Raw genomic sequence first — 114,757 nt, forward strand, 5'->3', positions numbered from 1 at the left:
ACAGTTATCTATCTCAGAACATGATCAATAATGGTGAATTAAAACCAAAGTGGAAAAAAAAAAGACACAATTTAAAATAAAGACCAGAAATCATTTGAATAGGAAATTCATGTGAAATAGAAAATGTCCACAAACTCCTAAATTGGCTTTTTGAATAATCTAAAATAGGATAGAAAACTAGGAAGACTGATACAAAAAAAAAAAATTAAAAGGGTAGACAAATGAGCAATAAGGGAATAAGAAAAAAGAGAAATTGTTGAAAAACACAACTTAGCATAACTGATAAAGAACAAGTAGTAAGTATGAGTAATAGGCTATCTAGCATAGAAATGTTATCTTTAATTAAAGTAATTCCACACAAAGAAATCTTCCAGTCCTGATGGCTTCAGGTGTGAATACTTCTCATTATTTGGGAAAGACATAACAAAATATCTTTTAGAAAATATAAGAAGGAACACTTTCCAACTCAATATTGGAGACAAGCATAATTCTGATATCAGTATCTAGCAATAATATTATAAAAAAGGGAAATTATAGTTCTATATTTTATGAACATATATAGCTTAAACAAAATATTAACCAGTTTAATTCAAGAATGTTAAAAGAGTAATACATTATGGTTAAATGGAGTTTATTCCAGAAATGAAAGGTTAGTGTAGTTTTTATAGAAGAAGAAAAGTCAAAGGTAGAGTACAGATACTACCCAACACCAAGACTTACTATAAAGCTGCAGGAATCAAGAGTGTGTGTATTGGTGAAAGACAAATAGATCAATGGAACAGAATAGAGCCCAGAAATGTATCAATATAAATAGAATAAACTGAAATTGGTCAAAGATAATCTTTTTTTTAACAAATGGTGCTGGAACAACTGGACATCCACGTGCAAAAAAATGAATGTAAACACAAATCTTACATCCTTCACAAAATTTAACTCAAAACAGATCAACGACCTAAATATAAAACACAAAACTAAAAGCTCCTACAAAATAACATAGGAGGAAACCTAGATGACCTTGAGTGTAGTGATAACTTTTCAGATACAGTATTAAAGGCACAATCCATGAAGGTAATAATTGATAAATTGGACCTTATTAAAATTAGAAACTTCTATGAAAGACAGTGTCAAGAGAAGAAGACAAGCCACAGACTGGGAGAAAATATTTACAAAAGACACATCTCATAAAGGCCTGTTATTGAAATATATAAAGGACTCAAAACTCAATAAGATAGCAGACAACCCAATTAAAAAATAGGTGAAGAGTCTGAATAGTCACATCAGTAAAGAAGATACACAGCTGGCAAATAAGCAAAAAAGTAAGTATGCGAAAAGGTGCTCTGCATCACATATCATCAGGGAAATGTACACATAAACAGTGAGATACTGCACACCTATTAGAATGGCAGAATCCAGAACACTGAAAAGACCACATGCTGGGGAGGATGTGGAGCAATAGAACTCTCATTTTTTGCCAGTGGGAATGCAAAATTGGTGTAGGTATTTTGGAGCACAGTCTGGTGGTTTCTTAGAAAACTAAGCATACTCTGACCATACAATCCAGCAATTGCATTCCTTGGTACTTACCCAACAGAGTTGAAACTTACAACCACACAAAAACATGCACAGGGATGTTAATGCAACTTTATTCATAACTGCCAAAAAGTGGAACAACCAAGATGTCTTTCAGTAGGCAAATGTATAAATAAACTGATATGTATACACTATGGAATATTATTCAGTGCAAAAAGGAAATGAGTTATCAAGCTATGAAAAGACACAGGGGATCCTTAGATGCATATTACTAAGTTTAAGAAGCCAGTCTAAAAAAGTTACATACTGTGTGATTCCAAGTATATGACATTTGGAAAAAACAAAACTATGGAGACGGTAAAAGGATCAGCAGTTGCCAGTGGTTAGGGTGGAGGGGAGATGAATAGGTGGAGTACAGAGGACTTTTAGGGAGGTGAAAATACTCTGTAGGAGACCTTTATGAAGGATACATGTCATGCACATTTTTCCAAACTCATAGAATGCACAACACCAGGAGTGAATTGTAAACTGTGGACTTTTCAATAAATTGCTCCAGATTGGAAGACTATGTTAATGAAAAAAATCTACATCTTGATTACTATACCTTATAGTAACAGCCAATTTCAAAAGGATTATAGATCTGAAGGTGAAATAAACATAAATATCTAAAAACACAATAAATATTACAATAGAAACTCCTGAGTAATATCTTCATGTCTTTGGAATACAGCAAACTTCCTAAACAGGATGCAAGATGTAGTAATGATAGAGAAAAAAATAAAAACTAAAATTATCTCAAAATTAAGAACTGCTATTCACTTAAGACATCATAAGGAAGATAAATTTAGGCTTTGTAATGGAAGATTATTTTTACTATGCTTAATATTTACATAGAAGATATTTATAATAGGAGTAGAAAATATTTTTATCTAGTATATTAAAGACCTCTTATGAATCAAACAAAATAGGAGAGCTAATGCAATAAAAATATGAGCAAAATATTTGAACTTGACCATTATGCAATATTGTGGCTAAATGAACAGTTTGTTTTAAAAACAAAAAGGAGCCAAACACTATTGTTCATCAGGAAACTGTCAACCAAAGCCACAATAAGGGACCAACATACTCACCAGAATGGCAAAATGGGTAATACTGACAGCAAAGTGTTGACAGCTATGATGAGCAACTGGCATTCTCATACACTTTTGGTTGGTTTATCTATTATCCATGGTATTATTTACTAAAGCTGACTTATGTATACTCCATGGCTTAACAATTCTTCACAGAAGTATATCCCAAATGATATCCATTATTCACAAAAGACTAAAAGCATAAGGATGTTCAGAGCAGCACAATTTGCAGTAGTCAAAATGTGGCACAATCCAAATGTCCATCAAAAGTAGAAGGGTGAATTCTTTAATATATGGCATGGATACTCTGCAGCAAGGATCTGCAAACTACAACCCAGGGCAAATTCAGAGCTAAAAATGTGTTTACACTTCAAAATGATCAAGAGAATAAAAATAATGAAAAAGTCAAAATAATTAGACAGAAAACATTGTTTGATACATGAAAATGATGTACTATTCAAATTCCCAGGCTCATTTTTATGGAAACACAGCCATGCTCAATTGTTTATGTATCACCTAACATGTCTGTGGCTGGCTGTTTTGCACTGCAAATACAGAGTAGGTAGGGTAGTTGCAACTGAGATTATATGACTAACAAAGCCTATGTTATTTACTATTTGTAAAAATTGTATAGAAACTTTTCTGCCTTCCATGATCTTTTGCTGCATGCCATGACATGGAAGCATCATACAAACATAATGTGGAACAAAAGAAACAAGATGCAAAGGATGCTTGTGAATTGCACGATTTAATTTACATACAAGTTTTTTAATGGGAGAAACTAACCTATGCAACAGAAGTCAAAACAGTTATTGCCCTTAACATGAGAATGCTGGATGGAATGTGAGATGATCAGGGTGAGTAATTTTGTCATAATAATTTTGCATCTCCCAATGCTTTAGGTTGGTCTGTAATTCATAATAATTCATTCATTGATGCCCACTAATTATATCATGAACAATGGGAAGGGAGTGAGGATAATAAGAAAATATCATGAGTGAGACACAAAGGAAAAGGACTGTACAAAAGGAAGCCCTAAAAAAGAAAAAAAAGTAAGTGAAGAAATAAAGGATCTTATTTACTCACCCAAAGTAATAGTTGTAGGTGGTATTGATACAATTAGTAATACAACAACAGTACAATATATTAAATACCACTTACACTTGTTCTTAACACCTGAAAAAGAAAAAAAAATACATTTAGATGAAGAAATAGGTAAAAGACTAAATTTGCATTCATAACCATACCTAACAGACTTCTCTAGGCAATTTATTCTGAAGTTTCACAAGGAGATAACATAAAACATATGTATTCTGTTGTATGTGAAAAATCACTTTTTTCTTTTGATTGGAATTTCTCAGGACATTCTTAAAGCCAATTCAAATGTTTCCATGGATTTTACTGTCATGGTCTAAGGAATCAAATATGTATGACTCTTTAGGGTAAAATTTCCCCAGGCCCAGAGCCACCCCTAGGACTTCAGTATCCTTTATGGTGAAATATCAGCACATCCTAAACATTCCTTGAATGTTTCTAAGAAGATCTACATTCTAAATGATGAAAAGTTTATTTGAGAGGATAGAAAGAAGAGCATATTTGAAAGTTCATATACTTAAAAGTTCACAGAATCAGTCAAAGGACTTGAGATTGAGATTTTTGCACAAACCAGTGAAGGGAACTTGGGCAAGTAATTTTCTTTCCTGGTCCTGTATTTCTTTGTCTGCAAAGTCAATAGAACAGAATAAATCTTAAGTGAGGAATTATTTTTCTTATACTTAGTGGCCATGTAGGGAAAAAAAATATGGTACATAAGTTTTTTGAAATGAAACATTGTTACTTTATATATCATGAAAAACTCATAAAATTTTATGAAACAAAAAATTATGGAAGTTACTTTAAGGTAAACTTTAAACTTATTGAGAGCACTTATGATTCCTATCTTTTTCAACTAGTGAAGAACTAGTTATTTCTTTGTTAAGAGAACTTTTTTCCTCAGTGGATTTTTGAAAGAAATGAAATTGAAACTGCATGTAACTTTATACCACTTAGAGTTTACCAGCAATATATTGGGGTTACATCCTTCCATCCACGTATCTTCCTAATCCTATTTTCACTCATACTCTCCCTACCAAATACACGTATTTGTAAGTGAATACAATTTTCATGTATCCATTGTTTTATATTCTAGTGTTTTCGGTGAGCAAATTGCTCTTCCCATGTGTGGTTGACTGTTAAAATTGGCCCTCAATGGATCATGCCTCCATGCGTCCATCACTGCTTTGACATGCGATCTTGCTGTTTCTCCTATCAAGAGGTATACTGTGTTTCCTGACGCTTGAGCATGAACTGGCCTTGGGCATTGCTTTGACCACAGAATGTGGTGGAAGTGACACTCCGGGACTTTGAAGCCCTGGTCTAAGAGACCTCATAATTTTTACTTTCAATTTCCTGGAGCCCAGCCACCATCTAAAGAAGTCTCAGAGAGAGAAACAGGAAGAGAGAGAGAGAGAGAGAGAGAGAGAGAGAGAGAGAGAGAGAGAGAGAGACAATATGGAGGATGAACAGCTGAATTCAATCACTAAGGCTCAAGTCTGTGAGTGATGACATTTTGGATGCCCCATCCCTACCCAAACACACCAGCCGGCATAACACAGAGAAGGCATGAGCCATCCCCCTGAAACTAGTCCACATTCCTAACCCACAGAACCATGAGCAATACAATGAATACTGTTTTAAGATACTGAACATTGGGGTAGTTGTTCATTTAGAGCAACAGCTAAATTTACACATCACGTAAAAGAATAATTTGACATTACCATTTTATGAGTTGCTAATAATCTTTGGCTACGTATACTGTTAGAAAAGACAGAACACAACTAATCCTCTTCTGATGGATATTTAGGCTGTTCATCCCCTTTTAAACCAGAACTAGAACAAGTGTAGTTTAAATGTGTCTTATGTGCATATATAATTACCTTTTAAGAAAAACTTTCAAAAAACAAATTGGCATTTATTGGTTTAATGTTCTTCCAAAAGTATGGTACTAATCTACACTATTATGAGTAGTACACGAACAATGGTACCAATAAGAATTTACAATGATTTTATAAAGTATCACAAGGAGGAAGAGGGAAAGCAGCAAAAAGAAAATCAGCATTGTTTTTGAACCACCAAACTGTTATTACATCTGTCTGAGAAACATGTTTATGGAGTTAAGTCTAAATTTGTATATTTCTGCTATAGTTCTGAAAAGTCTTGTAATTAGCTGTGCATTTTTTCTGACTATCTAGAATTTCAAAGCTTCAAAATAAGCATGAACTGAAGTATCTGCCATGCTTCACCTTTGAACCAGCGCTGCTGTTATTTATTTAGTAAAATCTTTACTAATCACCTATTATGTGCTAGTTTTCATAAATACAACAGCAAGCCAAAAAGACATAATCCATGCTTTCTCGGAACTTACACTGGGTGGAAAAGACCGACAATAAACTGATAAAATTAATTTAAAAATTATAAATTGCAACAAGTGCTGGAAAGACAATAAACAGGGCACTCTGACTGAGCAGGTGGATTGATCAAAAGAATAGTTGGAAGGGCCACTCTGTGAAAATGACATTGAAACCAGGACGTGAAATATGAATAGTGCCCATCTACATGGAATAAATAAGAGAAAGCATTTCAAGCAGAGACCAGCACGTGGAAGTGCCTTAAGCCAGGAAAGAACTTTAAAGAATGTGGCAAATTACAGCAAACTGACTTGGTCAGAGACATGACCAAGAGTAATGACTATTTGGGAGCAAAATGATGCTAAGATGCTTTGAAAGCCTTGGGGAAGAACCTGATTTTCTTCTAAGTATAATAGGAAGCCATTGAATTATTTTAGGTAGGTTGTTTGGCATTACCAGACTTATATTTTTAAAAGTTCTCTACTGGTAGGGAGATTATTTAGGAGCTATTACTCTAGCCAATCAAATTATGGTGATCTCTTAAACAGCGTAGTAGCAGTGGAGAGATAAGAAAGGAGCACATGGAGGTGATCAGTGCGCCCAGCAGAGTGATTTTAAGGAGCAATGCAGAAGGACGTTGGACTGGTGGAAGTAGGCAAGTGAAGGACACACACAGGCTTTCAGGGAACTTTTGCTTTGGGAATGAGGAGCAGACAGAGTGTAGTTATTTAGAATGAGATGAATGGTTCTGGTAAGATTTTTTTTTAAGATATAACAAAAATGTCTCTATGCATTTAGTGATGATTGAGTGTGAAAGGAATAGATTGCTGACATAGGCAGGAGGGGGAGGGAAGATTAAATTAAAAAGAACAGTTCTTGCATAGGCTAGAAGGGTTGTGGTCTGAAGTACAAATGGGGGGACTGCTCCTACATAAGAGAAATGACCTGACCTCTGATGTAGCAAAGATCAAAAAGGAGAAACAAAGCACACATTTGTCTTTTCAGCCTTTGGTGCTGTATGTCCTTCAGAACTTGATCCAGTCTATTTCGAATGACATTTTAAAAATCACCTTCCAATATCACCTTATTAATTTATTTAATTCCCTATTTGTATTCTTCAAATATCAGATATCAAGAAAACAGCAAAAATCAATGAAACCAAGAGCTGGTTCTTTGAGAAAATAAACAAAATAGATAAGCCTCAAGCCAGACTTATTAAGAAGAAAAGAGAGTCAACACAAATCAACAGTATCAGAAACGAGAAAGGAAAAATCACGACGGACCCCACAGAAATGCAAAGAATTATTGGAGAATACTATGAAAACCTATATGCTAACAAGCTGGGAAACCTAGGAGAAATGGACAACTTCCTAGAAAAATATAACCTTCCAAGATTGACCCAGGAAGAAACAGAAAATCTAAACAGACCAATTACCAGCAACGAAATTGAAGCGGTAATCAAAAAACTACCAAAGAACAAAACTCCCGGGCCAGATGGATATACCTCGGAATTTTATCAGACATACAGGGAAGACATAATACCCATTCTCCTTAGAGTTTTCCAAAAAATAGAGGAGGAGGGGATACTCCCAAACTCATTCCATGAAGCTAACATCACCCTAATACCAAAACCAGGCAAAGACCCACCAAAAAAGAAAACTACAGACCAATATCCCTGATGAACGTAGATGCAAAAATACTCAACAAAATATTAGCAAACCGAATTCAAAAATACATCAAAAGGATCATACACCATGACCAAGTGGGATTCATCCCAGGGATGCAAGGATGGTACAACATTCGAAAGTCCATCAACATCATCCACCACATCAACAAAAAGAAAGACAAAAACCACATGATCATCTCCATAGATGCTGAAAAAGCATTTGACAAAGTTCAACATCCATTCATGTTAAAAACTCTCAGCAAAATGGGAATAGAGGGCAAGTACCTCAACATAATAAAGGCCATCTATGAAAAACCCACAGCCAACATTATATTGAACAGCGAGAAGCTGAAAGCATTTCCTCTGAGATCAGGAACTAGACAGGGATGCCCACTCTCTCCACTGTTATTTAACATAGTACTGGAGGTCCTAGCCACGGCAATCAGACAAAATAAAGAAATACAAGGAATCCAGATTGGTAAAGAAGAAGTTAAACTGTCACTATTTGCAGATGACATGATACTGTACATAAAAAACCCTAAAGACTCCACCCCAAAACTACTAGAACTGATATCGGAATACAGCAAAGTTGCAGGATACAAAATCAACACACAGAAATCTCTGGCTTTCCTGTATACTAACAATGAACCAACAGAAAGAGAAATCAGGAAAACAACTCCATTCACAATTGCATCAAAAAAAAATAAAATACCTAGGAATAAACCTAACCAAAGAAGTGAAAGACTTATACTCTGAAAACTACAAGTCACTCTTAAGAGAAATTAAAGGGGACACTAACAGATGGAAACTCATCCCATGCTCGTGGCTAGGAAGAATTAATATCGTCAAAATGGCCATCCTGCCCAAAGCAATATACAGATTTGATGCAATCCCTATGAAACTACCAGCAACATTCTTCAATGAACTGGAACAAATAATTCAAAAATTCATATGGAAACACAAAAGACCCCGAATAGCCAAAGCAATCCTGAGAAAGAAGAATAAAGTAGGGGGGATCTCACTCCCCAACTTCAAGCTCTACTATAAAGCCATAGTAATCAAGACAATTTGGTACTGGCACAAGAGCAGAGCCACAGACCAATGGAACAGACTAGAGAATCCAGACATTAACCCAGACATATATGGTCAATTAATATTTGATAAAGGAGCCATGGACATACAATGGCGAAATGACAGTCTCTTCAACAGGTGGTGCTGGCAAAACTGGATAGCTACATGTAGGAGAATGAAACTGGACCATTGTCTAACCCCATATACAAAAGTAAACTCAAAATGGATCAAAGACCTGAATGTAAGCCATGAAACCATTAAACTCTTGGAAGAAAACATAGGCAAAAACCTCTTAGACATAAACATGAGTGACCTCTTCTTGAACATATCTCCCCGGGCAAGGAAAACAACAGCAAAAATGAGTAAGTGGGACTATATTAAGCTGAAAAGCTTCTGTACAGCAAAAGACACCATCAATAGAACAAGAAGGATCCCTACAGTATGGGAGAATATATTTGAAAATGACACATCCGATAAAGGCTTGACGTCCAGAATATATAAGGAGCTCACACGCCTCAACAAACAAAAAACAAATAACCCAATTAAAAAATGGGCAGAGGAACTGAACACACAGTTCTCCAAAAAAGAAATACAGATGGCCAACAGACACATGAAAAGATGCTCCACATCGCTAATTATCAGAGAAATGCAAATTAAAACTACCATGAGGTATCACCTCACACCAGTAAGGATAGCTGCCATCCAAAAGACAAACAACAACAAATGTTGGCGAGGCTGTGGAGAAAGGGGAACCCTCCTACACTGCCGGTGGGAATGTAAGTTAGTTCAACCATTGTGGAAAGCAGTATGGAGGTACATCAAAATGCTCAAAACAGACTTACCATTTGACCCAGGAATTGCACTCCTAGGAATTTACCCTAAGAACGCAGCAATCAAGTTTGAGAAAGACAGATGCACCCCTATGTTTATCGCAGCACTATTTACAATAGCCAAGAATTGGAAGCAACCTAAATGTCCATCAATAGATGAATGGATAAAGAAGATGTGGTACATATACACAATGGAATACTACTCAGCCATAAGAAAAGGGCAAATCCAATCATTTGCAGCAACATGGATGGAGCTGGAGGGTATTATGCTCAGTGAAACAAGCCAAGCGGAGAAAGAGAAATACCAAATGATTTCACTTATTTGTGGAATATAAGAACAAAGGAAAAACTGAAGGAACAAAACAGCAGCAGAATCACAGAACTCAAGAATGGACTAACAGGTACCAAAGGGAAAGGGACTGGGGAGGATGGGTGGGTAGGGAGGGATAAGGGGGGGAGAAGTAGGGGGGTATTAAGATTAACATGCAAGGGGGGGTAGGAGAAAAGGGAGGGCTGTACAACACAGAGAAGGCAAGTAGTGATTCTACAACATTTTGCTATGCTGATGGACAATGACTGTAAAGGGGTTTATAGGGGATACCTGGTATAGGGGAGAGCCTAGTAAGCCTAATATTCGTCATGTAAGTGTAGATTAGTGATACCAAAAACAAAGAAAAAAAAAAAAAAGGGCAGTTCCTGTGTGGTAACCTCCAACGAGTTCTACACAAGAGTATAAAGGGCATATAAAAGTGTAGGCAAAGGGTCTGTTTGTGTTTATACAGAGGATCAAAGCCTAATTGGGCTACCCCAAAAATGAACTAAGATACGATATGAAAAAGAACTTCCAACATCAGCACTCTCTGGAAGACTCATGCCAGAAGATGATCATCAAAAAACCCCAACAAAGATCCACGCACTGCTACAGCTGTAGATGCACTCATCCCACCAGTTCCTGGACTTGCCATGGGAATGAGGAAGGAGATATCTAAGCTGGCCTGTGCATACAGTAAAACAACAAATTTGACTGGATCTATACTGTTGGAACTCAACCAAGAATTTGGAGAAGTGCAAATTGTAGCGCTCCAAAGTCTTACAACTACAGACTATTTACTGTTAAAAGAACATATGGGATGTGAACAGTCCCCAGGAATGGGTTGTTTTAATTTGTCTGATTTCTCTCAGAGTGTTCAAGTTCAGTTGGACAATATCCACCATGTCATAGATAAGTTTTCACAAATGCCTAAGGTGCCTAACTGGTTTTCTTGGTTTCACTGGAGATGGCTGGTAATTACAGGTATGCTTTGGTTATGTAACTATACTCCTATTATGTTAATGTGTGTGCGCAATTTAAGTAGTAGCTTAAAACCTATACATGCTGAAGTTAACTCTACAAGAAGATATGCCAAAGAAATAATCAATCTTCCCATGTTTTCTTCCGCCTGCTACTTCTACAGCTTTTCTTCTTCCTTCCTAATTACAACCCTTAAATAGAATTCGTGCCTCGTATTGAATTAACCAAGTATCATAATTCTTCCAAGTGGTAAAGATACCTCAAGACAAATGCTGGGCATAGAAGCCACAGGGCATAAATATGCAAAGATGTAAAAAGCTAACCTTTTCAAACAATAAGGCTTCTCTCTCACTTACCAACTTCACATTTCCCTGTATGGCCCCGGAAGATGACTGGTTAGCCAGAGACGGGTAAGATTCCTCAAGGGAGGAACAACCTAAGACAGGCACAGTCGCAGGGGGGCCATCAGGTGAGAAATTGGGGATCAACAGAGGTGAGGCTTAGAACCTCACCCCCCCTGTTCTGAGAGAAATCTTCTGCATACGTGGATGTTTTATTGCCCTGGTCTAGCTTGGATTAACACATAGTCTACAGGCACACACCTGATCATCTACATTTGCTCTCTTACAACACTAAACTATGTTTTCTACCTTTATCTTGTATCTACCTACCACTTCAGCATTTTACTAAAAATAATAATAATAAAGAGAGAAATGTAGTATCCACACATAAATCAAGTATAAAAACCAAATGAGTATTCATATTTGAACTGACTGTTTAGAGTTCATAATGCATGAGCAAAACTGAAAGTTTCTGTGATGACTGCCCTTGTACTGTTCACTATGTAACTTATTCATTATGTAAGAATTTGTTCTCCATGTAAGAACTTGTTTGTTATGCCTCAGAAGATTGGAGAGTGACGAAAATTAGGCTTGGGGTGGATTAATGATTGTGCATTGAGCATTGACTCCCCTATACAGAATTTTATTGTCGTTAACAATCATTTGATCAATAAATATGAGAGATGCCCTCACAAAAAAAAAAAAAAAAAAAAAGGACAGACTTCCAATGGTAAAATAAATAAGTAACCGGGATGAAATATATAGCATAAGGAATATAGTCAAGATAATGTAACAGCTTGGTAGGGTGATAGCTGGAACCTCGAATTATGTATATAAATGTTCTACCACTGTGTTGTACACTTGAAACTAATGTAATGTAATACTGTGCGTCAACTACCCTTCAATAAAAAAATAATTATTAAAAAATAAAAATAAAAAAAAAAAAAAGAAAACAAATACTTGTTCTCCCTATTCTACACCATCAGTCCATTCAGTGTGTCATTATGGCATTCTGTCTGTCTAGCCATGAACTGGCATCGTGGACAAAAGGCAACGTTGTTAGAAGAGCTACAGGCTCAAAATCTTGATCAAGTATTTATAGCGTATAATTTTACTTTCTTACCCTATTTTAGTCTTTATCTCTTTGTCCATTAAATAAAACTATTTTTTAAGTTATAGTATGTAGATATGTGCATATTCAGATGCACATGCATGCTTTTTGTTTTGCTGTTATTTTTTCTTATGTTATAGGTCTCCCATCTTTCCATATTCTAATTATTGTGAGTGTGAGGGGGGAGGTGAAGATTATTTACTGTTATATTCAGAGTCATTATTTTTAATATACTTTCCTATTTATTCTTTTAAGTAATTAGGCTCTTTTGCTATGCTTTCCCCCAGAATGACTTTTGAAAGAAAATCCAAGCTGCTTGAAATCAATGACCTCTTCATTTTTTTTTGAAAACTCAAGCTTATGAAAGGGTGAACTGGAGAATCAGGGAGGGTTTGAGGAAATGTGTCTGAGCCAACAGGAAGGAAGAAGGATACGTGCCTCCTGACGATATGAGAAATGACGATGTGACACAGAAATAGCAGAATGAGAACCAAAGACATAACTGATGTTGAGATATATCCTCTCACAAGTGATCAGTGAAGATTGAAGACCTTGATGTTTTCTCATAAAACCTGGGAAACTTCATATAAACCTGGAAGAAACCTCCCACTCTCAGTACCACCAAATGGCAAAGATTAAATATCCTGTGAGCTCATGGAATGGGCACTTAGAGTGACATTTAGTTTGATTAAGGCACTAATGAATTCGACATTTATTGCACTTCTTCTGAATAGCAGGTACATATTTAAACCTGCTACATGTTCATTCTCTATTTAATCTGCCCATTTCCTGAGTTCTGCAATCTAGTTTTCTACCCTCGGTATAAAACAGCTTTCATTTTATTTGTTCCTTCTTTCTCTTCTTTTACTCAATCCTCAATAGCTGTACACTGCACAAATTATCCATAACATAAAATAACAGAAAATGTGGGTCTCCCACTATGAATTTAGTAGTGAAAGATGGATTGCAAAACAGTTGCCCACCCCACATAATGTGTTCAACAAAGACAAGAAAACAGATAATATCCCAGGGCTGCTCAATAAAAACCTTCTTAATTAAAAATGTAACTAAAATAGTTATGTATTCATCCCTGTTAAAACCTAAACTGTGAGGTTTCCAATTACTTTCTACATAAGAAGTTTCACTGACTCAACTAAGTAATTTCTGTTTCTGACTCTGACTTTTTCCAAGGAGAGATGAGGAAAGACCCAGGGTGAGCAATGAATTTAAAACCAACAAAATATCCTTTTTCTTAGCTCACAACTATAGAAAAAAAAAACCATAAAATACTGATAAGCAGAAAGAACACAAGAAAATATTAAAAAATGAATTGTTTCACACACTAAGTAAAATACTATCACAATGGTGTTTATAATTTCAAATTATATATTTATATCTACTATATATATGTATAAATAATAGTAAGTAACTTATCTGATATATTTATGTGTTTTATTATATATAATTTTGTACATAAAATATAGACATTCATACTATTGATTGATATGTAAGGAAGAAATTAGCACTGGCTTTATGAATGGCTAGAAAGCATTTTTAAAACTTCTGGTTTAGATATTTTCATGTTACCATCTCACATTTCATCCCATTGTCCCCAAACCCCCTCAATTTAACCTTGCACAATTATTAAATTGTCAAAAAAAAGAGGAAAAATATTTGCCTTCTAATATGAACAGTGGCAATAAATATTTGCATACACTGGTAGGTTGAAATGAAATTAACTGGCAAATGTTTAAAACTCACCATAGTTCCTAAAGCATAGATTCTTGCATTTAGTGCATTTGAGCTTCATTCCCTCCCTTCTTCACTATATTTTGACTACAAAGAGTGCAGCTGAAATAACTTTGAGTTTCCTGTTAGAGTGGCTGAACTTGCTATTTAGTACATCCAATGCTACCACGCTGTTTTCTAACTTTTTTAGTGCATTTTCCTTCCTTATCCTTAAGATTGCCAGAGACATCTTCAAGGTTATCAGAGTACCAGCAACTGTTGAGATAAGAATAGAATAGGAAGATGATCTTTCTACTATTAAGCACCTTTAAAATCTAGTTTATCTTGAGTACACTCCCTGCCCATAGTCTTTTAAAATATTGAATATATTGGCCAAATTTTTCATATCATGTCTGCATTCTGGGCATTGAATGAATATGTGAGTCAAATTTAATGTTTTCTCCAGCATTGATTTTATTAAATCTTCAGTAAAAGTGAAGCTCAATCTCAAACATGCTGAGGCTATGGTGAGTTCCTCTGTATTATCCATCTAGATAAATTGAATCTGAATTGTATTCTTCAAATATCAGGTATCAAGAAAACAAATACTTGTTCTCCCTTTTCTACACCATCAGTCCATTCAATATGTCACTACTGCATTCTATTTGTCTAGCCATGAACTGGCATGGTGGACAAAAGATAGCAGTTATAAATACTAACAGGTTCAAAATCTTGATCAAATATTTAGAGTGTATAATTTTATTTTCTGAATTTGTTCTAATTTTCATTTATGGAGATATTAACTAAAAACAGGATTTTTCTGTCTTCATGGAAGCACCAACAAAACCTATTTCATGTCTTCAAAGGCTGTTGTTTAACATTGTGCTTTGTAGTTTCAAAGAGTAACCTTCATTCTGAGTAATCGGAAATGTCCTTACCTTGCTTCTTGTCACCAGTCCCTGGATTGCTGTCATTGCTTTTTGGTACCCTTTCATCCTGGGCTAGTAATTCCATGCCTTGTGTCATATTTTCCCAAGCCTCTCTTCAAAGTTTTAATTAAATGTAAAAATGTTACTGTTGTTTTTATGACACAGCTCCAAACTAGAGTTAGGCAACTTTGGAAAAGTAAAAAAATTTAAGTAGTCCTTCTCCAAATGGAGGTAGCAATATGACCATGATTGAGTCAACCCACAATTTTTTTATTCTGGGTGGGGCATCTGCTGAGGAGAAAGGAAGTTTGTAAAAGGTGAAGAATCACAAGCTCATGCAGCCGTATCTGTTAACAGAGGATCTTCAGCTCAGTAACAGAGCAAAAGCTGTTCAAGTGGTTATTTTCTCCAATTGTCCCAAGAGTGGTACCCAGCTAATGTTTTTCCAGAACCATAGGAGATAAGAATATTGATTAATTAAAGGCAGGCTTTAGGACCTTATGGCTTAATAATCTTGTGTTAAGGAAGACCATCTTAAAGCTGATGAAAACAGAAAAGAAAGCTGGGCTCTAAACTGGCTACTGAAACCAAAAACAAAACTATTTTCTCTTTCTCAAGCACAAACATCATGTTGGCACTGTGCATGAGCACACACACACACACACACACACATGCTCGCACACACATGGGAAAACAAGAAAAAGGAGAAGTTAAAAAAAAGTCATTAATATTCAAGGTAGTAATGCTATGTTAGGAATGAAGCAACTCAGCTCAGTGTTGCAGGGAAGTCAGATAGGGTGAGACGAGAAACCAAAGTCAAGAAAGCAAAGTGAGTTTAATGCACTCTGCAGAGAGTAACAGAGTGGGCCTGCCTAAGGTGAGACAGGCCGGGATACTCATTCTGGGGCTTCTACTATGTGGGGTTGGGCAGGCCAGCGAAGTCCTTAATTGGCAGCTCTTAGCTCTCTAGACTTGTTCTGATTGGTGAAATGAGGACAGGGGCTCTGCTGTGCCTGTGCTTCTAATGTTTCTTATCTGGGGAGATCCTGGACATTTCCTGGGTCATTTTTGGACCCTGTGCCTTCAGCAGACCAACTTTCTGAGTCATTTCTGGCTCTTTGGTTCTATCTGATCAACTCCCTGAGTCATTTTTGGGGGGGGCCCTCTCCTTTTCATCCCGCTAATTTCTGTCTTTCTGCCTAACATTCCCCCCTCAAGCAGTTGGGACCCAAGTCATTGGGATGAGGGGTGATGACCACTCTGGCTGCTTCCTGCTAGTGAGGGACAGTGTGGTCATTTGGGTCCCTCTGCTTGCTGACTGTCGGGATGATGGAGATTTGTGAGACAGGGACCATGGGTCTAGTCAGAGTAGGGTGAGTACCTCCGGAAAAATCAAGGCAGGATATTTACAGTCAGAGCAATGTAACTACACACAAGGAAACCCTCCTACCAAAACTCTGTGTTAAACATTAAGCTCTAGTCATTCTTCAGTGAGATCAGTTAATGTTCCCCAGATAAAGAAGAGTAGCACATATTTTTATTATGCTAATCATTTATAATCATGTGTAAGATTCACTTTAGTATGTTAAAAGGCCCAGGCCTATGTGCTGTCTTTCCTCCTTTAGACCTGATGAGGTGATTTGCAAACTGGGCAACTAATTTAGCAAGTTAAGCCCAGGCATAAACAACATAGTAAAAGGCAAGAAGGAGAAACCTTAAAGATAAGATTACATTTTAATACCAAAAAAGTTAAGAAGTTGGAAATTCTTAACTTACTCTTTAGCAAACAATACCTCAGCCCACCTTGAGGGCCGGGCAGGTGGCCTTGTTTGATACGCTCCCAGACCAAGATGCTGGTATCTCAAGGAGAAATCATCAGAGCAGAAAGTTGCTTCTGTTAATTCTAAACATTCAAGGACCACTTAACAAATCTACACCCCTTAGCCTTTTTTCATGTTCTCAAAAATCCTCAACTGCCTATAAAACCCCCTAGACAACACACCACCCCAGACTCTCTTGTCCCCTCCTGGCGTGAGCCGGGAGCTCTGTCCTTTCACTGTATCTCTAAATAAAAGCCTGTACCTTGCTCTCCCACCTTGAGTGTTTGAGAAGCTCATTCTTCGGCTCCGCAAACAAGAACCCCAGCATCATTAGGACAGTAGGGGTGCCCATCTAGGGGTCCCAGGAAGATGGTTGATTCATCAGTTGGTAAGGGTTTGAATCCTCATGACAACAAGGCCTTGGCCTTGATGGATTTTAGTCTGTAAGAAACAAGTTTAGTTAAGAGATTTAGTAAGCATGGTCCAAACAGTAGGGCTGGGAGGAGCATCAGCAGGGGTCCAGATCTGGGACCAGCTGCCCCGGGATTCTGATAGTTGCTGTAGGATTCTGGAGGCACTGTCAGGAAGCTTTTGGACAGTGTCTCTAACTAGGCCAGATTGGTTAGCATAAAAACAACATTCCTCATCTAGAAAGAGGCATAGGCCTCCCTTTTCAGCAGTCAAGAGGTCCAATCCTCTTCTATTTTGAAGAGTGACTGCTGCTAAGGAGTCTATCTGATTTGAACAGGTAAAATACTCAAGGCATTTTCTTCTAGGCTGTCAGAAAAATCTTTGGACAGGCTTTGGTAATAGGACAGTGAGATAGTTAGTCCAGCCATGGCAGAGCTCAGTCCTGTGGTGATTCCTAAGCCTGTTAAGAGAGGAATGAACTGGGTAGCTCGTTTACCTCCTCTGTGAGAGGACAGAGGAATGGTCAGCGATTAACTGTTGGGGACTATTTAGATGTCTGGGGCCAGGTGGGCTAGGGTACGAGTCCCAGTCCAACTAGCTGGGAGGCACAAATAGGTATTTAATCCGCATAAGAAAAAGACTCCTTTTTTTGAGGCAGAAGTTGTTTTCAAAGGAAAGTAAGTGGACGAGTTCACTGTTTTCATTTTCCCGGGCAGACAGGGTCCCTGCTGATACAGCTCTGGATAGAGATTGAAAGGGGCCGAGGCATGTAGTGGACTGCTCCAGAAGTTTTGTTTTCCCATTGTATGAAATTCCTTTTGGTATTTATTAGAACCCACTCAGAAGAATTTTCGTAAGTGGGGCGTAGTAGGCATTCACGTTGGGTATGGTAGGAACACTATCGAGCTGGTGCTGGGTCATCAGGACACCACTTCCTTTTCAAATCTTTCCTCCTCAGAGTTTCAGGTGGTTTCATATTCTTGTTCAACAATTATGTGAGGAACTAAAGAGAAGCTGCTCATATCCCACAGAACTTGAGTCAGGATTAACACATTTATTCTGACAGGGACATTGTGCAGGGCCAGAGAAGAGACAGGGAGGCAAGTAGGGTGCACAGGAATGCAAAGAAAGAAAATGAAGAGCATGAAAAGGTGCAGGATTAATCTCTTCTGGGTGGCCCCAAATTCACAGCTCTGGTCACTTCTATCTGCACCCAAAATGACATTATGCAAGGTAAAGTGCAAAAGGAAAGGACACATAAAACTGTTGTTTTCATTTGGGGACAGAAAAAAAGAATGAAAGTTTGAGGAGAAAATGAACATACTCTACCTGTGTCATCGTGAAATAGTCTATCCATAGTGATATAGGGCAGAGACAGGAGATAAGCATAGTGATTAGCCTTCCATAAAAGCTAAGATATAAATAATATAGCAAGAGTAGGAAAGACTCCATCTTAAGGCTAAGATTCCATTTTAAAAACCAGGATTTTTCAAAATAAGATTCCTAACATGTTCGTTAGCAAACACACAATAACTGAACCCACTTTGGGGACACGATGAGTAGTCTTGATTGATATGTTCCCAGAGCAAAGCCAATATCCTGGGGAAGAACTGTATCAATAAATATCTTATGTTAAGTTTGTCTTGCAGAATTAGCTGGAGGACTGATAATAGAGGAGAGGAGACATGCTGTCTCTCACCAGAGATAAGCATCCTTAGACCACTTGACAAGTCTACACCCCCTGGCCAGTTGTCACATTCCTGAAAAGTGCTTATAAGACAGAAACCCCAGCCTTTCAGCGTGCCTTCTCTCTGAGGACTGCTGCACTTTTTCTCTTTAAGTGCTTACCTTTAGTAAAGCTTTCTCACGCTCAGCTTTCTCGTGCTCAACGTTCTCACGCTCAACTTAACTGTCTTTTTGCTGTTTCATTCTATTTCCAAATCTCCATTTTACCCCTGGTAAATAGGGAGGGGATGCTGAGAGCTCTGGTTTGGGCCTGCAAGTTCCTGTTCTCTGGGTGACGCTATGCAGTGAGCTTCCTCTCCCTCCCTCTGCATTTTCCTGCTCTCAGTTGCATGCAAAGCTGCTGCCTTTCTAATCTCACCTTAATGAATTCTTTCCTTACCTATACTTTCTTCTGACCTGCTCAAGAATTCTTTCTTGTTCAGAGTCAAGAACCCTCCCCCGTCCAGGTTGAGGTTTCACCTGGTGCACAGAGAGAGACCTCCCAGACTAAGCTGCCTGGCAACAACAGCACTATTAGAAATGGATATGTAGGAGGATATAGAGATTACACTATCATGGTTAAGTGAAAGTCATTTTTGTTCTTAAGAGAAAAACAGTCAAGATACAAAATTTGACTCGAAATATATAAAGCACTTCATCACCTCAAAATGTTCTCTGTTGTACCTCTGCAGTTCATGCCCCTGTCCCTGAAACTGGGCAGCTACTAACCTATATCAATGGAGATGAGTTTTGCTGGTTTTAGAATTTTATATAAATGGAATCACACAATATGCAGTCTTGTGAGTCTGGTGTCTTTTGTTGAGTATAATGTTTTTGAGTTTCATCCCTATTATTGTATAGACCAGAAGTTTCTGTAGGGTAGTATTTCATTGTGTGAATCTTAAATATGTGCAGATTTTTGTAGATAAATTATACCTCAATAAAGCTGTTTTTGAAAAAGAAAATAAGTGTTTAATTCTATAAACATAACACTTTCCAAAGAGGTTGTAACATTCCCATCATTTACACAGGACAGTTTCAGTTGCTCCACATTAACAGCAATATTTGATATGGTCAGTCTTTTAAATTTTAACCATTCTAGAAGGTGAGTGGTGCTATCTAAATGTAGCTTTAATTTATAATCTCTAGGGATCTGTTGAGCATTTTCTCATGTGCTTATGGAAATTAATAAACTTTTTTTGTGAACTCTTCAAATATTTTGCCAATTTTTACAGGATTATTTGTCTTCTTTTTAATGAGTTGTAATATATATATATATATATATATATATACTGCAACATAAAACATAAACACATTGCAACATATATTGCAACATAATATACAAATAATATTTGTATATTATCAGATATATGTATTACAAATATTCTCCACCATTTATAAAGTGTCTTTTCATAAAATCTTTCTCACAAATTTTAGAAACACTAGAACTCTGTAAATGTTGAACCCTCAAACCTTTGAAGGGGATGCTTTCTCCCCTGTTAAAGAGGATGCTGAGCCCTCTGTCATCAAAGAAACTACAAACCCTCCTTACAATCATCCCTTCCTATCTCTCTTCCTTGTAAGACCAGCGACTAAGGTTTACTGTTAGCCTTGATACTCAGAATGAATTCAGACCTACCCAATGTGTAATGACAACCTAGAGAATACATAATGGGATTGGAGTCTGAGGATGCTGGATTAACAGAGAAGCATAAAGCTGGATAAGAGAGATTTTATCACTATTGGAGTTCTTATTGGGCCATAACATTTAATAACCTGACCATGTGTAATCAGACAGTGCTGATAAACTGCTAAAATTACTCCAAGAAGTTTGAAGAAAGCAATGGTCCATGCTAAACTGAGTAAAATGCCACAATTGCTGTGGCAGATAGCTGAAGAGAAGATAAGAATACTTAGAAAAGTGGGCGTGCTGTAGTGGATGTATACTCTATATAGACAGAAAATCCTCCCCATGACTGTGTTCTGTGGTAAGCTATGATGGGCACCCTATTAACAAAGCACTAAGGTGGGAAGGGCAGGAGCCCTGCTGAGCAGCTGCCTGTGGCTCTCCCTTGTAAGCTTGGGATTGGAACAGCAGATATCCTCATAGAGCTGGACTCACAGATACCCTTGGGAGTGACTGTATGTTGAAGTAGTAGAGGTCAAGTGGCACAGATCAACCCCAAAGCCAAGTGGATACAGTACTGTTCCTGAGATAAGATAGACAGATAGGTATAAAAGATGTTTCCACTTGTGTTATGGTCTTTAACAAATGGTGCCACAGAGGAAAAAAAAAGCCTTAGATTGTAACATTTGCTGATTTCTATGATATAATTACTCCCTCCATGGCAGATTTCAAGCTACCAGTATGACATCATTGAACACCAGAGGTGAAAAGAGATGTGCAGTAGCACAATTATGTGTTATTTCTATAATGTGGATACCATAGGCATAAATAACTTCATACATAGATAATAGTAAAATATAGTAAAAATAATCATAAATTGATGTGCTCTAAGTATTTATTACTTTCACTTTTAATATATTTAAAGTTCAGATAATACAAGTTTTAGGTGTGACTATATTGGATGATTGGCCCACAAAATTCTGCAAATTTAAGTCAGAGCTTGCAAGCATACCACTGGGTTTTGCTCAACATCTATATTAGCAATAAATAAAAAATGGATGATCAGTAAGCTAAGGGAAACCACCCCCTAAGAGTTACAAATTATTTTCCCACTCTAGTTCTGCCTCAACCAGTTTTCTGACTCAGGACACAATTATTGAAGAAGGCAGGTCCTCAGGAAAAAGACATCTTTAATACCATGACTAGTATAAATCATGATTCCCCCAGTCCATCCCCAAAGGGACCTGTATAGTTTTCTCAGGCTGCCATAGTAAAATACCACAAGCATTAAGCAATAGAAACTTACTTTCTCACAGTTTGGAGGTCTGGAAGTCCAAGATCACAGAGCCAGAGGACTATGTCTGATAAAACCATCCTTCCTAGCTTGCAGTGGCTGGCTTTTCACTGTGGCCTCATATTCCTTTTTCTCTGCATGCATGGTGAGAGAGAGCTCACTGGTGTCTCATCCTTTATTTATTTATTTCTTTGCTTGTTTGTTTGTTTATTAAGGTATCATTGATATAAAATCACATGAGCAACATTGTGGTCACTAGATTCCCTCCATTATCACTTCCCCACTACACACCCCATTGCAGTCACTGTCCATCAGCGTAGTAAGATGCTCTAGAGTCACTACTTGTCTTCTCTGTGCTTTACTGCCTTCCCTGTGCCCCCCACTACATTATGTGTGCTAATCGTAATGCCCCTTATTCCCCTTCTCCTTCTCCTCCCACCCAGTCCCTTTTCTTTTGGTAACTGTTAGTCCATTCTTAGAGATCCTTTTTTCTCTTTGTGCCTCAGCTTCTTTGTATTCCTCTTGTCTAATTTCCATTCCATTTACAGTCTCTTCTACTACATCTAATCTGCTTTTAAATCCCTCCATTGTTGTTCAGATATGGAATTTCTTAATGATTGAATCTCCATCCGAAATTTGTCCCTGAGTTTTTGAATATTTTTCTGCACCTCCATGTTTATGATTTTTATTTTGAACTCCCTTTCCAGAAGATTGGTAAGTTCAGTTTCATTTGGCCCTTTTTCTGGGGTTTGTGAGATTTTGGTCTGAACCAGGTGCCTGCAGGGAGGAAAGAGCTGTTTCCTGCTTCCCAAATGCAGTGCCTGTCTCGACTGTCAGAGAAATCAGGTGTAAGCCTTTGTACTTTGTGTCTGTAGCTGTTGTAGGTGACGCCTCCCTCTGGCTGGCCCGATGCTAGGGCAGTGACTGCAGGTTTGTGAGCGGCGCAGCAGACTGCATATCACAGTGGGTGTGGGGGGGCCTCTAAACTGAGTAGGCAGCCAGGACAATGGAGCACCTAAAGCTCCTAAAAGTTCCCAACCTGCTGGGCAGAGCACACCCAGACAACCTTGTCCACCTATCCCTTCTCCCATGCAGCAAGCTCCATGCAAACCCTGCCCCTTCAGCAGCCTTCTCACTGCTAGGAAGCCTCTCAGACCACTTGCCTTTCTTTGTCCCTGAGCAGCCAGATATGGATCTCTGTCCTCCACAAATGGCTGGAATCTCAGTCTCTCAAGTATTCCACCTGTCTTAGCTTTCCAACCCCACTAATCTCCAGAGCACCATGAAATGTAGGTTTGTGCTCCCAAAGCAGATCTCCAGAGCTGGGTGTTCAGCAGTCCTAGGCTTCCATCCCCTCCCCACTCCGTTTCTCTTCCTCCTGCCAGTGAGCTGGAGTGGGGGAAGGGCTTGGGTCCTGCTGGGTCAAGGCTTTGGTACATTACCCTGTTTTGTGAAGTCCGCTCTGTTCTCCAGGTGTGTGCGGTCTGGTGCTGTCTTCTTTCCTGTTGCTCTTTTAGGATTAGTTGTATTAACTGTATTTTAGTGTTATATGTGGTTTTGGGAGGAGTTCTCTGTCTCACCTCTCATGCTGCCATCTTGAATTGATTTCCCACTTACTGTATTTTTTAAGGTGTCTATCTCCCTCCTGAATTTGTCCCTTAGCTCTTGAATATTTTTCTGTAGCTCCATTAGCATGCTTATAACTTTTATTTTGAATTCTTTTTCAGGAATATTGGTGTTTCAGTCTCACAGAGCCCTCTTTCTGGTGTTTGAGGGATTTTGGATCTTCTGCCTTTTCATAGTCCTGGAGTGATGGGAGTGGTCACAGGTGAGTGGCACGAGTGTCTGCTGGGAGGACAAAGCCCTTTTATGCTTCCCAGTCACAGTGCCTCTCTCTGCTGTCTGGGCCAGTTAGTCATGTGCAGGGAGCAGCCTATGGGTTAATTCCCTAAGCTGCCATGGGCAGGGTGGTCCTCAGGATGACCTAGGGCAATGGCAGGGGTCACAGGCGAGAAGCGCTGGTGTCTGCTGTGAGGACAAAGCCCTTTTGTGCTTCTTGGTCACAGTACTTGTCTCTGCTGACAGGGACAGTTAGATGTGTGCAGGGAGAAGCCTCTGCATTAATCCCCTAAACTGCCATGGGCGGGGCTGCCCTCTGGCTGGTCTAGGTGATGGCCAGGTCTCAGGCAAATGGTATGGGTGTTTGCTGGGAAGGCAAAGCCCTTTCATGCTTCCTGGCTGCTGTGCCTGCCTCTGCTGTCCAGGCTGGTTAGCCGTGTGCAGGGAGAAGCCTCTGTGATAAGCTGTGTAGTTGCTGTAGGTGGGGCTTCCCTCCCACTGGTCTGCAGCAATGGAAGGGACAACAGGTTTGAGCACAGGTGCCAGTGGGGAGGAAGAAGCCTCAGGCTGCTTATTGCAGTGAGGGACCTTGGAGCTGCATTGCCAACCAGGGTGTTGGAGCACCTGATGCTCCTGAAAATTCCCAACCTGCTGGGCTGAGTGTGCCAGGAGGACTATTTTGTCCACCAGTTCCTTCTCCTAAACCCTTTCCCCTTTAGCAGGCTTCTGACTGTTGAGAAGTCTTTCAAAGCACCTGCTTTTCTTTTGTCCCAGGGAAGCCAGTTGTGGGAATCTTGTTGCAGTCTTAGGCTCTGACTTTGGTTTTCAGCCCCTCTAATCTTCAGAATACCATGCAGTGTGGGTCTGTGTTCCCAGGGTAGATTTCTAGGGCTGGGTATTGAACAGTCCTGTGCTTCCACTCCCTCCCTGCTCTGATTCTCTTTCTCCCGCCAGTGAGCTCGGGTCACGCCACATCATGGCTTTGTACTTTACCCTTTTCTGTGAGATGTTCACTTCTCCCAGATGTAGACTGGCTGGTGCACTCTTACTTCTGGTCACTTTTTTAGGAATATTTGTATTTGCTATATTTTCAAAATATATGTGGTTTTGGGAGGAGATTTCTGCCTCACTTCTCACACTGCCATCTTTTTGCCTCCCATTGTGGTTTTACTTTTTAAGTTTGTAACTGAGGTAGCCTATACAAGATTGATTTTCTGATATCAAAGCATTCCAAAGATAATTCTGTTTGAATAAGAATTTTTAACTGCATTGCTGCATTTAGTTAACTAATGTCTTTTTTGGAATTTTTCTTACTAATTTCATAAGAGAATCTATTCTTGTCTCATTCTTAGCTTGTTTTGAAATCAAGCATACAGTAGCTTATGTAGAAGAACAGCACAGATTTCTCTTTTTTGCTATTTTTTGTAACAAAACATACAATCTAAGAATTAGCTCTTCCTTGAAAGGTTAGTAGATTTACTCCATTTTACTTAGTATTTCAGTTTCTATAGTATTTATTTCAGTTATTTCTTTTTCTCCTTATATTTTGACATTTAATATGTTCCAGAAGCCTATTTATTTTCTTTTATCTAAGTTCATAAATGTAAGAATATAGTAATTTATCCTCCATTTGCCCCATGGTCCCAAGCACATAAGCCGGTGAGAATTATGCGTGGGCTTGCCTGGGGCTTGACTGGGCTTACCCCGCCTTATCTCTAAGCATCCCGACCCTCCCCCAAAGCATCAGGCCAAGCAGATCAGCCACAATAAAAGGCACCACGCTGCTGCCCTCTCTCTCTGTCTCTGTGTGTCTGTCTGTCTCGCTGCTCTCTTTGTCTCTGTCTCTCTGTCCCCCTGCTCTCTCTCCCTCTCTCTCTCTCTCTCTCTCTGCTCTCTCTGTCCCGCTGCTCTCTCTGCTGCTCCCTCTCTCTCTCTCTCTCTCTCCCCATCCCCCTCTGGGGGCAGCCACTTTCTCCTTCAGATAATAAAGTCTCTTGCTTGGGTCCGTGTCCCCTGAGTCATTCTGGGGTAAGGAGGGTTGTGGCGAGATACCCTTTCAATAAATGAATTAGTGTTTCAGTTTACTAGGACTGCTGTAGCAAGGTACAATAAACTGGCTAGCTTAAACAATAAATATTTATTGGGTTACAGGTCTGGAGGCTACAAGTCTGTAATCAATGTGTTGGTAGGGTTGGTTCTTCGGGAGGGCTCTAAGATAATGATCTATTCCTGGCCTCTCTCCTTGGCTTGCAGATGATCATGGTTATGTTGACTTGGAATTCTTTGTATGCAAGTCTACAACTTTCCCCTTTTTATAAGGACACTAGTCATATTGGATTGGGATCCTCCCTACTGCCCTCATTTTAACTTGGTAAAGATGCTATATCCAATTATGGTCACATTCTGAGTTGCTGGGAGGTATGACTTCAACATATGAATTTGAGGGTTGGTGGGACACAATTCAATCCATGGTAAATGACAAATTATTTTTATAATATTTCATTAAATTTTTAAATTTATATTTTATGTAATTATTTGTACTTGATTGGTATTTTCCTTGTTTTTTATCATTTGAAAACTTTTATACATTTATTTACTCTTTTCTAATAACCACCATTTGATTTTATTACTCTTCTCATTTCTTCTCTTTTTCATTAACTTCTCCCATTTCCTGTATTTTAAATTTTTGTATATTTTTATTTTGTTCTATATTACTTAGATGTGTTGTTTTCCTTATTTATCCTATTTCCCTGATGTTTTTTCCAGACATTTTATAGTTTTAACTCTTGTGTTCAGGTTTCAGATTCACTTTGAGAAAAGTTGTATGTGGTATAAGGTTACATTTTTAAAATATGAATTTAGTTGTTCTAGGAGTCTTTGCTGAATTCTTTCTTTTTGAATTATCTTGTCATTTTATTGAAAATCTGAGGGTCTATATCAGGACTTATTTCTTGATTCTACTTGGTTTCGTTGATACATTTTCTGTACTGTGCCTATGTCACATGATCCTGATTGCTGTAGCTTTATTTTTAATCTTGAAATCAGGCATTATAAATTCTCCAACTGTATTGTCCTCTATTCAAGATTTTTTTTTCTCTTCCAAGTCTTTTCATATTCTTTAAAATTGTAGAATCTGCTTGTCAATTTCCAAGAAAGCCTGGCAGTACTTTTATTGAAATTGTATAGAATTTATAGATCAATTTGGGGAAAATTGACATTTTAATAAGTTAGTCTTCATCTGTGAACAATGTTTTTCCTAAATAGGTCTCCTTTGATTTTTATTCATTAATATTTTACAGTTTCTAGTGTGCAACTTTTGCACATATGCTGCTAATTATATCCCCAAGTAGTTCATAGTTTTAATTTTTTATTAAACATTGTTTCCTATGCTATTCTGAATAATGTTTATTAAATAATATGTATAGCAAATGTCTGATTCAACACATCTATTTATCAAATCAACCCACTGTAATAAAGAAAAATAAATGTACAGAAAAATCTGTGTCCATAGTACATGGTCTTGGTGTGTAATTTAAATGGCAATACTTTAAATTAATCGGTTATATGTAATTCTGTTATTTTTCTTTTGCAATATAATCTTTTCTGTAGTAACCTAGTCTAGCAATCAAACTTAATACTCATAGATAAACAGGACTGCAAAAACTAAAACTAAAACAAAATTTAAAAAAGACTGTAACAGAGACAATTTACCTTTTCTCCCAGAAAGAACGATTATTTAGAATTTAAACATTTTACAATGGCAATTTTTGTGCTAAAAATCTGCAGATGAGTGATTTGGAATTTCTTCATTTAAATAAAAATGCAAAAGATGTCATGACTTCCTCATTTTACCCCCATTTGGTTCAAATTTAAAAAAATTTTTTTCTATACAAAGTAGGTACATGGACTATACAAAGTTAAATATACATATTTGCAGTCCCACTTCATAAGCATATGATTTTTTTTTTCTTTCACTGATACCAGAGAGCCTGTAAAAGATAAGTAGTTTGGGGCCTGACTTTACCAAGAAGAATGGCTAATATATCAAAATGTGTTACAAAGTATGGCACCATTTAGTTGCATTTGTTATTAATAAACCTGGATAAACATCACACCATAAAAATATTATTAAATGTCTGAAGATAAAAGAGCAATTGGAAATCTTTGTTCACTGTTTTGTCATACATAGAAAGCTGAAGTTTGATGCAAATTTTTATTAAAGATGAGCAAATTGGTGAGGCATACCTGGCTTTCTGGAGATAAACAAATGCGTGAGGTTGGTTTCATATGCAAATGTGGCTTTACAAATTGGTTTCATTTTCTAGCTGTATTTAAAGAGGTGTTCAAAATTACTTAACCAAGAAGCACCCTTCAAAAAACTAATAGATAAGAACATGTTATTACTGGTTTGCCTCTAAGAAAGAACCAGGGAACACATTAGCCAATACAAGAATTGCATTCCAAAGTGGGTGAAATGTTGTTTAGTAAAATGCACTTGTACTATACTCCCTCAGAAAGAGTGGATCAAAAAACCAGTGCCCTGAAATGGTGAAGTAGGCCTTCCAAAGCAATGAGTCTTACTTTAGAGAATATCGAGGAAGCCTTTCCATCCAGGAAGCTCCTCCACCTCCACCTGAATCTCCAGGCTCCAACTCATGTTTCACCTGTTCTCTTGGGATTAAGGCTCTGCTCTGTCTCACAGAAGAGCTAATACATTCCTCTTATCAGTCACTTACACTTTAGTATAAGGAGTTGATGGGGATTTCTTTCTTGAGAGCAGGATTTAAAAGAAGGACAGGGAGAGAGTTAGGGAACTGTGGCTGTCTGAAGAGGGGTGGCCAGATGATAGGATTCTAAGATGAGCAGCAGAGCTGAAGACAAACTGTGCCTACTACAAAGACGCCAGATTTTGGGACAATGGTCCTGGGGCAATTCTGAGCTATATGCAGAGTTAGGGTTTCATTGTACACCTACCACCTAGATTTGCTACACCTATTTGTGAGCTTTGACTGTGTATTTGTGGGGAGGATGAAAGTTTGAAGACTCTGAAACAGCTCCAAGTATTTTTTGCCATTGATTCAGACAAAGATTCTTCCATCACCCTAATTGTTCAAGAGTGAGCTAATGGAGACAAAAATATGAAAATGTTCTCCAGGATCCCTTCAGGAAAAATTTGTCTCTTCCTCTCTTGCACCTTTATGAGCATATATCACAGTCTCTCTTGATTTAGTACTTTTTTGTGTGTCTGCCTCCCCAATCATCTCTGAATTCCCAACAAGCAGGGAATGTGTCATTTCTATCTTTATTTCTCCAAGGGCTCTAACAGAGAGGCTGGCAAATATCCTGGAATTGGACAGAGTTGTGTCTGAACACCCCAGGCATCCCAGTGGCCTCCCTCCTCAGATCTGGGTTCCACAAGACACAGGCCTCCAGGAAGTGGCAGAATCTCTGCCTCACACTTAAGGCCGCTGCATCTGCACCTTCTGCCCTGAAGAGAAGCCTCCCCAGGGTGTGTCAGGATTCACAGCCCTGGGCAACTACCTGAGTGGTCCTTGAACTCCTATGGGGAGTAAAAATGGAGACACTGTGAGTCTTTTCTAAGGTTTGGCACACTTCCACTCAGTGGTGGCCCCGGCATCCAGTGTACATCAGTGTATGGCAAATGAATCACCCAACACCATTCTGACTAGTAATGGTATTCTAATAAATGAAATTGATACCCCGAAGGTGACCATTTATAAAAGCCAGGGATATGGAAAAGGAGCGTACTGCACATGACCTTCAGACCTACAGAGGCATTGTCACTTTGTTGTTGGGAAACACAGTTAAGTATCTTCCTGGCCATCCTGCTCCCATAGGCAAACCTGTGCTTTTCTGTCAACACTAGGGGTGCACACAGGCTGAATGCTCAGGGCATCTAAGTTTTCCCTCTGTTTCCCTGCGTACCTCAGCAGGTCCAGTGAAGGACTTGGTTTTGGGTAGTCTGGGGGCCTCTGCCACTGTCTAGGGATGGCCTGGCAGCCCACACTAATTTCCAGCAGTGTGGAGGGGTCAGCAGTCTCCAGGGTGTGTGGGGCAGAGTCTGGGAGGCCGTGTGGAGCCTTAGGAGGATGGCTGGGGATCTACCTGGACCTCCAAGGGCTGCTTCACACTAAACCAGCCTGGAGCCAAGGCTGAGAAAGCAAGAGGCATCTCTGGTCTACCTGCTCCCAGATGGTGCTGCAGGTCAGATTACCCAAGAGGGGTGAGGAGGGCAAGGCTGAGTGGCTCCAGGAAGCAGCTAAGCAAATACAGGTCTGCCTCATTTGCTTTTGCGCAGGGCCTGGTTCTGCCTTGTCTGACACACAGTAAGCTTAGACAGGCTCGGGTTTTAAGCACAGCACTTCTCTGTCCCTTTCTTTTGCCTCTTACTACATCCACGGCAGTAGTTTCCTCCTAACATAACATTTAAATAAAAAAGCCAGTTTGTGAATCATGCTTCCTTTTCCAATAGAAATATATGATCTCTGTGGTTTTCAGTCTTCTTATAAATACAAAAGCTTTACATAGTTTCCTAGAAAAGTACCAAACTACCAACAAATTCTCCATCATCAGATTTTCCAAGACATCAACAATATCTCCAATCTCGGAGTCCCAGTTCATTGTGGTTCTGTGGTATGTAGCTATTTAATGCTTTAACTAAATAGATCCTGTCTGGGGTAACTCTTTGCTGCCGGGCTTGAGGTTGCCGAGGGCTTGCAGCAGCACTAGGACTTGGGGAGGAGGAGAAAGGCATGTCCATGTGATCCATGGGGCTTTCCACCAGGGGCGTTGATCACATCCATGTAGGTGATGGGGTAGATGCCTTGCGAGGACAGCCCCGGGGTCCCTCTTTTGAACCAGTTCTCATCCACCTGTTGGAGCAGCGTGATCCTCTTACCCCTGTACTTGCATGTCACCATTAAAGTTAAAGTTAGCAATAGCCTCTTCACCTGCACTAGTGCTGACTTTTGGAGCCGAGCGTTTCAGCAGGAGGAAGAAGCTCGATGTAGGTGGGCAGGGAGAGCCTGGTGTTCTTCTTCCTCCCAGTTCTGATCAATCTGCTTATAAATGTCAACAATGACTCTCTTCTGGCAGGAGAAACTCCTTTAGTGCCTGAGCTTTAAAGTCAAACTTGGCTCTGGAGGTCTCCTCTCTTTATCATCATGGTATCTTTGAATGAAGTCTTCTATGGGATCCAAATAAGCTGGTGTAAAAGGTCTTGGTGATTCCGAGTCACTGAGGGACATTCCCAGTTCACTCTGTGGGTTGCCCTTGTCCAGGCTGTGCCCTTAGCACAGCCCAGAATCCCCATTATTAAAGGCCCTCGGGCTGTCCTCTGACACCAGGGGTCTCTCTTGATGTGGCCCTTGAGATGTGGCTCCGTCTGGCCATGGTGTGTTGGGAAGACAGGCATTTGGGAACTGAGTGTTGCCTCCCTCGGGGGATTGGGGGCAGGTCCTGACAGGACTGACCGGGGGTGGGGGGTCTGGCCTCCGGCTCACGAAGGGGGCCTGAGAAGTCAGGCCGAAGGTTATCTGTGGTGTTGTTGGAAGGGCCTTTTCAAACAGAAAGGAGGGCTAATTGGGTGGACATTCCTGAGGAGCATGCTCTGGTCCTTCAGGAACCCAGGCGTCAGTTTGTGGCTGCACCTGCTTCTGGGCGGAGGTGAGTCAGGTGTGGGAGGCCGGGCAGGAGCCCTTGCGCTGGCTGAGGGGTGTGTGGGCACATCTCCACAAACACTGCCACCCCTGCCCTCTCTGCTGTCACAGGATGTTTGAGTCGTGGTCAACCTCATCAGAGCAGGTGGCATGCGGCTCAGATGGCCCAAGACCCCTAAAGCCCAACATGGGGCCTGCCACATTGCTACAGGTGGAGGAGGCAGAGATCCCCCTGGGGTTCATCCTGTCCCTCTCCCTGGGCTGGAGCTTGGCTGACTCCAGGAGGGACTCGGATGAGCAGGCCGAGGTGAGGCCACTCCGGGACATCATGGATGGGGGGCTCCTGTTCACCCTCCAGACAGATCCAGGGACAGCGGTGGACCAGCTGCTCAGTGCTGTGATATGGGAGAAGAGGGTGCACTTGCCCGTGTGCTCTGAGCTCTCCTGGTTTGGGGGCCCAGCTCGCCCCTGGCTAATGCCAGGCTTCTCTTTTCAAAGCAGGAGGTAAGGTCCAGCATACTCAAGGAGGAGACAGACCCCAGGAAGAGGTCAGCTCAGTTGATTTGGTGCATGTCCCAGGTGAACATGGAGAGCTGCATCCCACCCTTTCCCGAGAGGGCTGGGCCTCCTGGCACTGCCAGACTCCTTCAGGCTCATGGTGCTGCTCGACTTCCTTCAAAATCTGACCAGGAGCACACCAGCAGGTTGTCCACACTCCCCCCAGACTTGGAGGGGGAGACTTATTTTGGAATCATTCAAAGAAACTGAAACACAAAGGTTCCCACAGCTCTGAACCTTTTCTGATGGTGACAGGGCAGTTTTCTCCTATTCCACTGACTGTTTCATAAGGAGGTACTGCATTTTTTTAAAACCTTTAAACCATTGCATAAGCCTCTAAGTTTTTCCCTTTCGGCTCATGGTCCTAGTATTAGATTTTGAGATGAATTATTTCAGAAAGAGTATTTAAACTTTTAGACACACAGTAGAAAATGTAAAAAAATTAAATTAGTAATAGTTCTATTTTGCGAAATTTGGAATTCAACTGCCTAGAAGTGCAGTAAACAGGAATATGGTGCAGTGGTCACTGAAGGGAGATGGCGCAAGATGTTGCCAGGCAACACATTTAACTAGTGTCCAGTGTGTATGACCAGAGTAAGATCTGGGGCTGAGTTTGTCACCCAGCAACATTTCCCTAACCAGTCTCGCCTCCAGCGGCTACTGCGCTGAGCTTGTGGAGTCCGTGCTCCCCACCAGATGCCCAGTTGCCCGAGAAATCAGGGGAGCTAGAGATGTTCCCTCCTGGACCAAGCATTTTGATGTACAAGTACCTAGGCTTCAGTTTTGTTCCATTGTTCCTGTTGTGCTGTTTCTGCCCCCAGATCTGCAACATGGGGAACTTGCTGAAGTCTCTAACTGGCTCTCAAGCTTTCAGCATCCTGTGAGGTCTTGCAATGTGCCTGCAAGTGGGTGTGATTTTCCTTGCGTCAGGGCTTCTCAGCTATCGTGCAAACCCGCCCTCTGCCTTCTGCAATTTGTAAAAAAGCTTTAGCCTACTTGTTATAACTAAAGTGAATTGAATATTGACATCATGTAAATAAGCCCTGTTTGTCCTTGGAGGGGCCTTTCTTTCCTTAGATTTCAACTTAGTTGACTGTCCAGTGACCTCAGATCTCTGATGGGTTTAAGAAAAGTTACAAAGTGGACTAACAGGTACCAAAGGGAAAGGGACTGGGGAGGATGGGTGGGTAGGGAGGGATAAGGGGGGGAGAAGTAGGGGGGTATTAAGATTAGCATCCATAGCGGGGTGGGAGAAAGGGGAGGGCTGTACAACACAGAGAAGACAAGTAGTGATTCTACAACAGGTTGCTACGCTGATGGACAGTGACTGTAAAGGAGTATATAGGGGGGACCTGGTATAGGGGAGAGCCTAGTAAACAAAGTATTCGTAAGTATTCGTCATGTAAGTGTAGATTAATGATTAAAAAAAAAAAAAATGCAGTTCCTATGTGGTGACCTCTAATGAGTTCTACACAATAATATAAAGGACATATAAAAGTGTAGGCAAAGGGTCTGTTTGTGTTTATACAGAGGATCAAAGCCTAATTTGGCTACCCCGAAAATGAACTAAGAAACGATATGAAAGAGAACTTCCAACATCAGCACTCTCGGGAAGACTCATGCCAGAAGATGATCATCAAAAAACCCCAACAAAGATCCACGCACTGCTACAGCTGTAGATGCACTCATCCCACCAGCTCCTGGACTTGCCATGGGAATGAAGGAGATATCTAAGCTGGCCTGTGCATACAGTAAAACAACAAATTTGACTGGATCTATACTGTTGGAACTCAACCAAGAATTAGGAGAAGTGCAAATTGTAGCGCTCCAAAATCTTACAACTACAGACTATTTACTGTTAAAAGAACATATGGGATGTGAACAGTGCCCAGGAATGGGTTGTTTTAATTTGTCTGATTTTTCTCAAACTATTCAAATTCAGTTAGATAATAACCATCATATCATTGATAAGTTTTCACAAATGCCTAGGGTGCCTAACTGGTTTTCTTGGTTTCACTGGAGATGGCTGGTAATTACAGGTATGCTTTGGTTATGTAACTATACTCCTATTATGTTAATGTGTGTGCGCAATTTAAGTAGTAGCTTAAAATATATACATGCTGAAGTTACTCTACAAGAAGATATGTCAAAGAAATAATCAATCTTCCCATGTTTTCTCCCGCCTGCTACTTCTATAGCTTTTCTTCTTCCTTCCTAATTACAACGAATTCTTAAATAGAATTCGTGCCTCATATCAAATTTACCGAGTATCATAACTCCTCCAAGTGGTAAAGATACCTCAAGACAAATGCTGGGCATAGAAGCCACAGGGCATAAATATGCAAAGAAATAAAAAGCTAACCATTTCAAACAATAAGGCTTCTCTCTCACTTACCAACTTAACATTTCCCTGTGTGGCCCCGGAAGATGACTGGTTAGCCAGAGACGGGTAAGATTCCTCAAGGGAGGAACAACCTAAGACAGGCACAGTCGCTGGGGGGTCATCAGGTGAGAAATTGGGGATCAACAGAGGTGAGGCTTAGAACCTCACCCCCCCTGTTCTGAGAGAAATCTTCTGCATATGTGGATGTTTTATTGCCCTTGTCTAGCTTGGATTAACACATAGTCTACAGGCACACACCTGATCATCTACATTTGCTCTCTAACAACACTAAACTATGTTTTCTACCTTTATGTTGTATCTACCTACCACCTCAGCATCTTATTAAAAATAATAAAGAGAGAAATGTGGTATCCACATATAAATCAAGTATAAAAATCAAATGTGTATTCATATTTGAACTGACTGTTTATAGTTCATAATGCATGAGCAAAACCAAAAGTTTCTGTGATGACTGCCCTTGTGCTGTTCACCATGTAACTTATTCACTATGTAAGAATTTGTTCTCCATGTAAGAACTTGTTCGTTATGCTTCAGAAGATTGGAGACTGACGAAAATTAGGCTTGGGGTGGATTAATGATTGTGCATTGAGCATTGACTCCCCTATACAGAATTTTATTGTTGTTAACAACCATTTGATCAATAAAAATGAGAGATGCCCTAACAACAACAACCAAGAAAAAGTACACACTTCCAATTGTAAAATAAATAAGCAACCGGGATGTAATGTATAGCATAAGGAATATAGTCAAAATATTGTAACAACTTGGTATGGTGATAGCTGGTACTTAGAATTATCATGTATATAAATGTTGAATCACTGTGTTGTACACCTGAAACTAATGTAATGTAATACTGTGTGTCAACTACCCTTCAATAAAAAATAATTATCTAAAAAAAAAAAAAATAATAATAATAATAATAAACTACTACTACTAATAAATTACTAAACAATAAATAAATGAACAACTTAAAAAAAAAAAAAAAAAAAAAGAAAAGTTACAAAGTTACAGATTATATTAGCTCTGCTTTGCTGTCCTAGGAGCAGGAGTGACGTACTTCTCAGCTTTCTCCATGCTAAGTGGAACTGAGCCTTCCCCTTCACAGCTGTCTCTCCGTGATCCCGCCTGCAGCCCTCACAGGTTGAAGTCTCCGCTCAGCTAGAGAGGAATAAATGTCAGCCACACTGCGGAGTCAAGGGTAGGATGAGAGTAAAGAATCAACTCACCCAATACTGATTTGCTTCCGCTTTAGCTCCTGGCGATCTCCAAAGTCATGCTTGAGACAGTTTGGATAGCGTCCTGAAGCGAGGACTCGGGGGACAGGCTTGGACACATCCTGCAGTCAGACATTGCGAGGGGGCTGGTGGGGCGAAAATGCTGAGGCAGCAGAATAGGGGAGAAGCAAGTTGTCCCCAGGGTGTAATGCTGTGACCAAAATGCTTAGAATGCGGCCCTTAGCACTGCCTACAGAGACCCTGCGGATCCCGCAGCCACGCAGCTGAAACGCTGGGGGCAGGGGCACTGTGCTCCCCCTGGAGTCTGACATCCGGACGTGCCAGATCACTGTGCGGGCCGCCGGCGTGTGGTAGCTGAGAGGAGAGCCAAGCCGCTGCCATTGCCTCTGCATCGGTGCTGCTGTCCCCTAGTAAACAGGCTCCCAGGAAAACTACTTACCTCCCTGTGAGTTAAGATCATCTATAAAAGCATTCAAAGGATACACTGAAAATATAGTCTTTTTTGAACTTGGTGAGACACGTTTTGTTGAATGAAAGAGAAGAATTCAAATTGGGCTCGATTTTTTAGACTCTAGGTAGAGGGAGGTGTGTGTGTGTGTGTGTGTGTGTGTGTGTGTGTGTGTGTGTGTGTGAGAGAGAGAGAGAGAGAGAGAGAGAAACATTTGAGAAATAGGAGAAAACTGAGCTTTACAAAAAATCAGGACACTGAGCCAGACACGGATTTGCCTTCCTTACACTCAGTGCATGAGCAGCACCATCAGTCGTAGATTTACAGGGTGATTCATTGTTCTCCATGGCATTCCTTACGACACCGCTTCTGACCAAAACATTCATTTCAAGGCACAAGTAGTGGGACAGTGACAATTCACTGGACTTCATACATGCCCCCCACCCAAGATGAATGAATTTAGTTGAGCAGAGGAATGCTTAAATGCTCTTCAAGACTTAATGATGTGATAATCTGGGAGACAATACTTTAGAGGATTGAAGTGCTCCCTTATAACAATTGTATAAACAGCCATCAAAATATGGTGTCAGCCCCTATGCCCGGAATGTTGTTGTCTGGGAGCTGACACGCGACAAGAGGAGTAGCTGTTTGGTGTATTATTATTAGGCAGAAACCCACGTGGTGGAATTTTGCTGTTTGTTTACAAACTACGTGTTCATGTGTTTGGTGATCTGGAGCCGAAGGTTGTAATGTTTCTACTAAGAACATAATCACGGTTCTGTTAAACTGCCAGTTGGGACAGGTCACTACTGGCCATTGTGCGTCCCTCATGTCTCTACAACAGGTTCAAGGAGACAGATTCAAATGCTAAGTACAACCTGGGCTGTGTCTGGGCAATGGGACAGGCAGGTTGATACCTGGAGCTGAAGGAACAGCTGAGGCGACTCCCTGGTCCCTCATTAGAGGGCAATAGGGAGCTGCAGTAGCCCTTCACAAACAGGACTAAGAAGGAGTGCAGTCCTGTGAGGATGGACATGTGGGTCAGATTGTGATAAAGACGGTGCTGGAAGAAGGTAAGGGGAGCACGAGATTTGTGGTATGAATAGAAAGCTCTGATCCCAGCTTCAGTCATGTGATCGACTTTTTGTGGAGAGACTGTACTACTAAGATTTTTTCTATTTTGGGGGTTTACACCTGTCTTTATTCTCTCCGAGGTGGGTCAAGCACTAGAAGCATGTCTGCACCCAGCTGTTTGTGGTCCATAATCCACCTCTGTCTCTGCCCCTGCCCAGAGCACTGGAAAGAGCTCTTTAAACAGGGACTCAGTCAATAATAGCTCATTGCCAATGGGTGTGGAAGCAGTAGCCTAGCAGCAGGCCAGTTACATCATCAGGTAGTTTAGGATCAGGCGAGGATCCTGGCCATTGGAACTTCCATTTTCCTCATATCCAATCTAGGTTTGGCTGGTTTGCTGTATGGTTAAATTAGACGGCCATCCAGACTCCCTGGAGCTATCAGATTCCAGATCTGTAAAAGGGGAATGAAGGTCACCACCTGTGCCTCTGGCTTGTTCTCCCAGCGATAGATGGTCAAGCAATAGAATTATGTCTGCACCCAACAGTCTACAGGTCTGTAATCTTCCTTTATCTCTGCCTCCTTTTTTTTTTTTTTCAGATCACTTCCATTTATTTTTTACTGAAATATAGTTGACATAATATTATGCTGGCTTTTTGTGGAGAGACTGTACTACTATGATTTTTTTTGTAACTGGATTTTTTTCACTTTCCATCTATCTACCCAACCCCGCTACCTTATTTGGATTAGTGATAGTTAATACTTCAGGTCCTCTGATAGTGAACTTTATGTGTCCACTTGAACTGGGCCAAAGGAAGCCCAGATAGCTGGAAAAGCATTATTTCTGGGTGTGTTTGTAAGGATATCTCCAGAAGAAATTAGTGCGTAAAAAGACTGAGTAAAGATTATCTTCACCAGTGAAGGTGACATCATCCAATCTGTTAAGGGCCTCCACAGAACAAAAAAGCAGAGGAAAGGCAGATTCTCTCTCTGAGCTGGGGTCTTTTCCTATCTTCTCTCTATCTTCTCCTCAGGCTTCCAGAGTCAGGCAGACTTTCCACTGGTCGGCTCCCCAACCCCCCACCAACCCCAGTTCTCAGGTCTAAGGGCTCAGACTGAATTACACCACTGCCTTTCTTGGTTCTTCAACTGCAGACAACAGATCTTGGGACTTCTTGGTCTCCACAGCCATATGAGACATTTCCTATAATAAATCCTGTATATGTATGTGAATATGTGTATGTGTATGTAGGGAAATATATGTATATGTGAAAATACATGTATATACGTATGTCTATATAGGTAAAATATGTTTGTGTGTGCATGTGTGTATATATCTTCTATTGATTCTGTCTCTCTGGAGAAATCTGCCCAATACAGGTTTCTTTGTAAGTATGACAGAATTGATATTTACCCACAATGATGGGGTAGCAATAGGATTTTGTCAGAAGGCAAAAGAGATTAGCCATGTTAGATATTCCAGACCTACTCTCCACCATTCTCTTCCCTTTGCAGGGCCCGAGACAGCTGACTCCTATGCACAGGGTCACTGGACACTCTTTTCCTGCAGCTCTTGGGTGGAAAATAGGAAGACTTGGGAAAGGTGGGAAGGCGGGAGAGCACCCCCGACAGGGCTGGGACAGGGCGATGCAGTTTCCTGCCTAAGACTGTACCCCCAAGGGGGCCCCTGCTGCAGTTACGGCCCCTGCGGCTCCCGTCAGATGCCACAGAAGCCTTGCCTCTCAAGCTGGTCTCAGACCCGGTTTCCCACAGCAGCTACCTGGGGGTGTTTCACTTCCTTCTTTGCTTCCTTTGAGCCCATCCATGTCTTGCAATTTGTCCCATTATTCTGTTCTCTTCAAACTCCTTTTAAAAAATGTATATACTTGATTTTCTCTTTGGATGCTGACTGTGGGTCTCTTTTTTCAGCCTGAGTGTATGACTTCCTGTGGTCACTCGTCTTCAATTATACGACTCTGATGGTATATGTCTCAGAATTTTTGCCACTGGGCACACTTCTCATCACCCATCTCTATTTCTTTCCCTTCTTTCCATTATAATAACACACACAAATATAGGTAATCCAGGTATTGGATAATTTAACTATCACGTACATTTGTTATTGGAAAACATTTGCAGTTACATTTGAAGATCATCTCTCAGAATTTGACTGGAATCAAGACTAACATAATTCTGAGGAGATCAACTTGCTAAATCATCCTAGATCTCAGTTTATTTATGTGGAAATAAATGTTTTATTTACTATAAAATGTTTTCTAAAGATCTGGTGTGGGGAAAATGGAATTTTCTCACTAGGATTCCCACCAGGCCTTAATAGGTTTCCTGTCTGCACATCTATGGGATGTTTTACTGGGGGCAGAGTGGCAGGTCAGTCACGGGATGGCCATCAGTGTAGGGGTGGGGAAGGAACAAGCATTCTCCCCTCCCCCCCCGTTCCTGGCATGTAACTGATCAGGCGCCCACCACTCACCAGGTGTCCCCCCAGAGTTCCTCCTGGGGTGCGAAGGGGGCTGGAGGAGGGTGGCTGGGGGAGAGAGCTTGGGGGCCATCCAGGAGGGGGGTCCCATCTAGTGTAAGGGAGGAGACACTGAGCAGTGAGAATAAACCCCTTTAATTCCCAACTTGTTGCCCTTGCCTTTTCTTTGGTCTCATCGTTTTCAGAGGGAACTTGCCCTGGGCAGGGAACCCCTTGGGGAACCCCTCCCTCCTCTCAGAGCTACATTATTGTTGCCGTTGGCAGGATTCAGTGAAACCAAAGGGCTGTCATGGGAGGATTGCTTCAGCGGCTGCCCCTGTGGATGGCGGGGAGACACCAGGGATCCCTCAGTAGGGATTTGGCCTGGGGTGATTTGCCTCCTAGAGGAGTGGGCACCTCCTGAGAACTGGGGAGAGATGGAGAAGCCTGAGGTAGTGAAGTTGGCCCTCTGAAAAACTGGGGACTCCTTAGGGAAACTGAGTGCCCATGAGGCGGCAGGAACTGTGGGTGGATGTTTCTTAGTTTTGGGAAAGGTTATTGAGGAGAGAGATGCACTTCAGCAGAAAATGGCAGAATGGGAATGAAAGTTGTGGGATGCCGTGAGGAATGAAAGCAAGCTGTTAAAAACAGATTGAACTGCTGAGAGATGTACTAGTGGTGCGGGAAGGGACATCAGGAGAATGCAGGCTGCAAGACGCCGTGGGGGAGGTGAAGGATGGGGTAGTGCCTCCAGCTCCAGAAGTAGTAGAAGAGACATCAGCAAAGGAGGAGCCAGGGGAGGGTGAGGGGGTGGGGCCAGGTGCTGGAGCCCCTCCACCCGGTTATAGTTAAGAAAGTAAAAACGGAACAACAGTGGGTCCCTCAGGCAGAGGTGCAGCCTCTCCCCGGCTGTGGAGCACTCTGTGCTCTGCCCCTGTACCCAGGCTGAGTTGGGGGATTTGAGCTCCCAGTTTGGCAGAGGCCTTGGGAGCCTATGTCAACCTGGCCTTTGCACCTTTGGGACTCAGGAGTAAATGGAATTATTTTGTCTATGTCAGAAATGGGGGAGCTGGCTTCCCCGATGACTCACCCCTGTCTCTGGCAGGGATTACAAAATGCTCACCAGGCCCCAGGGAACCATGTGCTTCTCCACTGGGTAACTGCCCGGCTCCAGGCCATAGGCCTGATCAAGGTGATTTGCCATCTTTGCCCACTAGATGGCAGACGTATGCTGAGCTCCAACAGGTGTTACAGGGGTTGGGCCTGAAGAATATCATTTATAATATAGAACATCAGGGTCCAGATGAGTTGTTCATCATGAGAATGAGAAATCTGGTGCTCTAAACAGCTCCCCCATCTCTCTTTGGGTCCCTAGTGACTATTCTTGCCCCTCACTTAGGGCAACTCATAAGTGAGGTTACTCGTCCTGTAGCAGATCAGGGAGAGGTTGAAACACTGAGAACACAAATAAAATATGGTCTGCTACTAAGCAAGAAGGTTTAAAGGGTCCTGTGAGGGTCTTGAGGACCCAGATGTAGGTTGATTTGATAAAGGCAGAGGCAGTAAAAGAGAAAGAAGATGGGCAGCCCAGTAAAATCTTGCTAGAGCTGCGGCAACAATTAAAGCCAGAGCAGTTCTAGCCACTGAGGTCCAAGAAATGGAAGTTGCAGGCAAAGTCACATGTCCAGCCCTTGTGTCTGCAGCACTTCCTGGGGGAGGGTATACAGACCCTACCTAGACCCTTGCCAGATGGTGATTGGGCAATTGGGTGTTATGGTTTGACTGAGGGGAGTGTCAAGGTCCCTGTCTTGGGGGACTGGCTTGGGCCTCTGGCACCAGAGGTCACATGTCAATCAATTAATTAGTCCCCAGTGAATGTGCAGTGTGTCCTGGCTCTGGTGGACACAGGAGCTGAATGCTACCTGATTTATTGCCACTCTGAGTGTTTTCCTCGGACCCCCACTGTCATAGATGGATGTAGGGGTGGGGCTGTCAGAGTGGGACAAGCCCAAATCCCATTGGGAATAGAACATCTAGTACTGTGTGTGATGCTATGCTTACCTCTGATTCTCTTACAGATAAATGTGGCATTATTGCAAGAGTTTTGGGTCTAGTAGGCCACTGAAGAGTGTTTATCCCACCCTTGGCACAAATTCTAAGGCCCTTATGCCATTTGGTATGAAAGAGCATTAGGTGAGGCTGGGATGAAATGTGTGCATTTACCTTTGCCTTTGCAAAGTGGACAATTAAGGCCATGGAGGCCTTGAGTGAGCTAGACCTATCAGGCCCTGTGAGCTGGATGTCCCTGTGACTGGAGCCTCTGACAGTGGCTTGCAGACCATTTGTTGCTGGCATCCCCAGGGACTGATGAAGCAGAAGCGTTGGTCCAGGTGAACTGGCTGGCAGGACAGCCTGTCTTGGGGCAGAAGAGAGTGTGAGCTATAGCCCATCAGTGGGGACTGCTTTTGACCTGTAGAAAAGTCAGCAGAACCCTGGCAGAAGTGCACGACTGAGTCCCACAGCAGCTTGGAGACTACCTGGCCTTGGACATTTTGACACACGAACCAGTGATGGCTGGCCCTTCTGGCACCTTGGGGGCAAGGCTTGGAAGCTGGCCTCCTGTGTGTTCCTGTAGTAATAGAAGAGTGGTACACAAAGATTACAGTAGGTACCCATGACAGCCAGCAGAAGGTAAGGGTATCTTAGCAGGGAGTTTTGTTTTATCGTTATGGCCAATGTACGCACCTCCAGTAGCCCTACATATTGATCCATCAGTAACTCCCACAGGGAGAGGGGTGAAGGTCTTGCCCACTAGACCAGGACCCCATTCCTGCCATTGTCCTATCACAGGCCCACTCTCTTGCATGTATCCTACCTGATGGACAAAATTTGCCTGTGTTGGTGTCATTAGAAAATGTGTCTTATCACCCTGAAGGTTAATCTCTTCTACAGTCTTTGTGGATTGGGTCCACCCCGTAGCTACAGCTGCTGCCTGCTGAGCATGCCCAGAGCTCCCTGCCTGCTCGGCTGCTGGCCTCCAGTGGAAAGTGTGCGCTGTGGCCTCAATCTGAGTAGGGCCGTGAATGCAGCTGGATCCTCAGGCTTGAGGATTGTCATGGTTTTGTTGCTATCTTTATACTGTGGAATGTGGTTGCAGTGCTCTGGCTTTCTTGTACAAAGGCCATCGCAGAACATCGTGGGTATGTAGATAGTGAGGCGAGAATCCTAGAAGAATGGAGTGGAGGGAACATTTAACCATCCGACCAGGATTCCCACCTGGCCTTAATAGGTATCCTGTATGCACATCTATGGGATGTTTTAATGGGGTCAGAGCGGCTGGTCAGTCACGGGATTGCCGGTCCAGGGTAGGGGTTGTAAGGAAACACCCATTCTCTCCTCCCTTCCATTCCTGGTACATAATTGGTCAGGTGCCCGCCAGTCACCAGGTCCCCACCCACTGAGTTCCTCTGGGCGTGAGGAGGAGAGAGAGCTTGTGAGCCAGCAGCTTGTGAGCTGTGCGCGAGGGCGTCTCGGCTGGTGCAAGCGAGGACATCCTGGGCCGTGAGAATAAGCCTCTTTGATTCTCCACTGCTTTCGCTTGCTTTTCTTTGGTCTCATCAAATTCATAGGGAATTTGCCCCAGGTGGGGAGCCCCTCCTTCTGGAGCTGCATCTGGCCAGCTCTAAACCAAAGAACTGGGTATGAAGTTTCAGTCATTCAAATATTTTCATCAAGTAAGACGACATTGTATAAAGGACTTTTTAATTTATTTGTTACCCCCGGACAATTCATTGTATACTCTTCCTTCCATAAGTGATTAACTGATTAAATAGCCTTCCGTAATGTAACCAAGGACCAATATCGCACAGACAGTGAGTGTTTGAGGAATATATCTTCTCTGTTGTTCCTCTGCTTGGAAGTTTTTCTCCAAACAATTCTGTTCTACCTGTATCATGTGGTGCTAAAGATTTGTCCCCCCTTGAGTGATTTTAATAATACCCCAGACAGTTACAGAGAAAGAGAACTAGGGGGAGAGAAGAGGAAGACAGACGTGACTCTTGCAATATCTGTCTCTTCTTGCCTGGTCTGTGGCTAGTTGTAGACATGTGCATGATTGGCACAGTGGTTATGAAAACAGAAGCTGAAGCTTACGGATTTCATTTTTGGGTTAAAAGCAGAAGTTTAAAATCCAACTCCTGTTCAGCCAACAAATCTTCTGGCTCACCTTTATCTTTCCTTCTTCTTTTACAGTTTGTTGAGCTTTCTTTTCATAGCCATCAATGTCTGAAGAAGTTACTTATGCAGATCTAAACTTCCAGGACTCCAATAAGACAGAAAATATCCAGAAGTTTGACAAAGGTGAGATAAGAGGTAAGATTTTGCGCCGTGGATGTGTCGTACAGTGGCAGAAGTGCAGTGTAGCAAGCAAGTGAAAGTGTGGACATGTAAGGGAAGAGGCCCTGCTCCTTAGGTATCAGTGGATTGACAAAAACCCTTTAATTTGATATTTTAATGAAATCTCCCATTTTTCCAAAGCTACTAAAAGTCTCCATGAAAAATTTTTAAGGCACCAACCAGCATGTTGAAGAGTCAACCTTTCACAAATTTTCTATTTTTTTAAATGTCACACTCAAAATAATTAGGCTAGGATAATACTTTCATACAACTTTTTTAAAATATTTTTTTCCCCCGTGAAATGAAGCCATGGAACAAGGAGCATATTTTATCCCTGAAAATCATGGTTTTGCATGTTCTTTTGTACAAGGAAATGCTAGTCACAAATATAATAAATGCTAAGGATGGATCTCATTTGCCCTCCATGTGACATGCACTAGCCTATTTTCTTTATGAGGTAGAAATTGGCATCTCCGTTTTGCAAGAGAAAAACATTGGCCTTGATGAGTACATGGTTTGCTTGGGTGTCCTGTAAACATCTGTGTATTGGAAAAGACCTACTTTATTAACCTGCCAGAATTATGTTGAAGAGGGTTTGGATGTGCATAACACGTTTAAGCAAATCATTGGATCTTTTAGGTCTCTGTTTTGTTACCTTTAAAATGGAGAGAACGATACCTGTTTAATTATGATCTTGCAGCGTAAATTTGTACCATTTTGAAGAAGGTTAACATGTTTAATTATTTAATGAGGCTCAAATTAAAGATAGATTAAATAAGATGATAAAATGCACCAATAAAATGTTTTTCACTGGTCAGGATTACACTAATCATTTATTTATTTACTTGTTTCTTGATTTAATTCAGTGTGTATATCTTTAATGTTTAAAATTGACCACACTTTTCAGTTCTGGGTAGCATGAATGAAAATAAGAGGATCTCAAGAAGAATGACAATGGCAAATAAATCTGAGATTATATCCTGTAAAGGGCTATGACAAGGAATTAAAGTTCTTTTACTTTGAACAGTTGCTCCAATTTGACTGTTACCGTCAAATCAAATTTTGTTCATAGAAGGATGCTAGGCAATCCCTTGTAGCAAGAGATGACTAAGTAGAAGATTAAGAATTTAAAACTAAAAAGTAAAAGGATTTCATTTTAACATTATGCTATAACAAGGGATAAAAAGTACAATAATAGCATTCAGGTCCTATAATCTTTTAATTGAACATGTTACTGTACTGTTAGATATATTATTCACTAGACATCTTATTCATTCAGTTACATTAAATCAGACACCAGTTCTCTTTAACTTGCTTTTAGGTCTATTATTTATTCTCTGACTGATTAGATGAAAGTTCAGGGAATATTATGGTTGAATGGAAATATAGCTGTTTTCCATAAATCTTCAATTAACTCAATCCCCTAGGTATGAAATATATTTTGGACTAAATTCTCTCATCTTAAATGTGGCATTTAAGAAGTGCCTTCTTCATTTGAACAGTTGAGAACTTAGTACTTTGAAAATTTATTTTAAAGTTATCCTGCAGTGGTATGATGGGATTATTGTATCAAGAATCTGACTCATTATTTAAAAAAGGAAATAAATAATGTTTATTTGGAGGCTATAAAATACATACATACACAAATCACAATCCCTGTAGGTTGAGCCTAGATATTGTACCAAAAAAAAAAAAGCTAATTTAGCTTTTTTGTGTGTATGTCTGAGAGAGACAGAGACAGAGAGAAAAAGAGAGACAGAGAGACCTTCAAAGGATTTCATTTCATTTTCTACCAAGTCAAGCATGTATTATCCTAAAATTTCTCTTACTTCTTTTGGAGATCTTTCCCAGCTTACTAAAATATAGAAGAGGTTAAGTTAAATAAAAGGACATATCAAGGACTAAAGGAAGGGGAAAAAATGGTAAAAAAATATCAGAAGATATAACATTCAAAAATACATTGTACCTGGAAGTTTTGTGTTTTTCCATTCATATTTAAAGTATGATACAAGTGGACTGCTCAAGTTGACTTCCAGCTTACACTCAATAAAGCATACCCTCACTTCATCCTAGTCATAATCCCTGATTTCTCTTATTATATACAGCTCTTATCTCCAAGCACCTGGCCCTTTGGATGTAATTTGCCCCAGCAAAACCACACTTGAAATCAGTGTGTTTAAGTTAAAAATAACAAACGGTAGCAGTGGAGAACACAGAAGTTGGTAGAAACAGTGAAATTAAGAGAGGGGAGTAGTAGAAGAATTCTCATATATTATTTAAGGATTTTTTCCCTGCAAAACACAAAACTCTTTGAAATGCTAACTTTGCTATGAACAGAATTTTTATTGTTAGATCTTGTGTCCATTTACCATCAGCATTGTAAATTTTAGAAAGGGTAACAGCTCAATTCTGTGGGGTTTTCCTTTACCACAGACTTCTTTTTAAGAAAGATGGGCTTAAGGACTTTACAGTATTTTCTTTCTTATTTTCCTTGTTTGTATTTCTCCTTTTTTAATGGTGTAAAAAAATAAAAAGAGTGTGAGAGTACCATGAATTAAATATACCAACAACTTCCCATAGGAATGCCATTACCCCTTCTCATCTCCTGTGCCTACTTACTCTAAATTTCCAATTCAGGAACTCTTTGACTGTATTGAAATCTTGAATCCATGTCTTGTTCACTTTCTCAATTTCTTCTAGTTTTCTCGTTATCCAGCTTAAATCTATATTATGTAATATAAGCTTTGTTTTATATATATATATATATATATATATATATATATATATATATCTTGGCCACCCCTATTCAATGTACTGTTTTTTCGTTAAAAAATTCCTATTCTGGTTAAACTTAAATATCCACCCACTCTGTGCCCCACCTGAACAGCTGGACATGACTGGTGAAAAACATACAAACTTTGAAGCCCAGTTTATGCTCACCTGACAAGCTTTCCTTCTATCTCTTCCTACACTGTTTCTTTCTACTACCCAAACTTCCATCCTACCAAATCCTCATTCATACTCTGCTTTGCTTCTAGATAGTATTTACAAAGTATTTATTACGCTTACCTCCTTATTCTGCTATGAATTTCAGTCCATGTGTCCTTCTCTCCTGTAACACCAACATGCTATGTCACACCTATTTTAACAAAACACAATCCCTGCTTGACCACGTAAATCTCTCCCTGATTTCGTCCATTTCTTGTTTCTTTCCACAGCCCATATGTTGGAAGCATTACCTTTGGTCACAGACTCCCAGTTCTCCACCTCACGTTCTCTTCTCAGCTGACTCTGTTAGGTGTCCCCCTCATGGATCCAAGGAGACTGTCCTTGTCAAGGTCACCAGTGACCTCCCTGTTTCATCCCAATAGTTACATCTCTGTTCCTTTATTTCTTGACTTCCCTGCAGCCCTCACAAAATTCAAGTCTCTCTTCTCTAAACACTTTCATGGACACATCCTCAGGGTTTCTGCTGCCACAGTGGCCGCTCCCTCTGTCTTCCTGTTTGACTCTTTCCTCTGGATCAAACTCTGTATTATGGAGCACTCCAGGACTCTGGGTCCCCTGCTCTTGTGTCACTGAATAGACTTCGCTAAGTTGCCTCATTTAGTCATTTGGATTCAAATGCCATGACTCCCAGTATCTCCTTATGACCTTTCCCTAAATCTCCAGACTAGAAAATACATGTGCCGGTTTCATATTTCCATATGGAGTTCTAATGTCATTTCAAAAAAAATGGCAGAAAGAGAAATACCTATTTTTACTCTAAAACTGTTCCCAGTCCTCAATCATGCTCATCTCATTATACAAAATAAATCATACTTAAGTACAATCACAAAGTGTTCGCTATACACCAGCACCATTCTACTTGCATTATAGATTTTAAATTACTTTGTGGCTTTCTTTGTTAACCAACACACAAGGTAAGACACGATTAAATAACATGTCCAAGATCCCACATTCTGTGATAAGCAGTAAACCAGAATTCAGGTCCAGGAACACTAGCCATAGAGAATGTGCTGTGCTTTTTTTTTAAATCAGTATGCCAGCCTGTCTATGAATCTGTATGTCTTATTTTCTACTAACTTAATCAAGTCAAAAATCTTTCACAAACATTTCATAAATGTGTACTATAGATTCTAACCTCAAAATGTATTCTTGATCTGTCCATGGGTTATCACATTCTCTAATACCAGTAAATCAAGCTACTGTTCTCTCTCACATGGCATACTGCAACAGGCTTCTTGACATTCATCTGCTCCTAACACTGAGCCCTGCAATTCATTCTCCATACACAGTAAGAGTGACCTTTCTAAAAAATCAACTCAATTATTTTTCCCTTCTGATTAAATCCGTTTAGGGTTTTTGAAGTAGATGTTCTTGCTGCCTGTAATATTCTTCTCACTGATTTTCATGCTGATTCCCATTGCCATAAGATCTGAACTACCTCCTTTTCTAATATAACTGTTTCTAATCTGTGCATAGCATAACACATGTTGAGATCTTTCTCTCTCTCTCTCTCACTCTCACTTCCTCCCTCTCCTTCCCTCTCCCTCTGTGTATATATAAACATATATATATATATATATATATATATATGTTTATGTTAATGTATATTCATACATTTCTCACACAATTAAAATTTATCTTCTGTGAGAGCAGGAATATATGTCTTGTTCACTTCTATATTGTTAGCACCTAGAATAGTGTCCAGCATGAAGACAATATTCATAGATGACTTGTGAGTAATTGGATAATAAATGAGAAAGTCATTCTTAAGAAAGAGAGGACTTGAAGCTATTTATACTTCTAACCTTAGGTCAGATCTTGACTGTGTACTTTCATATTAAATATCCAAAGTTGAAAAAGTTATTTCACATTTTATGTTCAATTCTGTATTTCATAATATTGTATCACCAACAGTGAGGTAGATGTAGGACAAAGATGAGAAGTATAGTAAGTGTGGGGAAAATGGACCTTTCTGACCAAGATTCCTGCCTGGCCTTAATAGGCATCCTGTTTGCACATCTGTGGGATGTTTTAGTGGGAGCAGAGTGGCTGACAAGTCACAGGATTGTCATCCAGGGTAGGGATGGAGAGAAAACACCCATTTTCTCCTCCCCTCCATTCCTGGTATGTAATTGGTCAGCTGCCCACTGGTCACCAGGGATGCACCCACAGAATTCCTCCTGGTGTGTGAGGGGCGCAGAGTAGTGAGGCTGGAGAGGGAGCTTGGGAGCTGGGAGCTGGGAGCCCTGTGAGAGGGGCTCCTGACTCGTGCCAGCAAGAAGAGACGGAGCCATGAGAATAAGTACTTCACTTCCAGACTTCTTGCCCTTGCCTGGATTCTGTTTCAGCAAATTCATGGGGAACTTGCTCTGGGCAGGGAATCCCCTCTCCCAGAGTTAGAGTAAGACTGTTACTTCAGGTAGCCCTGAATTACATTCTCCTGAAATACCTAGTATCTGTCTACACAAATGATAATGCAAATCATGTAGTGATTTAATTATAATTAATTTATAATATAAAGTTCAGAAATTCCTGTTTTGTTTTTTAAAGAGGGAAATGGTCTGTTTCAGGCTTTACCATTCAGCGAAAAAGATACATTCAACAAAAGTCAATTGCTAAAAACATGAACAAATTCTAAGGAGGAAATAATGTAGATCTGGCCTAAAATATGGCTGACAGGAGGACTCCCAGAAACATTACAAAGAGGCAGCCTATCACTTATGTCCCACAACCACACTCTCATGATTTTCTGGGGAAAACATAGATAGCTGAAATTATTTTCTTTGACACCTCAGAATTGTCTGCTCTAGGAAGGATTATGTAAATTGACCTATCTGTGAGCTGCCAGCTATTCTGTATCCCAGATTGGTATAGATGACATATGTTGTATTCAGATTGGTTGGTGTCCTTACCTTCTCTTTTTTAAATATATATATATTTTTGCTTCTTTGTTTCTTGAATCAGGCTACCAATTAACAACCTCTCCTGTGAGACCCAGTTTGTGTGTAAAACAGTGGCCAGAATTTTTTGACTTATTCTTTAAAAAGGTATTTTAGAATGTCCTTGAGTTTCCAGCAAAACGCATTCCTTTCCTGGGAACATGTTAGGAGAGAAATAAAGGCAAATGAATGAATGAAAGCTTTAAGTGAAGATGTATGCGACATCCAGGACTCTGCTGATTCTGCTTCCTGCAGCGCCTCCTGCTCCTCCCCATGCCTGGCGTCACAGGGCCTTGGCTCTGACAGCTCTATGCCTCCTGCTGCTGATCGGACTGGGAGTCTTAGGAAGCATATGTATGTATTACCCCTGTTTTGATTGAAAAGGAAAACACCTAGAATTGCATGAGTTTTACAAGAAAGTTTACTCCTTGAATTGAGGCTTTGGAATGATTATTGGTGACATACTCACAAAGGGGACTTATAACTAGGTACTTACTACCTGGTAATTAGTCTCTTTCTCTCACTCCTGTGAAGTGACTTCTTCCCTAGACCATTATTATTCTTAATGCTAGGTCAGCAAAAAGGAGGTGACAGTTGTCTTAAGGGATTAAAATTTTCTATCATCTCTCTCTTTTTGGAGTTTATGTAACTTTGAATATAGAAATGGGAAGATTGAATGAACTCCAGAATTTCACAGAAGAACTTCAGAGAAATGTTTCTTTACAACTGGTGCATAACATGGACAGTTCCAAGAAGATCAGGGACCTCTCTGTCACTCTGCAAAAAATAGCCATCAAATTATGTCATGAGCTATATAGCAAAGAACCAGGTAACCCTATTCCTCTTCTGAGTTATTTATTAGACCATGAACTAAGCCTACGAGTCACCTGAGAATCATTTCATCAATAGCTAGCAACCTTTCCCTAGGAAGCCATTATTTGAGGAAGGAATTAAATGTGGTTGATAGGGATATTTCATTGATATTTCTGTTCTGTTAGAAGGAAAACAGAATAACTATAGGCCCTCAGATTATCGGGGGATGACAGTTACTTAATAAACATTAGACAGTGTAAGTTTTTCTGATCTGAGATTTACTAGTTATTTTGGTCACTGAGGGTAATAGAAGATAGGGAGGAAAGGATGGGTAACCTCTTTATAGGCGGCTGAATAGGTGACCTCACTCTTAAATTTCAGTCAATGTTTGATGAGAGTCAATAGAGAAGAAATAATGTTAGGTCCTATCCTTGGAATTGGGAGGAATTGGTCTTTCTAATGTCTCTAATAGTTTCTGTAGCTCAAAAAACTAAAACATGTTCTTCGTGCTGTTGAAATGTCAGAGAGCTAGAACTGCTGGATTGGAGAGGGTAGGGCTGATGTAGGTTTGTGGGTCTGGTTCTCACCACACAATGTTTCTTGTAATTGGCTTTGTAGTAATAAAAAACAATGACAAAGGTAGAGAAATAAATCAAATAATCATGATTCAGGGCTCCTGAGGCAGGAAAGTACGCTGGAATCCAAGTGTTTAAATATTGTGGTGGTATTAATGGAACACAGGATTCATTTTCTTCACTTCTGTTCTAAAAAGAAGACAAGTAAATTTGGTTACTTTAACAATGGGAACAGTAAGAATACTGAAGCTTATCAATGCAAACCAAATGAAACAACCTTCTTCTTCCAGAGCACAAATGTAAACCTTGCCCCAAAGAGTGGCTGTGGCTTGAGGACAGCTGTTACCTATTTTTACCTAAGGATCCTAAAACCTGGCAAGCGAGTAACAGGATATGTTCTGCTAAAAATGCCAGCCTGTTGAAGATTAAAAGTGAAAGTGTGTTGGTAAGGCCCCACGGATCTCTGCCTGTCAGGAAGATAATCCCTTTTCCCATCATGCAATAGAGAGGAGTGAGGCATATCGGGGAGGATTTGTTTTAATCCATATGTGATTCTGTCTCATTTTATTTGCTTTATGAGGTGACTGAGATATAGTGCATTCATCTCAGGGTGTCACTGCCAAGGTGAATCATGTACAGCCTTACCTTAAGACCTTAGCATCAGTGGAATCTCAGAGGCTAGGCAGATGGGTAGATACGGGGCACCCAGAATCTTTAGGTCTGTGAACATTTCCAAACCGGAAGTTTAGCATCTACTCTCTAAATGCAATTTCTGAGCATTTATCTAAAAACAGATCTGGAAATTATTCCTGATGGTTACCAATTTCATAAAATCTACATAGAAGGAGATTCCACCATTTTGTATTTTTTTAAATTAAAATAAAAAGTCAATATATACTAAGATAAGAAGATAGTTTGGATAAAATATGTATTTGAAGAAAGTGGAATTAAGAGGCAAGGCCAAGCAGATATATTGCACTAAGTCCTTGGGTCCCAGGAAAAGTGAGTTCCCTGGAAGATTTATTCATGTATTTATGTATTTATTTATTTTCTTTTTCCTAGTATATAAATAGTATCTCCATATTTTGCTTAATACTCAGCATTTCTGGTCTCTCAGACAGTAATAACATATTTACTTTTAAGCAAAAATTTCATTTTCCCAAAAGTCTCAGCTCCCTTAAGAATCTTTGACCCCTTTTATAGAAGAGGGGAAATCAATCCATAGTCTCTTCTTCATCTGATCACTTTCAAATCATCTATGCATAGTTTTTTACTCAAGAAAATCTCTGGAATATGAGGAAAAACTGTTAAGCTGGCTATTAAGTTCTACAATGGTTCTTAATTTTGTTCTATAGCCACTCCATCTGATTTTGCTACATTTTTCTCGTACTTTTTCTGCTCCTGTTCACTTGTGTTTATAGCAATGAGCTACCTCTCTTGGCCCCGGGCTGAATGGCCACTGCTCGATATGTGGATCCTAAAGTTTGTGGCCTTCGTGGACCCTGAGTCAAGGTGTTGCATGGATCGGTAGATCTTCTCCATGTACAACAGTAACTAATGTGTAAACATTAGAGGAAATCTTACAGTAGAGAGCACCGTGTCTCAGTTTCTTTTAATGGCATTTAAAAGTAGTGGTATTATGTCAAAAGTGTTACCTTAAAATACTAATTTGTAAGAAACTATATTGTGAGGTAATGTACAGAACTGGGAGACAATTATTTAAACAACCTATCTTTATTTCTGTAGGAATTCATAAAATCCCAGGAACTAAGTAGCTATTGGCTGGGATTATCTCCCAGTAAATATAGAAAAGACTACCATGCTTTGGATGATATAATTGTCTCCTCTGACTGGTAAGTCTTTATTCTTGTTGAATTTTTATGGTTGGTTTGAGTAAAGGTGTTCTCCTCAGGAGCATTGTAGGTTACCATTAAAACTAGCTTCATTTAAAGTTGAGTCCTTACAGAGCTCTTTTCCAGCAGCCTTTAATGTATTTAATAATGCAGAAAGTTACGGCAAATGTCTTCTCATTATCTTGGCAAGTCATTAATGAACTTCTAGTAGCCAAATAAGGGAGAATTTCTGTGAATAATGCTTTTATCTAAAAAAAGTTTAGAAGGTAACAAATTCACAGGGCTCTATCCATGTACGTAAAATCATGTGCTGGGATTCAAAAATGATATTCTGAATAATAATTAAAATTTGTTTTAGACAATGCAGATCCTAGAAGCAATAATATGTTGAAAAAGCAATTTTTGTCTGTGAATGTGTTGCACATATTTGACTCACCAAGTGTAATTCTTTGTTTTCTCTTTCAGGTTTATAAGAAACACAAATGACTTAAATGGTAAGATGTACTGTGGATATATATATTATGAGTCTGTTTATTACGCTGAGTGCACTAACAAAAACAGAATTATATGTGAGAAGTTGGCTGACTCAGTGCAGATTGACAGCACACTACACTACTGAGTGAAGCACCAGATGGAAGAAAAGTGTAATTAGCACAATTACTTTGATTCAGCTGTTGTCCTAACAATTAAAGGCAACTTTAGAGAGCATACATCTTGTGGACCACACAAATGGAATAAAGGCGCTGTGAGACTAAGTTTCTGCCTACAATTTACATTTTCAAATTTTCTTCTTTCTCCTCATTTGCTGAGTGAAAGGAACCTAAAGCCATACCTTATCATCCAGATACAGGCCCAATTGGATGCTCTGGAAGAACATACAGAAGAAATTACTCAAAATTAAAGAGATATGAAGAGCATGGTGGACTCAGATAATGAAGTCAAGTGATCTAATATGCAAATAATAAGAGTCCATAAAGAGGAAAAAGAACAGATGTGAACAAGGAAATAATTATAGGATTAATTAGATACACTTTAGTACTGAAAAATAGGGAGAAAAATAATTGCCATTCACCCACCCTGACTTCAGAAAAGGTAATTCATCCATTCTAGCAAAATAAAAAAATCATTATACACTCTATCTGAGAAAAATACACAAGAAAATTTCCAGATACACAAGAAATTAATTGTCCCTCAAAATAAGGGGAAATTTAGAGGCAAGCAAAAGTAATAGCTGATGATGAAATGACTATAATAAAAATGATAGTAATAGAAATGTTAAATCATTTTTGCAATAAAAGTAGATTTATTGCAAGAGAAAATCTATAATAGTCTATAAGAAATTTTACTAAATACATTAAAATCTAGGGTTGTGGAGAGATTTGGTGAAGGAAAAAAGTATTACAAAAATCCAGACTGGAGAGTGAGATTGGCAATTTTATAATAATATATTTATTATTGTAACTCAGAAGCAGTGAATAATTAGAGCACTCTGGTGGAAGTATTAGGGTTAGAGTCTTATTTCATAACAGAAGATTAATTCTGTGTCTACGGGCTAGTAACTAGAACAAGAAGAAAGGCATACAAGTAAAACTTAAAATACTAGAAGAAAAACACCAAATAAATATTAAGTCTGAATTAAACCAAGAAAAGGTATGTTATTTAATGACCAAATACATAATTCATGAATAAAATCTGAAAGCCATAGATCTATATGCATCAAATAATATGAGGTATATATATATAAAGCAAAAATTATTAGAGATTCAAGGAGAATTTTATTTGAAATAAATTCTCAGAGATTTTAAAACACTACTTTTGTTATTATAGAAGAGCTAGCAAAAATCTGATCAATATACAATATATGATCCAATGCTTAAATTAATATACTTATTTAATATATATAAATACACATTTTATATGGCTGAATTCTTAAGATAGAGTATCTTTGGAACAAAGACTTGGAAATTTATTTTTAAAAACATACCAAATATAAAATTTTCAGAAACTAATAGATCTTTCGCTCTCTGATCATAATACAATAAAATTAGAAAGAGTAATAATAGTATAAACCAAATAATCTTAAGTACTTGGGAAAAAACATATTCCTAAGAATATTTTTATCAAAGATAACAAAACAAATGAACTTACAAATCTTTAAAAATGTACTCAAAGGAAAACATTTCCTTTTACACACAGCTATTAAGGAAAGATTTATGACTTTAACTCTTTCGTTACCACAGAAGAAAGAATATAGTAACCAAACTTAGTAACTGACTTTACATTAATAAAAATCATAAAAGAAATTGAGACAATTGACTATTTTAAAAGCTTAAATCAATAAATAAGTTTTGAAGAGGAAATTCAATTTGAAGACTGGTTTCATTGAAAAGAACTGTGGGTAAAATTGTAACATTTCCAGAATATCTCACCTGGCTTTGGTACAACTGCATATCAACAGGCGTTGAGAGGTGGAAAGAAGTATGGCTTTAGTGCATTCTCATCTTTCCTCAGGGGTGGAGAAGTTCATCTCCACATCAATGGGTAATTACCTGGGCAACAGAGGGCTTATCTGTACCAGAGAGGTGACGTGGAGGCCGGTTTTGCTGCTGCTGGAGCAGAAGACAGAGAAATGGCCCCAGACTGCAGTTTGTAAGCAATAAACAGATTTTAAACTTTAGTTCTCCCTTTGACTGATTTTGGTTTTTAGAGGTATTTGGCACCAGGATTTCCTCTTCCTGGACTTACAGAATCCAATAGCCAAAGGGGTTTTCCAAAAGGAAAAATGGAGAAAGCAAAATTAGCAGATATTAGGAATAAGTTTATATATGTAGCCATAAACAATAAGCAATAAATTTGAAAATCTAAAGGAAACTGGCAACTTCCTCATAACATATAAAGGGAAAATTGGGAAAGATCAATCATCAGGGAATGGACTGGAAGACATATTAAGTAATATATTTCAATACTGGCACAGAAAAAGTAAGGAAGAATATCCAGCAGGTAGTCAACAATGATTGCCTGGAGATGAGAAAGTAGAACAATGAACAAAATTAGGAAGACAGGAGGAGAAAAAAAAGACCTCTAAAATATAAACCAGAGCGTACATAAAGTATCTAAAATAAATCATATGATCATATATACTTAAAATGTGTTTTTAGTTTTAGATGTGAATGTAGAGAAGCATTCACACTGGCAGATCATAGACGGGGCCACTTGACTTTGCAAGCATTTTTTTTCACACACAGAAATAGAGTACCAGTACTCCTATACACTGAGGGGCAGGAGGTGGAGGGGTTGGCGAAAGGGGAAGCAACATGAAATGCGTTCTTCATGTCATTTTCCTGAATTTGTGTATCCTCTTAGGATTCTGCCCTGCATCGAAGGTGTGGTGCCCAGTAACTATCATTTCGCTTAAGTTGAACGTGGTCATGCTGGCTGGACTGGGGACCCTGGGCCTCTCCCTGAGACTGCCCCTGGTGTTACCAGGCACGTAGCAAATGGAGCCAGAGACAGAGACATATGACATTTTCAGATAAACAGAGAGGAAACCTGGTTTCAATTCTGTTTGACCATAAAACTTCAGACATTCTCTTGAGGATATTTTTATTTAAATGTCAGATTCAGTGGTTACTACTCATGTAGAATAATGCTAAAGACAGTAAGTAAAACCTATTTTTCTTAAAATTATAAATTCAGTGCAACAACAGAAATACAACTGACTTACACTCTGTGAGTTTTCATGATGATTTCATATATTTGAAGCAAATTATCCATTTTCATGACATTTTCTTTGCCTAACTCATTCTAAATGCAAACATCCTTCAAAATGCCATTATCATTATGTGATTTTTTTCTTCAGTTTTTTTTTTTTTAGTAATAGCAAGTTATTTTCTCCTAGGAATCACAATTTCAGATGAATAGCATTATAGTGATCTCATTTGAAGTAAAAGGTTAAATTATAAACTGTTTTTTTCATAGAGCTTCTCTAATTGTTCCTGAAATTGGTATAATAATTGGTGGTCACGGTCTCTTTTTCCAATACAATGCAAGCTTCTTAAAGGCACAGACTATGGCTTATGCATTCTTTGTATGTTTTGATTGAATAAATGTGTTGAGTGCTGTAACTCTGGAGGGAAAATATGTTCCCAGCCCAGGGCAAATAACCTTTGAAGCCAAAATAAGTCAAAGGAAGAAATAAATTGGGAGAAGGCTGTTAATTGCTTGCAAGGAGTTGTTCACTTCTGCTCACCCGTGTCTCTCGTGATCCTGCTACAAACACGGCCCTACCATACTTCTCTGGTCCAGACATGCCCTCTGTGATTATTTTGCTATTGTTTTCCTGAATATCTGAGGGTAGAAAAATTCCAAATTTCTGCTCCAGATATGCCCCCTTGTAATCACTTATTGATATGGAGACGGACCACTTCTATCCAACCCTTGGGAACACCTATTGATATGGAGATGGACTAAGGCCCAGCAAGAGATTCTGGAAATATTGCAATTTTACCCATAATTGAATAAATGAATAAGTGAGTGAACAAAAAAATGAACAAATGAGTAAGAACTACTAGGCTTTTGATATTAAAGTTTAAGTATCTTTCTAAGAAAAGGCAAATCTCAATTTATTCTTAGCAGCAGTTTCTTCCACATTGAAGAAGAAGGGAATTTAATTCATATCTGCCAATTGGAGGTAATAGTTATTAAAATATAGAGTTTATTTCAATATATCTTTTATTTAATAATTTAAATAAATAGTCTTTAAAATTATATTGCTTAGCATTTTTTAGTATTAATGTTTTCCCAAGCTCCTCAGCTGTATTATCTCATTTAGTCTTTACCCAGTTGTTACTGGAGATTGGTCCTAGGTCTCTTCGAGAGAAAGAATGCAAAAAGCAGTCGGGCATGAAGAATTTATTTGGAGAGTAAGAATCTAAAGAAAAAGCGAGAGTACACACCTGAGAGGTGGGTGCCAGCAGACCCAGGAGGCATTGCACCAAGGAAATGATAGGGAGATGGAAAGAGGGATCAGCATTCACTAGGTGGGACTGGGTTTCAGAGGGAACAGCTGGAATCTTCTTGGGCTCCAGGCTTGCTCTCCCTCACTTTGGGTGGGGAGTTATTGGCTATATTTGATTTTCATTAGAATTGTCATAGCTCGGGAGGCATGATTTTTATGACGTTAATGAGTATATAATGTATTTTGGGGTGAAGTTTAGGCCAACTTTTCCTCCCTGTTGGAACCAGCGGTTTTGGCTAGTCTGTTACCTATACCCTCACCCCCTTTATCCCTTGAAACGGCGTCCGTAGAATGTGTACCTTGCAGGCATCCGGCTGAAGGCAAACCCCAGTGAAGTCCCCCTCCCCCTCTCTGCTCACGTCTGGCTACTTACCTGCACTACCACAACCGTACCTTATATTTATGTTTTCCCTCAATTTCCAGGGGCAGAGAGCCCAAAGTATTTTTCCAGTTCTGTGTGGTTTCTAGGTGGCCCGTGGGGAATATTTGATCATATATCATTTTAATTTACACTTCAAGGTTTTAATACCCCTTTGTTTTTCCTTCATGTTTCTGTCCTTTGCTATTTTGAGAATGTTTTCTTTCCTCTGCTGATTCCCTTCCCTTCCCAAGCTCTGCAATAATTTGTTTCTTTACGTACCATTAATTATTTGCTTGCTAATTAAAAGGTTCTTGTAAGGACCTATAATTTGGGGGTCGTCTCTCCTCAAGCCTGGACAGTAGTGGGGATGCTTTCCCCTGCCCTCTGCCCGCCCGCCTGCGACCGTGAACACAAAGGCACCCCGAGAACACAGAGAAAGAGCAGCAGTCTAACAGTAATTGCTGACATATCTTGAGGGCCCATTCTTTGTGATTTCATTTCATTTAATCCTCATAAAGTTACTAAAATTTAAAGATTCTACTAAGTGGCAAGGCTGCCAGGTAAGCTCACATCAGTCTGTCTATAAAATCCAGGTTATGTTATAATAATCCACCAAATGGAGAAGTTATAAAGTTTCCTGAATCTTCTGAATTTTCTGAATCTTCCTAGAGGTATGATCCCTTTCTTCTGAAATTCCTTTTTTTTTAAATTCTGAGGCTGATGTTTACTAATTCTACATCCTTGAAAATATATTGAGACTCTCCTGGTCTCAAAGGTGTGATTTGCCTTATTATAGACCAACTACTGGATTACACCATCCTTTATTTTGAAATCATTTGCTTCACGTGGATCTTTTTTGTTTTGTATCTTTAAACTTATTTGAGCCTTTCCTTAAATAAGGAACTAGTACTCCATTGAATTACATAAAATATTTTTACCTCAAATAAATTTTCATCTTTAAAGTATATGTGGTTAGTATTCTGCATGTATGTAGCTATCATTTTAATATATTTTCCATTAAATGTTTAAATCATAACTATTGTGATATTAATATAATTTATTGGAAGACTTTGACTATGTTAAAGTCATTAATCTCCTGATATGAATTATTATAGATTAGCAGGAACTTCTCTTCCACAACAGAACAGCATATGACATTCAACAAAGCATAATAGAAAAGTTGGAGAGAAATCTAACATTATACACGGATATGTATAAAAATGTCTCAAGCAAGTGCATTACTTTCATAAAAGGGTTAGAAAACACATTAAAAATGTTAACAACTTTACCTCAAAATACTGCGAAGACTTAAAAAAGCAGGAGGAAAATGGTAAGTGAAATCATCTGTGTTTATATAGTCTCATCAGTTAGGGTTCTGCGATTTTCCCTAGCCTTTCCACTGGGTTCAAAATCTTAAGATATTTCTGAAATTTAAAACAAAACATGGAAAAATAGTAACCATTTATAAATTCATCTATTTAAAAAATCCTTTTTGTCTTTCCTGACTTAATTTCTTCATGTGTTTAATTATTGTTTTTATTGAACTAACCTCTCTCTTTTTAAATCCTGTGTTAGAGTGAGTTTTCTTGAATTCCTTCTTTAAACTCACATTTTTAATGGGGTTTAAGTAAAGTGGAGGCTAGCTATGTATAGGAGATAAATGTTCTGTATCCTTGGAGATACAGGCCTAAAAAGTCTTTATTTTGGCTTGGTAGAAATTTGAAGGTTAAAATTTAGTTTCTTAGAGAATGTTGAGAGAGTTGCTTCGCTGTTTCTAGCAAACATGGTTGTTAATAAGTCTGTTTCCAGCATAATTTGCATGCCATAAAAATGACCTGACTTCAGCTTTTAAGATATTTTCTACATTTTGGGAAGCTAGATTAGTGGATACGTCGTGGAGTTAGTGGAGAGGCTTTCTTTACTCCCTGACAAAGATAACAAATGGGAACAATTGGTATGGAACCCAGATCTGTGTTATGATTTACAGCACATCTGTACAAATGTCTTGGTATTGTTCAATTACAGGGGAGGAGAACTTATATGGTAACATTAATCCTTGGCTATTTCTAATAAATGTCTTTCATGTCCTTTACCGTTGTCCCTCTGAGGGGCGTTACTGGAGAAATCCTATTATTTCAGGTTCAAGTAGCAAGGATATAAATTATTAGAGTTAGCAGTCCATGAGATGTATCATAACACATAAGCTATGGAAATAATATTTCTTTGATATTTCTTGTTCCCTGTGATTTCTGGTTCTTGTAGAACCAGAAAGGATAGAGAAATGATTTATTTCACTGTACAGTAAATAGTTATGAGGCATATTTTAATTGACTATTGACACAAATCAAATCCTGGGATTCTCTTCCCCCTTAGAGCTGTCTTCAGTGTTGAAAAATCCTGCTCTTGGCTCTAGGCCCCCCAGTGCGATCACATGAGTCAGCCCTCCAGCCGGCAGTGGAAGCGATGCTGCTCTGGAAGGGGAAGCAGGTAGCAACAGGCAGAGAGGCTAACTTAATTACAGCCCTACTTAGTATTATTGCAATTAAATACAAAGAAATAAATCAGATAAAGTTACTTCAAAGCTTGTGACTATTTTGTATTGCTTTCTCACTTTAAGTGTAGAAAAATTCCAGATTTTTCTGTGGATGCTAAAGCCTTTACTATCCAGCACAATCTATTTCTTAAATTACCCATAATATAAAGGACATTTTATAATATAAAATTTTATTTTTATATAAAAAATACAATTGATTTTGTCATTAGGATTAATCTGAATGTGGTTCATGCTTCCTATGGTTTTGTTTTATGATCTGAGTTACTATTCTTTGCCTTTTGAACTGATTAATCTAATTCAAATTTTAAGTGTTAATTGCTGTTTTCTTAAAATCTGTATGTTTTGTCTAATATTCTCCTTGTTTATTACTTCTATATATCCTAGTGAAGGCTGGTTTTAAAATATTTTTTTGTTGAAGAGAAATCTGTCACCTAAATAATTGGACCAAGGAAATTATGCCTAAGAGCTGATAGCAGAAAATAGATACAGCAGTGGTTGACTAAAGAAAATACACCTGTATTTACATTTAGATATATACAAATCTGAATATATGTATATATTGTATGTTTCTGAATATATTATATATAACAACTATGTATGTATATATCTGTTATATATATTCATATATCATAGACACGTTTATGAGTATATATTGTATATATCTATATATTATACACAAGTGTTTCTGAATATATATTATATATGTAATATATCTATAGAGAGAGAGTTCCTATATACAAAGCTAATCAAGTGTTTCATATGTACTGAGGAGGAAGTAAGTAGGCTGAAAAATGGAATCAAAACCTGATTTGGAAGGAATTTCCTGATTTAGAAGGAACATCAAGATTTCCTACAAACAGTAACTTTTCTCAGAAACAAATTGCTTAGAGACAAAGAAAATTGGAGAACTGAAAATGATGACCTTTTTCATTTGGGAACTGTCACCATAAAAATTATTGCTTCCTTACAGTTTCCAGTGCCAGGTGCTGAGGAATCTAACTGGCCTCAACCTCACAGAAGCACTGAAGGCACAGAAATAATTTGAGGGAAATAGGACCTGGCTCAGGTAATTACCTAGGGCCGTCTTACACCTCCAGTTACCGTGTCGTTCCCTCTGTTTTTTAGCTGATGCTTGGCTGCATACACCAATTTTCATTTTATTGACATGAAGAATATTGTCTTCTGTCACACCAAGGTAATTTTCCTAAAAATCTAGGAGGTACAGAAGTAGAGGTGCAGCATCTGTGTGCAAGAAGATGAAGAGCGAGCATCGGTGGTCAGAATCAAGCAGAACCCTCCAGGCAGCAGGGGAAGCGCCTCAGCTGCTGCTCTTGAGGGGGAAGTAGGCAGTGATGGTCAGGAGGGCCAACTTAACTGGCTGCTCCCTGCACCCTGGGCTGTACATCTCATGTTTTCCTTCTCCACAAAAATCTCAGCGAGTAGGTACTATTTTTCTCACCCTATGTTGTTGATGAAACAACGCAGAGACTTGAGAGTTTAAGAATCCTAGATGTGATTGTACAGTCTTAAGTGGAGACTAAGAGCATAAACCCACATCCATCTGACTTCAAAAATGTATTGTCTTAAGCACCAAACTACACTACTCCCCAGTAACAGACTGGGACACATCTGTTCTTGAAAACTGAGGGAAATGCGCTTAATTATACTTATATTATTATGTATCTTAAAAGAGAAAAACCCATGTTCTTACTTGCAGTTACTTGTTCAGCAAGACTAACATTCCTGAGGAATAGAGTCCCACCTTGTGAAGTCAGGAATCTATGCAGAATCTTAGTCTGGCTTTCCATCCTCTGCTTCACAATGAATTCTCAATTTAAAAAGTTATCTCCCCTTCCTGTCTCATTTGACAACCATTATACCCACCACGAGGAAAATAATGTGACTAATAGATCCTTCATATCTTTTTCACATACAAGCAAACATACACATGCACAATTACACATAAACTGATCAGTGTACAGCCTCAAATATATCATCAACCCTCTCCAGATAACAGTCACTAGGCCACTGTCTCAGCTCCATGAACTCCTCACCAATGGGACTAGCTCACCAGCCTCCTAAATATAAAATGAAAGGTTGGCTATTTTACCAACACAGCACCCTACATCAATATAAGGGTCACTGGGATGGCTTCAATCCAGTGGTGTTCAACCTTAGCTGCGCATGAGTCACATGGGAAGCTTGAAATCTTTTTCAATAACTAACCACACCCCTGATCCGTTAAATCATAACCTTAAGAGGTGGGATAATCTCAGGCATCAGTATTATCTCCAAGTGCCTCCATATAATTTCAGTGTGCAGCTAAATTGACAAACATTTCTGCAAAGCAGATCATGTGTGTATCACCCTACCTATCCTGACCACCACAGCCAAGCTCCTCATTAAGGAGTCATTGGCCAAGGTGACAAAAATGATAAGATGAGGTTTGTAATTCTGTCCCAAGGTTGACCTCTGATCTAATTTCACCTAAACAAACCAATTTTGCTCACGTTGCAGAAGGAGCCATTCAGTGAGATAACAGATGTGTTAACTGAATTAATTGTGGTAATCATTCCACAATATATACATGTATCAAACAATTATGTTGTGCACTTTAAACTTATACAATGTTATGCATCGGTTACATCTCCATAAAGCTAGGAAATAAATTTTTGTTGATGGAAGAAAAGAAAGCTATCCAGTTTCAGAATGGTTCCATCTCCTTTGTGTCTGGACATATTTGCTTGGGAAGTCGGTATGGACATCATTTATAAGAACATTGCCAAATACCCAGGCTGAGATAATAAGAACCACCAGATTCTCCAGTCCTGTCTTCCCAGTCATTCTGTGTAGATCAGAAATATGGCCCAGAAATCTGTACTTTTATGAGGACTCTATGTAAATCTTACACAAAGGCAGAAGTGGAAATCACTTAAATACTCAATGGGAGAAGAAAAGTTACCCAAAGTCAATGAGAAACATGGCCTCTCACCAGGAATTTTGACTGTGTGTATGTGTAAATATCGAGAATTTGGACCAGGGAGAGAGACTGAGACAGATGGGGACAGAGAAAGAGACACTGAAATTCCTCATAAACCACATTGCCAGAAAGCATTTAGGGATAAATTATTCTGACTTGATGCATCTGCAAGAAGACCTTTGAGTCTGCTCATCCACTGTAGAGGCTGCCAGGGGTGACATGACAAGGAGAGGACTATGAGCAATAGGGTCTGATTCAGTTCAAGCCACTCTGTTGTCAGACGCAGAAGTATTCCCTTTTAGTGAGGGTGAAAGTCAGTGTACATGGGATAAGGATTAAAAGATACCAAATACCAGGAAAGAACCCTGTACTTCTTTATAGAAACAAAATAACCAACAAAGATATTTTTAGTTGTTAATAGCAGATCTGTCAATGGTTAGAAAGAGGAATAAAAGAAGAAATTACATTTCCCATGGAATAGAGAAAAACCCAAATGTGTGGGAGTTGGGTACAGAGTTCTTGACTTTTCATAAATAATTTTATCTTTGTGAGAATGACAGTGACAGTAAACACTGGAAAGAAATGGGAGAATGAAGTTGCTTTTGTAATCCAAGAATATGTCACTTGTATTTCAGTCATGTATTAAATTGGTAGACTGTTCACTTGAACTATGATGAAATAATTATCTGTATTTAAATTTTTTGACTACATATATTTTTATAATTTTCAAAATATTTCCCATTAGACTTTAATTCCTTTGTTCTACAATTTCTATTGGTGCATATATAAAATATCAACTAACAATTTTAAATCATGGAGAATAATGGGCTACTAAATAGTGTATATGAAGATGTTCTTTCAAAGAATTCTGAAGCTGAAAGCTTTGAACTTATCATATGAGTTTTTCCAGTAAATTCTGGGTCTCTCATCTAGCCAAATCAGTATTATAGGTTAGTTTACCTAGCTATGCAATAATATGAGCAAATGAAAACTGTGTCCATTACCAATATTCTCAAATTAGCAATTTTTCCCCAGAAAAACTCTTGAACTCTAAACATATATACTGTTTAGTCTCTAACATGCAGGGAAAAACTATGTTAAATGAAATTTCTGAATAATAAAAGATAATAGTTCTGCTATCTTAATGTCTTCAAACAATGTATTAGGACTTTTCTATAAGTAATAAAATTTCAATTACAAGGGAATAAACTTCTAATAACAATATCCAGATTGCCAAAGCAATAGCCTCAGTATTACCGATTTATATAAACCTGAATGCTAACACCATGTGATGTGCCACTTCACCTAGATTACAAGTTATCTAAATTTTAAATCTCATAACAATATGTATTTTCATAAGGAGGTGGGGAAGGAAGAGTTACGTGCTCTTGTGCACAGATGCTTAGCTGGTACACAAATCATTTGCTAAGATACTTAGACATTTCCAAATCATTTGGTGTAGTGCTGCTGCACCAGCCATCAGGATGTCTACCCAGGGACCCCCCACACCTCTGCATGATCCAGCTACTGCCACACACAGCAGGGTCTCCTGGACCCCATTCCAGCATTGTGGCCTGTATCAGCTCTGGCTGTTAAATGTTTAAGTATCACCCCTGTGCACTTGTGCCTATGTAACACCAAAGCAAGAAGAGTCTGACTTGAGAGAGGAAATTCAGTGAAATGATTCTTAGATAGAATAATAAGGCCATAGAACAGCCATTCCTCTGGGCCCTCAGCAATAACAAGAACATCAGATCAGAAGCATCAGAAGGCATCCAACGATGAAGCAGAGAATGTTCTGTGAAACAAATTTATTTGTCTGATTGTTTAAATACACAGTCATTTTTTCAAGTTTTTAGCCCAGCAGGGGAGCATTCTTCTTGCATGAGCTTAACCATGAGTCCCTTACTTCTTGGTGAATTTGGAGGAAGCACATTAATCTAAATCTTCAGTCTTTATTGATGCAGCTATCTTCTCACAAATCCAAGAAATTTCAGAACTGCAGCAGGAGATATAAATATTTCCTTTTTGAAGATAAGCATCTTTTGGATCCATTGATCTGGGCATATTCTTTAACACTAAATCTGAAAATAAATTCATTTAAAATTCATTATAAATTTCATATTTGAAATTTGATCATAGTTCTTTGTTCTCAGTCATCAAATAACATATATCTGAACATTGAGAGACCTTCGTTTCCACAACACATCAAAACCTCAAAAGCTGGCATATCTGAGTTGTTTATTTCAAGTTAATCACAAGTTAAAGACAGAGCTTAAGAGAGAAAATGAATGACTACATGGACATGGTTGTGCCATCAGTCCCTAGTACCCCTGCTAAGGAATTGGTACAATTTTTTAGAAAATAAGGCTTATCAGGTCTAAATCTCCTGGTACCCCAAACTGATTTTTATCCAAATAATGTGCATTACACTGAAATACTCTTTTCTTGCTTTGGCGCTGGGCTTCCTCCATCTTATTCTCAGCATATGTACCTGCTCTGAGCAGCCTTACACTGCAGGAAGTGGCTGTGATGCGGAGCTCAATTTCATTAACCTGCGTGTGACAGCCCTAGTAAGGGGATCAGTCCCCAGGCTCTGAACTTTGTTGCCGGGGCTACCTCTTCCATACTTTAATTAAGAGTGGATGGAAGAGCCAGGGATAATTAAAATTCTGTTGGGAGAAGAGAATCATCTTCTTAGATTCCAAAATGGAAACAACTGCACTTACGAGGTGTCATAGTCCTACTCTGTAAATGCTCAGATTAATGTGTAGTCATTTCATGCCCAGTATTGCTCCATTTACAGTGAAGTTACTGTCATTTTTGTGTTTATTACCTTGCATGTGTTTTTTGCTAATATTATTTTCGTGAAACCAGATTAGTCAATTGACTATGACTAATTGTAGTGATTAGAGATGAGGGTTGATTTGAGTAGAAACAGCCATGGCAAAACTTTGGAAATGGATGAAGATAAAGTGTACCTGGGGAGAAAGTATAGACATATCATTGTTTACTCTTCAAGTTATGTGTGAGTCACAGCTGAAGCACAGTATCTTTTATGTAAAATGAGAGATTACAATTCATTTTAAGGAAACTGACAACATGCATTAAAGAGTAAAGCAGGAGTGAGGTGGTTGGATTAATAACTTGACAGGTATACGGAGGTAGAGAAAAACCTATTACACCCAGAAAGATGCCAATGGTCTCAAATTTCACTAATATACAAATACCAGGAGAAAGAGGATTAAAGATGGTGGTGTGAGAGGTGGTACAGAGCCCTCCTCCTAAAACCACACATAATATGAAAATATAATTAATACCACTAATCCTGAAAGAGCAACTGGAAAGAAGGCTGTGACAGACTGTATACAGCTGGAGAAAAGAATAGACTTCAAGGAACAGGGTAATGTGTACCAAAGACATGACGTGAAGGGACCCAAGCCCTTCCCCCACTCAAGCTCACCGTTGGAAGGAAGAGAAACGGAGTGGGGAGGGAATGGAGGCCTGGGACTGCTGAACACCTAGCCGTGGATATCTGCTCTGGGAGCACAAACCTATATTGCATGGTGCTCTGGTGATTAGGGGGATTGAAAAGCTAAGACAGGAAAAATACCTGGAGAGACTGAGATTCCAGTCACTTGTGGAAAACAGGGATCCATATGGAGCTTCTCTGGAACAACAGAAAGGTGGGCAGTCTGAGAGACTTCCTAACAGCAAGAGGGCTGCTAAAGGGGCAAGGATTGCCCTGAGTTTACTGCTCAGGAGAAAGGGTAGGTTGACAAAATTGTCCAGGTGCACTCAGCCCAGCAGGTTGGGGACTTTCACGAACTTCAGGGGCTGCAGCCCGCTGGCTGGCTACACAGCTCCAAGGCCCCCCTCTGTGATATGCAGCCTTCTGTGCCTTCTGGTTGGCCAGCCTGCACCTGGCTTGCAAACCAGCAAACCCTGTACTGGCATTAGGCCAGCCATAGGGAAACCCTGCCTACAGCAGCTACAAACGCAAAGCATAGAGGCTTATACCTATGTGCTTGGCCAACTGGTTCTGGAAGTGGAGACAGGCATAGCAGCTGAAAAGCAGGAAACAGCTCTTTCCCTCACCCCAGGTACCAATACTCTCCCCTGAGACTCCCAACATTGCTCCAAGGACTGAGCAGCTCCAGAGAGTATAGCATCTGGGCACCAGAGAGCGCCACATACAAATATGAAACATCAAAGGAACCTGGTTCAAAGCAAAATCCTACATACACCAGAAAAAGAGTCAAATGAAACCAATCTCATGAATCTTCCTGAAAGAGATTTCAAAATAAAAATCATAAATATGCTCATGGAGGTACAGAAAAATATTCAAGAACTCAGGAATGAATTCCAGTCAGTGATCCAACATTATGGAGCACAGTATCAGGAATGAAACATACAATGGAAGGTTTTAAAAGTAGATTAGATATGGTGGAGGAGACAATAAATGAAATAGAAATTAGAGAAGAGGAATACAAAGAAGCTGAGGGACAGGGAGAAAAAGATCTCTAAGAATGAAAGAATATTGAGAGAACTGTGTGACCAATCCAAATGGAACAATATTCATATTATAAAGGTACCAGAAGAAAAAGAGAGAGAAAAAAGGGATAGAAAGTGTCTTTGAACTCTACAAGAAGATATGTCAAAGGAATAATCAATCTTCCCATGTTTTTTCTGCCTGCTACTTCTATAGCTTTTCTTCTTCCTTCCTAATTACAACCCTTAAATAGAATTCGTGCCTCATATTGAATTAACCAAGTATCATAATTCTTCCAAGTGGTAAAGATACCTCAAGACAAATGCTGGTCATAGAAGCCACAGGGCATAAATATGTAAAGAAGTAAAAAGCTAGCCTTTTCAAACAATAAGGCTTCTCTCTCACTTACCAACTTTACATTTCCCTATATGGCCCTGGAAGATGACTGGTTAGCCAGAGACGAGTAAGATTCCTCAAGGGAGGAACAACCTAAGACAGGCACAGTCGCAGGGGGGCCATCAGGTGAGAAATTGGGGATCAACAGAGGTGAGGCTTAGAACCTCACCCCCCCTGTTCTGAGAGAAATCTTCTGCATACGTGGATGTTTTATTGCCCTTGTCTAGCTTGGATTAACACTTAGTCTACAGGCACACACCTGATCATCTACATTTGCTCTCTTACAACACTAAACTATGTTTTCTACCTTTATCTTGTATCTACCTACCACTTAAACATTTTATTAAAAATAATAATAATAAAGAGAGAAATGTGGTATCCACATATAAATCAAGTATAAAAATCAAATGAGTATTCATATTTGAACTGACTGTTTATAGTTCATAATGCATGAGCAAAACCGAAAGTTTCTGTGATGACTGCCCTTGTACTGTTCACCATGTAACTTATTCACTATGTAAGAATTTGTTCTCCATGTAAGAACTTGTTCGTTACACTTCAGAAGATTGGAGACTGACAAAAATTAGGCTTGGGGTGGATTAATGATTGTGCATTGAGCATTGACTCCCCTATACAGAATTTTATTGTTGTTAACAACCATTTGATCAATAAATATGAGAGATACCCTCTCAAAAAAAAAAAGTTCACACTTCCAATTGTAAAATAAATAAGTAACCGGGATGTAATGTATAGCATAAGGAATATAGTCAAAATATTGTAAGAACTTTGTATGGTGATAGCTGGTAGGTAGAATTATCATGTATATAAATGTTGAATCACTGTTTTGTACACCTGAAACTAATGTAATACTGTGTGTCAACTACCCTTCAATAAAAAAGAATTATCTACAAAAAAAAAAGAAAGTGTCTTTGAGGAGGTAATTACTGAAAACTTCCCCAATCTGGGGAAGGAGATAGTCTCTCAGGCCACAGAAGTGCACAGATCTCCCAACACAAGGGACCCAAGGAAGACAATACCAAGACATATAATAATCAAAATGGCAAAGATCAAGGATAAGGACAGACTATTAAATGCAGCCGGAGAGAGAAATAAGATCACATACAAAGGAAAGCCCTTCAGGCTATCATCAGACTTCTCAGCAGAAACCTTACAGGCCATAAGGGAGTGGCATGATATAGTTAATGCAATGAAGCAGAAGGGCCTTGAACCAAGAATACTTTATCCAGAGGGATTATCATTTAAATTTGAAGGAGGGATTAAACAGTTTCCAGATAAGAAAAAGCTGAGAGAATTTACCTCCCACAAACCATCTCTACAGTGTATTTTGGAGTGAATGCTATTGATGGAAGTGTTTCTAAGGTTTAATAGTGGTCACCAGAGGTAATAAAACCATAGTTAAGAAAGTAGAACAGTTAATTACTAAGCAAATGCAAACTTAAATCAACTACCCCCAAAGTCAGTCAAGGGATAGACAAAGAGTACAGAATAGGATACCTAATATATAAATAATTGAGGAGGAAGAAAAAGGAGGAGATAAAAAGAACTTTTAGATTGTGCTTGTAATAGCATATTAAGTGAGTTAAGTTAGACTCTTAGATAGTAAGGAAGTTACCCTTGAACCTTTGGTAACCACGAATTTAAAGCCTGCAATGGCAATAAGTACATACCTATTGATAATCACCCTAATGTAAATGGTCTGAATGCACCAATCAAAAGACATAGAGCCACTGAATGGATAAAAAGACAAGACCCATCTATATGCAGCCTACAAGAGATTCACTATAAACCCAAAGACATACACAGACTAAAAGTGAAGGGATGGAAAAAGATATTTCATGCAACTAATAGTGAGAAAAAAGCAGGAGTTACAGTACTTGTATCAGACAAAAAAGACTCCAAAACAAAGAAAGTCATAAGAGACAAAGAAGGACATTACATAATGATAAGGGGGTCAATCTGACAAGAAGATATAACCATTATAAATATCTATGCTCCCAACACAAGAGCACCTAGATATGTGAAACAAATATTAACAGAATTAAAAGGGGAAATAGAATGCAATGCATTCATTCTAGGAGACTTCAATGCTCCACTCACTCCAAAGGACAGAACAACCACACTGAAAATAAGAAAGGACACATAGGCCCTGAACAACACATTAGAACAGATGGACCTAACAGATGTCTACAGAACTCTACACCCAAAAGCAGCAGAATACACACTCTTCTCACGTGCACATGGAACATTTTCAAGAATAGATCATATACTTGGCCACAAAAAGAGCCTCGGTAAATTCAAAAAGATTGAAATTGTACCAACCCATTTCTCAAACCACAAAGGTATGAAACTAGAAATAAATTACGCAAAGAAAATGAAAAATCCCACTAACACATGGAGGCTTCACAACATGCTCCTAAATAACCAATGGATCAATGACCAAATAAAAACAGAGATCAAGTACTATATGGTGACAAATGACAACAATAATTCAACACCACATAATCTGTGGGATGCAGCAAAGGCTGTGCTAAAACTGAAGTATATTACAATACAGGCCTACCTCAGGAAAGAAGAAAAATCCATATGAACAGTCTAAACTCACAATTAACGAACCTAGAAAAAGAAGAACAAATGAGGCCCAAAGTCAGTAGAAGGAGGGACATAATAAAGATAAGAACATAAATAAATAAAATCGAGAAGAATAAAACAATAGAAAAAAATCAATGAAAGAAGGAGCTAGTTCTTCAAGAAAATAAACAAAATAGATAAACCCCTAGCCAGACTTATCAAGAAAAAAAGAGTCTACACACATAAACAGAATCAGAAGTGAGAAAGGAAAAATCACTACCAACACCACAGAAATACAAAGAATTATTAGAGAATACTATGAAAAACTATATGCTAACAAACTGGATAACCCAGAAGAAATGGACAACTTTCTAGAAAAATACAACTTTCCAAGGCAGACCCAGAAAGAAACAGAAAATCTGAACTGACCAACTACCAGCAACGAAATTGAACTGGTAATCAAAGAACTACCTAAGAGCAAAACTCCTGTACCAGATGGCTTCACCGCTGAATTTTATCAAACATTTAGTAAAGACCTAACACCCATCTTCCTTAAAGTTTTCAAAAAAGTAGAAGAGGAGGGAATACTTCCAAACTCATTCTATGAGACCAGCATCACTCTAATACCAAAACCAGGCAAAGACACCACAAAAAAGAAAATTACAGACCAATATCCCTGATGAACATAGATGCAAAAATACTCAACAAAATATTAGCAAACTGAATTCAAAAATATATCAAAAGGTCATCCATCATGATCATATAGGATTTATTCCAGGGATGCAAGGATAGTACAGTATTAGAAAATCCATCAACATCATCCACCACATCAACAAAAAGAAGGACAAAAACCACATGATCATCTCCATAGATGTTGAAAAAGCATTTGACAAAACTCGGCATCCATTCATGGTAAAAACTCTCAAGAAAATGTGTATAGAGGGCAAGTACCTCAACATAATAAAGGCCATATATGACAAACCCTCAGCCAACAACATACTTAACAGCAAGAAGCTGAAAGCCTTTCCTTTAAGATTGGGAAGAAGACAAGGATGCCCACTCTCTTCACTTTTATTCAACATAGTTCTCGAGATCCTCGCCAGAGCAATTAGATAACACAAAGAAATAAAGGGCATCCAGATTTGTAAGGAATAAGTTAAACTGTCACTGTTTGCAGATGACATGATATTGTACATAAAAAACCCTAAACAATCCACTCCAAAACTGCTAGATCTAATATCTGAATTCAGCAAAGTTGCAGAATACTTACAATATTAATACACAAAAACCTGATGCATTCTTATATGCTAATGATGAACTAGCAGAAAGAGAAATCAGAAAAATAATTCGATTCACAATTGCATCAAAAAGAGTAAAATACCTAGGAATAAACCTAACCAAGGAAGTGAAAGACCTATACTTTGAAAACTACAAGACACTCATGAGAGAAATTAAACAAGATACTAATAAATGGAAACATATCCCGTGCTCATGGATAGGAAGACTTAATATTGTTAAAATGTCCGTCGTGCCTAGAGCAAGCTACAGATTCAATGAAATTCCTATCAAAATTCCAACAGCATTCTTCAATGAAATAGAGCAAATCATTCTAAAATTCATATAGAACCACAAAAGACCCTGAATTGCTAAAGCAATCCTGAGAAGGAAGAGTAAAGCTGGGAGGGTTATGTTCCCCAACTTCAAACTCTACTACAACACCACAGTAATCAAGACAATTTGGTACTGGCACAAGAATGGAACAGACTAGAGAGCCCATATATAAACTCAACTCTATATGGTCAATTAATATATGATAAAGTAGTCATGGACATGCAATGGGGAAATGACAGCCTCTTCAACAGCTGGTGTTGGCAAAACTAGACAGCTACATACAATAGAATGAAACTGAATTATTGTTTAACCCCATACACAAAAGTAAACTCAAAATGGATCAAAGACCTGAATGTAAGTCATGAAACCATAAAACTCTTGGAAGACAACATAGGCAAAAACCTCCTGAATATAAACATGAGCAACTTCTTCCTGAATGCATCTCCTCAAGCAATGGACGAAATGAAAAATGAACAAATAGGACTACATCAATCTAAAAAGCTTCTGTACAGCAAAGGACACCATCAACAGAACAAAAAGACATCCTACAGTATGGGAGAATATATTTGTAAATGACATATCCAACAAGGGATTAACATCCAAAACATATAAAGAACTTGTATACCTCAACACCCAAAAAGCAAATAACCTGATTAAAAAATGGGCAGAGGATATGAACAGACAAGTCTCCAAAGAAGAAATTCAGATGGCAAACAGGCACATGAAAAGATGTTCCACATCACTAATCATCAGGGAAATGCAAATTAAAACCACAATGAGATATCACCTCACACCAGTTAGGATGGCCAACATAGAAAAGTCTAAGAACAACAAATGCTGGTGAGGTTGCAGAGAAAGGGGAACCCTCCTACACTGCTGGTGGGAATGTAAGCTAGTTCAACCATTGTGGAAAGCAATATGGAGGTTCCTCAAACATAGAAATACCATTTGACTTGAGAATCCCACTCCTTGGAATTTACCCAAAGAATACAAGTTCTCAAATTCAAAAAGACATATGCACCCCTATGTTTATTGCAGCACTATTTACAATAGCCAAGATATGGAAGCAACCTAAGTGTCCATCAATTGATAAATGGATAAAGAAGATGTGGTATATATACACAATGGAATACTATTCAGCCATAAGAAAGAAACAAATCCTACCATTTGCAATAACATGGGTGGAGCTGGAGGATATTATGCTCAGTGAAATAAGCCAGGTGGAGAGAGACAAGTACAAAATGATTTCCCTCATTTGTGGAGTATAACAATGAAGCAAAACTGAAGGAACAAAACAGCAGCAGACTCACAGACTCCAAGAAGGGACTAGTGGTTACCAAACAGTAGAGGTGGGGAGGGTGGTTGGGGAGGGAGGCAGAAGGGGATCAAGGGGTATTATGTTTAGTACACATGGTATGAGGGATCACAGGGAAGGCAGTGTAGCACAAAGAAGGCAAACAGTGAATCTGGCATCTTCCTACACTCATGGACAGTGATTGCATGGGGTATGTGTGGGGACTTGATAATATGGGTAAATGTAGTAACCACATTATTTTTTCATGTGAAACCTTCATAAGAGTATATATCAATTATACCTTAATGAAAAAATATACGAATACCATATATTATATTAAAAATATGAATGTAATTGTATCATTTTAAAATAGTTGTGATGAGGAGTGTCCCTCCAAATATTTGGTTTTATAGTTGCCAAAAGAATTTTGCTAAACTATGTGCCCCTTTCCTTATTTTTAAGCTGTCATCTATTTGCTCACAATTGAAATAGTTGCAAAAAATGTATTTTTCAAAGTATCAGATATTCCATATGTACTTTAAATATTTTCATCAAAATTTGAAGTGGCACATTTAGCTCATTTTAGTTCATACCAAACACTTGCCATATATATAATCTAATTGGCTACTCCCCACCACAAAAACCCATCATTAAACCAGTCAGCCAATTTAGACTCTCTTTCTGTTAGAAAATGGCTGACAATTATTCTATTTAAGTAAACATGTTAATATATGTTCTTGGGATAGACACCATCCTTCTGGACTGTGAATGCTGGAGAGCCATGAGAGCCGAGGGGCTGAACTCACGATAAATCCTAATTTTGCCACTTATGAGATAAGTGACCTCAGGCAGATTATTTAATCTCACTGTGACAAATTTTTCATCTATAAAATGGGATTATGACAGTGCTTTTATCACAGGGCTAATATGGATAAAGCAGTATGAACATAGTGAGCACAGTGTGTTTGTTAAATAAATTTAAACTAATAGATGAACTTCAGTGTGTTGCTATGAATTTGTTACACACATGAAATTAAGTATGCCTCCTTTCAATATTTGTTACAGAACCTCTCTTTTCTTTGTATGTTGTACTCTTGTTTTAATTTAGATTTATCATTTTAGAATTAACATTTATTTTCTTAGGATTTCATTTATTCATATTCTTAGCTTGTTTTTTCCTTCCAGTTAGAGACTTACAAGGATGGAGACAGGATAGAGCCATCATCCCACAGCCAACTTTTGCCAGTCAGGTCCCGTGACAAACCCAACCAGAAGAAAGAAGACTCGGATAATGGCCATGACTTCAGGAAATCCTCAGAGAGAAAACAGGAAAAATGGCATGTGAGGGCCACATTTCATTTTGCAGAAGTAAGATAGATGGGAACATTCATTAAATACATTTATTCATTCTCATTCAAAATGCACTGAATTCCTACAATGTGAGTCAGAAACTTCATTTATTTACTTTCCATTATATTAATATTTCCTATAACCAGGGAAGGAGATTCAACAAACCTTTTCTTCCAAGCTATCTATCTTCACCAAGGTGGAGTTCTTTTCTGTGCAGTTTTTCATACTGTTAGTCCAGGTTTTCTCCTCATTTGTTGCAAAATAATAGCAGCTGTTTTGGTACCACTGCCACATGTGAGAACAAGGATTACATTTGTGGTCTGAAAAAGAAATGACACCCAATAGTACAAGCCAAACAACTCTGGAATGACTGAGGATGGTTTTGGAAACGAAATCATTTATTTTGACAATAGAGTCTTAGACCCAGCACCCTGAAAGCATACTGATCTAGGAGCCTTTGAAAATGAAGTCCCTCTCAATTATGGGTTGGGAGAATGGTGACTGAAATTCTTTTCAGGGCTCTGTCTTCTGGCCTCAGAACTACCAGCTACACTTTTAACTTCTTATAACAACAGGATCACCTAAAACATTGTTCATAAAATGAGGAGCTGAAGTATGCAGATTGGTATCATTTTAAGATGCTTCCCAAATCTGCCTCTGTGTTTTAAAAAATATTACATGGATTTGTATTTTCCCTGTCTTCCATAAATTTAGTGCAACATCATTAGGGGGCATTAGATAACAAAATCTCATATGCCAAAGTGGTGCATATAGTCAACCTACACTGCACAACAGATCTGAGCTGACTGGTCAGCAGGTCGTGATTACCTTAAGTGTGAATGACGAGCTCTCAGCAGAGTTTGGTGGCAATTTGTTCCTACCTCTGCAGTAGGTTGGAGATCTGTGATTTGAGAAATTCCTCCTCTGTGGGGAAGTTCCTGTAGCTGCTCAGCTGCTGGGATAAGTTATCTTGCTGGTGGTGGATGGTTTCCTGAAACTGACTCAATTCCTTTGAATCTGAGTTAATTCCATTCGATGTCTGTAGAACTCCAAAACAGAACAGATGAGAAGTTCATATATCCTTCCATTCTCATTATAGCCATTGATAATTCGCTTTATGCAGACATATTTCTTACATGGTTTAATATTTATCAGTAACTCCTATTAATTGAGTCATTAGGGAAGAAACACACCAGAGGTCTTTCTATTCCAAAGTGTTTAGAGCTCATCATTATAATTTTTTTCATATTGTAATCATGATTGTGCTTGAATTAAAATGATAAATTAATAATTACATATCTTTGACATTTCATCTAAGGCAGTGCCAGTCTTTGTATCATTCATTTGGTGGAATTTTTTTTGATTTGGAGTTGGTTCATGTAAGTATTGTTTTAATAGGAACAGAATCCTTTGGAGCAACAGTCATCTTGAAGTATAATCTACAGACAACTTGCATCAGAATCAACTGGGATTTTTTTTTTAAAGCAGATTTTAATGCCACACTGGATTGTTTCTGGTCCTCATCCACCCAATCTGCATTTTGAATAAGCACTTTATGGGGTTCATCAGCACAATAAATTTAACAACTATTGCACTAAAAGTACTGCATTTTAGGGAAGAAAAAATGTTTACTCTTCTATGATGGTGAATCCATGAATATATATCATAGTGATGCCGGGGTTCTTGTTTGCAGAGCTGAAGAATGAGCTTCACAAACAGTCAAGGTAGGAGAGCAAGGTACAGGCTTTTATTTAGAGATAAAGTGAAGGGACAGAGCTCCCAGCTCATGCCAGGAGGGGACAAGAGAGCCTGTAGTGGAGCGTTGTCTAGGGGGTTTTACAGGCAGCTGAGGATTTTTCGAGAACATGAAAAAACTTTGGGGTGTGAACTTGTTAAGTGGTTTCTGAATATTTAGAATTAACTTAACACAAGCAACTTCTTCTGATGATTTCTCTCTGAGATACTAGCATCTTGGTCTGGGGGCATAGGAAACAAGGCTACTTGCTCAGCCCACCAAGGTGGGCTGAGGCATTGTTTGCTAAAGAGTAAGTTAAGAATTTCTAACGTCTTAACTTCTTGGGTATTAAAATGCAATCTTATCTTTAAGGTGGAATCCTTCCTGCCTTTTACTGTGTTGTTTATGCCTGGGCTTACTTGCTAAATTAGTGGCCCAGTTTGCCAAATCACTTCATCAGATCTGAAGGAGGAAAGACAGTACAGAGGCCTGGGCCTTTTAGTATGCTAAAGAGAACCTTACACATGATTATAAATGGTTAGCATAATAAAACATGTGCTACTCTTCTTTATCTGGGGAACATTAACTGATTTCACTGAAGAATGATTCTAGAGCTCAATGTTTAACGTAGAGTTTTAGCAGGGGGGTTTCCTTGAATGTAGTTACATTCCTCTGACTGCAAATATCTCGCCTTGCCCCCTCCGGAGGCCCTCACCCTACTCTGACTACATCTATGGTCTCTGTCTCAATAGCATGTTCTTTTTTAAAATATACATCATTGTAGAAGTTCAACTGCTAATTCTCATAGTATTGGCTATTGAATATCTTTTTCTGCTGCTGCTAAGATATCATATTTCTTTACAAAAGATATTAGTCTCTATTCTCTACATCATTAGTCTCTATATTCATGCATCCAAACAGGTATATCTAAATCCTGATTTTTCATTAGCTCTTACACGAAAAAAGTGAAAGCAGAGGAGTCAGTTGGTGATGACTCAGCAGATAAGCTTCTTTGACTGCAAGTCCCGTGAAAGTGAACACAGTGCCAGCTCCTGCTCTATGCGTCATATACTTAACAGCATCTTACAAAGTGTGTGTTCTCAGGATGTTTTTCCATTTATTGTTAGTCCGGTACTCCCTATACTACCCAATGAGGGGTCAGAATTAAGGGAATACTTCTTTTTGGCTATTGCGCTTGGAAGTGGAGCATCTGTGGTTCCATTTTCAATACCGGGCAGCAATTCCTCCGTGTCTGCGTCTTTTTAAAATGTATAGCAGCCAGGATGTTACTGCTGTGTAGAAGTTGTTTTCTGCACTACAAAGGTCTTGGGTGAGCAGATCAGACCAGCCTTGTACTAAGTCTAGCGGTGAATGAAATGACACGGGTACCTTGAACGCACCTCCCTTGGTTCCCTGTTTTCTACCATTGGCATAATAAGTGGACATGTTGTCAGTACAGAAAAGAAGCTCCTTGTTTCAACCAACGGCTTGAAAAATAAAAATTGTCCTCATAGTCCAGTCTAGTTTTCCAAAATAAAGCACTGGACTTGGGGCAAAATCCTCACAATAATAGAGTATGTCTCTGGCTGCCTAGTTATTAGAGACATGGAAAATGAGAGAGATGAGGGGCAGCAAGTACTAGAGCATTCAGGGTATAGTGCCTGTCATACAATCAAAGCTGAACTTTACACAGTCTCCAAATGTGTTTCTTAATCACCTTTCTTGGATGTGATGCAAATACCCTTACACGGAATCCCCAAGGTCACCAGTCCCACCAGCAGCAGCAGACAGAGAGTCGCAGACTCAGGGCCGCCTGCCGCCACCTCGGGGATGGAGCCGGAGACCCCGAGGAGAGGCAGCAGAGGAGTGAGGGGCAGACCGGCCCTGCGGCCCTGCGGCCGAGCGCACGGGGCTTTATTTCTCCCTCAGGAAGCTTGCTCAGCTCTGTAGGATCTCCTGCTTCTTCGATGCTCCCGTCCAGAAAACACCTGCAAACCTGGGCTCTCCCCCCTTCCTTTTCTCCATGTCCTCTTAATTTTTAGGTTATTGCTTTACTCATCACACACGTTTCTTCTACACGGTCACTGAATTCATGAATAAGGAATTGTAGAAACTAATTCTGTGGGTGATCCTGACAATCGGAGAGATCTCAAGTTTTTGAGGTTACAAACCTCCACGAGACAAGTGTTACTGTGAATTTTACCTCTATCCATGATCCATTCCATTTCTCACCTAGTAAATAATGAAGGAATACTGAATGAAAGGTGTGAATGTGCCGTTGAACCTACAAACCACAGAATAGACCAGAAAGCCAATAGATAATCCTTCAAAATACCACCTTTATACATATATACACAAATAGTTCTCTCATTTACCTCACTTGCTTAGTCTTGTAAGACCCAATGGCCTTATTCTGGTCTGCGCTTCTCCCCCAGTGAGGAGACGAAGGCCACGGCAGATCGATGCAACAAGCAAGAGGTTTATTGTTATTCCAGCTAGCTGGGGTCCAAGTGTCTGCCCGACACAGCGGGTTTCAACAAGGACCCCGAGCACTTAAAGTCAGAGGTTTTTATAGCATTTTCAAAGCACTTAACTCATAGTAATTTTCCACAGCTATACATTATTCTTGCAAGACATACATCCTGGGGTTAGGCAAGAGCAAGATAAGACCATTCCTCAATTGTCAGGGCGGTTCCGCACGATAAGCTTGGTATGTAGGATTAACTGACCAAAGTTAGCTGACCAAGGGTCACCGCTGCCTTATTCCGGTGTTCATGATTGATTATCTTGTTTTTTCGGCCTTACTCAGTTCCAGTTCACACACACTCAGGAAATGGCTTTTAGGCCCTTAAGATGGCTACTCTTATGCTAACCTATTTCTATTCTTACATTTAACCTATTTCTATTCTTACAGTCCTTAATTCAGGATCTAATGGCATCTAGCCCAATATTTCAGAAAGATTCAAGCAATGTGTCCAGGTACACTATCCCATGTACTATATCCACAATTTCCTTTTTCACAAGGATTAGTTAGATTATTTTTAAGAAATGTATAACCACCTTTATTTGACACATACAAAGTCTATTCCCATCCTCTTCTCATGTATCACCCCCTCCCTCCAGTGTTGTGCAGCCACACACAGGCTTAAACTAAAAATAAATCTAAACAGAAGGGGAACATTATTCATATGTTTTAGATGATTCAGGACAAAAATCTGAACTGTGAAGAGATTTTGAAGATAAGGAATGCGGTCTGATACACTAAGTTGGATTCTTGACCACAGAGACTGCAATTTCTTCCAACCAGGTATAAGGAAATGAGCTGCAGCCGAGAGCTGAATGAACTTCCCAGTTGTATGAACTTGGTTCAGTCATTTAGTTTCTTTTAGTGTCAGTTTCCTCATTATACTGGAGAAAATACTAATATTATTCCATGTACTTCACAATTATATTTTGATAAGGATATAATATAATACATATAAAATACTACATAGATATTGTTGATATTGATTCAACACTACTAATTATACAGGGAATTTCATCTCCCTAGACATTTTTTTAATACTTAAAAAACAGAAACTATCTCTTGTCTATTTCTTACTTATCCTCCAGTTTTTCCCTTCAGTTATTTATACCCTTTAAAAGAAAAATTCCCTCCACCTCCTGTATTTTAGAAGCCTCCTATTGGTCACCTATAAGAATATTCCCCTGGCATCTCTTGCAAGGTATAAATATGAAGGACTGCATTCATAAAAAGAAATCTGTTAGTCCCCAGATTCAATCTCTGGCATGCCCAATCAAACGTAACTAGAACACAGAGTCTTGCTGTAACACAGAGCTTCATGAAACACAGTGACGACATGCAATTTGAGGAAGTCCTGAAAGGCACCTATTTTTTCCTTCAACATTGGGAACACTCATGCTGCTGATGTATTCCACAACTTCGTCTCCATTTTGGAGGTTCCACGGCACAGGGTGGCTTTAGGGTCGGTGTCAAAGCCAGCACCTCAGGCACTTAACACCTGTCCATTCCCCAAGGTCACATCTTGCTCTCTCTGAGCTCCTACCTCTTTCCCTTAGGTTACTTCCTTCTGGTTATTTCCTGCTCCAACAGGATCCTGAAATGCAAGTGTCCTGTCAGTCACTTCTTCAGACATTGTAGAAGAAAGCACTCTTATAAATTATGTAATTAATGTGTCAATATCTTCAGGCCCAGGAACAGGATGTTCTTTTCAAGGCTGGGAGCTTTTATGCAGACTTTGAACTGACCCAAGACACACCCCACTGTCTCTCTGTGGGGACAGAATGACAATCAGGTTTTCTGCAAAGAAAGTGAGAGAAGTCAAATACTCTCCTTAGAAATTAGAATACTTTAGATTCAACTGTCTGCTCTTTCAGCATCGTTTCCTGCTGTGAAGCCAAGAAGGGGTACTTGGAACAGAGCCAGTATGGTGGTTTCATGAGGGAATTTCCATGATCCTCGGGGTAGAGGCTGCTCTGAATATTTCAGTAAAGGGTCAGGTTGTCGTCTTTACAGATGTCAAACGCCAGCCACTTCTGTATGGAGACATTGGATCTGGTTTATATGCCCCCATATCAGATGTGGGGCTATCCATACCAAGGAAACATACACACCAAGAAGAGTTGCATAATTAAAGGGCACCCAAACCTGGCTGCTGTTTTAAGAAACCGAAGTGTGTGTGTGTGTGTGTGTGTGTGTGTGTGTGTGTAAGAGAGAAAGAGAGAGTGAAAGAATGACAGAGAGAGAGAGGCAGTGTTGGCAATGGGGCACGGAGAAGAAATTGCTGGCTGTTCAAACTGTGTAGGAATGCAGTTTCCTCTGGCGTGGCTAAATTCCTAACAGAATAATCCTGCAAATAAGAGCTAATACTCAAGATGAGATGAAAACAAACAAAAACCAACAAACTACCTGAATTTCAGGAGAGTGGAAAAATCAGGCAGATCCTGAGAAGGAGACGGCACAGGATAACTGGGCTTGTGTTTTTGTTTTCAATCTGTCTGCTTGGTTGGTTTTTAGCCAGAGGGCAGCCAACAGTCACTGTTGCAGGGCAGCTCAGACTCTCATAGAAACATGCAGCCTGTCAGGCCTGAAAACTCAGAAGACGGAGTTTGGAGCAAGCACAGGAACAGGAAGGCTGGATATTCATGTAGGATACTGGATGGGGGGATCTCTGGAGTATCTGTATGCCTGGAACTCTTCGTCAGCTACAATTTCTTTACATTTCATTTACAAAATAACTTTATAAAATAGCCACCCTCTGTCTTCTTTTTCTTAGACCTAAAAATGCCCTAAAAATGATGTTTCCACTAGTACTGAGGTAAACTCCCTGCCCCAGAATTTACACTGTAATACTTTCAATTTCGGCAACATCACATAAGAAGTGAAGAGTGGGCAGTTTATATAGAAAATGTTCTGGCTGTTTTTTGGAAGAACACAAGAAACAACAGCCTACTGCAGGTGCTGTTGGTTATGTAACCAAACTAGGTGTCCAGCTCAGAGGGCTCTAAAGGACTGCATTTACTCATATATCACCATAACTTACAAAAAATTTATGAATTTACATAAGAAAGCAATCTGTTCCTAAGAACCTGCATAAGATGGAATTATAATACCCTCCAGAGATATCCATGTCCTACTGCCCAGAACCTCTGAATACGGTAGTTTACATGGCAAAGGGGACATTGCAGTTATGATTAAGATTACTTGAAATGAGGAGATTACCCCACATTACCTGGGTCGGCCCAATTTAATCACAGGAGTCTTAAGGGTGAAAACCCTTTCCTAGATATGGTCAGAGAGAAATATGACACAAAGAAGGGTTAGAGAGATACTAGGTTGCTGGCTGAAGGAGGAGGACGGGGGCCAAGAGCCAAGGTGTGCGGGTGGGGGAGGCAAAGGTGGGGAGTGGACTCTCCCACTGAGCACTCAGAAAGGACTTCGGCCCCTCCCCAGCCTTGACCTCACCCAGTGTGATCCACGGCAAGACTTCTAACCCATGAGCAGTGAGACGATTAACTTGAGTTGTTTGGTAAAGCACCAATGGGTAACTGATACAGAACTCAAAAATATATTTGAGGGTGTAACTCTGGGGGAAAAATATTTTCCTAGCCCAGGGCAAATACCTTTGAAACCAAAATCAGTCAAAAGGAGAAATAAAGTGGGAGAAACCCTTTTATTGCTTACAAGCAGTTGTCCACTTCAGCTCGTGCATGTCTCTTGCTGCCCTGCTGCGAAAAGGGGACTCCACCCAACCTCTCTGGTCCAGATATGCCCTGGCTCACCCTTGTACTCACCTACTGATATGGAGACGGACCACCTCTCTCCACCCCTTGGAAACACCTACTGATGTAGGGATGCACTAAGGCCAGGCCAGAGATTCTGGAAATATTACAGTTTTACCCACACACCAAAGCATAACTTATACAGAACTCAGAAAAATATTTGGGGGCTATACATGAGCAAGGGAACTGAGGAAACTTTTCCAAATGTTTCCTTTGGGGTAAGAAGATTAGATAACTATACTCAGGGTGAGCATTTGTTTTGGGGTTTTGTCTTCAGATGGCTGTGGCTTGACCCAAAACTTCTCAAGGTCCACCTCTGTGTGCAGATATTAATCAAAGGTTTCCAGAATGAATTGCACCCAACCCAAAGGTGTAAATGAATAGCTGATGGGTTGCAGAAAAACAATGTTATAGTAATAATTCTTCAGTAACATTTGTGCATGATCTCTAAATACATAAATGTACATATATTTCTTGTTTATGTTCTTTTTTTTCAAACTAAAGGAATGCTCAACCAAAACAACATATGTGTGTATTTGGAGGCTCTGGGTCATAAGCAACTAAACTCCATTGACCAAAATGTGAAAATGAATAATAAATCTATGTTTATGTTACTGTTCTAACTACATTAGGAAAAGTCGAGACCACTGATATGAAGAAAAGTTAAATCAAATAGGTGATTACAAAAACAAGAACTCAAGGATGTTTTTCTGTCTCTGTTCTGGTCTTTCACTTTCACCAAATTTTGCAAAGGCTGTTCTCATTTTCATTTCCCTGATCCTAAAGTTCCCTAAAAAGGTATCTAACCTCTTACTATCATGTATGAAATAATGCTTGGGTAAAACAATGATGAAGAATTTCACCTGGTTCCTAATTATTTCTACAAGGAAGAACATTTATCATGCTTCCTACAACTTTCTACTATTATGATCCTAAAAGATTATCTATGATTGGTTCATAATTCTATTAATTTAGACATTACTGTCTATATTTTTCTGCCCTAAAAAACCTAGCATCTCTGTAACTCATTTTATCAGATTACACTATCAAATAACACACCTGTTCCAGTCATCTACCAAATTTTAGGGTGTTTCTCTTCATTTCTTAATCATTTTTTTAACTGTCTTAAATCTCCTATTCACTTCTACTCCTGTAATGATTATTAGAGATTTCAGTATCTTACAGGAGATAATTCCAATATGCTGGGCTCTTGGTTCCTGGATTTACATCCAATAACCTTGGCTACAACCACGTATCAGCTACCCCCGGAGTGATCATACTTTAAAGTCCAAAATTGTAGGTACTAGCCACATATGACTATTTAAATTTAAATTAATTGAAATAAAAAATCCATTTCCTTGGTCATACCACTTACATTTCAAGTGCTCAATAGCCACACATGGCTATTTTAGACACTTAAATTCAAAGAGTCTGCGCTCCGTAAGGACCAGGACTAGGACTTTCTCCATGAATACTTTCCACCAACTTCAATGGATGAAACATACTTAAATTAATGAAATATTTACTTTATAATAAAAGAGATCGTTTATGTAAAGTGCCTCTTAATCTCTAAACTATGAAACAAATAAAAGTTTTCTGCCAAATTCAAACTCACCAGGTTATTTGGAGTATTTTTCAGCTATACTTTCCTAAGCCGAAAAAACTCCTAAGGGAGCGATACAATAAACAAGCAGAAATAAAATGTCAGCACAACGCCTTAGGGTGGTTAAGAAATATCTAGCAAAGCCTCCGGATTTGGGGAAAGGGAAAGGAGAAGTTTGTTATATCTAGCTCTTTTTCCTGCAGTTCTCGGCTTAATTTTTGCTGAGTAACTCCGCTTGTATTTATAGGCTATGTAGAGGGAGAAAGCAGGATTAATGCTAATGTCATCAGCGCTTCCTTTGACCCAGAGAATCCGGTATTCGCCTGGCATATTTCTAACACCACAAAGCTATGCTTGGGAAATACAAACAAAGGCAAATATAGTTTTATGGAACAAAGATCTGGACATAAGACCCTCAGCCTGTGGCTAGAGTTTTCAAAGATCCAAAAACCAATGGCCAATGGTGTATTACAATCATTAAGAGGAAAGAACCAAAGGAGAATTCAGAGGCTGATTATCGTCTGAGGCTCAGTGTTACCCATTTCAGCTTTACCTACTTCGGTGTTACATGTATGGTTTTAAGCATTCATGACATGAAGTAAGCCCAGTATGTTTCTGGTGGTTTGCAAGAATAAATGGGATAAATGTCATTGAAATTGTACCCTCCACACTCTCTCTCCTGTCACTTGGGCACAATCACTTGTCTGGGTTTCTGTGTGTTTTAGGAAAAGATCACTAAAGCAAGGCAGGGGGAGAGAGGAGCGGAGGCGGGGGAGAAGCCTCCGGACTGCGTGTGTGAGTAAACGTGGGCAGAGGACGGGAGGGAGGGTGGAAATATTTCTCCGTCTGATCTAGAAGACTGGGGGCATCGCGCCCTGTTAGGAGGAGTGAAGAGCCTGCGTGGGCTGACAGAGGAGTTACCCAAAGGGAAGCAGTGGTAGAATGAATGACAGAGCAAAGCCTGAATTCACCCTGCTCATGACGGGGAACTCCTAATTATTTTACCTGAGATAAGAAACTCAGGGACAAAATGGGTTGGAGGATTTAAAAACTGTGATTATTCTATTTTTAGCACTGTTACTCGATTTGGAATTTATTTGAAGTAAGGGGATTTTAGATTAATAATTGGTTGCTGCTGAAGACACCATGCTGTGGTAAATCAGGCAATGCCTTTTATGTCTGTTTTGTTTATTCTTTACACCTTACTTTCAAAATAATTTGAGGTGTGTAGGAAAAGGAGTTTTAAAATAAAAGACTATTTTAAGAGATTTGGCAAAGAATTCAGAGTGAAGGGGATTAACAGGAAGTAAAAACAAATATATAAGATGGGCCAAAGGGTAAGTTAACAATGAAAATGCCTGCCGTGAGATCCTCTATAATTACTATATTGAAAAGATCAGGCTAACATTTTACTAACTAAAAAGAAAAAAAGAAAGAAAGAAATACATTTATGAGATAAATGCCTAATAGTTTTCAGGAGAAGGGAAGCTTTTCTGACCATGTAGTTTTAACAAAATATCTGATGTAAAACCACCCTAATGACAAATAGATATCACTCCCATCAATATTCCTACAATTAGCACATCAGCCAGCTTTCTCTGGCTGTTCTTATAACTATTTTCATTATAAGTTAAAATAACGATGTGAAAAACTATCTCCTCGAATTAAATGCCTGGAATACATGTTATATTGTGATGTTAAGGGCATGAAACCATCCTTTCCCCAAATAGCTCTTCATCTAAGCATTTCATTATACTTGAAATTATATAACTTCGTTGAATTAAGATTTCTCCATTCCTGGAAATTCACTTTAAAGTGAAAACATTACTGCAAGACAATACATCAAGTCTCAAACTCTGTATTATTTTATTTTATTTGATTGTTTTCCTTCAATGCCAAACCTAAACAGTAGGAAGCCTGCCTCATGTGAAGTCCTGAACTTTTTGAAACATTTGGTTTGCAAAAGATGCAAGAATTTAGATAAATTCTAGGACATAATTAGAAGTGGCCCCTTTAATGCAAGACCATGAAACATGTAATATACCTCATACTAAATCAAATTATATTAGACTTCCTCCTCACCATGGGATAGATTGCCTGCTGGTGTTCTACCCATGAATTTTCATGAGAAATTAGTTTACGTAAGCAATATGATTTAGACTCTGCTAAGGTTAAGATGGAGCATGAACTTCTGTTCTTTGAAAGGATGCATGTGATGCAATATTCCTTCATTCAGAATTAAAGATAAGGAAACAGGAAACAAATGCCATATCTACTCCTTTACGGCAAGTTATTATTACTTTTGTATTTTTATGTTCAAGGTCCATGTATCTCTGGCCAGCTATGAAAGAGCTTCCTGGAAAAAAACACAAAAACAAAAACCAAACAAAAATATGTGCTGCAGCTCATATGGCTCCACCTTAGCAGAGACTGGAGGACCACAGCTTGGGAGACGTTAAAATCCTGAGTGGACACTACATTTTGCAAAGTCACTGAACCCTGAGCTCATTTGCAGTCCAAGGCAAGCCATGCAGGATGAAGATGGATACATCACCTTAAATACTAAAAAACCTCGAAAACCATCTCTCAGCTCAGGTAAGAAATGCCCACAGCCAGCAATTTGGAGATTAATTATTGAAATGGGTCAACCCTAGTTACCCTTTCCTACTAGTGATAGCATGTACCGTTCTATTTCATTTCCTGTACGACCTTCGTTTTCTACAGCATTTGATTAGTATCTACATAGGCTCTGAGAGACTTATTTAGAATATAAATAGCAAGAGACACAATCAGGGAACTGATAGTAAGGCTTATAAAGTTTAATGCTGGAGGGATGAGAGACCAGAGAGACAAACAGAGAGAATGTTTTGCAACCCCCTTTTCTAAGATTTCAGCATATGGGTGTGATTCTCCAGTTGTTCTTTATAAAAGCAATTATTTATGGGGTGGGCATACAACAAAGACACACACAAAATCTTAACAGTTAGGTCTGTTTTGACTCAGAGAGAAGTCCTTTGGGGATGGGGAAGGATATGAGGAATGGGAGAGGGTTGTGCTTACTGCTGATGATCAACAAGGGAACACTGGCAAGTGCTGCTAATGAAGCTGTTTGTACCACTTGAAAAGTCTTGAGAGGCAGGGGCAGGGATGACGCTGCCCCACGGCTATGCCGCACTGCCTGCCCCCTGACATCTTTATTGTGTGCCCGCAGTTCACCCAGCTTCCTCATCTCTGTGGCGTGTGACCACTTTGATTCTGCTGATCTTGTGCATGGGGATGGTTGTTGGGCTGGTAGCCCTGGGAATTATGTGTAAGTACTGACTCCTTGCCAAAGAGTTAATCTGAGAAGGTACCACCTTAGGGTCCTGGTGTATGTCACAAAGACTAGTTGTCACTATCTGTCTGTCACTGCTCCAATCATTCTATACATAGCTGCCAAAATATTCTCAATAAAGGAGAACTCTGGTCTTCCTCTTCTGATTAAAATCACCTTTTTAGGCATTTTTATTAATTAAAAATTATTTTCAAGAATTTTTCCCAGGTCTTTAAGATCCTCCTCTGTATAGATCCACACTACCTCTTGGAGCTATTTTTTTCTATCTGTTTTTTTCTCCCTGTCTTTTCTTTTTCTCCCTATCTTAATATCCAGTTTCCTCAGGTTCACAAATGAACCCCCTCCCTGAAAATTTGCTCATTTATTCCTTCTTCCTAAAATGACCACCTTCCCATTTTGCTTAATGGATATATTTACTTCCACTAAGAGATAATTCATATAAACCTAATTTATAAATATCTTTTCTTCCTATAAACCTAAATGCCTCCCAATGTCACATTATCCTCTATGAGTTTGTATATTCATTTATTTTTTCATAAGATATTTTGGAGTCTTTCATTTGCTATCTATTAGTTACCTGAGTATCACAGTACTTTGAGCCTAACAAGGAATCCGTAGGTATCTTCTAAGTGAATGGGTAGTTGGGTATTACATTAAAAACAAAATAACAGAGAACATTCACCTCTGTGAAACCTGTTTAGAAATCTGAATTTGAGGAAATGTCAAAACAATGGCTTTGGGCATATGGTTTGATCGTGGCATTTGGTCTATTTGTGATTGTGTCTTCATGTTGCTCACTTATCCTTTTGGTTGACCTCCACGTGTCACTTTTGCATGGTTAATTTATTCTTTCTACTCCCCCCACTTCCCTTCACCTCTTTTCAGCACTCATTTGCTCCTGAGTATCTAGTAAATGCTTCATAGATCGACAACTCCACTGAAGTTAAAGTTCATTGCAAAGCCTTTGCACCACTTTATTATCTCAATTGAGAATCACTGTCTAATTTTTACATCCAGCTGTCACACAGCAAAACTACCTACAAGCTGAGAAAGAAAGTCTCTCGGGAACTCTGCAACAGTTAGCAAAGAAGTTCTGCCAAGATTTAATCAAACAATCAGAAAAACAGGGCAGCTTCAGTAAGTATGGTTTGGTCACCTCTTCACCACCCCTGTCCCAGGAGTATTTCTGTGCTGCTATCTGTAAGGGATCTTGAGATCTGTGAGAAACATTGACTATGGCAAAAAGCAAGCCTGATTTAGAATGAAAGGGGTCCTATCCTTGGTTTCCCTTAAGACCATAAATGCAGCCCATGTGACACAAACTGGAGATATTATGGAGACAGTTGCTATGGATTCTTCAGGCACAACGTGACATGGGAAGAGAGTAAGCAGTACTGTGCCCACATGAATGCTACTCTGCTGAAGATCGCCAGCCAGAACATTCTGGTAAGGGGATTCCCATGTCAAATATTTTGGAATTATAGGAGAAAAATCTCAATGAAAAGTTCTTTTTTAAAAAAAAAACACTTTTCTCATATCTTCTAGTTTGCACTAATCTGAAAACCTTATCAAGCTCAGTAACAAATGACAACATTTGAGAGTAGGAAGTGGTGAAATAGGATGAATGAGACTGAGTTCTGGTGTTGTCTCTGCACCAAGTCATTTAGCCTTTCGCAGCATCCTCGAATCTCTACTAATTCATGAAAGAAACTGAAATTATTAAGAAACTCAATATGATTGTACAATATAAAAAACAGTGTTATCCTAATATTAAATGCCTTCCTGGCTTCTGTTAAATTGTTGGCAATCTGAATAAACTATAATGCAAATTCCATCTTTTCATAAACTGTCCCAGACAAGTTTTGGTACAATGTTATTTGTAAAATATACAGCGTTTCGGTTGAAAATTTTCTGCTAGACATGTCTCCTCTTCTACCTTCCTCTCTTTGACAACTTCTAACAAAGGCTCTGTTTTCTTTTTTTAGTGCATTTTTTTTTCTTTTTAAATTGAAATGTAGTTATATGTACTATTACATTGGTTTCAGGTGCATAACAGTGATTCAAAAATTTCACACATTACTAAATGCTCACCACAATAAGTGCAGTTACCATCTGTCAACAAAGATATATATATATGGACTATATTCCCCATGCTGTACTTCCATCCCCATGACTAATTTATTTTACAATTGGCGTTCTGTACCTCTCTCTCCCCTTCACCTAATTCACCTGCCTGCTCAGTCTCTGCCCCTATGGCAGCCACCAGTCTGTTCTCTCTGTTTAAGTCTTTACAAAAGTTCTATTTTCAAACCAAATACATCCACATCCATTCATGTGCTCTTCCTTTACTGTTTAATGCAGCTTTGCCTTCTTCATGAATCCTGGGAGCAAGCCAGAAACCAAGCCTTGGAATCTGCCTTCTACCCAATAAGAATTTTAGCAAAACATATATTTTTTTTAAACAGCAGACATTCTTTATGGTATTTATCCTACAGTTTCTAATATGGTGATTATTCACTTATTTGATTTAAGAAATAAGCAGTCAAAAGTCGCTTTCACACAATATTTCTCCTAGAATGCCATTCTGTACCTCATACGTTTGTTAACAAGCTCAGGTCATTTTTTTTTATTTGCCCTGTTTTCCTGGTAGGTATAAAAGTAAATGAACATTTCACCTCCTTTTAATTTTGTTACCCATAGATTGATAGATTGACTGATCAACTCACCTATTAATACAACAAATACATGGTGGAACTCTTCCAGGACCTGAAACTGTACAGTTAATAAACATACCTAACCTAAAAGTCCCTAAGCTCATGAAGTTTATATTCTAATCAGAGCAAGAAGTAATGAACAAAACAAATAGGTGTAGTAGAGTAGATAGTGATAACTCATAAGCAGAAGTAGGTTTAAGTCAGAAAAAGTACTGCATGTTATTTGTAAATCCCTTTGAGAAAGACATCGTATAATTCTTTTACCCAAATAACTAAAACAGATTAATACTACTGTATGTAAGTTTGGTGGGCAAGCTTAAACAATGCAGCCAAAGAAAGCAGAGGTTAAATCTAGGGAATGTAAAGTTTGGCAACAATGTATTTCTTTTTATTTTCTTTCTCTAGTTGTTTACTATTTATCTCATTTAAGGACCATGTATGGTATTCTATTTGGGACTCTAACCTTCAACTGATGGAAGAAAAACACAGAAATATTAGAATGTCAACTCTCTTGTACATGTTTTTTCCCCTGCCCTACAAGTATTTTTTTATTCTGAAAAAGTGAACTTGACTCAATTCTAAATATCAGATATAATTAATTAATATTAAGATAGACATATAATCTACTTTTTTTTCTGGTCCGTGGCCTTGTGATGCTATGTCTTTATGTCATTACAAGAATGATGGAAGCATTTTGACCACTGTATTTATTCGGTTTGCAATAGGAATACATCAAAAACAGGACTGCATTAATTCGTTGGGTTGGATTATCCTGCCAGAATCCTAACAAGGTCTGGATGTGGGAAGATGGCTCAGTTCCCTCCAAAAATATGTAAGTCACTGGACACTCAGAATATAAGACAGAACTAGGATTTCACTCCTGAGATCCTCTATCCTCTTGAGTGCAAGTTACTTGAAAGTTGGAAGGTGGCTCTGTACCCTACTGAGGGTTATATAAGCAGGAGCTGAGTCATTCATATCTAATGCTAACAAGAGAATGTTAGTACTGAAACAGTTCTACTCTCCCTACCCTCTCATTCCTCTGCTCTTTATCTAATCACAATCCATTTCTATTCCTGGTAGTTTTTTCTGGTTCATTTCTACCCTCAACTATACCATTAGAACACTGTGTGTTTTGTTTTGTTTTATGTTTAGCTTGATCTGTTTCTCTTCACAACTTTTTAGAACAAAGTTATCACCCTTATTATTTCATGGTTGAAAGTTATTGCTTTCTTTTGACTTCTTAGTATCACATTATCCACTTTTCCACTCCAGGGGTCTCCGAGAATCAGACGCAGCATCTCAAGGTGGTCGTAATGTTCATGTCATCTCCATCCTTCCATAGACAATCCAGGCAAAGGGCCAACTACATTAAGCATTAGTTAATATGGTTTTTAACACCTTTCGTTCATCCTGTACATCAAAACTACAATGTCTCTCCAGTTAAAGTTTAAACTGATAACGAAAACCTGTACAATCCAATCATTGCTTAAAATGCCAATTAATTTATTCAACAGATATTAGGGATTTACTATGGGTAGGAACGAAGCTTGCTACAAGGACAAGCCAGCTTCTTCACAGACCTTGGGCTTTTTCTCCTATCGCTTCATTCACAATATTGCAGGCTAACCAGTATTCGCTCCCTTCTTTCAACAGATCAACTTGTTTTGTTGTCTAGGGTTTTTGTACTTGTTCTTTGACCACTCTCTGAAATTGTCTATTTATTTGTTGGCTTCTTACCAATATCCTCTCCCTCTAAGTTCCCAAGAAGAAGGGACCTTGCCTTTGTTTTCCACTCTAGTATCAGCACATAAAACAACTTCGGGACAGAGTAGTTATCCCACAAATATTTGGTAAATGAATCAATACATTATCAATATATTCTTGGTTCTCTTGTCATAAGCAGTGTAACAGAATACAGGTAAGTTAACAGGCAATTAAAATCCAGTGTGCTGTCTACTGTCTCCTATCCTCATTTAAAAAATACATCCCAACTTTTCCTTGAGCTCAATCCCATGCTGTGCACCTCCTGTTTATCTTATAGAGCTCTCCCACCTCCTCTGTTTATCTAAATCCTCTCCTTCCTTCAAGACAGAAATAAGGTATGATCTTCTATGAAAAGATTAAAAGATAAAGCCTTTCCCAACCTTCCAGATCTCCATCCCTCTACAAGTTCCTCTGGACTTCTTTCGTACCTCCTAATCACTGGCTGCTTAATCTTCTGCTATCTTAAATGGCTCTTGAGTGTATATATTTTATACTTCCAAGCAGATCGGAAGTTTCTCAATGATCTAAAAGTTGTTTTTACCTTTTCCCCCCATGCTTTTTGTTTCCACTTTGTGCCACAAAAGACTACACCCAGAGTTTGATTGTTGATGGCTGATGAATTTTCAAAGGAACTCATTCTCTTCTCCATTTACAGGTTTCAGCTTTCTGAAAATGGAAGAGAAAATACGTGTTGTGCCTATTTTCATAACGGGAGAATCCGCCCTACCTCCTGTGAGAACAAGCATTACTTCGTCTGTGAGAGGAGGGCAGGCATGGCGAGGATGGACAAGCTGCTGTGACTGAGAAAGATGCGTGAAATGTCACAGACCAGGGCTTGACTGCACAATAAAAGATCTGGATGAAGGAATCACTTCCAGAAAATTGCTTATTTTTCCCTTATTTCCCTTAGAGTCATGTTTGCCTTATCTTTTTTTTTTTTTTTTTCAGGGTTACCATGAATCAGTGAACATTCAGCCCCTGTGTCCACCTGTTTGCCTTATCTTTTCTTGTCTTTTCTTTATGCACCCCTTATACAAAGGGGTATCTTAGTCCCTCCTTTGTACATCCAGAAGCCAACCTGTGAGTTAGTTATTTGTTTCCCAATTGTTCTGTTCCCACTAATATTCTTTTTCCTCGTCTTCCATTGCTAATTATCTAAATAGAGTACGATTCACTGCATCTTCCTCTGTAAACATGTACATTTTAATTGGAATAAGAAAGGTTAGTAATTAATTGATCTGAGCTATGCAAAATATATAAGTTTGAAAACTCCACAAAATATCTGTTTGAAAGACAGCCTAAGGTAGTGGAAAGAAAACTAAGCTTGGGATTGTAAAATAATTTAGATGGTTTACTTAACTATAGTACAACCATGGGCTGACCAGTCCTGTAGCCTCTTTAACTTCTATTTTCTCCTATTTAAAATGGGATAATACCCATCTTACATACCTCAGAGTTTTACAACATAAAATAAAACTTCAGCATATTAACCAGATCAGAAAGTCCATGAAAGCAAACAGCATGGCTTCTATATGCCATCCTATGCCCAGTGCCATGCATAGTTCCTGGCTCATAGGAAATAGAAAAATATTTGCTGCTTGCTGAGGGAGGCAGTTCATTAGAAGGCCCCGCAGTCAGTAAAGCGCTGCACAAATGCCGTTGCTATTCCAAGTCCACCTCTGGTCTGACTCAGCAGCAGTAATTTCCTATGCAAAAGAAGGGAAATGAAGTTTGCAAGAAAACTGATGGGGTTTGAAAATGAATTCTTAACAAGGTTCATAGGTTAATAGGACAGCAAGTAAAAATGCTTTATCTAGTTCTTTTCCTGTCAGTTCTATGCTTGGTTTTTGCTGAATAACTCATGAAGTATTTATAGATACATTGGGGAGGCGCCCTTGAGCAGGATAACAGGCAAAAACTGCATTTCTTTCCTATAGCCTTCCTGAAGGTACTCTTTCTTCTTAAATTAGTGGGAGTAAAACTTACGAACGTGATTCTCAAACATCTCAACTGACAAACACGAATATTTAGGGTGCTCAGTTGGAAGGCTGAGGAGACACAGGGTCCTGTTTTTAATAAACACATAATTTTAATACAAATAGTCTTTGATACATTTCAAGAAACATTACTTTAGAACTTACCCCCCATGTGGCTTTTGGTAAGATAGTCTCTGGACATTCAGTCTCTTCATCTGTGAAACAGGTTTAAGACTATTACATTACTCATAAAGTAATTGTGAGGGTTATTTAATATAATTATATAATTAATATAATTATATAAAGTACTGAGCAGAGTACCAAATGCAACAAATACTCAATAAATATGTATTACTTGTATAGCTTTGTGCACTAACACCCAAAGATACCTGAGTCCTTATCTTGTTTTAGACTATCAATACGCAAGCAGATTTGGGGGAGCTGAGGAAAAACAATACCTCTGATAATGAAATCTTGGCTTTTGAGGGATAATATCATCTTCTAATTCTTACTTGTTTATTCAAAGAAACCAAATAGAAAGTAATAATTCAGAAAGCTATCCAAAAATCAGCTGTATCTCTGAATTTCAGTGTTTTATCTCCCTCAAATGGAAAAGCATATATTTATACACCACTATGGCACAACTGACTTCCAAAGACTAATATCTTAGTGCATGGTAAAAATACAATTAAAAAAATATGAATCAATCAGACTGTGCCTACAAAGACTCTCTTTTCTGGTGCTCATATCAAAAACATCTTGTGCATAGACTCAGAAGAGCACAGATTTTTTAATAGCACAAGTTCTGTGATCAGCCCACCTTATTCCAAATACTAACTCTTCTACTTACTACATGAGTGAACTTTGGTAAATAATTTGGCTTTTCTGTGTCTTGATTTAATTTACAATAAAGTAAATTACAACACTCTGATAGTAGTACTGATTTCATAGGTTCTTGTGAGAATCACAATAATTCATGTAAAAGCCCTTCGAAACAGTACTTGGGATGTAATGACTAATAAATAACCGATAGTATGATTAAAAATATCAATACAGTAATATTAATATAATACAATCAAAGCATCAAAAGATTAATATAATACAAGTAATATATTTTTTATTGTGAGAGCCCAATGAGTCCCCCAAAGAAATATTTTAGAGAGCATACTGTATTTGGGAAAAAAAACTAGACCTTTCTGAGCCTGATATTTAAGGCTGACAGAATTTGAACCTGGAAATCAATAACAAGCCATGAAACTTCAGTTCCTGTATCCCTGACATTTGTCTTAATGCACATGTGATATACTTACGGTATCTCTCTTTTGCCTCAAGACTGTCCTTAGATTACCCCTTGAGGGTGCAATTGTTTGCACCCATTGCACCCTCAAGACAGAAATCATCCCATTGTAAATGTTACCCATTAAGTCCTGGAATTTCTCAGATCAAGATCTCAGGTCACTTAGAAATCAGATAAAATGCTTGGAGAATTTACTGGACATTCTCCACTTGCCTCTCGAGATCCTCTCAGCCCCACCCTGTGCCTTGGGAGGCAGAGCTCAATGAACAGCAGTACCTGGGCACACGGCCCCTAGCTTCCAGTTAGTTAATTTAGCTACTGGAGGTACCAGCAGTGATCAGAGGGTGAAAGGAGAGTGGTTAGGGCATTTATTCCTCTGGATCTCTCCCTGTTATGCCATGGTTTGGCAAAGGCTGCATGTTTCATAGCTTAAGCCATGATCCCTGTCAGACACGTCACACAGTTCCAATAAACACCCTCCCATGAACCCTTCAGGCCTGGGAGTGGTAACAGCATCCCAGTGCATATTCTACCACCCATTTTTGATTCCTTTAATCCTTTCCAAATTAACTGTCCTTAGATTTACCCCTTGAGGGTGCAATTGTTTTCTTCTCTAACAGAGGCCAATGACTGAGCCAGTAAGATACTAAAACAAAAGAGATCATTGCAATTTTGCACGTTGTTAGGATTTGCAGATCTGGTAAATTAGAAAGACATGACCTTTGGCCACGAGGACAAATGGTGAATAGATGAATGATAATTAAAGTATCAAATTTCTCAATACCAGTGCGGCATTCACAGGACGTGGCAGAAATGGCCATCTATCCACTAAATAATTCAGGCTTCCCTTCTGGAATAAAGTAGTAATTGAAAATTTGCTAGCCAGGCAAAAATTACATTTATCAGGTCCAACCTTTAGATCTAAACGTGGGCATTCCATTAGGGCACATGGATGTGACATATGTCACCTCTCGATTATGGCTTTTGGGAAGCAGGTGTGGATTTGGCACTGGACTCCCCTCTTTTCCTTTCCAGTGACTGGAAGTAGACCATGCCAATGTCTCATGAGGTAGAAAGCACCCAGGCGCCATTTAGGAGAAAACGACCCAATGGCTAGGATTACTGCAGCTAAAATGTTATGTGAGCAAGAAATAAACATTTATGGTGTTGAACAACTGATATTTTGAGGTTTACTTATCATAGCAACTGCATTCCCCTAAGTAATACCGTGTGTAAATGTATTTCAGGGATGGAGTCCCATCCTAGCTTGCATGTTGAAGGATACACAGTGATCTACAGCTCCTTACTCTGCTTTGCCCAATGGGACTCTCCTCGTAGTGTTGGTATGTAGGCCATTCCCATGCTTCAGGTCCTACATCAAATACAAGTGCATTCCCTGCACTTCTGTCCTTTCCTTGTTGACCCTAACCCAGTGCTATCACCTTCAATATCTGCTACATTTTAGAAATCAGAGCATTAACCTACTCCGTTGTTGCTGGGCAGCTGTGTCTGGGGAGGTCTCTCTCTGTGCACAAGGTGAAGCACTGCAAGAAACTTCAACGTGAATGGTGGGTGTGGGAGGTGGGGGTGGGTGTGTGCTTGACTCGGAATGAAAAAGAATTCTTGAGTAGGTCAGAGGAGTGTAGGTAAGGAAGGAATTCATTAAAGCAAGAGCAGCAGGGAATGGCAGCTACCTTGCAGGCAGCAGAGAGCAAGGAACAGCAGAGGGAGGACAGGGAAGCCTACTGAACTCCTGCTCAGCAAGGGGAGAATCCCTTGCCAACTCCTGAAGCCAGAGTCACGTGGCGTCCCACATCCACTTGCATCTGCACAGCATGGGAACTAAGCCCCCACCACCCCAGCGTTTGGGGGAGCCACAGAGCACTGGATGGAGTGAGGTTATGTTCTGAGAACTTCCCAAAGGCAAAGAAAGGAGACTTCTGGAAGGCTACTAAGGAGCCTGATTGTATAGCTGCAGTTCCATCTGGGTCACCCATGCAAGGGGAACTTGCAAGTTCAGTTCAGAGCTCTCAGTAGTTCTTCCCTACGTGTCTGAAGTAGGACAGAGAGAGTGAAGATTTGTGCTTAAGTCTAAAAACTGGAATGAAACAGCAAAGTAACAAAGATGCTTGCCACTGGAAGAGCTCAGAGACAAAAAGCAGTAAGTTGAGCAGTGAAAAGTTTTCATTTAAAGCAAAAATTATACATTAGAAGAAAGAGGAGTGAGGACAACCTCAGAGAGGAGGTGCACTTAAGGGTTTGGGGTTTTATAGGGCCTTTAGGGTAGAGATCAGCATAAGGCATGATATTTACAGGTGATTCAGAATTCCTTTGAAATTTTATCTTAAGAACAGGTTATTTAGGCGACTGTCTTCACCCAGATCTTGGCATTCTTTATCCATATGGGTCCTTTTACACTTGGAGGTCTATCTCCTGACCTGGTTACAAAGTTACTTAATTGATTAAGGTGCTGGAAGAGGAGGAAGAACAGTTTATAGATTAAGTTAAAGAACAGATGGGCCTTTTTCTCGGGCTAAGTAGATGTTACAATGGCATGGCCCTTGTCCCATTTCCCTGCCCTGCCTCGCCATCACTGGCCATTTGAGTTCAGCCTCTTTCTCATTTCCTTCTTTGATAAATTGTGCTTTGGCTTCAACTTCTACTTTCTGGATGAAGGTGCTAGTTCTATTCCTTAAACATAAACATAGTTTCCCACTGGTGTGAAAAAGTTGTCAATTTCAGTTCTTCCATCAACCTGCTCCTGATGACAAAGGAAGTTATTTGTCTCAGCTCCTCAGGTGGATGGCCTCACCTCTCCAAGCAACTCGGGCATGCAGGAGGAAGATGCATACTCCTCTCTTCAGTGGGATAATCCAACCCCAAACCCTTTCCAGAAACATCTGTCTTCCACCAAGTATTCAGGTAACCCATTCTGATTATTAAGTCCAAGATTTTGCAGTTTATGTTTTGGTACCTGTTCGGGGATGAGCCCAAGGTGATTATTCTAATCTGAGATAACCCACTTAAAGGGCATGGTGCTGTGCATGATATGCTAACATTAACCAATGAAATGAAATGCAGAAGTAAGTAAAGATGCAGAAGAGAAAGAGTGATGGATGGGCTTACAAATATGCAATGCTTTTCTTCTCTCTTTATCTCTTGCTGGAAAGACAAAGATTCCTGAATTTGGAAAATAAGTAAAAGAAATCATACAGTTTGTATTATTTTAGTTCCTGCATAAAACACCCCAAAAAGTATTCTGATTAATACTAAGAAATTAAGAGAAAACACAGGTTGAAAAACTAGCAAAATTTCATCAACCTGGAGCTGCTTCAGTGATCTGGCCTGTGGTTATTAATTAATTAATTACCACAGACTTAGGGGTTTAATACAACACGAATTTGTAATCTTACTAGAGTTCAGAAACCTAAAATGGGTTTCCCTGGGCTAAGACTAGGGATTCCTTCCAGACGCTCTAGGGGAGAAGCCATTCCCTTGTGATTCCCAGTTTCTAGCACTGCCCTTCTCACTTCACCTGGTTCAGGGCCCCTCTTCCATTCTCGAAGCCAGCAGCCAAACACCTACAGCACTCTGCCCCTCTCTTCGGAACACCTCCGAATTGTAAGGGCCCAAGAAAAGATGAATGTCCTCCTCCCAAGATCCTTAACTTCATTACAAATGTTAAGTCTCTTTTGCTGCCTAAGGAATCATGTACAGGTTCCAGGCATTAGGACCCGGGCATCCTGGGCAGGGGCATTACACAGCCTACCACACTATCCAAAAATCAGTATTATCCATTTTTCCCTGATTAGTGATAAGAATATCACAAATCACACATTCTTCATTTCTCCTTACTGAAGAGATGCAAAAATCACCTGGAAGAATGTTCTTTGTCCAAAATTGTAGGTTAAAAGGAAATATCGCTGAACCAGTCATGTTCAATTGAAAGGAGATGAGAAGATGCCAACACGGCATATTTGCTTTCCCAAACAAAAGCATGCTTCCTGGTTTGCTATGCTCTCCAGAGGCTTGTGGGAAAAGAATGCGTGTAACTATCTAGTTAGGTGGTGGTAGCATCATGCAAGAATACAAGAAGCGTTCAATTGGGCATTTTTCCAAATCAAATGTATTCCAACTCAACTTGCATTGCAAAGAGTGTGAGTTCTCTTTTTCCTGGCCTACGGAGCCACAAGGCTTCAGTGACTAGTAGGAATGCATGCCTAGTGTTAATTCCTTCTCATACTCAGTCGACTCTTATCCCAGCCCATCTCTCTCCTCTATTTTCTTTAACTCAATTTCATTGTCTATTTCTTGCTTAGGAACATGGTGTCTTGCGATGATGGTTTTATGTATTTTCTGCGTTGGCTCACTAGCAACCTCCATTTTTTTTGGCATTAAGTGTAAGTAACAAGGATATCTTTAAAATAACTTATATGCATATTTGTATATACTGCAGGAGCTTTATATGCAATTATACATGTATATCATTATAAATAAAACTTCCAAATTATAAATGGATCAATAAGCCAATTAGAAACATCCAAATACATATAAACGATGTAAAGTAGTGGCTTCCAGATTTAACTTATGAGTCATTTATTTCACATAACTCTCCAAGCACTCGGATGCCACTGATAACTAGACATTACAAGTTGACTAACTCAAATTAAATGCCATAGGTCTCTTTGGGGAAAATGCAAGTAATGATTCATATTATGATTCAGTTCAAATCATATTAGCATACAAAAGTATACAATTTGAAAGATTTCAGTATATGTTCTTCCTTTTCTAAATATATATTTGTTCTACACTTGATTTATGTCGATTATTTTAATAAGGGTTTTTCACTTTACATTAGGCAAGGTACAATTTAATATATTTAATGCAAACCTGAAAAGTTCATTTGAGCCATATTTACCCACATTTCTTTACTCCTTTTTGTCCAAATTTGACATGTTTCCATATCTAGCAAGTGAAATTTTCATAAAACTTAACAGTTACAGAGCTGCAGATCCAAAAAAAGTATTAAGAACTTTTATTACCACTCAGGCCAGCACTAAGAAATATGCTTAGAAGGAGAGAGATGAAGGTCTGTCAAGATCGTTATTTTTGGATGTCTTGGCAAATCATTCTCTAAGTAGGAGACCTTGGCTGGCAATGGAGAATTTCAAGTTCGAGAATGAAGAAGACACAGGTTCAAATTTGCTTTTGCAAAATATTTGATCTTGTTCATGTTAGCTAGAGCTTTTTTTCCTCATAGTTATTAGAGGAACATTTTAAGGAATAGTAGGAATTCAATAAGTAATTGTTACCTTGTTAATATCCTCAAATTTCACAGCCCACAACAAATATTAGAATGTCCGGAAAGGTTTTCCTATCTCACCCTATCCTCCCTCTGTGCTTTAGCAAAAAGCAATTACTTAAATCAAATACCAGCCCAGTTTCCTAAGAAACTCACATTTAAATATCTATTCATCAAACAGATACACTGGAAGTATTGTAGAGTTGAAAGAGAACTGGTAGATAAGTCAATTAACACCTTAAAATCCAGTTTATTCTGTAAAACATGGGACTTTTAATGGACTATTGCCAAGCTCCCTTCTACCCAAAGTACAAGAATCCATGTTCAACTGACATTACAAATATCAAAAGATATGGTTTAAATATCACTTCTATAAAGTAAATTTCAATGTTGTTTTATAAGAATTAAATACGTGGAATAAGAAGATAAACCTGAAGTATAAAGATCACTTTCAGTTAAAAACAAGATCAACTAAAAATACAACATTGTTAAGGAATATCACCAAGTGGATGAGATGTAAAATTTGTTTTTTATATAAAAATAAACCTATAGTCTCCAGTCACCAATTAATATATAGCCAGAAAGCATATGGTACATACCACGGATGTTTATAAATGCATACTGTACATTTTCCATACCTTCAACAAACTTGCTGTCCAGTGGATACTTAATTCTGTTTTCCTTTCTCTGTAGTTCATGAAATCTGTTTAAAGAAACTATGACAATCATGTTTCTAACAAATCTGGGTTATCTGAAACTGTACTAATTAATTTTGACCCCAAAATCCCTCTTCTGGAAAATTTTCCTGTATATAATCCTGCATGTGTGGCCATGGGAGAAAAAAAGGATTGGAAAAACACCAATGCCTATCATTACGGGCCCATTTAAATCCACAATGGCACATCCACACTAAGGAAGGTCCTGAAACAAGGAAGAGAGGAGGGGGAGGGGAAGACCAAGAACGGAACCGGAAGGAGCGGAGAGGAGGGAGAGAAGAAGGGGGCGGGAGGGGGGCAGGAGGGAGGAGGTGCCAGCGCAGCTGCTCTGTGGGCTGATAGGTAAATGTCTCCATGACATACTGTTAAGTGAAAAAAGAAACATGTGAAGGAATGTCCTTATTATGCCACAACTTTATTAAGAAAGAATATATTCTGCAAGGTACATCAACTCTGGAAGGATGTACAGGAAATAATAAAAAATGGGGCAAGAGGACTGAGATGGATTGAACGATGTGTGATATTTCAGTGTTTATTTTTTGTGGGTTTTTAAGTGTTTTAATCCCATGGATGTTGTATGTATTCAAAAAAATCTTTTTAACTCCTAAAACAAAAATTACGTGAAGAAAATGATACTTTGATGAGGGTAAAGTTAAACTAGGTAGAAAACAAAGCCTTTCAAATGTTCAGTAATATCCAGAAAAATGCTTACAAAAAAAGTTTGGGATCTTTTGTTTTAATAACTATAATTATCTACTTTGCAAAGCTATGTATCACAATGTAAAGTATATTTACCTTTAGCTCTTGTTCAAGTATAATGGCATATTTTTTGCTACTAACATTATCATTTGCCAAGGTTGTCATACATTCTTGGTACTTAGGTTTTTCAAACTAAAACCAGTTATAGGAAAAAAAGCAGTTGTGTTAAATAAGAAGCAGTTTGTTCACTTCAGACTTTCTTAATTGTTTGTCCCTGCTAGTTATTATGTTACAGCCAGGAGGTTTTGAGTTATAAAGATGATTTTAAATTTTTAATCATTATTCCATCTTAATCATGTTCCATTTTCATAAACAATGTTAAATGTTCTCTTCATGAAAATGTTCATAGTAAGAGAAAGGTTAATACTAAGATTGAAACTATATATATATAAATTATATTTAGTGAGTATATATAATTTCTATATATATATATAAGTACATATATACAGAGAGAGAAATTATATAATATATATGTTTATTAGAAACAGGGACATGTTTCTGACAAAGATAGTGATTGAAATCTATATCCTTCTATTTAAAATATCATGTTATAAATAACAAATGAGCTAATTGCAAATTATGGTTACATATTATTAAAAGTGCCTTGGTACATATCTGACAAAATGACTGGCAAAATGAACCATGTTACACTGATATAAAAGAATAAAATGCAATAACTTTAAAAAGTCTTCTAGAACTATCATCATTAACACAGAGATAAGGTTATGAAATATTTTTCCATGAAAAAGATTAAAATGTCATTTATAGAAAAATTAATTTTATAAAAATTATATGTAAAAGATGTTTCTTAACATGGATATATGGATAAAAGTTTCAACAGATATAAAGTAAATGTCAGCTTTATTTGAGAAGTAGGTTTAAAGGTAGGTAAAAGTAATTTCTTACTTTCTTCTTACTATCTGTATTTTGTTTAATTGTATAATACTGTACATGCTAAATGACTTTCTATTTTAAAAAGCCTATAATGCAAAATATTTTCTAAGAAATTAGGTTTTTTCATTTGTTTTTACTGTCCTATTTCACATTCCTAATTCATCAACTAAGTATACATATATGATTATGTAACACTTCTATTTTATTGGGCTTTACAAGTATTTTCTTGTATTTACCCAGGTAATTACATTGTTTAATCTTTATTTCTCACTTACCAGTGGGTTACACCCAACACCAGTAAAAGTGTAGTGGTTGTTTCCCATTTAGGGGGAATAATAAAGAGAAGTCTCATTTCCCTTTCTCCAGTTTTATTACAGTTTTATGTAACATAAGCTTTTCATACAGCAACAAAGCAACAATAACCTCAAAAATATAATTAATCTAGAAAAAGTTCATCAAAATTTAAAATTTTAGAATAATACTACAAATTCCCAACCAGAGATGATTATTTTTCAGTGTCTAAACATGGCAGGTTATTAATAGAATGGAATAAATATCATCATGTCCTGTTCCCCGCTCTGCTTGGATCCAACCTTCTGACAACAAGAAGCAAACAATCCAAACTGTTGGCAGCCTGGTTCCTTTACCTACAGATGGACGGGGAATAAACAGCTGCTTTTTGCAGTCTATGGCTCCTGATTTCTAGCCTTCCCTTCTCAGTATCAGTGTTGGTAACTAGAACAGATCATAAAATGTAGATATGCAGTTAAATAATTTGCTATGAATAGTAATTTGGCCAGTTAATGAGGAGAGCATTAACGTGCAGGTGCAAATTGCCTTTTTATACACAAACTGTATTCTTCCCCTTCATAGCAATATTCTCTTATAGGATCACAGCCAAAGGGGATCCAAGCCTCCTTGGAGGAAGAGCTAAGTAGATTTTGTGTGGACCAACCTTAATCAATATTTACTTAATTTGCATTTTTCTAAGAATCCATTCTCCTAAAACGGCAGCCTGACAGGAGCGTGTGGCTAATGTGGCCGTTACAGGCCAGCTCAGTCCCTCTGGATCAGGGTCCTTTGTGATCTTGGTTAACTGTCTCTTGCAGTTAAAAAATGGAAATCATTTTACAGTTCTGCCTCTTTCTTTCTTTTTTCAGTTTCTCTTTTAAAGATCTTATTTTCACGTCTCAAGATCTGTCTGCATGTATAGATGTTTCTTTTTAATTCAGTAATTGATTTCCCTGATGCTTTTCTCTCCTATAAAACATGTCTACATAACTGCCATTTAATAATTATTAATATGTCATAAAGTATTTTAAACAAGTTTAATAATTATACTAAATCACTTCTTCATGTAAAGGCAGCTGGTATAGCCCTTAACCCAGAACTAATGAATATGGTCAGCAAGGTCACAGAATACAAGGTAAACGTACAAAAATCAATTGTATTTTTATATACTACTAATGAATACATGGACCCCAAAATTAAAAAATGCAATACTGCTTACAATCACTCAAAAAAACAAAATACTTAGTTTTAAATCCAACAAAACATGGACAGAACCTTTATTCTGAAAACTACAAAACACTGATAAATGAATCAATTGAGAGACATGCCACGTTCTTGGATTGCAAGACTCAACATAGCAGATATGATAATTCTCCTCCAGTTAATATATAGTTTTAAGGCAATGCCTATCATGATCTCAGCAAGATTTATTGTAGATAGAGACAAAATTATCTAAAACTTACATGGAAAAACAAAAGACCTGTAATAGTTATAACAGTTTTCAAAACAAAAATAAAGTGGGTAGAATCAATCTATGGTATTTCAAAACTTACCATATTGCTACATACACATACACATACATTCATAATATACAGTAGAAAATCCAAAAATAGACCCATCCAAACATGCCAAACTGATTTTTGGCACAGGTGCAGAATCAATTCAGTGGAGGAGGATAACACAGCTAGGGAAAACAAAGACAAAAAAACAAAAACCTCAACCTAAGTCTCATGGCTTATAAAAAAATAATTAACTCAAAATGGACCATAGACTTATAAATAGAAATTATAAAACTTAGAGAAATTTTAGTCTAAATATACAGTAGAGAATCTTTAGGATTAAGGATAGGCAAAGAGTTCTTAAATTTGACAACCAAAGAATAATTAATAGGCTGAAAATTTGACAAAATTGAAAATGACACTATGAAGAGGATCAAAAATTAAGTTATGAGTTGGGAACAAATGTTTGCAAACCACCTATCAATAACAGACTAGAATATAGAATATAGAAAGAACTCTCAAAACTCAACATTAAAATACCAAACCATCCTATTAGAAAATGCACAAAAGACATGAAAAGAGATTTCACCAAAGAGGATAGATATCAAATAAGCACAAGGAAACACGCTCAACCTAACTAGCTATTATGGAAATGAAAATTAAAACCACAGTAGAGATATCATTTCACACCCAGAGGATGGCTGAAATAAGAGCCAGTGACAGCATCAGATGCTTGTGAGACTGCCGAGCGTTAACACTCATACATTCCCGGTAGGAATGTAAAATGATGCAGTGATTTTGGAAAATAGTCCAAAATCTTCTTGAAAAACTAAACTTGACACATGCTTTCAACATAGCAATTGCACTCCTGAGCATGCACCTCAGAGAAATGAACACTTGTATTCACACAAAGACCTGCACGTGAATGTTCATGACAGTCTTTTTTGCAATGACTCAAACCTGAAACCTATCCAGATGTCCTTCGGTAAGTGAACAGTTAAATAAACTACAGGACATCCGTATCATGGAATTCAACTCAACCATCAAAAAGGAATGAGCTATTTATCTGCACAACAATCTGGATGAAACTCCGGAGAATTATGTTGAGTGAGAAAAGCTAATCACAGAAGGTTATATGATTTATGTTCACATTTCTGTAACATCAATGAAATACAAAATTATCAAAACAGAACACAAATGAATGATTACCAGGGATTAAAGAGGGGGAAGGGCAGGAAGAAACTTTGACTGCATAACTTATCTTAAAAATATACTTGCACATTTGTGAAATTATGTATGACTAAGTTTCTTTACTACAGTATTGATTTCTATAGTACCAAAGATTGCATATAGTCCAAAAGTCAATGAAAATGACCAAAATAAATCATGATACATCCATATAATGGAATCCTATACAGTTCTGAAGACAGAAGGAGAAAGCTTTGTGTATGGATACAAAATTACGTCCAAAATATATTTTAAATGATAAAATAAAAGGTGCAAAGCCATGTGAACAGATTGCTACTATTTGTGTAAAGGGAAGAGAGTGCATTTCACATTCATTTGCTCACAAAATTCAAAATATCTCTGGAAGAATAAAAAACATATTGGTAAGCCCAACTGCTTTGGGGATTGGAATTGGGTAAATAAGGAAATGGGGTGACAAAGAGACATTTTGCTGTGCAGCCTTTGTGGTTTTTGATTCTTGAACAATGTAAATTTTAAACAAAAACTTAATGAATATTAAAGTCACAAAAATAATCAGTAATTGGTAGTTGTCTTTAGTCTGTGTTGAAGGATTACTTTGTTATAATTTGTCCATATTTATGAGGAATGATTGGTGTTTTTGAAGTGTTCCAGGTGTCTGCTATCGTAATGAAGCAGCAAGAAAAACTTACCCAACAGGACAGAGCACTGCTGAACCTCACACAGTGGCAGAGAAACCACAGCCTCCAGATGAAATATTGCCAAACCTTCATTGAAAACTCTTTCTGTTCAGGTAGTTGGTATAAAATCAGTTTCCACTGTGCAAATACAATGTATGCACCAATTCCTCAAAAGAAACAGTGACGCACATTTTGTTTTCCTTATTATAAAATTCTGTCTTTATTATAAAAATTCTTAATGATAAAATTGTAATCTGGATTTTATAGGACTCTTAAGTTTAATCTTATTTGTATATCTCAATATATGTGGAAAATACTGAGGTTCCAAGAAATGCAGATAAAGAAAACACATAGTCAAATCTCAAAGTGAAATGTGTGAGATCAGCAGATTGGATTAAAAAAATAAAAAGCAGCATTCTATGTTTTATCCAGCCACTCAAATTTATAAGTGTATATAGAGAGATCCAAATTCCTCAATATATTTAGTTTAGATATTGCTTTATATTCAAATTTAGGTAATTATCTCTTTGAGCAGAAAATTCATTTTGGAAATTACTATAAAATTATAACAATGCAGGCTTCAGCTCTTTTTTAAAAATTCTATGAAGTTATTTCAATTTTATCTTTTACAATTCTTACAAGCATTTTAAACCTAAAACAGTCTATTTCTACCTGTTGAATATTTTCAAATATTCAGTGATTACTTAATTAGCATTTAATAATACTACACATAATTTGGAGAACTAACTTCCCTGTAATGGATATCATTCAAGTAATCACCAATGAGAGAGGTCAAAATCCTACCATAGCTCCTTCTGGTTGAAATGTAGTCAAGCAAATGTACGAAGAAACACTTTGTGCCCAACAATGTTTTAACTATAACAGGTCATTGCAAGCATGAGTTAGGCCCACCTCTGAGCCACCAACCTTGAATGAGAGGCAGTATCCATTCTGGAGACCTACAAATCCAATATGCATTCCAAGCCTTCAACTGCCAATGTCAACATTATTTATGCTGTAATTTTAACCATTTGCATGATTCTCTTTAGCACGGATTCCAGATAAGGAGTATTGAAGAGACTTAAATAACTCAACATCTGGGCTATGGAAACTGATAATGAACTATTTGTGACCTCTCTCCAGAAACTAGAGTTCTGGAAGTTTCAGTGTCTTTCCAGAAACCCTGTCTAATTCTGTTCTTTGATTCCCCTTTTACACATTTGAGCATCCTTTTGTGAATACATTCCTTCTTGCAACAGTTTCCATAGAAATGATTAAACATTATGGCTTTCTTCTCAGCTACATCAGAGTCCTAAGATAAGCATTAGTCACCTGTGTTTTTCTTCAGTTTTCCTCATCCTCATATTTTTAAATCACTCCATAAGGTACACTGATCTTCTCTCCATTTTATGTGAAATATTCTTATGCTTAACTCTCAGAGTTTAAACATCCACTTGAGTCTTGTTACTCAACTTGCCTAATGCTCCAGGACATTCTGAACTAAACTGGGCCAGTAAGATGAACAGACACAAAACAATAAGCAAACAAATGAAGGCTGCAAAGGATGTAAATTTAAAGAAAGGAAAGATTTATAAAATCAGAATTACCAGATCAATTATTTAAAAAGAGGAACATGGGAAAAGTATTTCCAAATTAATTTTTGTCTCAAACTAATTCTTAGAGACCTATTGCAGTTGGAAAAATTATATAGATTTTACTCTAGTCTCAGGGAACCTGAAATTGGCAAGTATCATCCTAAGAACTCTTTCATTAGAGTGTTGAACTTTACAGGGGGTATTGCAGGGGATTATTTTGAGATGTGCTGCTAATATTTTTACAAGAACACTAATAAAGTAAAATGTTTATATTCAAAGGCTATAACTGCAGCCCTTGTCCAGACAATTGGATACAGAATGGAGAAAGTTGTTACTATGTCTTTGAAAATTGGAAAATTTGGCACAGCAGTAAAGAGGATTGTTTGAAAGAAGGCTCTAATCTCCTACAAATAGACAGCAAAGAAGAAATGGTAAATAATGTTTTACGGTTATGTATCATTCTGAAAATACCATGTTAACCACTAAAAGAAAAACGTAATTCCAGTAAGACAGATTCCTTAATTATTCTGTAACAGTAGTGTATTTGTTTTAATAAAGGATTAAAAAGAGACAAAATAAGAATTAGTATGGTTGGCTCTCCTTTTAATTGGACAAACAAAAAAACAAAATGGCTCTTCAGAAATCAAAGAGAGTATGTTATTTCTACGTCCTTTGTTAATAAAAAATGGGGGGAAGTTGGGGAAGACAGTGTAGCACAGAGAAGACAACTAGTGACCCTGTGGCATCTTACTACGCTGACGGACAGTGACTTCAATGCAGTATGGGGGGCACTCGATAATACGGGTGAATGTAGTAACCACATTGTTTTTCATGTGAAACCTTCATAAGGGTGTATATCAATGATATCTTAATAGAAATAAAAAATAAAAAATGGGGGAAGGTTAAAGGTACCATTTTGACATATAACCCACTCCCAGATATACATACATTACAACTGTGAAGAGATCTCATGAAATAGACAGGTCTATGAAAATAAGCAATTGTTAAATGAGATGTGTAATTGACATTAAACCTAGTTTACTAACATCTTAACAAGTGAACAATAAGATATCTCCCTGAAATCATTGTATTCATGAATTTGTGTGAAGTAGAATGTATAGTTATGTATTTCTGACCTTATTAAAAATGTATGCCTGCTATATTCAGTAATTAGTCCAAGTTAATTTTTCAAGAATGACGGCAGAGCAAGTTAAGGATGTTCGGTCAACCAAGGCAACTTGAACTGACTTGTTACTGTTATAGGCTTACACTATTTTTCCTGTACAAATCTGGTGACAAAAGTTAGTTATGTTTCTTCTAACAAAATATGCTTGCATTAAGTTGCTTCTGGAATTTTCTAAATGATCTCTCGTATTGAAGTATACTAGAAAAGAATGATCGATGTCAAGGATATTTTTACTTCTCATAATAAGGGATAAGTATGACACATCCCCTTTTTTTTGACATACTATCTGCCAAACTGAATCTGTTAAACAATTTTAATTCCAGATGCCTACTTTTCCCATAATCTTTAACACTACATTGAACATATGACTAGAGGAAAAAAGTCTATAAAGTATAATATCCCCTCTCTCTTTCTCCCGCTCTTAGATTCCCATTAACCTCTGCCTAAGGCAAAACGCTGCCATTCACGTTTCATGGTCATTTATTGTGGGGCTTTTTTTTTTTTTTTACCTCTCGGTTCCCTGTTCAAATCTTGTTTCTTGCAGGACTTTATCACTGGCAGCCTGGGGAAGATCCAAAGTGGCCATGGTTACTGGGTGGAACTGTCCCAGGACGGACTCAGTCAGCCGTGGCTTTGGCAAGATGACTCGGCCCCTTCCCCTGACCTGTGTCTGACAGACGTGTCCCAAGAAAAATTAGAAACCTGAGAGAATTCAAAAGCTCATTTTATTTTACACCTCTGATTTCCTTCAGGAGACATACCCAGCCATGATCATTTCTCAGGCTTCTGATTGAATCAAAGCCGAGGTAGTTTAAGTGGCTTTTCTGCCATTACCCCCAAGCACATTAACATCAAAATTTGAGAGTCTGAATGAAAAATATTATATAATTATCAAGAACCTTTCCTTTGTATCAGTTAACAGCTAGAGAGTGCTATGGGAAAGAGACCATAGACATTATTAAGCCATTTCCATATTAAGCTTTTCAGAAACAACCGGAGAGATTGGTGAACAGGGCTGCCTTATTATTTTGAGAATTAAGAGTTAGGAAAGAGATTCTAATGTAGAGCCTACTTTCTGTATGTATTATTTTAACATGCATTTTGTTGAAATACATTAACATACTTTTATTGAGAGAAAACAGCTCCATTATTAATGGAGGACTAAAACCACAGAAGGTGCCATATTAAAACAAAATAAACCAAAATGAAAAGCTACACACCCCTCACCGCAAGCCCCAGACCTAACCTCAGATACACTGACTTGCCTCTCCAGGTCGCCTGTACAGACACCCCAGTCGACTAACCAGCTGTGTGGGTATCTCAAGGACAAGTTCCTCTCTCGCGCTAACTGCAGCTTTTGGAAGTATTTTATTTGTGAGAAGTATGCGTTAAGATCCTCTGTCTGAAAGAAATTGTGCTCGAAGGGATCTCTTACAAAGCATTTGGAACAGGTCACTGGAAAACCTACCCCTAAAGGACACAGAGCAAGTGCAGAAGTAAACCAGTGCGTGAGCGATGAAGCTGCCTACCTGGGACTCAAGACTTACTGTGGCATTTATACTAGGTAACGTTCGTCAATACCTTCCAGAAACTCATTTGACATTGTTCAGATTGCTTAGAATAAAACTAATTTAGAGCTACAGAGGACAAAACCCTACAGGTTTTTGAACAAACTGAAGAAAAATAATTTCCATTCTTTTTTTTCCTCTTCCTTTTCTTTAGTCTACGGTGACGGTGAAATCCATACAGAAATCTATAAATCATTGCTGAGGTGATGTAGTTCTAGCTGACTGATTTTTCAATAAATAAATGAATAAATGTGGCCTTTTAAACGGACTGTCTTACCAGATAATTCTATGCATGTTTTAGGCTTGTAGGCATTATATTATTGGGCTGGGAAGGTGGGAGGTTGGAGATACGGGTTTTCAAACTGGAAGACAGGCTGCCATCTGTTTCCTGTAAGATAATAAATACCCTTTTCATGGCTGTCGGATTCTCATGGAGAGGTGAGCCACTAGCACTTCAGGTAAGCGGAAGGAATAGTCAGGTTGGCAGCACCAGGGTGTCTCCGTCAAGGACAGCTGCCCGTCCCACCGCTCACCAGTCAAAGGGCTCACGGCCGGACTCAAAGTTAACACTGCAGAACCTTTAAATGCATCTCTCTGGGCCTCAATTTCTTCACTGTAAAATAGTAACAGACTTATTTCAAAATATTATTTGAGGATTAAATCATTAATATACGTATCATCAACCTTATTTGTGTGTTCCAGGTAAAAAATTGCCCCTTCTCAAGTTACAAGAATATTGCAAAGATAAGTTTTATATGTAAAATGTCAGCTTTCTGGAGAGAGTATCTGTTTTAAAGTTAATGAATCTTCTCAAATAAATATATAGACAATCCGTGTCCTAAGTTTGCAACCTTCTTGAACATGAAATAGCTTGTTCCCAAGAGACAGTTGATAGGAAAGTATCTTGTGATCTAGAGAAAGACAAATTCCTTCCTAATTATTATTATTGTGATATTACTTTTCTACCACTTATTATTCCTTATTATCCCCAGAACAGCTTACTACAAAGTAGATTCTCATCAAATACTTGCTAAAGTCAATATAATTTCATTTAACTTTTCATTTTTCACAAGGAGTAGCTGAGCTACATGAGATTCTCATCTTTATGTCTTTACAACAAAAAGCCCACTTCAATCAATGAAGTAAAATAAACCCTAGTTCGCCGAGGCAGTGTCGGTCGTTTAAATGAACCCAGCAGTCTATTGTAACAGGTCACGTCTGAATGATAAGGTCCTTCAAGAATGGGAAGGGCATGTTTTGGGGTTTCTTTTCCTTTGTTTACCCTTGGTCTGGAGTTTAAATGGTTTGAATTTCAACAAAAAGGATTTTCTCCAGTTTTCTGCTGAACCTAGAAAAGGAGAATAGCAAAGAAAACCCAGCCTAAATTGTCTCCTGTGTTGGGTTTGCACAGCTGTCCGCTGGCAGCTGAATATAATTAACCTGGAATAAAGGAGAAACAATAGCACTTACTAGTCGTAAAGACTGTTTGTCTTCAAGATTCTTCAAAGTATTGTCATGGAACTATGTTTAGAGAAACGATAGGAAGCATTTAATAAGTCTTTTAAGAAAAAGTACAATGAAGCAGAAGGCAAACATCCTCCGGCTGACGTCACCCTGCCAGTGTTTGGTGCAGTATTTACAAGTCAGAATCTTCTCTCAGGGCAGCTGGCATGAGCTCCTACACATTTCCTCGGGGGCCATGCTGCTTTCCACACAGATATTATGGGGGGAAGATTTTTTTTTCCTGCAGGTTGCTTTTGACCCATAATACCTAGGCCTTTTCCAAGGCAGAGGTAAGAGATCAGGCTCTAGCCCTGAGATAACCAGTTCAGTATCATAGTCTCACCAATAATGAACTGAGTATCTTCGGTTCACCCCAATGAGTTCCAAGTTAGCTTTAAGAAAAGGGAACATGAAAGTTTGTTCTACAGATGTAAAGAGGCTTTGTTATATGGAATGGCTAAAGCACATTAAGTGTGTAAAAAGAAAAACACTGAAATAGTAATATTGATAGACTGAGAATACATATTATTAGATTCCAAGAATCTATTCATACAATGAAGCTTGTAAAAGAAAAGGTATGTACATCTTAAGTAGGTTATCCTGCTTTTATGTATTCTTCAAAAATGACAAGAATCCCTTTACAAGGTATTTGACTCCCAAATATTAAGGCCAACCCTGACTTAACCTACTAGACTCATCTACTTATTCCATAACCTGCGTTTATCCCGAAAGGAAACGCTCCCATTACACTGCTCACACTTCCTGCTGTTACAGGGCTCATGAAATGTTTCCTGTTGATAAGTTTTAAGAGCTGGTTCAATATCCTCAGGAAAAGGAATAGCTCACTGTGTACTCCGGGGAACTCAATCTACCAGGAAAACGATGTTCCTTGTTTGACTTTTCCTGCAATTTCTTCAGAATTACCTAAACACACAAGA

At 38.6% G+C, this 114,757-nt stretch overlaps 4 protein-coding genes and 1 pseudogene across 14 annotated transcripts; 3 read left to right on the forward strand and 2 right to left on the reverse strand.

Annotated features, from left to right (window-relative positions):
• Positions 1 to 30,396: 30,396 nt before the first annotated feature.
• Positions 30,397 to 36,057, reverse strand: LOC118924774 (sorbin and SH3 domain-containing protein 1-like; annotated as a pseudogene).
• A 7,151-nt stretch (positions 36,058 to 43,208) lies between these two features.
• Positions 43,209 to 54,164, forward strand: LOC118924875 (C-type lectin domain family 12 member A). Of its 6 annotated transcripts, XM_057491700.1 has the most exons (8): positions 43,209 to 43,224; positions 43,983 to 44,034; positions 45,899 to 46,035; positions 50,124 to 50,360; positions 50,647 to 50,835; positions 51,685 to 51,839; positions 53,141 to 53,247; positions 53,713 to 54,164. In XM_057491700.1, the coding sequence occupies exons 4-8, from the start codon at positions 50,219 to 50,221 to the stop codon at positions 53,864 to 53,866; spliced, it is 747 nt and encodes a 248-aa protein (XP_057347683.1). In that variant the 5' UTR covers positions 43,209 to 43,224; positions 43,983 to 44,034; positions 45,899 to 46,035; positions 50,124 to 50,218; the 3' UTR covers positions 53,867 to 54,164. The 6 variants fall into 6 exon arrangements, with proteins under 6 accessions (XP_057347683.1, XP_057347679.1, XP_057347681.1 ...); XM_057491696.1 differs by lacking the exons at positions 43,209 to 43,224; positions 45,899 to 46,035 and adding an exon at positions 43,225 to 43,362 and having other exon boundaries at positions 43,915 to 44,034; positions 50,262 to 50,360; XM_057491698.1 differs by lacking the exon at positions 43,209 to 43,224 and having other exon boundaries at positions 43,676 to 44,034.
• Positions 54,165 to 65,955: 11,791 nt separating this feature from the next.
• On the reverse strand, positions 65,956 to 88,735 carry CLEC12B (C-type lectin domain family 12 member B). Its single transcript, XM_036910158.2, is given in 10 exon segments — positions 65,956 to 66,197; positions 66,199 to 66,243; positions 75,739 to 75,854; positions 76,057 to 76,211; positions 76,720 to 76,938; positions 79,374 to 79,424; positions 79,427 to 79,466; positions 81,689 to 81,720; positions 81,723 to 81,947; positions 88,593 to 88,735. Coding segments are annotated over 9 exon segments (822 nt in total). The 5' UTR covers positions 81,784 to 81,947; positions 88,593 to 88,735; the 3' UTR covers positions 65,956 to 66,094.
• On the forward strand, positions 87,811 to 94,215 carry LOC118924853 (C-type lectin domain family 1 member B-like). Of its 3 annotated transcripts, none has more exons than XM_036910018.2 (6): positions 87,811 to 88,127; positions 88,744 to 88,842; positions 89,884 to 90,003; positions 90,161 to 90,312; positions 92,306 to 92,412; positions 94,003 to 94,215. In XM_036910018.2, the coding sequence occupies exons 1-6, from the start codon at positions 88,061 to 88,063 to the stop codon at positions 94,145 to 94,147; spliced, it is 690 nt and encodes a 229-aa protein (XP_036765913.1). In that variant the 5' UTR covers positions 87,811 to 88,060; the 3' UTR covers positions 94,148 to 94,215. The 3 variants fall into 3 exon arrangements, with proteins under 3 accessions (XP_036765913.1, XP_036765944.1, XP_057347607.1); XM_036910049.2 differs by having other exon boundaries at positions 87,854 to 88,046; positions 88,742 to 88,842; XM_057491624.1 differs by lacking the exon at positions 88,744 to 88,842 and having other exon boundaries at positions 87,854 to 88,127.
• Positions 94,216 to 97,800: 3,585 nt separating this feature from the next.
• Positions 97,801 to 114,282, forward strand: LOC118924865 (C-type lectin domain family 9 member A-like). 4 transcript variants are annotated; one of them, XR_008993724.1, is made up of 8 exons: positions 98,687 to 98,781; positions 99,419 to 99,542; positions 100,940 to 101,020; positions 107,934 to 108,083; positions 109,842 to 109,993; positions 111,293 to 111,414; positions 112,022 to 112,312; positions 112,471 to 114,282. XR_008993724.1 is itself a non-coding variant. In XM_057491815.1 (7 exons), the coding sequence occupies exons 2-7, from the start codon at positions 99,452 to 99,454 to the stop codon at positions 112,152 to 112,154; spliced, it is 729 nt and encodes a 242-aa protein (XP_057347798.1). In that variant the 5' UTR covers positions 97,801 to 97,963; positions 99,419 to 99,451; the 3' UTR covers positions 112,155 to 114,282. The 4 variants fall into 4 exon arrangements, 3 of the variants coding, with proteins under 3 accessions (XP_057347798.1, XP_036765959.2, XP_036765969.1); XM_057491815.1 differs by lacking the exon at positions 98,687 to 98,781 and adding an exon at positions 97,801 to 97,963 and having other exon boundaries at positions 112,022 to 114,282; XM_036910064.2 differs by having other exon boundaries at positions 112,022 to 114,282.
• Positions 114,283 to 114,757: the final 475 nt, after the last annotated feature.

The sequence above is a fragment of the Manis pentadactyla genome, chromosome 14 (assembly GCF_030020395.1).
Source record: "Manis pentadactyla isolate mManPen7 chromosome 14, mManPen7.hap1, whole genome shotgun sequence".
Lineage (NCBI taxonomy): Eukaryota > Metazoa > Chordata > Mammalia > Pholidota > Manidae > Manis > Manis pentadactyla.

Bases quoted from the DNA above. Each gene is read 5' to 3' on its own strand.
- LOC118924853 (XM_036910018.2), top strand. From the start codon at position 88,061: ATGCAGGATGAAGATGGATACATCACCTTAAATACTAAAAAACCTCGA. The intron at 88,843-89,883 runs GTAAGTACTGAC...TTTTACATCCAG, and splicing joins GGTAGCCCTGGGAATTATGT to CTGTCACACAGCAAAACTAC. The intron at 92,413-94,002 runs GTAAGTCACTGG...CTCCATTTACAG, and splicing joins TCAGTTCCCTCCAAAAATAT to GTTTCAGCTTTCTGAAAATG.
- LOC118924875 (XM_057491696.1), top strand. From the start codon at position 43,944: ATGTCTGAAGAAGTTACTTATGCAGATCTAAACTTCCAGGACTCCAAT. The intron at 50,361-50,646 runs GTATGTATTACC...CTCTTTTTGGAG, and splicing joins GGGAGTCTTAGGAAGCATAT to TTTATGTAACTTTGAATATA. The intron at 51,840-53,140 runs GTAAGGCCCCAC...TTATTTCTGTAG, and splicing joins TTAAAAGTGAAAGTGTGTTG to GAATTCATAAAATCCCAGGA.
- LOC118924865 (XM_036910064.2), top strand. From the start codon at position 98,746: ATGCTTGCCACTGGAAGAGCTCAGAGACAAAAAGCA. The intron at 101,021-107,933 runs GTAAGTAACAAG...GTGTTTTTGAAG, and splicing joins CATTTTTTTTGGCATTAAGT to TGTTCCAGGTGTCTGCTATC. The intron at 109,994-111,292 runs GTAAATAATGTT...TGTTTCTTGCAG, and splicing joins TAGACAGCAAAGAAGAAATG to GACTTTATCACTGGCAGCCT.